Here is a 125295-nt window from a genome sequence, read left to right on the forward strand (position 1 = left end):
CATTAAGATTAGTGACACAATTTGCACTTTAAAACTTGTCTTTAAAAACATTCTTACAATCAAAGACACATTGAGAAATCGTGCAAGGGTCGATAAGGATGGCAAGTGCACACTCCTTATAATATAGTCCCAATATGAGCATGCCCGTTGCCACCACAATCAACATTATCATCACTTTCTTCATCACTATTACTTCTATTGCAATCCCTCTATTGATCTAACCAGGCATGAAATGCTCCATGTCTTTTTTATTTACTTGTAGATGAGGATAATGAGGATCCTTTTGGAATATCTTTAAGGATATTATGTAAAGAATAAGGAAAAATATTATGTAGATAATCTCGATAGAGATATCGTCATTCATAATATGTCTAATAATACTTTGAATGTTAATTCCTTCATATGAATATTCCTCAATCCCCACAATGACATTTTTACCTTATCTTAAATGTCAATTTATGATTAGTTTTTCAACCATATGTTAAATACCTTTAATTTGAAGGACACCTTTAAAGCATTTACTATTATTGATTGAAAGCTTTGTAACTTAAGAGATTCATTTCACCTGCTTTCGATATGTACACAATCATCTTTTTTCATAGAAATTACTTTTTATAGGATATGGATTGAGGAAACCAAATATCATAAGAAAACATTTGACAATTTTATTGCTAAGGAAATAAGCACTTAATACAACTTAAAGACATTAGAGAATTAAGGTCAACCTAAGCAAATGCAAAGTTTTCCATTAGGATTAATGACACAGCTTGCACTTTGAAACTTATCTTTCAAAACATTCTTGCAGGCAGAGACACATTGAGAAAGCGTGCAAGGCTTGAGAGGGATGGCAATTGCACACTCCCCATAATATGGTCCCAGCATGAGCACGCCTGTCGCCACCACAAGCAACATTATGAACACTTTCTTCATCATTATTACTTCCATTGCAATCCCTCTATTGATCCAACCACGTATGAAATGCTCTATGTCTTCTTTATTTATTTATATATAGGGATAATGAGGATCCTTTGATATATCTTTAAGGATATGTATAAAAAGAATAAGGAAAAATATTATGTAGATAATCTCAACGAAGATATCGTGATTCATAAGATGTCCAATAATACTTTGAATGTTAATTCCTTTATATGAATATTCCCTATTCCCCACAATTACATTTTATCTTATCATAAATTAATATCAATTTATTGTTAGTTTTCCTATTGTATCTTAAATACCTTTAATTTAAAAGACGCCTTTAAAGCATTTATTATTGTTGATCGGAAGTTTTGTAACTTAAGATATTCATTTGACCTACTTTTGATATGTACTCAATCATCTTTTCATGGAAATTACTTTTTATAAGATTTTTATCCTTATAGTAACAGCTAATTTTGCTAAAAAAATTATGTGGCAATGACATATATGAGCCATAATTTTTCAATTATATATCTATTGATTTTGACAGATAGAGAAAGCTTTGAAAACAACTTCCTATTGTAAAATTAAAAATAAGTAAGTTTCTTTAACTATTGTGTTATACTTTTTAAACATATAATGCTATATCACTATTTTTGGCTAAAGTTATCAAATCAAATTGAACCTAATGTACCGAGCCATTAGTTTGTTTAACCAGCTAACTTAGGCTATATTTGGATAACATTCAAACTAAAATTTTCGTTACAACTTTTTTATACTAAATATTATCATTTCATTAAAAAATAGTTAAAGTTCATTTTTACCCTTGAACTATACCCTTAAGAGCATCCAATATCCTATATTCTACTTTGGTCTAATCAGCCCCTTAAACTTTCAAAAAGGGATAATCTATTGTCCTATAATTAAAATGATTCAGATGGATGTTAAGTATGGCAAGTGAGGCCTAAAAGTTTGCACAGTTAACAATCATGTGTGTAACATCCTAAATTTCTAATGCAAAAAATTATGAACTAATAAAGGATAATTAATGAACTATAATTTTAATTATGTTATGTTTTGGGATTTGTTAATGGACTTATTGAGATGTTTGGATAGCTTTGGAAGGGAGCAAGTGTTGGATAGGGAGGCATAATGGAAGATTAAAAATTTTAAATCTCTATCTTGATATGGACCAAACGAACACATTTAAGTTAAAATGGATAGAAAAGTTACTTTTTATTTTTTCAAACTTCATAGCATTCTCTTCAAGAATGAAGATCTTAGGCACTGATAATATAAATATGCTCTCTCTACCGATAACCACACGAATAGCTTCCCAACATGAACAGCATGCTCGCACTCTCCTTATCTAATCTCTATCCGTCTGTCAATTTAGATGTCCTTTTGTTTTCTAGGAAATTTTCATGGCTCTTAGAGGTTTTTGCTATCAGGAGACTTTTTCAATATTTCTTATTTGTTGCAGTCCTCTTCTCTATATAATATATAGATTATGATTTTTGCCTACTACTTAAAGAGCCAATGGAAAAATTAGATTAAATTTATCTCATAAATAAAATATATAATATCATGTCTAGTTCAAATTTATCTCATAAATTTAAATTATATAACTAATATGATATTCTCTCACATCATGTTAGTTATTAAATTTAATCTATCATATAAAATTAAATTTAAAACTAACACAATATAATATAATATATCAGATATACATATTATATTATATATATGTACACATGAAAATACACGTGTGTGTGTGTGTATTTTGAATTTTACATTTTATATAAATATATATACATATAAATATTTATCAAATATAGTCAAATACATACATACATACATATATATATTTCATTCACCCTAGAAAAGCATTATATTTATTAAATCTAGATATACTCCAGATTTAATGAATTTGGACATTATAGCTCAGGTTGGGCTGTTCTTGTGCGCGACCCCATAAGCCCATATGAAGTTGGAAGTAGACTAATTATGCTTTTAGCCCATAAGTCATGAGGGGCTTTTAACAAGATATTGTCACTACTTAATTCATATGGGGATTGATAATTCAATGTAACCTATCATATAGCCTTATTACATCCCTTTTGTCACCTGATATTTTGATCAAGTGTGAGATATGGAATTGTCATTCTCCTTTACTTGACCATTACTTTTTTGATTTTTGAATGGATTGATATAACAATGAAAAAATCCTTTCCATTATAGTATAGCCATACATTTTCTCAGTCTTACTCATCAAGGGGCTTAGTAATATCTCTCAATTAACATGAGAGTCACACGAATATCACTAAACTCAATCATAACCTTTATGATCACTTAATCAAAGGTGACTTTTGACTAAATCAATGTTCAGTGGTTATTATGTAGGAATCCATGATGATCTTATATCAAAGGGCTTAGGGATATGATTACATATAAGATAAGCTTATGACTTGTACTATACAACTCGCTCAGAGCAGGTTGGTCTAACACCTTGTACTCTTTTAAGTGCCCACAACTTTGATTTATATCTCTATAATTAATTAAAGTCATGCTAGTCTTATTTCATATAAGATCCCTTATAAATGACCTACTAAGGACATTTAGGACAATTACTATAGTTTCTCCAAGGATATAGTTATTATAGTAAGCACGCAATTGATAAGATAATAAAAGAAACATTCATGAAATAATAATGTGCATAGTACAATGATTGGCTCTAGGGCACAATTTCCAATAGCAACGATGGTAATTGGGTCAACTAGGACTAATTGGTGGCTTAAGATTTCATATGGCTCAACTGAGTCATTTGTCAAGGCCAATGGTTCAGTGCGCTGCAACAAAAGGTGTCAAATTTAATTAAATATCATGAATTAAATGTTGAAGGTAAAGAGAAAAGAGGAGAAAGGTGGCAGGATGTGAAGGAAAAGGATTTTCTCTACCAAGTCTTCAAATTTTGAGCATTTAGGAGTTGATTCTGACTTATCATATTTTGGGTAAGCTTTATATCTTCTTTCTCTTCTTATGTATCCAATTTTCTCTTGGTTTGAGATGTAAGAAAATTGAATTCTGAGTTTAATAAAGGGTTTTTACTTGGCCCTAATGACTTTTATAGGGTTGTTAGGGGTTAAGTTGAGTCCTTGCACTTAATATTGGTTTTTATTGATTAAGCTTTGGGTTTTGGTTAAATACTAGCCTTAAATGAAAGGTTTGAAGTTGTGAGAACCCTACATTGGCAATAGTTGGTTTAATAAAGTTGTATGAAGCTTGGGAGGTTAATTAGGGCTTAGAATTATTCAACAATAGAAGTTACAACTTTATGTTAGCTTAATTGTGCTATTAAGTGTCTATGTTAAATGGAAAAATTGACATATAGTACTTAATCTTGTAGATTGGTGTGGCTCAAATGTGTTTTGAGCAATTGAAAGTATGAAGAGCATTAATTTTCATGGGTAACCTTTTTGGTAATGTGAGGGTTAAGATAAATATAAAATCTAATATGTTTATTTACATACTAAATTATTTATATGTTTATGAAATGGTTGATTTACATATACATAAATATAGTTTTGAAAACCTAAAATGGTTAATGGATTTTGAAAATATCATTATAGAAATATATATATATATATATAGACACACATCTAATTTATGAAATCTTATAAACTATATTATATGATTGACTTTGAATTGAATAGCTAATTATATATGAGAATGCATTATTATATGATTTTGCATGATTAGTGAGAAAGTGAGAGAGAGTTCACCCTAAAGGGAGTAAAAAAAATTTCATATGGTATTATTGATACTATGAGTGGTCCCAGTGTTTAATTATTATTGGCAATTCTATTATCACTTGTAATGGTGTGAGCTGAAGCATTACAACCCTTAAGTATTTGAAAAGGGGAATTCATATTCTTAAAGTAGTAATGGTGCCTTTGGCCGAGTTGCCTTCCATATTAGGTAAGTTAGAGCCAATTTGGTCATATAAACTTGGTCTAATATATTATTTAGCTTATGAATTCAGTTGGAGGTAATTGAGGAGATTCAATTGGATATTGATCATGTATGTGCACTTGATTGATATATTTCTTTACTACAAACATGTGTTATGCTATCCTATTTTGCATGCTTGTTTACAGTTTGATTTGTTACTAGATAGTTTTGATTATTTAGTTACTGGGATATTGTTTCACCTTATGGTTACTATTTTACAAGTGATAGTGCTGATAAAAGTAAAGTAGAAGAGTCTGTCCAAGAGTAGTTTCACATTGCCTTTTGTAATGCCTTGATTATGTGTAAATGATATATATATATATATATATATGTATGTATGTATGTATATTTATGTATTACCTACTAGGATTTGTATGTAGTTTTAAATGTACTTGCATGATGTGTTTGATGAGGTTGCATTTTAGTCTAGATTGTAAGAGTTATTATTATGTTGTGGGTAGAAATTCTAGTCCAAGTACATGTTGATAGATAGTTGATTTAGTTATGTTGTGAAATGGCCACTTTGTGTAGTGTGTAATTCCTCAAGCATTTAACTCCAATTTGAGTGATTGGGGTTTTGAATGGCCAAAAATATTATTTGAATTGTATTGTTGTATGTGAAACTAATCAATTAGGTGTGTTGGTCCATTTATGCTGGTTCAAGCCTTGCCTAAGGCTAATAATATATGGTTGGGTTTTGGGACACTAGATTACACTTTACTTTTAAAAAAAATGATCATTTTTCATTCAAGAGTCTAGTTTTTAAATGAAGTGATATTTTGTGATGAAACCCATACCATTAGTTAGATAATTAGATAAGCTTTAGATGGGAGATTGAATCATTCTAATCGAACTATGGATAAAGCATTGGTATACTTTAGAAGTTTGCCTTTGGATGTTGTCATGGCAATATATGTGCAATCATATAATGCCATGTTTACCATGGCAAAAAGTGTTGTGTGTTATGGTAAATAGGACTATGGCACTTGCACATTCGCAACAGCATATGCCTTCTATGTTATTTGCCGCAACGAATGACATATTGGCTATAGTGAATGTGCTAGGAAAAATAAATTACTGTTTGACTTGATTGAATTTTTAATTTAGTTCTACTGCTTCCTTGTGTTTCAATCTTTTGATTTTAAAGTGTTAAACTCAATAACTTTCAAAAATATTTTAAAATGGAATCCTAATTTTAAATTTGTTAAATCTTGCCATAAGTGATTATTTATGATTGCTTTGATAATGTCAAGGTAGATATTACAACGTGTTTCCTAGCCTCTAAGTGTCATCCACGAGCTTTATTGATGAGTTAATTTTTTTAAAAAAATTCTTTCTTCTTCACTTTCTATGATTCCTTTCTTCATTTCCATTTTCTAGATCTTCAATCTTAGATTTTCATCGTCTCACCCTCTTTCCCTCTGTGCCAATCAAGCTTATCCCTTATCAGTGTCTCATCCTCTCTCCCTCTTCACTCCCAACAATTGATCAAGCTTCCTCCTTTACTTTCAAAGAAGCCAACATGCTTGAAGGCATCAAGAACATCCTCTTTGACTTCATCTCCCTCATAGCCTTACCATCTCTTCTTCATCTTCCCTTCCTCCACCATCATCTCCTTTCCTCCGCCATCATCACCTCATCTTTGTCTCCCTTTCCTTCATCTTTACTACCTTTAAACCCTTAATCCTTTCTCTTCAGAAGCACACTTTTTCTTCCTTTGCTCAATGTCTAACTAGCAAACTTGTGAAGAAAACTTAGATGCCTTCATTGAATCAGATCTACTCAAGCTTATGTGAAGAAAATCTAGTCAAATTTGATTGAAGCTATAATATTAAGTTTTTGGTTTGAGTGTAGAGGAAGGAATAGTGAGAGTGCCTTGCATGATAATTTTGTCACATCGTAGCCCTAGTAAAAGGGGAGAGTGGTAGAGTGAGTGGGTTCAATTACTGGGTAGGTTTTCTAGGTTTGATTGAATATAATGCTAGGTGGGTTTTATCGGTTTGATTGAATATAATGCTGGGTGAGTTTTTTGGGGACATCTTCATCTCTGAATATTTTCCTAAATGGTTCAATTCATCAAGCCTTTTTCTGGGTTTGATTGTTGTGGGTTTATTAGAGGTTTCTAGATTGTTTAATATTATTCTCGCTTTAACAGATCTTTTTACTATATGATAATAGAAAAATTGAAGCTTTTTGAGATTTTAAGGATGGAGAAAGTCAAGAAGCAAGATGGGTTGTAGCAGAAGGGTTTTTTTGATTCATAGTCAAGTTTGAAAGAGAGTATTTTTTTTTAAATCTGAACCGTTTGCCACATTGGTAAAAATAGTCAACAAACATGGATAGTTAATAATAAACACATTCAACAATTTAACAATAGGATACTGGGTAATTCATTTTTAAAAATTTAGGAGTTCAATTGGACCAAAGTAAAATATAGGACATTAGGTGCTTTTGGAGTATAGTTCAGATGAAAAAATGGACTCTAATGCTAAAATTTTTGTTGAACTTTGAAGAGCTATTCACTTACCTTTTATGAAAAGCAATTTAGTGCAATTTCATTTACAAAATGCCATTATATAAACAATTGACTCAAAAAATCTATCATGCATAACATGGTTTACTATACAACAGAACTAGATTATTATACCTGTGTGATGCACAAGATATTAACTCTTAGTTACTCCATTCATTAAAAAATGTAAGACATTTTTTTTTTAGGGTGATATTTAAAAGTGTAAAGCATTTTAATTATTTTAAAGTATAATTATTGTCTCTTTTCCAAAACATCCCTAATAAATAAATCACTTTATATTTTATAGTGAAACATTTTATTAAATAGGAGTATATATGAAAAGATAGTGTTAATTTGAAGTCAAGTAACTACTTTAATAGGAGGTAAAATTAAGTTAAAAATGCCTTTTATTTTTTAATAAGGAGAGTATAATATCAAAATAGGCTCGAGTTCGGGTGACATTAGAATAAGGATTTTGTACTTTAAAATAATGATTTATATTACTTATTTTGGATTTTAAAACATTATAATTTATATTTTAGATAATGAATATATAACATTACAATGACAAACTTATTTTTTAAAAAATTAAAAAAATTAAAAATAAATTTCTAAGCTTGACCCTAAACCCATTTCATAAATATTGGTTTCAATAAATAACTAATTTTAAGGTACTTAAAAGTGTTTTAGGAGCATGAATCCATAAGAGTTAGGTCCAGGTATTTAGCTAATTTTAAAGTAAAAGGTTTTAGGAGCATAAGCCTTCAAGAATAAATCCAATAGCTTTTCAATTTTATATATTAAAAGTTATTTCAATTAGAAATATTTTTTATGATCTATATTTGTTTTTTACATAGCAAGAGAATAAATGATTTATTTTATTATACAACTAATTACCTTTTACATATTCAAAATGAGTATCAAATTATTTATGTAGAATTTATTATTATGTATTTAAAATTCTAGAAATAAAAAAGGGTTAAAGGTCAATTTTATCCCTAAACTAAACGCACATGTTCACAAATGACACCCTAAACTCAACTTGAGATCAATTTTATCCCTTAACTTTAGAAATTCTGTCTGTCATGCCCCTAACATTATTTTCCCATTATATAGGTCCCGTATTTAAATTTTTTTAATATTTTTATCATAAAATATATTAATAATAGGACCCATCATTTTTAAAATATTTTTTTATAATATAAAAGAACTCTTTCTCTCTTCTTATCTTTCTCCTTTTCCCTCTCCACCCACCCTTTCTTTGTCTACTCCCCATTATCTCTCCTTCTCTCTCTCTCTCTTTCCCCCTTACTCTCTCTTCATCTTTAAGAAGCCCACATAATAGTGCCAACTTGCCCTTTAACTTGCTCTTCATCTCTATCGACATGGTGTGGCTCCTTCCATTATTATAGCTACCTTACCCTCTAACTTGTAAAAATAAAGTTTGATTATTTCTATATACCATAATGGCACCACTATCAAGTTTTCGTTCACAATTCATTGGCGTCAGCTAGTGATGGTGGGTCTGGTAAAGGTGATGCTATGCTTGGTGAAGCATTTACTTGACATCGACACCACGTGTGGTGAAGTGGTAACCTTAGACTGAAACAATAATCCTGACCTTCTCTTTCTCTCTCTCCTCTAAGTCCTGCCCATATCAACTTTCCCTTCATGTATCACTGTTGGCACCATCTCCAAGTTCATCATCGTCTCAAATGATGCTCACCTTCTAAGATAGAATTGGAGAGAGATGAAGAAAGATGACCTATGATGGTGTGGTATGAATGGAGAAGCCATTAGTGATGAAGTGTATGTAGAGGTAGTGTAATATCCTCCTCCTTCTAATCCCATAATTAAATTCAAGTCCCAAGTAATTAGGAAATAGGATTATAATAATCATCAAAATATAAAATTCTCATTGGTTAACAAAATGGGGACCCCAAATTTATAAAACTAAAATCATTTTCAAGACTTGCAATCAGACAAATCAAAGTTCACAATTATACGAAAGTAAGGGATCATTGCATAAGTGAGTGCATTTGTTGAAGAATTTGAAACTAGAAAAAATTTGAAATTTTTGAGGCATGCACCACAACTTGTTATCATGCCCCTCGGCACATGTTCACCTTTGTGACACGTTCCATAGCTCATGACACCATGCACCGCGGTGCGTTTGTACGAATTTTGACAGTAAATTCTGCTATCAATTTTGACAGCATTAGGGCCAAATTCCAACGCACCCTAAATCTTCGTCTAATGTTCGAATGATGCAAATTAGGTGTTTACAGAAAGCTCTGTTCAAGATTAACTAATGGCATTGTTTTCAAACTTAAATTATTCTTAAAACAAAAATTGGACACCTTTTTCAAAACTTACACTTTTACAACAGATTTCACAATTTCAAGTGTTTAAACCAAATACCAAAGACCAATAGCCATCAATACCAATATGATCACATACAAATCATCGAGAACAACTCGTGCAATGCACCATAACACAAGAAATATTTTTAGATTAAATTTTTACTACTCAACCCCTTAAACTCAAAAATATAAAAAAGGGAAAGTTTACCCTAATTTTCATTAAGTTCTCTCAAATCATCACATAATATTCTCTACCCTCACTTGCATTAGTATTTTGCCTAATCATCATAACACATAATCATCAACTCTCTCCTTAGGGACCAAAATACTATTACAATTTACATTTCACATAATGTAAGTAACAAAAGAGAAAATTCTAATTGGCAATTGAAATTGCCATATACATAAGTTTACTCAATATAAGAAGGCCTACTATAAGGGATCGCGATCCTAAGCCTCTAGGTGTTTTCCTCTATCCATATCTCTTGAGTTATTCCCTATAATATTAAGATAATAGACTGAGTATAACTACTCAGTAACCAAGGTCCGACTAACCCATACTAATGCATATCAATTAGTTTAAATGCAAGTGGTAGTTAATATTAATACTTTAACTCATGTGAAACAATTGAAATTAGATAGTCGCAATTCTGCTAGCATAAGTATTTACTTGGGAAATAATGCTTTTTAGCACTTTTTAAATAAAGAGAGTTGGTTACATAAATCATTGACAAACATATTGGCAGAAATTAAGACTCAACTCAAGATGTCATCATTATGGACTCAATATAGACAATAAGTGCCTTTACTCACTTTATGCATGATCATGCCTCCCTTATATCCTCCTTATTCCTTTAACATGAAACCATGGGCTATAACTCAATGGGATAGTCTATAATCCTTGACTTTCTTAGCCTAAACACTTGTGAAGGGATTACCTAGCCAAGGCACACCTAACTCACTTATGCATCACAGTTTTCCCCATTTCTCACACCATGAGGTGTCATACACTCTAGACTAGCTTCCTTATTGAACTAGCAGATAGCTAGCTAGGTTTGAGTCCCTCGTTAAACTAGTAGGACAGTCACTCATTGAACAAGTAGGACAATATGAATAGAATCAATCCAGGCAAACCATCACACGGATAGGCCTTATCACATGAAATTTATCATCTACTCTGTTTTCTAAGTGAACTCCCGCTTCTCAAGATCATGCCATAACTCACACATACACAATTCATAGAACTTCACATATCAATTTTCATTAAACTTCATCATTATATAATTATTGAACTTCTCAATCACATTTCATAGAACTTCAAAATAAATAAGTCGTTAAACTTTAACTTCACAATCATTGTACTTCACATTTTTAAAATCATTGAACTCTCAATAAACATTAATACGAAAATCCACTACTATTGTTCTCAAGGAAATTTTACATCACAAGATATAAAACTCACAAATTTGATCTAGTAAATTTCTTAAGAAATTAAGCTACACTTGCATTTATTTTTATTTTACACATTTCAATGATAAATGATAAATCAATAAACTAATAAACATACAAAAGTATAAGATAAAATTTCCTTGTTACCTCAAACATTTGAGAGGTCAAAGGTTTCACCCCTCAACTACTCACTCCCGAAGCTTTCAAGAAGCTTGAATGGTGCAATGGTAGTTACACTACAAGCATTTACTAGGCAAAACATAAATATCCATTTTTTGAGCTATTTTTCACTAACATTTCACCGTTTCTTAATACTCAAGATTTATTCTTGACTCATGTAAAAGTACCCATAAGACTTCTTAACTTCCTTTAACTCTCATTAATAACATTAAGCTCTTAAATGAGCATTAATGAAATCACATTATTCCCAACCATCAAATTTATGAGAATTTTGGACATTTAATGTCCTCCAACCACCAATCATCATAAAATGATAAATACCAAATTTACTTAGCTCAATCTACACATATTAACTCTATTTAAGTCAATGGGTTCGAACCCATAACTTTTATGGACCGAAAATCACCATTAACAATCAAACCCTAACCTCTACCATCAAGAAAATGGAAGAAGAGAGGAAGATTTAAGTAAGGAAGCTTACCTTTGGTGTTTATGAGCTATAATTTACTCCCAATAATTAGTTTCTTCAAGTCTTAGCTTAGCTCTTTCATTACTCTTTCGGTTTCTTTTGTTTTTCTCTTCTCTTCTACTTCAGGTTCACGACTTAATACTACAAAATTCTAGCCATACGTCGCAGCGGACGTACAATGTACCGCAATGCATGGCACAGAAGCCTCTTCCAGGCGTGTTGTCACACATGTGCCACAGCAAAGCAACTACAAGCTGCGGCGCGTGGCACAAAATTACTTCTTTCAGAAATTCTTCCTCTTCCATTCTTGAGTGACTTGATTCTCTTTCAGGACCTGTGTTTAGAACTGAAATCGAGACCAAACACACCCGTTAGGCCTCTTTGGCCACACACCTCACAAATCCACTTAATTAGTCTATTTAAACTTAATTAATCTTGATTTAAAGTTGAGGATGTTACAGGTAGAGAAGGACACGACATGCATGGTGTTCATGGAGGTGGAGAAGGACATGGCATACGTGGCTATCATATATTATAGTTTGAAAAGAATTTTTTTAATATTGATTTCATATTTACCACTCATTTTTCCTGTGAGTCCCATACCCACTTTTTTATTATAAAATTGTTATAATCTTTTATTTTTTATTAGGTTGAAGGGCAAAAATGTCCTAAAAGTTTTTTCTTAAAGGAACACTTAATATCCTTATATTTTAATAAGAGTAATATTGCCTTTGAAGTATTAAAAATGGAGCAATGTCACCATTTTTTAACATTTGACTAATGTTGACTAACTGAGTCATATGACACAACACCTGGCTTAAATAAGTGGCACTCCACAATTTTGATCTCCCTCCCTTACATGCTCTCCTTCCTTTCTCACTCCTCTCAATCTCAAATGGCCAAACTCCTAGCAAGTCATGCCAAGGCCGAACTCCTCTTAATGAGTGGATCTTGGCTCTTCATTGATCTCACATGGCACTTCTTAATCTCGCTCAGCTGCTCTAGGCTTTAGGTGTTAGTCCTCATCTTGATCTTGCCTTTGTTATGGGCGATCTAGATTGGACTATCAAGCTTCAGTGTGGCATAGAAGTGGAATTTGAGTAGAATTAGTGTTGCATGGAAACTGGATCTAGCAAAGCTAGAGCGAATGAATGGTACTGGTAAGATTTGTAAGGATGAAGGAAAAGTCTTCAAATCCAAAAATGACCATCGAATTTGAAGAAGGGAATTCAAATATTCATGTTTTGTAGTGATCTCTCTCTCCCCCCTCTCTATCACCTTGTACATTATGTAGGTAGAAATTCAAATATTCATGTTTTATTGGTTTGGTTGCTATGCTATCAAGTCCATTTGAAAAAAAAAAATCACACTTCCAAGTTATAATTTGTGCCTCTGGTGATGTAGTTTGAATACACTCACAAGTACATAGATGCTTTTTCTTCCTCTTTTGACCCAATGAAATATCTCTAACATTTGCATAAACTTAAAACAACATAACAAAAAGTCTGCAACTTCTATGGATGACAATACTTACTCTTTCTTAGTCCCTTCTTCCAAATGCCAAAAGATTCTTCTATAGCACCACATGCCATTACTGATACTTGGTCTTCCCAATCATATAGCCTAGCTCTACCTCTCCTTCTTCTATATTTCAGCGAGCATTGTGTATGGATTGAGCATCGTATTTGGGACTATTTTTGAGTTACCACATGGCTTGCCACGTCAGACTTTTCTTTCATTTTTTGGTTAACCATTAGTCAAACATTGATCAAAGGTTTGAAAAGCGTGATATTGCTTCACTTTTAATACTTCTAAGGCAACATTGTTACTTCTAAAAGATAAGGGCACTGAGTGCTCTTTTGAGAAAACTTCCTTACATTTTTGCCCTTAACATAATTAAAAAATTACCATAAAAATAAAAAAGATGTCAAACGCTAATTAAAATAGAGGGTATATTTGTTTAAAAAATGGGGCCATTCACCCATTGCTTTACATGTAAGAAAATGAAAAAAGCCGAGGCCTACCACTATACAAGTAGAGAAATTAAATAAAAAAATTGGGTCTTGCCGTTTATTGTTCAAAGAATTGTTGTTCTATAGTAATATTGGTAGATTTTACAATATAAGTAGGTAGATAGATAGATTAAATGATAATATTTATTAATTTGTTATTAAGTATCAACTAGTATAATGAGAACTAATATTATTATCAAGGATAATTTGGTTCATTATTATTGCATATCTTTATTCTTGTTGTATTTAACAAAAACGTTAAAGGGTATTTTGCTCCTTCAACTATTTGAAAAGGAGCATTGAGTATTTTAAACTTTTAAGTAGAGCAATGTTTCCTTTAAAGTCATAAAAATGAAATAATGTTAGCCCTTTCTTTGTGAGAGAGAAAACATGTTATCTAGAGGTGTGGGCCCTACAAACATGTATATGTGGCTCCACTTGGTTTTAGCCTAGAAAACTATATAGAAACTAGATTTTAATCCCGTAAGATGCACGTAAGTTTAACGTTTTATTCAATTTGAAGACAATGAAAAAAAAGTAAGAAAAAAATTTTAATACGATTAGAAAATAAAAATAAATAACAATATATTGCATCGTAATTTTTTAAGGTTTTTTTTAATCAAATAATTATCAAATTTATTTTTGTTAATATCAAGGGTTAAATTATACTATTTTCAAAAGTTGAAGGGAAATATTGTACAAAAGATGAGTTTATTTAAAAAATTTTCTTGTAATTTATATTTTTTATAATTTGCTGTCCATATCAAAATTTAGTAGAATATTTTATTCTAAAATTTATTATATATGTATATATTAAATTATAAAATTTAAATTTAAGTAGAATATTTTATTTTAAAATTTATAACCTATGCAATGTACGGGAATAAGATATAATTTATTTTTAATTACATCTCATTTTTTTAATAAAGGAGTTATTTGTTTTAAAATTAACACCATATTTCTATATTTACTATTTAATTGGGTGTTTAACTATAAAATAATTACACCTTTAAAAATTAAAAATGTCTTATATTTTTTAACATCCAAACCCTAAAAAATAATCTTTAAAAATATTTTATATTTTTAAATGAATGGAGTAAGTTTACTAAGATAATATTTCAAACACGTAGGTATAAAAAAATTAATGAAATAAGACATAAATTAGTTAATATAATTTTTGTTTATGTTTATTTAAATTTTATAACATATCTAACACCCATTTTTTTTATTAAGAATTTTATATTCATATATAATTTTTATTATAAATTCTACATAAATTATAAGTCCCTTACAAGCCTGGAAAACTATATAGAAATTTAAAGGGGGGACATTCTGTCTCTTTGCATCATTACAAGCCTGACTACTTCTCCAACTCAACGTCTCTCTCTCCCTCTATATTAATTCCATGCTTTAATAGCTCTTAACTCGCATGAGTCCAAAACCGAGTCACTAACAATTTATGAATACATATTTATTAATTTAATTAATAAAAATTAAATTGCTCCCTCATCCCTACCCAATCATCGGATTTATATGTTGTCTACTCAATAACTCACTGTTTTTTGTTTTGTTTTTTCCTACACTATGGATATGGACTCTAGCTATTATGAATCTCTGGAAGTAGAATTACCTCCAGAAAATATTAGTCTACTTATAGGCACGAATGTAGAGTGTGAAGTGTGAAGCAAACTATCATCTTCTAGAACACAGGGAGCATGATGCTTACATAAAGTTTTTATCCCCTCTATGATCTCCAGAGGCTCCCTTGCGTCGGAGCTCTTCCAACCACTCTTCTAAAATGGTGTCGAGTTCAATTGCAGTTTTCGTCATGCCCTTTTCATGTCCATCCAAACCTAACCATCGAAGATGGGAGTGCTTCTCGTGCACGAAAGGTGTTCCACCTTTAGGAAGAAGAGATGATGGCGAGACCGAGTTGGAGAAGAAGTAGGAGAGCAAGTTAAGAGCGATTGGCATGTAAAGCATGGAATCCCATTGTTTTTTTTTCCAAGCTGATGCTAAGCGCATGCCATGTATACATGCTTGTGGGGCCCACACATATAGATAACAGATTTTTCTCTCTCTTAATATTAAGGGCAACATTGCTCTATTTTTATAAGGCAATATGCTCCACTTGTAGTTTAATGGAAACTCTTTTAACGTTTGCTTTGAGATCTAGATTGAATCCTTGTAGTGAATGTGATTTTATTTTGTGAGATTTTATTTTTTTTGGTTAAATTATGTTTATAATTTTTTTAATTTTATACAAAATTTTATTTTAATTTTTTAATTTTATAATATTTTTTCAATTTTTTAATCTTGATATTATTAATTTTATCAATAAAAAATTCTTACATTAAATTTTTAAATATTAATAAAATATTTTAAATATTGATATATTAAATTTAATTTTTTAAAATAATGATAATTTACTTAAAAGATTATCATTTAAAATTAAAAAATTAAAAATATTTTATAAAATTAAAAAATTATATAAAGTTAGAGCACGTGAATAATTCAACCTATTTTTTTCTCCTGGCATGGGAAATTACCTACATAAAATGAAGCGCATCCGATGTTTCCCACTCTCCCCCGTTTCCACATTGGGGAATCTGTTGAGAGAGTGGGAGGAGCTTTGAGGACTTGTTATTCGCCACTCTTCCGTCTCGTCGCTGGTGTTTGAGTGGGTGAGCGAGAGTTTTTCCGGTCGTTGCTGCTAGGGGACGCTGTCAAATTTGCGGATTCCTCTGTTTTCTCTGGTTTGCGTCGATTTCCTCTTCTCCCTCCTTGTTCTGTCGTCGCCCCACTGTGTGGACACCGAGCTGCGATCCTTCTTCCTTTTTGTTGCTGGTGGGTGTGTAAACGAAGGAGTTAGGTTCGCTTCTATTGAAGGTTACCGTCGGGACTTGCAGGCTCTTGTTCCTCCACCCCTGCTTCGTGTCGCAGACCCTTCTTCTTCTTCTCGCTGTTCCCTCGTTGCATTTCTAGTGGAGGGAGTTTAGATTTCTTCTCTTCGTTCCTCTTTGCTTAATTGGTGAGCCAAGTTCCATCCTTTCTCTTCCTCATCAGATTTGAGAGTGTATTGTGATTGGGGAACTGCTGAAATTTTGAGATTTTGCTTCTTTGTTGAATGTTCTAACAAGCTTAAATTGAAGATTAGGAAGCTCACTTTTGGTAGGCAACTATTGTATTTTCTTTGGTGGCTGCATGAGGAATAAGGGTTTAGATTTGGTTTTTCTTTGAGTTTAAATAATTTTAGTTGAAGGAATGGGATTTGAGAAGTTTTGTAAATTTAAAATTTGATATTGGAAATTGTTGGGTAAGAGATTTAAAGAGTAAGATGTTGTTGTATAGTTTCATTTTGAATGCATGCAAGATGTTTGATGAAAGGTTTAAGGTAAGAAAATAACTATACCTTATCCAATGACAGTCCACGTACTGAGGGTTTCAGATTTTATCCCTGTTATGAAGTTAAGCTCCTGATGGTTATAAAGTTTTAATTTAAATGATAGTTTAGTTCATTTCATGCTTGCATGTCTCAATAAAATATCATTGTTTTAGTGCTTTAGTCTTGAGCTTAAAAGAAAAATACTTTCTCAATTTCATTTGGGCGAAATCACAATTGTGAGTGAAACTAAAGCACTGAATGCACAAGCTTGAATGCTTCTAAACGAAATGAATTTAATTAGAATGATGAGTTGCAGGGTATATATGAGTTTGAGATATAAGAGGGGGTTGATATCTTGAAATGCTGATCCTATAGCTCCCATTAAGGTTTTTGGCTTGGTTTTCTAATTTAGGTGAGTTGTGCTTTACAACATGGTATATCCTATTATAGGACATTCAAGCTCTACTTGACTCAATGTCAGATTATAAATCTGTGTTACATGAAGGAAATAATATTTGGCTCTTAGACTGGAATCACTTTAAGTTTTAATACAGGCATGCCATTAGAGATGCTGGACCTGTAATGAACATCAAAGTCTAGAATAAAATTGTTGGTAAAGAAGGAAATTAGTTCTCATATATTTTTCTTCTGCTTTGATGACAAACAAGGGTACTTGTTGTATGTTTAATTGTTGGTGTTCTTATTGACTCCACATGCACCATAATGTTATAAGTGGTGTTAAATTAATAAAGATGTTTGTTCCTTAACTGAGAATCTTGCCTAACTACTTAATAAATTAAATTATAAGACTGAGTATTTTTCCTCTTTGAACTTTTGTGAGACATCTAGAATGCTTGCTTATTTTTTCTGTATCAGCTGTCAGTAGATTTTAAAATAAAAGCTTATACTGCATTAGACTTCTGTTAGTAGATTTTAAAAGAAAAGCTTATACTGCATTAGACTTGTTTCCTGGTAAAATACTGCTCCGTTTTCAAATACAAGAGAAACTATCCCATGTTTCTTTAAGTCCCTCATAAATGGATAGTATCATTAAATTAGAGGAAAAAAGTAAACATTATTTACAAGGGCATTTTAGTCCAAACATTTCAATTTCAGACACAATTATTAAGATTAGCTAATTTTCTTAAGTGACCTAGTTAAGTTCTCCTATATTTGAAAATGGAGGGAGTATTTGATAATTCAAGACAGTTATTATGTAATTGAAAGAGGAAAGGGAATAGTTGAACAGAGAGAGTTTGACAAAGAAGTATGGTGATCAATGAATGATGAAGTATTTGAACAAAAAGTGGAGGAACCTGGTGAAAATAGTAGAATATTTATGCATAAAGGAGGATTTTCTTTTATTGCAATATTGTTATAAGTGGTGTTTAATTATATCATTGTGGTATGACTTACAAACTATGTTGATTTACTTCTATTTCAAAATTATAAATTTCCATTGCTTAGGAGGGCCTCATCGTACTAAAAGATTCCTTAGTAAGTACTTGGATACGAATTTGAAAGCATGATTTAGCAAGTATTTGAAGAATATTTGAAATTGAGATTTTTGCAAGAATTTTTATAATGAATAGAATCTCTTTATTACTATAACATTTTTACAAGCATATATGAGTCTACAAGAGTAAGTTCGATAAAAAAGGGTTTATGAATGTTGTTTAGATTCTTTTACAATAAACTTTTTCATATATTAAAGGGTTGATTTTTGATATACCTATGAACACTTATGGACAAACCAAACACAGTGTGTTTGTTTCTCATGAGGCTAATGCTCCTGTCCGGTTTTCGTGGCTTCATGTTGCGTTGGATTTGTTACTTACCTTTGTGAACTGTGTGTTCACACATGATACTCATAGTCTACTATGATCGACATGTGATATCTCGTGATTGGTTATTTATCCATGTGGGCTGTGTGCTTATGATAGATATCTCGTGTTATGGGGATTTCTCTATTGGAACTTGTTTTCAAGAAAAAATGTTTTCCCCCTTAATTATCATTTTTGAAAAGAAATTCTTATTCTAAATATTTGGATAAGTTGATCCCATGTTTTTTGTTTCAAAGTCTAATTTGTTACCATAATGAGTGTGAAATATGTTTCACATGCGTTGATAAAATATCTTTTCCACATTTTATGTTGTGAGTATTGTGTTGGTAAACATTTATCCATGTCTATGTATTTGAAGTGCTTTATATAATTTAAATTATTGAGGTATTATCCTCTCATCTTGAGAAAATAAACATGATTTGAGATATATATGCTTATGCATATTGTTCTAATTATTTTAGTAACAAGCTTTATTATGAGACATCATTTAGTTATTTGTATACCAAATAATAGAAACGTTCAACACCTTTGTTTGCATTGTAAAATAGACCCTTTATTTGCTAGGTAGTTGTATTTATTGTTATGATAAATTTGAATTATTGTTTTGCTGTATTCAATAATTGCTCCAAACAATAGGAAAGATAATCATCTCTTTATTTTTATTATTTATAGATTGAGGCGGTAACTCGCATATTCTATTGAATTGGTTGACTAATTGTTTTATTATTATTGTTATTATTTTACCAATATTAATTAGGAATATATATATATTGATTAGGCTTACAAAGGAAGGTTAACCTTGCATTTTGTGCCAGTCTCGGTTGGTATTGTGAGCGTGACAACTGTCATCACAACTTCACCAGGCAGAAACATAGATCATTTTGGTTCGGTCACTTGCACTACAGATATGGAAGCCTCACAAGACCCAAATTCAAACCCGAGTGGCATTGACGATTCAGAGCTTGAGCTCTATACCATTCCAAGCCATTCTAGTAAGCATTCTCCTTGTTCCCTTTGCTCTCTCTTCTTGACTCAACCTTAATATGATCATTCAGTCATTCTGCCACCATTAGCTAAAACAATACCTGCCCATTCCCACACCTCTATTTGTTTCTATCCTTGCTGTTGTTGATGAAAATAGATGCTTTTTTAACTAATCAAATCATTTTTCACAGGATGGTTTCAGTGGGATGAAATTCATGAGACAGAGAAAACATCTCTCAAAGAATTTTTCGATGGCACCTCTATCTCAAGAACACCGAAGGTCTACAAGGAATATAGAGATTTCATCATTAGTAAATACAGAGAAGAGCCTTCCAAGAGGCTTACATTCACTGAGGTACGAAAATCATTGGTGGGGGATGTCAGTTTGCTTCGCAAGGTTTTTCTTTTCTTGGAAAAATGGGGGTTGGTTAATTATGGTGCATCTTCGAATGATAGCGGTGAAAATTTAATTCCGGAGGGTGATGAGAAGTGCAAGGTTAAGATTGAGGAAGGAGCCCCGAATGGAATTCGTGTTGTTGCAATGCCTAATTCTTTGAAACCCATCTCAGTGCCTAACTCTAAGATTAGTGGGAATGCAGTTGGCTCTGGTTTAAAATTGCCCCCATTGGCATCATACTCCGATGTTTACAGGGACATGACAAGGCAAAAGGAGTTGGCTTGTGGTATTTGCAGCAATAAATGTGATTCTTGCCACTACAAAAGTACCCAGGTAATTTTTGTCTCAGTTTACCATATTTTTTATTTTGGTTGGGGTCATTTTTTGTGCATTTAGCTATTATCGTCATATATTGCTAATATTTTTTGTCTCGGCGAGCTCTACTCTCATTCAGCATTGCTGCACAGATCATGAAATATATTTTGCTGCTGCAGTTGTAGTTCTATTAATTTTTTCCTGCAATGTACTTCCAAGATTCCAATCATTGTGAAAAATAAGGTCTACCAACTTTTATTTGCGTGATGCCTGTTTCATTGGTTCTACATAAGCAGTTAATGTCATAGTTAGTATTTTCTCTTTCCCCTTTCTGAATTATTTTGCTCTAGCTTAATTAGTGATACTGAGTGAAGGAGTGAGGTATTAGACCAAAAATATGGATTGGTGTAGAAACCATGGCTGCCTGGGTTTTCTTTCTTGTCATTGGAACGTGGAACAGGGTGGAGAACCAAAGCTCCTGAGGTTAAGCTGCTGTAATGACTTTTCAATGACTTAAAAGATTGGAGGTTTTGACCAAAAGAAAAGGGACAACTGAGTCTGTCTTCAAGTTAGGCGTGAAATTATGTGATTAATCTCTGTCTATCTGCGGTTTCAGTTAAATTTACAGCAACAAATTTATGGATGGTTATTCTGATTTTAATTTTAATTTGACAGGATAATTTCATTGTTTGTGCGAAATGTTTTGAAAATGGGAAATATGGGGAGAAAAGGTCTTCAGGTGATTTTAAATTAATCCAGTCCAATGAAGATGGTGGGAAACATGAAGCTGTCTGGACGGAAGGAGAAATTCTACTTCTTTTAGAATCTGTTTTGAAACACGGGGATGACTGGGAACTTGTTGCTCAAAATGTTCAAACCAAGACTAAACTTGATTGTATCTCAAAACTCATTGAGCTGCCCTTTGGGGAGTTCATGTTGGGCTCTGCTCATAGAAATGGTAACAGTAACAGTGCTCATGGCATTGTGAACAGTGCAAAGCAAGTTCAGTCATCTTCATCTGATCACCAAGAAACTTCCAAGACAGAGGATCAAATTCCAGAGCATAAAGATGAGACTGAGACGAATGGGGATGTTGTGAAGGAAAGTCCTTCAAAAAGACAATGTGTTGCTACCCCTGCAATTTCAGATTCTGGCAGTTCACTGATGAAGCAGGTGAGAGATAATCTTGAGCTTATATTCAATATTATTCATATAATATCTTGAGTTTTTCCGATATGCAGTTGCAATTTTCCTTATTAATTGAGAGTTTATTACCTATTTTGTGTTCAATAGTGACTGAATGATGTTTTTAATCAGGTGGGACTTATATCTACCGTGGTTGACCCTCATATCACAGCTGCTGCAGCTGATGCTGCTATTATGGCACTTTGTGATGAGAACATGTGCCCCAGGGAGATGTTTGATGTTGATGAGGATTATGCTTCTAGCCAATCTGGCTTGAACACTCTGAATGGTTATTCAGCAAGGTTCTTCATTAGTCTATAAGTTGTTTGATCCTTTCGATTTTGCAAAAGTAAATTGCTCTTGCACTGTACCTTTGTCGTATAAATTCTTTACAATTGTTATTTATTTTAGAGTCCTTGAAGGTGAAGGATCGGATGTGGAGAGGTCCATTCATTCAGGTATATGTAATTATATTATAAAAATGATATTGCTTTTCAACAAAGGTCAAGAGAAAAGAAGTATATTAAGCTGTCTTTTGTAGATATGCATGAAAGATCCCCAAAGAACGATGATATACCCATGACATTGCGGATAAGAGCTGCCATTGCAACTGCTCTTGGAGCAGCTGCTGCTCGTGCAAAGATGCTGGCCGATCAGGAAGACAGAGAGATTGAACATTTAGTAGCAACTATAATTGAAGCACAGGTAGCCAAGTTCTGTTTTTCTTCTTTCTTTCTTTTTTTGGTGGATGTATCCAACTCTTGATACTTGACTAGAAATTGTTTGATTGAAGTCTCTGGCATATAGGTTCTTGAATTGAATGATTGGCACTGTGGGGATTAACTACTGGTTGTTTGGTCATTTGACAAATTAGATTGAGAAATTGCAACGCAAGACAAAGCATTTCGAAGAACTGGAGCTGTTGATGGAAAAGGAACATGCGGAAATGGAGGAGCTGAAGAATTCTGTGTTAACTGAAAGGATTGATGTGTTACAGAAGACGTTTAGTGCTGGAGTCCCTAGGTGGAAAGATTATCCATCTGGGAATGGGAAACATTAGGCTGATTTGTATGTTATATTAATATCAGATAGTTTAGGCTCTCAGTATTTTGAGAGTATTGGACCCGCATTTTGCATCAGATCCAATGAATATGTAATTGTATCATACCATATACGTAGAGAGCTTCCTTGTTAAAAACTTCTGGCTTGTGCGATCAACTTGAAGCGCCCTTTTGTTGGAGTAGCCGCTTTTGTTCTGACTTTAGCGCTGATGCACTTATCTTTCGATTCAGATTTACACATAAACAAGTAATAAAGACATGCACAAACCTTGACTGGAACTATCTTCTTTAACACTAGTTTCAGCCCAAGCAAGGGCTGAAGTCTCCTTTGGAATTATGGACACAACTTGCACTCTCCGGAACATACCTTGTACGTTTTCTTTCTGACTTCCTTCAACAAATTGTGATTTTATGATTTATGAGGAAAATGAATGGCCAATACAATTAGTATAAGTCAATCCCATATCATCAAACAATGCCTTGAGGAAAGCAAGTGCCATAAGAAAAGATTTGACGATTTTATTGATTGGGAAACAAGCATTCAATACAATTCGAAGACATGAGAGAATTCATGTCAACCTAAGCAAATGCAAGAGTTGTCTATGAGGATTAGTGACACAACTTGCACTTTGAAACTCATCTTTCAAAACATTCTTGCAGTCAGTGACACACTGGGGAAGCGTGCAAGGGTAAGTGGGATGGTAAATGCACACTCCCCAAACGTGGTCCTAGCATGAGCATGCTTCTCACCACCATAATCAACACCATCAACACTTTCTTCATCGTCGATGCTTCCATTGCAATCCCTCTTTTGGTCCAACCACTCATGAAATGCTCCATGTCTTTTGTATTTATTTATAAACAAGGCTAACAAGAATTCTTTGGTATATATCTTTAGGGATATGAATGTAAAGAATAAGGAAAAACATTATATAGATAATTTCAAACAAGATATGGTCATTTATAACACATCTAATAACAATTTGAATGTTAATTTCTTTGCATGAATATTTCCTAGTCCCACGATTATGTTTGACCTTATCATAAATGTCAATTTATTTTTAGTTTTCCAATCAAATCTTATATACCTTTAATTTAAAGAACGTCTATTTTTGATTGAAAGCTTTGTAACTTAAAAGAGATTCATTTGACTTGCTTTTGATATGTACACAATAATCTTTTTTCATGGAAATTACTTTTTATGGGATTTTTGTCATTCTAGTTAAAAAAAATAACTTCAAGGTTTTAAAAACTGAACTAAAACAACAGTTTTTGATCGAATTTGGTACAATCCTTTAAACTAGACACTCAATGAACTCAAAGGCTAGTAAAACCAATAAGTTGAATTAATTTTTGATAAAAAACTGAACCATTAATTAAATTAGAAAAGGGTAAAATTAAATCAATTATTAGGCTAATTTGATTATAACCGATCTAACCATGGCTCGATTATTGAACCTTGAACTAGTATCTTATCTGGTTTAATAATCAGTCTGGTTTTTTTAAAAAAAAATATTAGGTTAAGGACTTTTTTTTTTACCTCAACTTTACTCGAAGGGTCAGTGGACACCTTGGACTCAAATAAAAATCTAAAAACTGAATGATAATATTTATTAATATATTATTAAATCAATCAGTTCATTTAATTAGATTGAAAATCGACCCTTGATATAATCCAATACACACTTAAAAAACTAAACCTACTAAGAACTGATCAAAGACTAGACAAACTAGTTGAGAACTAGATGGTTCATGAGTTATAAATCTTACCAACTTTTAACCTTTTCAGATGAATATTTTCAAGTCCAACATTTGGGTGATTTATGACAATTAATGTCCAAAGTTCCTAAGTAGAGTCCATACAAGTATATCAGGGTAGCCTCTCCCACCTTCTCTTTTTCAATAGAGATGGCCACGTATGAATTCATGTGACAAATAACAAACTTATTCATATTCAAAATTAGGATCTTCTTTTACCTAATAAGGGTGGTTGAGAATTGTAATCTCCATATTATGTTTATCGGGGGCATGTCAATTCACACATTTATTTTGTTTTCTAAAAATGTGATTAAGTGTGATAGTTTAATTTTTTAAGATAAAATCTCTAATCTTTTTGATAGTGTCAAAAGAGAATGCAATTAGAATAATCGTTACATAAGATTGATTGCATCAGTGGGGAATCACCAAAAAAGAAGAAAGAAAAAAACGTTGACTAAGGGATGTATGAGATTGATTCCAACAAAATGTTGAAATCCAATATTTTTTTTATGAATACTTTTCTCCATATTCCTTGTGCATCTTGAATGAGGCCTGTACGAGAAGCAACACAGTTGTATAGATGAAACGTGTTCACCCTCCTTACCTTTTTCCCTGATGTGGGACTTTGTTCCCCTCATAGCTCATCCATTGGTATTTTTTTCATTATTCTCTAATCCGTTACAACAAATATTAAACGTTTGACATCATTCAGATATGTAACATATGTAACGTATCTTTTTGTTTTTTGTTTTTTTTTTTTGGAGAATGACAAAGAAGTTCTAAGGTACCAATTAATTTAAGTTAATTTTTAAATGTTAAATTTCAGAAATTTACAATTTAATTTCTTAATTTTGCAACCATGTTAAAATTTAACTTATTTTTTTAATTTTTCAACCATGTTAAAATTTAAAAAATAAGTTACAAATTCATCACAATACAATTGCAAAATTAAAAGATTGAGTTACAAATTTATGAAGTTTGACACTTGAAATCTAATTTAAATTAATTGATTATTTTGAGATCTCTTTATCATTCTTCCCTTGGGGGGAGTAACTGGGGAGAATGACCATGAGACTCAAATATATGCAAAAATCTTTTATTTTTGGTTCTCTTTGAGAATCTTTAATTTTATTTTCTTTTTTTGCAAAACTTGTCTTTCGATTTTGAAGATACTGAGACATGTAAATTTCTAGAATAAAATAGTACATTTTTTTTCCTAAAAAACCAAAGTCAGATGCATCAAGCTTTTAGGTTAATTATTTTTTCATGAAAGTTTGTCATTCTATTATGGAAATTAACCAAGCATGTAAATTTTTCACAATTAAATAGTACATTTTTCCTATATTAAAAAAAAACCAACATAGCATTATCAATTTATTTAAAGGGAATTTTTGTCTTTTCACTTATGGAGATATTAACATTTGATGCTGAAGAATGAGAGATGGATGAAATATTTTATGGAGAATGGCAACAAGGATTCCTAAAAGAAGAAGAAAAAAAGTAGTAAAATTCTGAATAATTAAAGGTTCATCTATACATAATGAAATAAATTTTTAATTATTAGAGCCCTCGCTATTTTTTCAATTTCTTCTACATACCCTCACTGCCATTTTCCCAATATTTATTTTAATGGAATTTTTGGGACTTTTGCCAAATAATTTAAGTCTCGTGTTCTTCTCCCCAATGCTTTTCCTTTTTTTTGTCTTTTTTGGCGAACGGATGTGTAACGTATCTGCGTTGTCAGCGTTGACAGTTTGACACCGTTACGCCTCCCCACTGCGTCCTCCGATCCGTTACAACAACGGGAGCAAGCCGAGAAGGCGGGACGTGAAACCACGCGCCTCCCTCCGAATAAAATCATCGATTTCGAGATACCGAATCTAAATTCTCTTAGATCGACAAAATCCATGGCAGAACAAGGCAAACCCGACGCTCAACTCTTTCAGCTTCTTTCCACTCTTGTTCAGGAGGTATACTGCTCCAATCTTTTGATTAATTTGGCCCTAAATATGATTATGAATTTGCTTAGGTTTACTTTCTTGTACTTGCGCTATGCTATTGGATTTCAATGATTTTGTACGAGAAACAATGATTTTCGTCTTCGGCATGGTAACGAAGCTTCCAGGTGTCGTTTTTTCTGAAATTTATGATCTGTCTACAATATTACCATCCCGTTTAACGGAAAGTTGAATTTGAATGCTTTTTAAAGAGGACATGCGTAGAGGAATTGTTTCAGAATACTAGCTGAAGATTTCTTTTTTTTTTTTATTGATATTTGATGATGATCATTTTTATACGGCCATTTTTTATTAGGGGTGTTAAGTATGCAAGTGAATTACCAGAATTGCGTTCCCATTGTTGTTTTATCTGGTTGCTTTTTGGGACTGCATTGCTAAAATATCCAATAACGTAACTGTGTTATGCATCATTATGAGTCAGCACTGTGACATCTCTTAGTTCTCAATTTGTTGGCATTGACCCAATGGCCCTTCAATATCACTTTGACACTTGTTAAGTAATAACAAGTATCTACATGTTCTGCATGTCCGCTTGTATATCAGACATTGATGTTTTCAAATCTCACAATTCTATGATATGGGACAGAAAGCAGATAAGCTTGCACGTTGGCATGTCTGCTTAGGATGCGCAATTGGCAAAATCTTTGAAATAAGCTGTTGATTATATGGATCATGTTTGTTAACAATAGCAGAAGTCTAAAGATTTTCGATTGGAATTTGGAATTATGAAATCTTCAATATCTCCTTATAACATCAAAACAATGAACTGCATTTTTGCAGTACGTGCTACTAATCTTCTTTAGTGTCAATACTGCCCCAAAATGATTGAATAGCATTTCATGGTGCATTTCAAATAATTATCAGTATACTGTATTCGCTGCTTTCTGTTCTGAATTTAATTTCTTTTCTCTGTTGGCATCAAAATAGTTAACCCTGTCTTATAGATAAGGCTTGTTGTCGTCTCTATTGGCATTAGCATACCTTTTTGTCTTAAAGATAATTGTCATAATACAATTTGCAGCTCATGGTTTAGTGTTTTATAGTTTGAATCAAGATTGCGTATGAATATACAACATCTTTTGCATCTCTTGTTTGGTTCACCTTCACCACATGATTCGTTACTGATCCTTGCTATACAAAGTTAGATGTAATACTTCTGCAGTGAGATATTGTAAAGTCATGAAGGGGATTTAAGCATTTCTTGGTAATCTGTGTAGGTGGAAGCATTAACGAATGAGGAAGAGGTCGAACTTCGCTCAAAAATTGAAGCTCTAGGATTGGAGGTTACAAAGGTTCCTTCAAATTCAACCCAGCCGCTTGATGAGGTAATTTTCACTCCATACTTCCTTAGTTACTTGATGGAAGAAACCTAAATAAGGTTCTTTAACTGTTCGCTATTGTTTAAACAGTCAACAGTAGATGGTGAGTAGTAAAAAAAAAAAAAAAATCCACGTTATATGAATTTGATAGCAAACAAATACACAAAAGAACTCTTGAAAGTCTGTTCCTAACTTGATTTGAGTTAATGTGATTTCTACTTTTGAATTAGCTAAAATTTAAGGTTTCTATTTTCAACTCTTGTCTCTATGTAGTTGGCAATAGCCGAACAGTTGGATAAATTGTCAGCAAAAATAGATGATGTGGATGAGATGATATCATCAGCCATGGCTGCAGATCCACAAGTGCAATCACTCTTGAGTGGTACAGCTGATGTGTGGATGCCAGTTATAACTGCGACCTGTGAGGAAAGGCGTAATTTTACTACTGTAGGAGACAAGACACAAACTGACGATAAAACTCCGTAGTTTTTTTTTTTAATAAATAATTTCTTTTATGTATGCCATTTTAATGAAAGAATGATGCTTTTTTATTGCATTATGGTCTAGAGCGTTCTTTATCATTCTAACACCCAGAATACAAGTGCTCACCTTGATAAAGATTGTGTTATGATCTTATATTTTGAAAAGATGAAGTTGAAGCAAAATTAAACTTTTAAATACTAGCATGCATGAAGCGAAGTTGTGAACAACTGAGGGACTCGATTTTTATGGAATCATTTTTAGAAGATTAAGATCGAGATTTTTTCTATAAGAGATCATTTATATGAAGTTAGGCTATATCTTGGTTGTTAAACTCTAATTAAAATGGAGACTTAGCGTATGATTTTTCAATACCAACATGATACTTGTTTAGTTTCGGATGACTAAAAAGTATAGTTCTTTAATTAAAGCATGACCTTGCTTGGATGTTGTTTTATAAATGTATGTCTCAATTTAAATATGTATTGGCCATCTTATAAGTAAAATTTATACATTTAATTAAAGAATCTTAATAAAAATACAAAAAAAAAATTAGTATGGAAGTTTATTTTTTAAAAAAAAAAAAAGATCTTAAGGCCTAACCTTTTTACCTCTTTTGCCCTCTCCAAGGTGGAGAAACGTAACTATGTCTTCCGAAAGTGAGTAAGGAAAACTTGTCGTCTAATCGAGTATCCAAGTAGTCTCTTTAATAAACATTTGATAAAACAACTTTACATAGAAATAAATCATAAATAATGAGTAATTGTATCCAAAAAAAATCCTGATTCAAAAAAGGTTTAGTTGAATTAAATTTTAATTTACATACTTAAAGAAATGCTTACAAATTACCTACCATGAAAACCTTCGCATCTACAGCAGAATTCTAGTCCATACTCTTCAAAAATAAGTCACATTTTTGTTGAATCAACTTTTGTTGGCTTCCTCTAATTTATTTTAATAATAACTCTAATATCCTTCACCAATCCGATAAGGGGATGGTAACGATTCACTCCCGTCTTGATAAGTCGGAGTTTAATCTTTTTATTGAACACAGAAGTCTGCTCAACATAGAAGACTTGTATGAGAACCTTTCACATGTGATTCAGCAAGTTCCAGTGAGTTAACTAGAATAGTAATTACTTTTATCTATTAGCGAGTGGAATCAGAATATGATGTGATGGTGTAATCCACAGAGGAAGAGTTAAAATGCATTGGATCCAAGACATTTCATGTCATGTCCAACTACGTTAACGAAACTGATAATTACAAATAAAGCTTGATGATGCAAAGGAAACTCTATTTTGGTGAAGCTACATTGACAATCAGACTAATGAGCCACGTTAGAATGGATCCAATAAGCCAACAGAAAAACAGAAAGACCAAGGCTCCTGCCAGAATTGTAAGCAGAGGAGGCCCTTCTGCACCACTACTTAGTTTTCCACCTTCTTCATTACTTGTCTTTCTATTGCCAGAACCAGATGAAGAGTTAGTTGCAGAAACTATGACCTGCTTCTGACTTATTTGTGATCCTGTGAGACCATCAAACCTATGGACAAGAAGCAAGGCCAGAATGAATATAAGTTGGACTATATTATATAGCAGTCTTCATTAAATTTTGTTCAAGCTGCGTGAACTTTTTCATTTTCTTTTTTCAGTTTTTTTCTCCTTTGAACTTGCACGAATCTTTTTTAAAAGCAAAATGTTGTACAAACATCTCTTCTATTTTCTAAACTTGCACAATTTTCTCTGAAGACAAATAGTAATGATACAGGCTTTCCCTAAATTTGCAGAGGCTACAGACCTTTTGTATTTTTCTAATGGAGGTTGGTGTAAAATTTTGAAAATGGAGGAAAATTAAATATAATTTCAACAAAACTCAAGTGCAATTATGCATAATTTACAGTTTGTTTTCAAAGGAAGTTCATGTAAATTTTAAGACTAAGAGAGGTATCTGTGTAATTTTAGTGATATTGAGAGGAGATTTGTATTAGATTTGAAGTGTAGTCACAAATGGCCATTCTTTCCACAAAACCACTCAGCCCCAGACAGCAGGTTTGCTTAGTTAACTTCTAAAATCTAAAACCTTCACAATTATCAACTCATGGAAACGTAAATTAAATCCCACCAGCAGGGATCACAATGCTGAAAAGCACTAACAGTTTAAGCAAGTAATATAAACTCAAATCCTAATATTTCAGTGCCCAACTTCTAGCAGAACTGCAATGCAAATTTCCTCATAGGAATAAACAGTTTAATTGTGTCACATGTACCAACATCACACTCTTTAAAGAATCTTGTTTTGGACACAAGGCTGATGATCTGTTTTTTCACTTGTTCCCAAAAAACAAATGCAAGCTTATTGGAGATCATACGTAAACAGAAGAAACACCTGATTGTGTTGTTGTTCTTCAAATGTAAAGCAACTTTTGGTTGCAAACACAATTTCTTGATGGTGTCCTTGAGAATTGAGAAAACAAGGCAAGACATTGCAGCCATCGCTTACAAGCAAAAGAAATATGGAACAACTTAAACCTATACCCTCTCACTGATGCTCAGCATCGGATGAGATATATAACTAATAATAATATGCAGCTTGACCACTTAGCATAATGTTCCTTAATTCAAAAGTTCTTGGTCATTAGGACGCCTCGCACTTACAAAAGCTCAAAGCCCAATCTGGTAAGGCCACTGGGGTAATGACCTCAACTTTCAATCCAAGTAAACCAAAGATAGTGACTTTTCTCATTATATCTAAGAGAATTAAAAATGTCCAATTTTCCATTTCCTATACTTCCATATTTTTATCTTCAATTAATAACACCGACTCCCAAGCATCCACAATTCTCGTTCTGCACAATTCTCGTTCATCTTTTGGCCTCCTTCCTTATCCTTCACTTACATTAAGATCTTCAAAAATGTTCCAGCATGGTTTCAAACTTTTATCAAGGAAATGGAGTGTCAGATATTTTCCTGATTTGTTTTGCATACGCAACTAACCCAACATTCTCGTACATGCAATTGCCTCACATTTTCTTTTTTACTCCAAGATATATGATGGACCAAGAGATTATGTCCATGGAGATGAATAGGAAGTGCAAAAGTATTACAGTCTCCTAATAATTCTATCACCAACCAGTCAAGTATGAAGAACAATGGCAATTATAATGCTCATAACTAACACTGCATATTTAAATAGACAATTCAGTGTGCAGAGAGTGTAACTGTGACATGAATTAGCGGATGAAATGCAAGTTAAGATTTGGAAACAAAACCATTGAGGGAGAAGGTTTTTTTTCAGTGTGGGGTCCTGAAATCAAGAACCCAGAAACGAAAAAGGGAGAAATCTGAAGACAAATCTATACAAGCAAGGGAGGTAAAACAAAAAGACAACGAGGAAATGAATAAACCTGAGCCTGGAAGATGCAGAAGAAACCCTGGTAGATAGTTTAACAGCGTTAATCGTGGGGATTAAAGCTCTTGAAGAAAACCCTAACGTCATCAGATTGGCTGGTCTTGCAGCAGATAGTGAAGCCATTTCACTCAAGTGTTCGTTTTCACTTCAATATTACCCAGAACAAAACCTCACTAGTCAAAATTTATATCCATAGCCTTTTTCCTTTTATTGCCAAATTTGTTCGTTATGGTCGCTCTAAAGTATGAGAATAAAAACGTCCCTCAGTAAGGAGAGTCAGCGTCGGGGTCTTTTCCCGGAAGTTTTCCCCGTGTGGTGAACAAAAACCTCTTTCTACGTGGGGAAAATAGCTACGAAGGATCAGCGAATTATTGTCCCAAAAAAAAAAAATATTGTTATCAATTTATAATAAATTATTGCTGAAACTTACTCCCTCGTTTAAAAATATAAAATATTTTTTAAAGAGTTAAATGTTAAAAAATATAAAACATTTTAAGTCTTTTGAGATATAATCATTATTTTTTTAAAAAAGTACCCTTATTGATAGTTATTTTATATTTACTATAGAGTGTTCAATTGAGGTAAATATAAAAAATAGGGTTAATTTAAAAGTAGGTAACTATTTTATCGAGGAATGAAATTCGATTAAAAATACCTTACATTTTTAAACGGAAAAAGTAAATGAATATTTGTTGATGAAAAACTAACCTAAATTGATAATTATTTATTTAAATTTTAATAATAAATAATCCTTAATTGATATATATTTCTTCTAACGGTCATTAGTATAAAACACTGGATTGTTAATTATATTTTTTTTAATATTATCTCTTTTTAAATTCATTAAAATGAGAGAATGTAATATAAATTTAAAAATTTTTATTTAAAAAAGGATTAGACTGAAAGTTTATTTTATTTTAAATAAAAATAAATAACTTAATTATTGTCAGGTAATTAAAAATGTCATGTAACAAGAATGGATAAAAGTACGAATATATAACTATGAAAGAAATTTACATTTTGACCAAGGAGACATACACACAATAGATTCTCAAGTTTTACGTAGGTTACAAGGTGGGGCTATCAAATCAATTTTTAAGAAGCCTAGGTCCCAAGAACCAGCTCAATCCTCTGGCAAGATTTTGCCCATCACTTCCTAATTAATTACACAATGTACATTTATCTTATGCATATAAAAGACTTAGATTTGGTGGTGAAATTTAATATAATTTTTTAAGCATTAATACTCATACATTTGTACAAAACATTTCACATACGTAAGAATAACTTATTTTTTATTTTCCTTGTTTCTTTTACAACATTTTCTTTTTTAGCCCTTGTCTTTCACAAAATAATTAAGTGACCAAATTCATATGGTGATTTATCATTTAATATTAACTTACATACTTCCATGTCTTCTTCATTTGATATGTACAGATAAAATAAACCACTTAACATACGTTACAAATGAAAAAACTGGCATATTATTGATTATTAGAAAACAAAACTGGAAGTTTCGTTGATCAATAACAAAAGTAAATAAACCAAGAACAAGAACATTTCGGTAATTCCTTTATTTGATGCTATCTTAAACATGTGGGGGGAAAAATCCCCCATATTTTTTTTACACCTAAATCCAAAACCTTTTGGATACCTCACCTAAACAGAGAAAAAAATATCCCTCAATGAATTTGAACCAAATTTTCAATTTTATACCACCTCACATCTCCCATGAGAAATTCCATCTTCACAAGACATGTTTTATATTTCAAGATGATGTGGCTTTTGCAGATAATTCCTCAAGTCTCTCCAATGTAACACTTTTGGGCCTTTCAAGTGGCATCCCAAGGGCGCGGTCCCATATCAGCTGAAATACACAGAAACATTATATCAAAAAAAAAAAATCACAGAAACAACTTTTTCTTAGAAACTTGAGGCAGCAATAAAGAATCTATTAATAATCAGGTTCCTAAGTTATTATACCCCTTCCAGTTCAAAATATAGAACATTAAATTTTTCTTTTCCACAAATGCCCTAATTAATACTGTAGAGAGAGATCATATAAGAAAGAAAATAAAGGTAATTAAGATATATTGATTTTAATTGAAAAGTAGTGCTAATTTTTTTTACCCATTCAATTATACAAACCACATTTACCTACTTTTCTTAATCCTAGTGAAGGTAGTTAAAAATGTTCTATATTTTGGACCTGAGAGAGTATTTCTTTAGTCTCCTTATGGTATCTCTATGTTCTTTTTTCTTTTTCTTTTGCCAGCTTTGGTATATCTGTCACTTGATGTATTCGTAGAGATAACTAGTGCAGTCACTAATCTTTGGAAGTTAGCTAAAAGGGCTAAAACAATTTGGGGACAAGAATAGTTGTTGACTCAAGTGAGACCGAAGAGAATGGCAAACCTGAGGACCAATTCCAAAACTCCTTGATACACCAAAGAGAACGGTGTAATAGCTGTCCAAAATGTATAAAGTGCATTATAATCATCCTCAAATTAGTTGTATAATAACAAATATCTCAAGCGGAACAGCATATAGAAGTGACACCTACCTTTCCTCAGTTAAGCCAAAGTAGTTCAAAAGTACTCCACTGTGAGCATCAACATTAGGCCATGGATTCTTAACCTGCAACATTGAAAACCGTGAAGTCAACAATCAGAAGAACATGCTATGCTTGGTAGCCAGGAACTACCCAGTAGAGCTTTGATATCTACTTACAAGAGAAAGAACAGGGAGAAAAAAGAAAAGAAAAGAAAAGAAAAGAAAGCAGCCTATGCAACAAAATTGAAGTTTTATAACCAAAAGAACCAGACTGGACTGACGTTCATAGTCTGTCTGGGATGAGGAAGGAAGGACTGAATGACTACGCAGTACAGGACCAAAAACCAGAATTCAAGTCATCCCACATACGATGGACATGTTATCAACACAATCAAGGACACAAGACATAATTATTCAATGGCGTCTTGCAATCCATGTAGCCGACCCCACCTAGTGGGACAAAGGCTTGTTGTTGTTGTTGTTGTTGTTGTTGTTTGATGAAATGCTTTTTTATTTTGGTCCTAAAAGCAATGCACAAGAAATATTTACTATGATTTTTTTGAGTTGATGGGACTAAACCAACAATTCTAAGCAACTCAATAAAGACCTAAAATCCTATAATACAATAAGCAATAAAAGCTCAGGTTTAAATTAGGAATCCTTTTATCCTCGTACATTGTCCAAGGCCTGTTCTGTTTTCAATTACCCTTACAAACAAGTATTATTCTGTCAATGTTGAGCAGCCAAGCAAGTATTCAATTCAAAAATTATCATAATTGGAAGCAGATGGCTAGATGATTTTGCATTCAATAAAAAATAAGATGATATCTTCTATAAGATTTTCTTTTACATTCATTCAAAAATAAGGACATTACCTTGCCTAACTGAGTAAGAATGGGAGGCACAACCTCTTTCAGCTTGGATACCTGCGGTGATCACAAATCAAAATTAAATCAAGCAGATTTGTAGCAAATAGACCTTGATTTTGCCACAAGAAGGCACCCCTAATTAACACAATCAAATTAGGAAAAAAGTGATATAACCAGCAGGAACAGTGGATCATCAGGCAGATGCTTCAATGCAAATTCCCTCTGGCATGTGTATCTTGGGTCTGTTTTGCGTAAGACTCCATGTCCATATCCAGGTATAACCTGCTAATTCAAAAAGCAAAACAGCCAACCCTATCAAGTTACCAAAGGTTCTCCACAGAAAAATTTTATCATGAGACAGTAAATCTCAGTTTGGAAAAAATCTTTAAGTGCAAACAGATACATAGTACTATTTGAGAAATTCTTATGGCAAGGAAAAAACCAAAATGTATAGCTCCAGATGCATATCACAAAGTGCTTTAATGCCCGTCAGCCAACAAATCCTTTAATGCAGATAAAATGAACAGTTGAATGAATTTCCTTCCGGATTTGTCTTGTGTGTAGCAATGGACAGTGTATGTTCACACTTCACTGAAAACATCCATCCTAGATTCATTTGCCAGAATAATAATAGACTTAAAATTCTTCATTGAATATGAGTCACTACATTACCTGACCACCATTTAATGTTTTATGAACATAGTCTTTCAATTGTTCTGTACTTATGTGCGGAGTTCCAAACTCTTCAACAACATTTCTGATCCAACGCAAAACCTCCTGAAACCCAAAAAAAAAAAGGAGAAGAATAAGGGAACCAAAATCAATAACATATAACAGAGACAGAGATGGGCCATGATCAGAACAATTTTTCAACTTGACATGATAAGTCAAGATTTGATAAAAATTCAAAAGGTCAGAACAAGCACTAGTTTACTGCTATAGCCGGGAAAGAAAGATCATAAAGTTCAAGCATCGTGCTCCTTCTAAAATAAATACAACTGTAAGGAGCTAGATACTAATTTATAAAAAAAAAATTAAAAGAGAAAAAATAAACCCCTATCACGGAATACTTTGATAATTAATGGATCTAAGCCACATGCATAATTACTGATGGGAAAACCCTCCTACACTTAACTTCAGCAGACAATTGTGCTAAAGCTTTTTAAATGCCAAGTAACTTGTTCCTAAAACTAGAATGTATTGGATTTCTAGCTAGCCAAAAACACATTTTATCTTGAAAACTCATGGTATTGAGTAAACGCCGAGGAATGGTTTTGATACGCACGTGCGCACATATTTAACATGGCCCCTTGTGAAATTTTGTCCAGCTTGAAGCAAAGGATAAAGCACAAGCCAATCATACATTCTGCTGAAATTAAGTTACTTGAAAGAATAGGAGCAGTAGAGTTTGAACTCCCAACTCTGTTCAAAAAGTCTTTAATACCATATTAAGAAATAATTCATTCCAAAAGATTGAGTTGTTTGGAGAAGGAAAGAATGGAATTGATAATATCTTTAACAAAGCCCATAAACAGCATTACTTTGATGACAAAGGAAGAGATCAAAGGATGAGGAAATTAAAAGCATTGGCATGAGTTTCTTAACCAAAAAGTCGACTCCTGTTCAACTAGAAAGATTTTCAGCACAGTACAGTAATTGAATTCTTGGCCATTAGTAATTTTCACTATTTTATATATTGACTTCATGGCGTGCACAAACTCAGTTAGATCGCAGGGAACAAGGGCTACATATTTTCCTATCCACTTATTACTTTTACGAAGCAGTTTCTCTGAGCTTATAAATTTCGACCATGCAGTTTCTTTCTTGATTAAAGATCTTAAAATTGTCAATACAATGCTCCCAAATAGTTAGTTCGGAACACTAAATTGTTCATCTTGATCTGGGACAGAGAAATTTTCTAGCTTACTTTTATGAAATTTTTAAGTCTTATTAAACAGGAAATAATATTGTCTTTTGTGGATTAAGTTACTGACAAGAAGGGGAAAAAGAAAACAAAATTGGGGTCAAGTAATCTACTGAAAATCTAGAACATGAGTAAACAGTCATTAGTTTAGGAGCTTTCTCACTTTGTAAATCGATGTAAAAAAAGGTCATTCGTTGACACTCAATTCTTGAGTTTCCATGGAAAGCATACTAATGTGAAACATGCATCATTTTTTTAGAAAATTAGTTAAGAAAGTGAAACATGCATGCTTTTTCACATTCTAAACCAATTAAAGTATATCTGCATTAGCTAGCAAAAGAAAACCATTAGTGCAGAAAACTGGGGCTAGAAATAAGAGTAGAATGGGGACTTCCCAATAGTAAATATAAAAAACTAAGGACATTTCAAAACAGCAAAAGATGAACCATATTTAAAAGAAAGGTGTGTGTGAGCAAGTGCGTGCAAATGAAACAGTGGGAGAGAGTTAAAATAAATAAACAAATAAATAAAGCAACCTGATTGGCCAAGCCATGCAGTGGGCCAGCTAAACCATTCAGAGCAGCTGTAAAAGCAAGGAAAGGATCTGAAAGTGGACTAGCAACCTGGATTGAACACATAAAAGAAAGAAACAGAGGCATCAACAAAGAAAGGTCTTCATCAATAATTAAAAAAATTATATTATCTCACAAGTTTCAGAATTACAGAAGAAAGAAAACATAAATAACAAAGATGACTTACTAGGTGGGCAGTGTGAGCACTAACATTCCCACCTTCATGATCACTGCAATCCAGTTTTAACTAACATGTCAAGCAGAAAAACATTTGGCGGTTGTTTGAAGAAAAGTTTATAAGTCATCATAAACATAGGATATCAATGGAGAAACAAACCTATGGATGGTGATATACAGCCTCATAAAATCGAGCATTTTTGGATCATCAAATCCCAACATGTGGGAGTAGTTAGCACCATAATCCAAAGAATCATCCATTGGTATGACTTTTCCATCCTTATATTTCCTTTAAGAAGTACAAGAATACATTAATTGATCCAATCATAAGAAAGCTAGCAGAAATGCCATAAACACATATTGATCAATCATCTTATAACTTACCCACAGAAATTTGATTAAGTAGCAATGATGAGGATTATATGATTTGCATACCTTCTATAAACATAAGCAGCAACTGCTGGCACACGAGCAATCAAATTCATGCAATCCTCGTACGTTGGCTCCCAATACCTATATCAACATAAGATATCTGCTAAAGTAACTTCTAAGGTGCAATAAGTTTTGAAAAAGAAAAAAGAAATTCAGAAGCTCACTTTGATTTAGCAATCCCACTCTCATATGCCTTCTGAAATTCACTCTGAACCTGGAAGATGAAATGAATGATTGTAACTCATTTCTCAGCTACTACAGAGAAGTTAACGATGCCATCAGCAAATAAGCAGAAAAGTTTGGTTTATCATGTTCATTAACCCTAACAGTTAATGAACTAAGCCTCTATCTTCTTCCAAAAATATTTTTCGGCAAAGGAAGATATGGAATTTTAAGGATATGGGAGTAAAAAATTATATCAAAGGAAACTAAAAAAGGGAAAACAAAGAAAAATACAAAACTGAGAAAGTGATAGGTACTCAACAGGTTGCGGCACCCTCTCCAGAAAAGCTAACTGGTGGGAGAATCACCCCACTTATGTATCCCATTGAATAACCCATACTATTAGATATCATATGCCACTAAGATATTTCATATTACATGGGTCACCAAGTAGCCTTTTCTAGAGCTATTAACCACTAGCATCGACACAAATGAAAGGATACCAAGCAGAATGAAGTGTCTTTCTCTAGAAGCAAGCTGTTGAGGAAAGAGATCCCATGGTGCCTCAGTCGTCATGAAAATAATTTTACCTATAATTGGAAAGCGACATTCAAGTAACTTCAAAGGCATCCAATTCCTAGTTAATTCTATTCCACTATTGTCTGAGTATGTGTCTCACTGCCTCCACGTCAGACATTAACTAGCAAATGCCAACTCAACCTTGCATATAATAATGAACACAAAGTGCTCTGGCAGCAAGCTAAACATGTGTTTGGATTTATGGTGCAAATACAGGAGCGATGGAGTGGATGAGAGTTGCCAATGCCAGAGACAAGTTGACTGAAAGTCCTCATTTTTTCTCGCTTCCCCAAATCAGAGGATTTGAGTTTTATTGTTTTAAATAATGGTATAGTGTTAAAAAAAAATGGTGTAGCCCTTTTGTGCTGAACCTGAAACATAGTATATGATGACTATATCTTAATATTTGAATTTTAGAATTCCCCTCAATCCCTCTCCAAATAAAGTTATCAAATAAATAAGGAGATGCTTCGTACTGCTCCCTTTCCATTCTTTCTCTCCACTACCTTTCTCTTCACACCAAAATTCCCTGCCGTAGCCTAAGGTCAATTAGACTAACCAAATAGGCTTCTATGAAAAGCAGTCATGCGTCAGTTAAATCCTGCAATGATTTAGATTTTTGTGCCCCAAACAATGTCTTGCATTGGAAACATACCCAAAGAAAAATCTCGCATCAGCAACCCTCAGATATTATTTAAGACTAATTGAAGGGTAGAAGCGATCAGCCAAATTCTCATCCCCCAAAAATAAGTGTTCCAACATAAAGTACCACTTATTCAAAGGTAGAATAAATATAGATAAATAACACCTGCAAATTAGACTAAGTTGCAAAACTAGAATTAACTTTCATTGATGTTACATTGCCTCATGGCACAAAAATATATTTCCAGTTCCAAAAACTAACAGGCATATAAGACGTTTTTAACAGTATATCTCAGTTAAATAAATTTTGCTAGAGATCCCACCAGTTAAGTGACATCGCACAAAGGAAACACTTGACTCATTAAGCCATTCTGAAAGTGATAAAATAATTATCTTAATATGCATGGAACTATAGGTTTTTGAGCAATACTTTATCTACATTGACAATGATGGAGTTTGTGGAGATCAGACCAGTAGAAGGCACTTGTTAGATGATTATTAATGAGTTTATCAATGCAAGAATGGCTTGTGGTAGTCATTGAAAGCATCTATGTTTCTTTTCCATATTCTCGTTTTGTTTCTAGAATTCTGGCTCTCCCCACTGTCCCCTTAAAAAATATTAATTATAGGTGAGGAAAGATATTGGGATCTCACAAAGGCATATAAGTTTCCCAAGATCTTTATTCCTGTCTGATCCAAGTTTACCTTTTCTAGTTCATTACTATTAAAAACATATTAAGTTATAAATTAAATTAAAACATGAAGAAACATGCGCCATTTTCCTGAACAGAAATAACACCATAAAGGTCAATACTCAAGAGGTCTATTTGTCACACAAACTATTTTCTAGCATGTATGAAATTTTCCACCCAGCAGATCATATTATGATACAAGTGTATGATAACAGATGTATTAACTCAACCACAGAAAGAAAAAGCAGTTCAGTTTTCGCATAACTCAGAATGAAATATGCTATTCAACCTGAAGAGCCATGACGCCAGTAGCAAACTGAGTCATTGCATGAGCTTCAACAGGCAGGGCATTGATAGCCTTAAAAGCATAATCTGCAAGGAAAAGTACAAATACACAATAAATGCCTTTTGGTCACATCAAGACTGAAGTCACAGTATCAAGAACACCCTTATCAACAAACTGGCAGAAAAATATTATAGTAACCCAAGACCATGGGGAATAAAAAAGAAAGGCACACCAGAAGCATATAAGTGACACAGAAGCAAAGAGCAAATCTCAACGCAGACATGACACATCAAAGCATGAACTCCATATAAGTTTACAAGTGCATGGTACGTTGTATCAGGAGAGATGAGCATCTCCTCAAACAGGAACCATAAATATTAAAAAACAAATGGAGGCGGAATACAGCAACAACAAAAAAGAGACCTCAAGTACAAACCATAAAAGGACACTAAAGGATTGTTATATCTAAACTTTCAAAATCTATTCTAGTCGATCTAATAGAAAATTGAAAAAAGGAGAGAAGAGATATATTTTTTAAGAACTGTATGTTCTGCATCCATGACAATTTGCTTGGGGCCAATTACAACAGAAACCTTGGTTCATATCTATACAACATTTTATGTGTTGTTATATCTATATTCAAAAACTGGATAAAAGATCAATTAAAACATTTAGAAAGCAACTAAAGCAATGCACGTTAAGTCTAAAGGTTGCATTGATAACCAACATAAGAAAAAAAAGGGACAAACTACAGTTTCAAGGGGGAAAAGTGAACCTGGGATAGTCGCACGACTTCGCAATTCCTGGGATAATGAATCTACTTGTGCTTTGCTTGGTACCTGGGACACAATGAAAAAATGAAGAAATTAAGATCATTGTCAAGTTCCAAATCAATACCACTCATGATATGAAAGCCCCATACAAGGCTATGGTATTTTAGGTAAGACAATCTAAACTAACTCCAATTTGTTTATGTAGAAACGTTAAGTACCTTCCCTGTCAGTAGAAGCCATAGAACAGCCTCAGGCAATGGCTCCCCACCAGGAACAGCAGCTGGAAGAGCTTTTTGGCACTCAGGGATTGACATGCCCCTGAATCGAATTCCCTAGAAAACAGAAGAAACCTGACCTCAAAGGTCCATTTACTAAAAACATAGCAAGTCCAGAATTTTATCAACTAGTCATTAGGAAGTTAAATAATTCACCAAAAAACTGCATATCATTAGACCAATACCTCCTCTGGATCAACTGATGAGCCTAGCCACAACAAAGCTGTCATTCCTCTCATTCCACCAATTACCTTAAATGGTGTTGATGGGCACAAATAGATTAGATCTTTTTCTCTATACAATCTACTATCTCACAAACGGGGAGAAGGAAGGTAGAATGATAAAATGATGTTATCAATTTCAAACTTTATATTGTGACAACAGATAAATTTTTACCATATCAACAGTGGTCTTGCCCAATTCAACCTGTCCATAATCTTTTTTCAGCTTCTTAACACGCTCCTGTAACCAGAATAAAAATATAAAAAAAATGTTGACATAGATCAGGATTGAGTACCAACATATTCCAAAGTCAAAACATCAATTAAAGTTTAGCAAGCTATGCAACAAGAATCAAAGCACAGAAGCAAATCTTCCTCTTCTCAACAATTAATCATCACAGGGGATTGCAAACTAGGTACAATACTTACCACCTAACTTAGAATAGAATGCACATTACAGAAAGAGCTATATGTTTGTAAGAGCACATGCAAGAATATATTGTACCAGCACCTAATACAAGTTTTCAATTGAAAAAAACTCAACCTAACAAAATATACAAATCACTTGCTTAATATGCATAAACATCATAAGTCAGAAAGATATGTCACACTCAAAATGCACACAAAAAGGGCTGAAAAGTAAACATAAAGGAAAGAAGCAAAAAGCATTAGTTGCACATAAACTGTCCAACATAAAATCAAAGCTACGAAATGTCACAAACCTGTTGCTCGGGAATTAGCTCCTTCAACTCAGAATACAGATCCTACATAATAGAATATAACTAGTATGAGCAGAAGTGGACGTAGAAAGAGTTCCAGAGAACAACTTCATCCAGCATTGTATGTTAAACTAAGAAATTTTCTTAATTCTTACATCAGGTATGTTGAACTAACAATGCTTTTAACAGAAAACAAGAATGTACTTCGAGTATTTCAAAAATCAATAACAAATAGCCATGGCTCAAAGGCTCAACGTCAAGTGATAAGTCTCAGAACCTCCGACTTCCCACACGTGAAAATATCAACTCAATCAGAAAATAATATCTAACTAGTCTACAGCCAATTCAAAACAATTTCATAATATCAAGCCTGGAATATACATGACATTCCCAATAAATCAAGCCCAATACATGTCGTCAACTTCAGACTTCAGGCGCCAGAGAGACACACAACACACACACACACAGAGAGAGAGAGAGAGAGATTACAAGATTACTGGAGCTCTGAGTTTGAAGCAATCTAACTGAATCGGCGATGCTAGACTGTTGACCCTGAAATCACAAGCAAGTTTTTTTTCCCGCAGAAATTAGTCTCATACGCAAATAATACAACAAATGACACCCAGACAAAAACAAAATCCATACTTTGCATTAAAAAAGAAAACAAGTAAATTTAATTTAAATTGGATTTCAAGGATTTTCCCCTTCACACTCACCACGCGGGAGCGAAGCTTAGAAAGTGCAGAAATACTTCTGAAGAAAGCCATCTATTGTCCCAATAACCTACAACAACTCTGAGCATTAACAAAGCAGAGGCAAACAATATAGAAGAGCATATAACAAGAAGTTCAGCTCAACAATAAGAAAAATGATAACAGATCACGGATGCAACAAAAACTTCATAGTTCTTTTGAAACGAAAGCTTCAATGAGCAAGAAATCAGATCATATACCGACCCGAAAGAAAATGATAACTGGAATGGCGAAAAGTGATCGAAGACTGATAAATGAGAATGAAAGATGAAATCAGCGAAAAATAAGCAGCATATACCAGGATTCTGGGAATGGAAAATAGTATGGGGTTTGAACGAAAATTAGAATTCAAAGTAGAAGAAAATTAAAAAGGAAAAACATACGGAGTAAAAGTTGGAGAAGTAACAAGTGCGAAAGATGTGGGATCAGCTACGACTCTCAGAATGAAGAGGACGGAAAGAGCGTGTGAGGCGAGCGCTTTTCAAAACAGAAAGTGATTATTCGACGCTGAGACTCTGATTTGTAAGAAACACGCCGGGTTCATTCTTCTGACCCAAAAAGCGGGGTTTATTTTCATTTTTTTTTATTTTCCCTTTTGGGCTCAAAGGAAAAGTAATTAATTTAATTAGGATTAGGACTACGACTCTAGGTGAATTTGTTAATTAATATACGTATATACACAATTACAAACAATCACATAATCACTAAAATTTAAATACATACATATGAATATATATACGCATTTATTTAATTTATTTTCTTTTCTCAGCACTTCATTAAATTAAAATATATTTTTCAGCTTTGCGTTTAATAATATTACAATTAATATCAAATTAAAATATATTTAAATGTAAAGAAGTCAAATCTTCACTATATGAACAAGAAAAAGGTAATAAAAGTATTTTTGACCACATAAAGAAATGGGACAGTTATAATAACAATAATATATTAATAAAATAATGATGCTTAAAAATATTGAAATTCTAATAGTAAGTTATAGTTTATAACCAAATTATTTTTTTGGCCAAAATAGCTTATAACAAAATAATGACACTTAATAATATTGTCCTTGATCCTCAAACATTATTCTATTAAAATTAACCTAAGAGACAATGGTTGCATAAATAACTTAGTAACAGTGAAGAATTTTAAGTAAAAAAAATCATGTTGTAATTTATCTTTTGGCTAAGATTTGTCCTAAATAATTTTTTAAATATTTGTAAATAATGACGATGTTATGTTCTATATAAGGCTGAGGACACGACACAATTCTTGTCGGAATGCAAAAAAAAAAAATTAATTAGGATAAATTAGGAGGCAAAATATGTTTGCATCCAATTTTAGTAGTAATTAAAATCCTATGTAATTAGCATTCATACAATGATTTTGATCAGCAAGTCAATTATTACTGATATTTGTTTGGAAAAACTTAAATACTTAGTTTTATATATTTAATATATTTATTTTCAATTAAATCAAAATATGTAAATCTATTATAAATTATTTACTCAATAAATAATCATGTTATTAATATTATTAATATATTAAAATTCATTTGTCTTAATTTAATTTAATAAAAGAACATTAAGTAAGTATATAAAGATGAATATTTAATCTTACCTTATTGAAAATTTTTCCTGATTTGAGAAACTAGTTTTTTTCACTAAACTCAAGTGTTATTGGTTACATGTAGTTAATTTTTATTTAATTAGTTAAGTACTATGTTATTGATTTGAATGTTGGTTTTAACTGTGGAATGATGAATACAAAGACAGCTGATGTTTCGGATTTGAAATTGCAATTGCAATTAAATTTCTAAAATGTCTGCGATAACGAAAGAAGGTTAGGTTGGAGGCGCGGGCGCCGCGCGGCACACCTAAGCATCGCATCCTATTCCTGACCTTTCCAGTATCGGTGGGTCAAATCAAAAGTTCAATACTACAACCTCACGTGGCTGAAATGGAGTGCTAATATTATTTTATGTTCTTTATTGTAAGACATAATTAAGTATTTCATCAAAATCAAAAAAAATATAGTTATATTATTAATTTTAAATAAAAATTGAAAATAGAATTAATATTTATTTTTATTTTTATTTAAATAAAAAATTAAAATTTGCATTATATTTTATCTCTTATAGTTAATTAATTTAAATAAAGCTAATTTTTTTTTAGAAAGCATCTTATAATAAGAATTAAAAGAAGCATATTTTTTTCCTTTCTCGAAAAATATTTTGAGAAATTTATAAAAAAAAAAGTAAAATTATAAACTATTTTTAATGAACTTGATTTGTATGCGTAACTTTACCAGAAAGAAAAACATACACCTTATAAATTTAGACAAAGTGAGTGTGTGTTTACTACTTAATAATATATGAAGTATTTTAAATTAATCCTATATAATAATAAAGGTTTGTTATTTAATTGAAATTTTATAAAATCACAATAATTTTTTAGTTTTACCCTTAATAATGTTAAAATTAATACTATGATGGTAGAGGGTAAAGTACATAATTAATATATCCTCTGTTTTCAAGACACAAGCACAAATTGTTTCATTACTCAAAAATATTATTAACATCCTTTACATTTAAGAACAAAATAAACTTCTAGAAAACATGGACAAAAGAGTATAAGTTACTTTCAACATATTTAACTAAAATTTAGAAAAACATTAAAATTTATTAACTTTCTCTAAAATTTTGATAAAGTTTTAAATTTTATTTCTATTAAATATAAATATTTCAACAACTTATTTTTTCTCACCCATATTTAATGAAGTTAAAAGGAAAAACTTATAATAAAAAGTCAATCATATGCTTTGTAAACAAGACCCAAAACAATTCCTCTTTCCCTTATAAATAGAACTAGAGGATCAAAAAGTGTATATATACACTCACATGTATGTATATACTCCATCCATTTTTGAATAAAAGAGGAATTATGATGTGTCTTTTTTATTTATAAGCAAAATTATAAATTTTAAGAAGTATTTATTACATTTTTTTTCAAATTGCTGCTCATACAGTCAATGTTTATTTTCATTAGATAAATTTGTTTCATTAATTATAGAAATAATTTAATCAAAATTTTTTAATTCTTGACATAATTATTATACTTAACTAACTTTCTCAAATTGTGTGAATCATTATTTTCTCTTTATATATGAAAATGGAGGAAGAGCAGTGTATTACATTATTTTTTTTTTTTTGAAAATCATAATTGCAATTGAGTTTAGATTAAATTTATCCCTAAGGCATCCTGAGAGAAGCTTTACTCCCTCGTTCAAAGAGATCCTCATGGTTTTGAAAAATTACTTTCATGAATGAAGCTGTGTAATAAAGAGGGAAACAATTGTATAACTAAATATTTTTCTTATCTTCATGTCAATGTATACTAGCACAGATCTCTTATTCAAATTATTATTATTGAGAGTAAAAGTTAAATAATTTCTTTCATTGCTATGCACGTTCCACTTATGTTAAGAGGTGAGAATTTTGAAATTCAAATCTTTCCTTATATTTATAAGCAAAAACTAAATATCGATCGTATTTTGTATGGAATATGTCATGAGTCCCACATCGAGAAGCCTCACAAATATTATGAAATTTTTTAATGTGAAGGGCTCTCCCACCCAACAGCTAGTCTTTTGGATGAGCTCTCTTTTAAACTTATGCTCATCAAATTGGTGCTTTTATTAAGAGACTAGTGTCATAAAAAGGGCTATCCACGAAGGGTTTCAACCGACAGAAGGCCGAGTAAAATGCCATGGAGTGAAGCCACCGGGGACATCAGCTCTTGACGGGATGATATTGTCACAAGTCCCAAATGTGACGAGTATAAGTCCAAAAGGAAAGCTCATCCAAAAGACTAGCCTGTTGGGTGGGAGAGCCTCAACTTATAAACCCCACAATACTTATGAGACTCCCGATGTAAACTCGTGACAGAATACAAGGAGGGAAAACCATTTTCATTACTTATCATTTTTAAAAATATTTAACTTTTAACTAAAGTGTGAGTGGTAGAAGCTCTTATTATATACTTAAGTGAATAACTGAGTGTTTGAATCACAGCTTATGTAGATGTCCCGGCTTATTTGATAGGGTTTACTACCCTTAGTATCCCGGAAGATAAAAAAGGGTATACTTATATTCACAAAAAAAAAGAAAGAAAGAAATATTAAATTTCTAATAGGATTTGAATAAAGGAATAATGGAAAAGTAAAAAGAAAAAATAAACAAGCAAAAGGTGAATTCATGCAAGCTTTGGATATTGGGACAAAATTATGGAATCTGGATTAGCTATGAGTGTTGCCCATCCTCTTGCCTAGTGAGTATCCACATTGTAATTGTAGGATTTCATCAACGATTGAAAATTCATGCTTAACCAAAAATAAATATGAGGATACATTTTAAGCATTTTTCTGTAATTATATGAATAGTTGTATTAGGATATAGAGCACACGCAAAAAATTGAGCTGTGATTTGATGTTTTATATGTATTTTGTGCTTATATCTCTAGCAGCCGTTCGATTATTGAATCGATGATCTCTATAATGCTACGTGGAACACTCACTCATGGACGAGAGGATTTGAGACATATTATCCAAAATCATGAGCCTCTAGCCTTTTTTGTTCAAGCGTGTGATTTTGGCCGAGGGATTAAAAAAATTTGATGCATGACTTTAATTTATTGTTATGAAGTTTATACTTTTAAGATCAACGATATATGGGCTTGTATATACTTATAATTGTAACAATACCTTAACTTCAAAAGGAGACAATTAAAGTCAAAAGCACAGCCACTGGATCAAAAAGAAACTGTACGAATTATTATTTGTGATATAAGATATTGTATATATATACATACAAACATATATTTACAGACCAAGAAGATCACAGAAAGATGATAATAATACAGTAAAAGAAGGGCCTTAATTAGTCCATAGTACTTAACTGTTCGATGAAACCATCCAATTCTGAGAAGCCATGATCAAAGAAACCACTCAACCTGGACTTTGACTTTGACCTTGTTCTCGATATCTCATCATGATCTTCTTCTTCGCCTTCATGCTTGATCCTTTTCATATTTCGCAGACCCAGAAAGTCGTCTTCTTCTTCTTCGTTTTCCGTCAGATCTTTGGTGTTTGGTGGAATCCTCCTCCTCCTTCTATCATCATCATCATCATCTTCTGGTTTTCCAGTCAATCTCTGAACAAGATCTCTGAAATTCGCAGCATCGGTTTGTATGATTCTCGGTGCATCAACATGAATAACTCTGATCTTTGGCTTGAGTTTTGAGATGATCATGTTCGAGCCTACTCTCTGATCGATCCCTAAGTTAGATGACGACGACGACGAACTTGGAAAAAGTGCGTGTGGCTTTGTCATTGATCTGTATCTTCTATGGAAGCTCAAGCTAGCTATGCAATATAATTTTTATAGAAAGAATAATACACACCTTTATCATGGGGAGAACAAGAGGTTAATTAACCAATGTGTAATCAAGCTTTGAAAACTAGGGTTGGATATATATATATATATATATATATATATCTTACAAACTTCACAATCAATGTAGAAGTGATAAAATAATAACTTGGTAAGTATAGACGAAACAGAAAAGAAAAAATAATAAGGTTATTATTCATATAAGAAGTCTCTTTTGTACTTTAGATAAAAATAATTATCATTAATTTATCATAATATAAATGTTATTATATCATATATTAGAAATTTTCTGTGTGTATAAAAATTTTCAGTGCATATTCATAAAAATTTAAGTATCTTTTTATTGAATATATATAACTAGTTAAATCAATTGAAAGGTGCTTGCTCAACTGATCGAAAAAGTTAAATTAATTTGTTTAGGAGTCTTGAGTTCAAGAAAAATATATGCAATCGCGTTAAATAATAAATATATTAAAGACATTCCCATAATACTCTTGAGATAGTAATTAATAATAATGGTCCCATGATTCGAATCAATTTGGGTGGAAGGTGATGTAATACTCAAGTTTTTTTCCAGGATGCCAATTAAATAAAAAAAAACTAGTTGGGATCAAGAGAATAAAATATTTAATATTAAATTTTATCCTAATAAAAATAAGCTCAAGATGTTTAATTTCAACTAGTCCAATAACTAGACCTCATTTCGCACATTAGATTAGGGACCAAAGAAGCGGAACTCTAAAATTTACTTGTTTGGTATATGAGAACCCAATTCTTTAGGGAACTCAATTTTACCAAAAATTATGAACTCAACTTCATCATTTTCCTATAAAAACTTAATTACATCCCTCTCACTTAAATAATTCTTTTATCTCTCTTTAATTACCATACCAAACATATTTATTATCTCACTTTTATTTTTACTTCCATTATAGGGCATAGGTTGATCAATCCCACTTTAGATACCTACAACAAAGTTAAGACGTTTGGTTGAAGTTAAGCCCAAATTGACCCTACATGCACGTGAACAGTCTAAATGAGCATGCCACATTATAACAACAACACAACATGTCATCGATCATGTTCTTAGAGAAAGGAAAAAGATGAACATGCCATGCATATGAGATTACATTTGATTCCAATTTTAATTTATCTAGCCATGATCCAATGAACGAACAGTATTTAATGGCATTACCAAAAAAAAAAGTTTGAATCAATTTTCAAGTATAATTCAGTTATTTCATTTTTCCATGCTTTTTAAATTTTTTTAAAAATGTTTGGTGAACATCATTTTATTGCCATGCTTATAGCTGAAGCTGAAGCCTCTAGTTTTCTAGTTTAAAAACTAAGAGCCATTTTTTTGATATGGAAGGCACATCCAATATTTTCTATAATATCCACACTTAGCGTGAATAGTCTTCCATTGGTAGTAAATTAATTTTCTAACAAAGATTATCATTGACCAAGAAGAGTGAAACGTAATTCGCCATACCTCAAACTCACGAACTAATTAAATTATGACAGCTTTTTATTTAGAAATTAGAAAAATTACGATGCAATCAACATTCTCAATTGGCCTGACCATTTTTTAACCGGTAAAAAACATTTATGTTGCTATCACAAGTTGATCACAACGATCAATATAAATATACCATCGATATTGATATTAATATATTAATTAATGTATTGTTATTAAATTTCATGTGTAATGATCTAGTTTTGTGGCAAAAATAGAAACCATAATAGAATGCGCCAAGAATAAACTAGTCCTTATTATTAATATGTTTCATCAGGTCAAAGTTAAGATTTTTGTTATCCCAAAACCCTAGAGCTTGTTCTTAAAGCTAGAGTAGTTAAAAAGAGAAAGGTAATAGGGCAAGACTTGACGTTTTGAGACGTGAAATGATTTTTTTATTGTTAAATTTAATGAAAGATTAATGTTAATAAATTAATCAGTATTATAAAAAAAACATAATCATCAGCACCTATAATTTTGTTGAATTTTGTTTTTAATTCTTATAATTTTTTTAGTATTTTTAATTCTTATAAGAATTTAAACTACTGACAACACTTAAATTGTAAATATTTAAATAACAAACGTTACTCAATTTTATTGAAATTTTAAAGGTTGAAAACACTAAAAAAAATTTTATAGAAACCGATGATTATGTTTTCAGCATGAAAAGAATCAAACTTTTAATATTGACATTTTTAAAAAGGTCTTCGTCCCGAAAGCAAGCGATATCTAAGAACGCACAGTTTAATTACTTCTTTAATTCGGTACCCATCGATCCGATAAGAAGATATATTTAAGCAAATTTGACATTAAAATTAGAAATAATATGATCATGTTGAGAGGACATCGGCCAAAAAAAAAAAAAGTGTTGACAACGACCCATTTAACTCTCATAATGCTCAGATTTGGACCAATACTACTGATTATGTCATCATATACAATTTTACTAAAATACATCACCTTCTTTTATCAACTGATTCAATTTTTTAATATATATGATAAATTAAAAACCCTAATCGTCGTTTACATGTCTGTCTCAGCAATTGTCTCCACAAGTTGATTAATTTAATTAGTTTTTAAAAATTTTATTGTAATCCTAATTGTGAAGTGTTAACCACCCAACTAAACAAAGATACCAAAATAATCATTTTCAAGTTTTTCATTGACTTGACTTTTGCAAGTTGCAATATTTTGGCAGTACTTTTATGCTGAGCCTATAAGTATATCACTAAAAAAACAAGAAATCTCATATTGAATACATTAAAATAAAGGATGGTCAATAAACTAAATGAATGTATGATGTACTATTCCACATGGTATACAAAAATGAGGTTCACTATATTCATAAATCTTATAAATAATGCATTTTGTTATAAATTTTATATTGATAAAAAAACCCCCATTAACTCAACATTCTACATATTTTTTAGTAAATATATAAGTTCGATCATCAATTATATATGCGTGTGTTAATTAAATTAATCACTTCTATTTCTGACAACTTCTCATCACCCAAGGTTTCTTGGAGAACAAGTTGGGGATATGTGTGCAAACTTAAATGGTTTAATGTCTTAAAACCATACGTAAACGTGGGTTGGCTTTTGCCCTGCCACATACTTCTCTATCAATATCCATTCTTTATTTTTTGTGTGAGATAACTTAGATTCGAAGGTATATGTGTAAATTACTAATTAATTATTAAAGTCTAAATATAATAGACTTATGTCTTTAATAATTTTCAAATTGTTCAAGGCAAGTTGCACACCACAAAAAACACTAGTCACGTATGTGTATGTTGTGTGTTTTGTGTTAGTGGCAAAAGAAAAAATTTCACATTGCCTACTTGATGAGAACTCCTAATGTATATATACTAAAAAGAGAAAGTGAGTTAACAAATGAGTTTGAAGAAAAAGTGAGCTTATATGCATATAAAAAAGTTAGTACAGGGCAATGGCTATTGAAAATAGCTTATTTTCCACCTCGTGCATGAAGTACAGTGGCACCCGGCACTTTTCACTTGATTTGTTTTTGCAAAATTATAAAATTAATTTTGTGAAATATGCTCACCAAGAAATCCTTCAATTTGCACATTTCGAATTTAAATTTCTCCCTTGCAGTAACCGCGCTTTATTGTACATTAACCAGAGATTATTTTTAATTTAACTATTTCCCTTCCAGTAATCATGGTGTTTAATGCAGCACAATAAAAGGAGAGCCAAATATGTGATAATCCTCCTAAGCAGAATACAAATTTGGTTCAAGGAGAGATGATAACAGTGACATCATTGCTACTGTGGTCTCTCAAATTCTCTTGACTCTAGGACTACCAAGCACATCTGTGTTAATTTTAGAATATGTTTACTTCCCATAATCCTATAAAAGAAGAAGATTGGCTTTACCTTGTTGATTCTTGAACTACCAAAATTCAAGGGAAAGGAAAAAGTGATCTTAAAACTTATATTTAGAAAGACTTTGGCTTTAAATGATATTTTGCATGTGCTTGGAGTTAAAGCGAACTTGGTTTCAGTTGCTATATATACTAGGAAAAGTTAGGGCTAAAGTGTCATTTGAATTTGATTAGATTGTGATGCCAAAAAATAATGTATTTGTGGGAAAGACTTATTGTACTCAGGGATTGTTTATCTTAAATGTTGATTAAATAAATAATAGTGCACCTTCTAATTATATGCTTGTCTTTTTGATTGACTATCTTTTAACTTGTGGCATGCTATATTAGATTATGAAAGTAAAGGCTATATAAGTAGAACGCGTCGCCTTAACCTAAATTTTCAAATTAAAAATGACATTTTTGAAAAATGCAAAGTGTGTACAAAAACTAAACAAAGTAAAATACTTCATTTTCTCTCAAAGAGAAATGAGTTGCTTTCATTAGTACACACTAATTTGGATGATTTGAAATAACCATGGACAGAGGTGGTAAAAGGTATTACATTATTTTTATTGATTATTTTTTAAAATATACTAAAGTATGTTTGTTGAGAAATAAGATGGGACTTTTGAAAAATTTCTTTTGTATAAAATACAAATTGAAAATCAATTAAATAAAAAGACTAAGAGAGTAAGATCGGACAAAGAATGAGAATATGTTTTATTAAATATATTTATGAAAAAGAGGGAGTTATCTATGAAGTAATTCCTCCTTGTTTTCTAGAGTTCAATATAATGGTGTTGTAGAAAAGAAAATAAGACTTTAAAAGAAATGACGAACGTAACACTATAAATTTATGAACCTAAATTTTTTGTAAATTATTAGTTTAATAAATCATTTTTATATCATTAAATCCTTACCATGGGAGAAAAAAGAACTATCATGGTAACAAATAGTCAAATTTTTTTTTTAACTTACCATAGTAGAAAAGAATTTTTTTATAAACAAACATTTTACGAATGGCCTATCATGATAGAAAGGATTTAATATAATATGTAAGTTTTATCATGATAATTAAGATACTGTTATAGTAATATTTTTCGTAATGGAAGACAATGTGAAACTATTCACATCAGGGGATCCCTTAGAAGCAAGCCACATTCAAAATCAAGGAAAATAGCTTTGAAATCAAAAGTTAGTGCATAAGCCTAACTTAAGGTGATAAAATCTTAAACAATTTCTAAAGACATATTTTTTTATAATTATGTGATCCAAATGTACATCCAACTCAATATATATACAACGAGTTTTGTTTAAGTACTAGTATTTTTCCAAGTAGATACTTGTTTAGCAATACCCAAATAAGTCCAACGTAAATTTATCATAATCCAACACTTGTCCTTGATAAAAAAAAATGGTTATAGGATATATACTTGTCCATAATATAAACACATATTTACTAACTAATTAATACCTATAAGTAAATTTACTTACATTAATAATATCTCAAAAAGCAATTAGAATTGTAGGGGATAGATAGGATTCTCACAGTCAAGCATAATATTTTACATCTAAGGTTATGAGGGATAACCAAATTCTCATGGCATAATATTCAAATCAAATTAAGATCAAGAGAGATAGACAGAATCATCTTGACCAGATAGATGTGTCAAATTGAAGATCACAAACTATATGTTTTAAAAAATAATATATGTCATAAGTTGACACAGTATACATTATATAAATCAAAATAAGAGGCAATAAGAAAGTAGTGTCTCATGCACCAAAATTTATGCCCTTGGTGCTTTCTCAGTCAAACTCGCTCTTGTAAAATTAATAACCATAGAGAATGAGACTTAAAAGTCTCAATAACTAAAAATTAATATGCAATGATATATATAGATATAACTAATCATGTGATTGTCAAGTGGGCACACCAAAAATATTTTACAGAATAATATTTTCAAATAAACCAACAATATTTAATTATATAATTACATCTTACATCCTCCTTTCGCCATGCCTAGATGCCAAATCACCTAACCAAATATGAGTTGAACCAAGTTACAAGCTACATGTCACTTATTGGATTCAATGAGGGCTTATCATGTAGTAATAATTAACCAAATAGAAATTTTTAACATGTATTAAAATACATTGACAAGTCATGTATAATTAAACAACCGAATGAGAATATAACATAATAATAGTATCTCATCATAATACATATATATAAATTTTAACCCACTTGACAATAATTCTAAACAAATATATACAAGTTTTTATTTTCAAACAAATTATAATTTTCCAAACAACAAACAACACATAACTAATCACACACACACACCCATAACAATATATTAATAATGATTATCTTGTATTTTGAACAATAAGTTTTCCCTTAGAACTCTCCTTTCACCACTCACTTTATCAATACAATTTACACAATTATTTCATAATACTATATATAATTTCATATTAAAATTAATAATAACTCTAATTTAAAGAATTAAAAAATTTTAGGCCTAAAATCTATATTAACACTTAATTCAAGGCTAGAGCCTCATTTAATTTTCCAAAATTCTCTTCTAAAATTTTCATACCCTAATAAATTATATTTAAGCTTCAAATGACTCATAATATCACAATTTCATTAATTTATATTTTAAAAATTCCTTCAAAAATAAATTAAAAATTTAAAAATTATCCTCAAGTCTCAAATCATCATTTTGCAACCTTAAAAATATTTATTTATATTTAAATAAATATATAATAATTAAAAATTCATCCCAACCATATAGATTTAGATGTTAACTCAAAAAATTTTAAATTAGAATTTTAACCTTATAAAAATATTTATAGCATTTATTACACGCCTAATAACCTTAACACTCATTTTCAATTATTATAACTTTATATTAATAACCATTCTATAGGAAAGCTTTAATCCTTAAATTTACTTTGCTACCCTCAATATTTATACCATTAAAAAGCTCTTATCACATAAGATAAATTTTGTGAAGAGAGTTTTAGGATTAGGAGTGGTTTTGAGCATTCAAATAATCTGAAAACTTAAAATATTCACTTGAAAATGGCGGACGCGGACTGGAGTGGAGAAGAAGAAAAAGACGCCGATTTCCTCTCTCTCTCTCTGCGAATGTGTAAACGAAGGAGGGGCAGGGGATATAATATTAAATAGAGATGTGGGTCCCACAGCCACAGCCCCTCCATTTCACTCTTTCTCTCTCTCTTTCTCTTTATTTCTTTTTTTTAAAAAAAAAAAAACACATACCATATATATATGCATGTCCCAACGTCCAGTCGGCTTCTGCTCTCTCTCTGTTTTTTTTTTTTTTTTTAAATTCTTCCCTTTTTATTTCATATTTTATTATCATTATTTGATTTATTTATTTACTTTCTTATTATATATATTTTTTAAAAATTATATCCTAAATTAAGCTAATAAATATCTCTTATATAGCTCCAGATCAACTTTAATCTATAATTAAATGTCTAAACATATTATTAACCTCAAATACAAATTCATTTCTTAATTTAAAACTCAAAATAATATAAATTTCTATTTTTAAATCCTCAATAAGAGCCAAATTTTATAATTTATTTATTTATTTAAAAATTAAAATGTTACAATGAATATGCTTAACAACTTGTGGGGTGAAACTTTTTATCTTTTGTTTTTAACAAAACAAGGTACCCTATAAGGAAAAAAAACGACTTATGAATGGTGGAAAGTTTGCCCCAAATTTGAAATATTTGAAAGAGTAGGGATGTCTTATAAAAGTTTTATTACTTAATTTTAAAAAGAAAAAAAATTAATTTTAAAAGTTTTGATTGTATGTTTTGTTAGTTATGTTAGACAGAGTGTAATTTAATGTTTTTAGGTTTTAAAAAGTAATATTTTAGACTAATACAAAGTTGTAGAGATTAAAATAATGAATTTTTTTGAGCATATTTTTTCTTTAAAAATTGAACAGTTTTCAAGCAATTGAAAGTTATTCTTTTGAATAAAATTTAAATGAATATTTGGTTTTTAGAAAAAGTAAAAGAAAAAAAAACAATAAATTTTAAACATGATTTTTATACTTATTAATACAAGATGAATTATTAAATTTTTATAAAGCTATTTCTTTTTCTAATGTTTAGTTTTGGAGGATGCTATTCGTATATAGAGATTGATTTTCTAATGAAAAATAAAACTTTTGGTGTAAACACTTCATAAATCGATGCCCAATTTGTGCAGCGGGAAAATCATTCTAAGGTCCCGTGGCAGCATTCAAAATACGCTGAAGTCCCATGAATTTATCAAATAGCTACTAGATTCCAAGGGACTTAAGGGTGAATAAGTCTAAAAATAAAATTACTAATTTGTCCTCAACCATTAACAAGGAAATTTTGCTTGAACGCAGATCCCACGAAACCCTTGATCAGCGAGACTGAAGATTGATGCATATACATGATTGTTGATCACGGTAGGGTAATTTTCGCTTCCCCATATCTATGATTACTGTCGTTGTCTTCATCTAAGCGACGTGGGAGTGTTCATCCGCGACTGCAGTATTTCATTGCGCGACAGAAAAAAATACAGTGATTGTTGAGCGAGTAAACGATTTCTCATACATTAATGATTTCATTATTGTTTAAGGGTAGGATAATGCTTTTTGGGTATACCTACGATCATATGATTTGCATAGGTAATGGGTATGGATTCATCTGGTACGACATTGATACGTTGAAAAATATCTGATACGAACAACTTTATATGTTGTCAATAGTGTATTCTTGTGTTGTCAATATGCTATCGATAGTTGTCGATGCACTGTATTGTGCATGATGATTTATAAGAATGCTATACCACCAAAAACATGTATTATGTTATGTTTTTTTTCATATAGGGGACATTTTATATATTATTCTTAAGCATGTGATGCAAGCTTCTTTTGTTGCAAAATCTACTTGCCATTGGCCATTGATTACAAGTTATCACTTCATTGACAAGTGCTGATACATTAGGTGTAATAAATAAAAAAATAAATTCCAAATACATAACAAAAAAGTACACTTGTCTCTGATATTTTCTAGCATGGATTAGGATTTTTGTAAGTCTTGGAGGTATGACCAGTCTCATGGCATCTTGCACAATGATAAACCCTTTTGTTTTGGATTTGAGATTCCCTTCTTTTATGCTTTGGCCTACCTGAAGGCCTTATAGTCATTGGTAGCTTCAAGCATGTTTGGGTTAATAAATTTGTCACCATCAATGCTTATAGACATGGATAGTCATGTGTGGCTACCGGCCTTATGTTGTTGGCATATATCTTTTGTTGAGCGGTTAACTTGTAACATTCATCCACAAAATCATACACATTGCCATAAACTAGGTTAATTGCTGCACATGCATGCACATAAGGTATTCCACTCATTTGCTATGCTAAACAAGAGCATGTATGTGCTACTCATTTGATAATATCATTCTTGTCAACTCTTCATACGTTGTCCGTTTCTTTATTGTTCTTGTTCTAACACTCCCCCCCAACATATTGCATACTTCATCGGTCATAATTTTGAAAATGTTCCCTATATGAAAAAAAGTATAATATATGTTCTCCAGAAGAACTTGCCATCTTACAGGTCAACCAACACCACACACAGTGTATTGATAACTATACATGGCATAATGTCAACGCATTTATCTACTATTAACAAGAAGCAATGTTGTTTTATATTAGAGATTTTTTAACAAAAGAAGCTTGCATCACATGCTTGAGAATAATATATAAAATGTCCTCTGTATGAAAAAAACATAACATAATACATGTTTTTCGGTGGTATAAGCATTCTTACAAGTCATCCTGCACAATACAGTGCATCGACAACTATCGATAGCATATTGACAACACAAGAATATACTATTGACAACATGTAAAGTTATTCGTATTATATATTTTTCAACGTATCAATGTCGTACCAGATGAATCCATATCCATTAGCTAGGCAAATCATATGATCGTAGGTATACCCAAAAAGCATTATCCTACCCTTAAACAATAATGAAATCATTAATGCATGAGAAATCGTTTACCCTCTCAACAATCACTGTATTATTTTCTGTCGCGCAATGAAATACTGCAGTCGCGGATGAACACTCCCACGTCGCTTAGATGAAGACAACGACAGTAATCATAGATATAGGGAAGCGAAAATTACCCTACCGTGATCAACAATCATGGATATGCATCAATCTTCAGTCTCGCTGATCATAGGTTTCCTGGGATCTGCGTTCAAACAAAATTTTCTTTTTAATGGTAGAGGACAAATTAGTAATTTTATTTTTAGACTTATTCACCCTTAAGTTCTTTGGGATCTGGTAGCTATTTGATGAATTCATGGGACTTTAGCGTATTTGAATGCTTCTACAGTGATTTTCCCTTGTGCAGCGGTGTCAAAACTGACAATATTTGGCAAAATCGATGAACTCATAATGGATAACGTGTTCATCTGAATTTCAGTTAAATATAATAGATTATAAAAATAATTAATTAAATAATATATTTTAATCATGATGATTATATTATAACGTAATTTATTTGGATACTATTTTTTTAAAATTAATTTTAATAAAATTGAAGATATTTGGATGTTTATTTAAAATCAATTCTAACTGTATTGCTGTTCAAAATTAAATTATTAATAAATTTCTATCTAATATTATTAAAAATATTATGTTTTATTTAAGAAGTAAAATACATTATTTAAATTACATATCTAATTAATTAAAAAATTTAAATTACATTAATATTAACATTTAAATTTATGTAAATAAGTAACTCAATATATCTTAATTTAAATAAATTTAATAGAATGGAAAGATTTAATTTTTAAATACCAAAAATTAATTTTATAATCACTAATGAAGATAAAAATTATAAATTAATCTTTAATGACATCATGGATATGAGTTATATTTGATGAAGATGTTAAGTACTGCCTTGAAATTTTGACAACATGAAAAATATAGCAATGTAACAAATGACAAAAATCTCTCTCTCTTTGTACTTTTGTAACAATATTTGTAATGATACTCAATTTTAAATTAAATTAAATTTATTTTCTCTACCAATTAATATTTTATTTGAATTAATTTTATAATAAGTATTAAGTGGAAGGTGGTAGTTGACAGGAACTTATGTTAGTAACTTTTTTAAGAATTTAAAGTTTGAATTTTATTTTAAAAAAAGAGAAGATAAAAGAATTTGGTTTTATTTTTATTAAATTTTGTATCTTTTTTATAATTTTTTTGAGCTTTTTTTTTTTTAATAATTTGTTCCAATGCCTTGAACGCAGAAGCCTACTCTTTCGGCTTTGGAAAAAATCAATTTTTTTGGAAAAATTGATTAAATTGACTTTCCAAACACGCTGATTTTCGGGACATTACAACCTTGATTGTCTTGAATAGAGGTAGGAGGAATCTAAGCAGTGCAGCTTCAAGAATTTGATAAAGTTTATGCTGTTTTACCATCAAATATACTTTGCTGTTAATTTCCATAGCAGAAAATTGTTATCGACTCGTATCACGTAAACTCGCTTGTTGGAGAACGATTTGTGCACGAGTGGTTGCCAAAACCGGTGTGGTTGGAATAGACGCCGTGGATAATGATGATCAGAGATGAATAGTGAGAAAGCGAAGAAGGATCATAATGAAGATGAGGCTTCAATACCATGCAAGATATCATAGCAGGGACGGAAACGAAGATGGGAAACTTCTGTGTCATTCACTTAATCATCATTAGAGATACATTGAGTATTACATATTTGAGTATGATTAACAATATCTCAACTATATACTTTATAACTTTTAACCGAATAATTTTTTCTTAACTATAGCCCAATTACCGTTGGGGCTTGGGCCCATATGCATCTGGTCATTTATTTAATTTAAGGGAACTATTTCTGGCGACGGTTGTGAACTATAACGACATTGAAACTGTGATCAAACTATATTTTACATGCAAAGTATGAAAGAAGGAAACAATCTTAGCATTAACCAATGATTCGCATATTACAACATCAACCAACGAGGTTATAATCCCATGTTGCTGGGAAATCAAACACTGAAACACACATAATCAATATCATTGATCTTCAATATAATTACTCAGTGGAGATTGATGATTTAGTGCTGCACTTTGCACTTCGCAGAGACCTAGGAGAGGGTTCTCCTTCGGACGGAAAATCAGCAAACACGGCGAGAATCCTGCAAATACTTGCACTCCGGGCAAGCTTGAAGCTGTCAGATCTCTTCTGCTTATTGTCGGAGAAGATGTCTGAGGAGCTGGAAATAATGAGATACACCAAAGCTTGGACAACCACGAACACGACCATCTTCACCACCATGTCACCTAGGTTGCCCATCATCGCAATAATCTCCATCGTAGTATTTTCTTTGTTTCGCATGATTGAAATAATAGAACTGATAAGATAATGGTAAGATAATATTGGAGTTACTGGATATGAAGCCGCCATAAACACGTGACCTTTTTATAGTGTGTGAAATTGTTTGTAATAAGGGAAAATTAATCTTTTAATCTTTTAAGTTTTAACTCACTTGTAACTCAGTCTTTCAACTATAACTCGTTGCAACTCAATCCCTCAACTTTTGATTCACCTCGGTCTTTATTTTTTATTTTTTTTAAAAATTTCTTGTCAAATAAGAGGGATAAAAAATGCTTATATATTATTTTAAAATACCCTCCTCTTGCTCACTGATGTGAGATATAAGTTAACATGAAAAAAATTAACAAAAGTTAAGGGACTAATTTGTAAGTGATTCAAAAGTTGAGGGACTAAGTTATAGGCGAGTCATAGCTGAAAAACTGAGTACTTGCTGAGGAACTGAGTTATAAATGATTTAAAAGTTGGAAGACTAAAAGATTAATTTTTCTTAACAAAAAAGTTATGTTGTGTTTGAACAGCTCTTTAAAAAATAAGTAGAGAAAAGCAATAACTTTGACCTATTAATCTATTATTCCGTGTTCACATTGATGCAACTAATAACTTTCTAATTTTATTCTTATTAAATGCAAATGCTTTAATGATATATTTTTTTAACCAACATTTAATAGGAGTAACAAGAAAAACTTACAATTAAAAAAATTAATGAAATAACTTATAAATAAACAAAAATTATTCTCTACTTTTTAATTAGGACAAGGGGAGTATATTATATTGATAAAGACAAGTGTTGAGAGTGCAGGGTCAGGTATTAAATACTCTCTCTATATTAAATTATGAGACATTTTTGGGAGAGATAAGGCGTCTTGAAATAGAAAATATTTTAAAAAGATTTAATGTTTTATTAAATAGACTTATCTTAATATTATTCTTTTTCTTTTTATTTAATTTTCATTTTATGAAGGATGTTTTTAAAAATTTATATTTTTATTTCAAAAAAATAAATTCATCAAGTGTATTTAATAATATTTATTTGTATACAAGATTTCGTCCAATTTGTATTTCATAATTTGGGACCAGGGGAGTAGGATATTTCCAAAGAGAAAGTCCAAACGAATGTGCAAATTGCCAAATTGGTGATTAACTTGCGTAGAGGAACCCGTTTATGACATTACAATGTTATGTGATTTGGTGAATTATATTTGAAGCCCATCAACGATTGACCTAATTGGTGACCAAATTAGTGTAACTAATTAATTGCAACATTTTAACTGGTCTTTGAGATAACGAAAGTTCCTTTGATTTGCTAGGCCACACGAAGACAAATTAATGGCTGCATCACTTATTCTATCGATTTATATAGTTTATCAAGTTCTCATCCCAAACAGTAATTATTTATCGGATTTAGAGAGGAATCAATAATGAATCTCACACTTTTTTGTTACTTTTAAAGAAAGCCATGCGATTGTGTAGTTTGTGGAAGACAAATAACGAACGCCAAAAATAATGATGCATGATGGTTTGCCCCTTCAACAGTTTTAATCAACAACATTCAATCTATGTTTTATTTACTCATCATTTTCTTTGTCCAAAACATTTTTCATCATTAATTTATTATAAAAGGGGGCAAAAAACTAGTTGGTAGTTGTCTGGATTATAAAATTTTTTAATTACTATAATTTGTAAAGTGAATGATCAACCATCGTCGCTTTGGCCGAGTGGTTAAGGCGTGTGCCTGCTAAGTACATGGGTTCTGCCCGCGAGAGTTCGAATCTCTCAGGCGACGGTGTAGTCATTTTTTATTTTTTTATTTTTTGTTTCATCCCCGCTATTCTCCTTTCAAAGAGATCAAATTCTAAAAATCTCTCTCTAATTTTTCTCAATTACAGTAATTACCATTCTGTATTGCTAAAATTAAAATTTAAACCTCATACAACTTCTAATTTTTCTTAAAAATTAAAAACGAATTCTTGTTTCCGTCCTCCGGCTGAACACATTTAACCAGACCACGAAGCAGGGCCACGACAATTGCTTGCTTCAATCGCTGAACACCTTCAGGTTTATTTATCTTTCTATTGTGGCAATATGAAGAACATTGGAACATGACCTATTCTGTTAATTTTTAATAAAACAATCTAATGAAGATATCGATGTGATCACTCTTTGATTTCGCATCAAGATCGAAAAATCTGTTCAAAATTAAATGTCTTGTTTCGTATGATTTACAAAAAATGAGTCTCTTTAGTTTTCCACCTGATTGAAAACTGTATTTTCTTTTATTCGTGATTTGTTAGTCGAACTCCTACCAATCTGACTGTCAGATTTCTATTAATGTTTCATGTAATTTTTAAGTTTTATATGTTGTTCCTTTGCTTATGTTTAGAGATATAAAAACAGGATGCTTTCAGTTTCAGTAGTTTACAAGATGCTTATTAAACTGCTAGCTTCTAAAAAACAAAAAGAAATGCATATTCAACTGCTTGCTTCAACAATGATCATTTTTTCACTGTCAGTACAATTCAGCTAACTAAAAGCAATTGCTCAGAAGGGCTATTGATCGAGTTTGGAAAGATTATCTCTAACAATTTTTAATTTCGTGACAGCATCTTTCATCTTAAGGCGTCCATCTGGAGAATCGGTAGTGCAGGATAACCCAACTCCCAGGATTCCAATCACACTATCAAGTTGTAGAATGGGACCTTCACCAGCAAGGCCATTGTGAAAAATGTGTGATAGAAGCTGAGGGTCTATGACTTGCAAAGTCTTGTCTGGGAATGATGATTTCACCCAACTTGTTAAGCTCAAGCCACCTGTGAAGCTATCATCTGTTGGGCTCTTCCCAGAAAAGAGCTCTAGCAGCATAATTCCAAAACTGTATGCATCTCCTGCTATTGATGGTTTTTCTCCCCAACCATACTCTGCATTTATGTCAGTAAAGCATGAGACAAGCAATTACAAAATGCTAAATGATTACTTCATTAGTCTCTAAAGTTTCCCTTAACTTTTAGTTCGATTTTTGTTAAACTTCCATCAGTGTGCTATTAAATTTGGTGGAGTTCGCTTACTAGCTATATACCAATTGCTGCTTTGAATATGCATGATTCATGTCAAATAAGTTAGACAAGGTAGATGATGAAGTAAAATCTACACTGCGATATGATGTCAAGTGATCTGACTTCAATTATGCATAATGAAAGTGTTCAGATACATAGTTGACCATCTCAATTAAATTTAAGTTTAAACTATATGGAATGAGAATCAATTAAAAACCAAAATTGTAGTGATCACCAGAATAAATTCTAGAATATGTATTGGCCTCCCTAGAAAAAGCTCTACAATGTATATATGAGATTTGTGAAGAGGGGGAAAATAGAGATCCAACAAATTTGCATGCATTAAGGATTTGATTCAAGACACCCAGATAAAAATAGGAAGTTGCTATACCTGGAGGAATGTAGCCGATTGAACCTCTTAGGACATGAGTGGAGCTTATTGAGACTTGATTAGTTGGTCTTTCAATCATAAGCCTAGCCAATCGGAAATCTCCCACCTTTGCAGTCATATCTTCACCCAAAAGAATATTGCTAGGCTTCAAATCACGATATACAATAGGAGTTTCACTGTCATTGTGCATATATTCCATTGCACAAGCAACATCAATAGCGATGTTCAGTCTCTCCAAAAGATTCAACCCATTCCCATTTGCGTGCTTCATCTTTCCCTTGATCCAATCTTCCAAGTTGCCATTAGACATGAACTCATAAATCAAAGCCAGAAATTCCTTATTCTTAAAGTCTATACTAGAACATGATGTGATTAGCTTAACCAGATTTCGATGCCTCACATTCCTTAAAGCCTCACATTCTGCGAAGAAACTCTTCAAGGAGCTTGATCTTGAAGTATCTAGGACTGTTACAGCAACAACATTCTCTTCACTAAGATAGCCTCTATAGACTGAACCAAAGCTTCCAATTCCTAGTAAATTTTCTTGGCTGAAGTTTCCAGTTGCTCATCGAAGCTCATCATAAGAGACCATTGGATGATATGGCTTTACCATTTCAAGTGGTGTTATTGCCTTTGTTTTTCTGCTTCTCACATACAACACCAAGCCTAAGGTATAAAATTAGTTCTTGAAGTTTTAACCTTTTAAATATTAGTTCCTATATTTTTTAAAAAATAAAATTATAAAAATTAAAAATATTTTAAATTTTAATATTTATAAAGATTAAAAGGGTTTAATAATTTAAAATATTAGTAATAAATTTTAAAATATTTTTAATCTTTATAATTTTATTTTTTAAAATATAGAGATCAATATTGAAGAAGTTGAAACTTTAGGGACTAATTGTAAGAGGCAAAGTTCAGGAATTAATTTACAACTGAGTCAAAACTTTAGGGACTTAGTTATAATGAGTCAAAATTCAGGAGTTGAGTTATAACTAAATCACAACTATAAGGATCAAATGATTAATTTTCCTAATATTCTTTTATTTTATTTTTAATTTAATTTTAGTTTTATAAATAAAAATTAATATTTTCAATTTTAATCTTATTTTAATATTATTTTATTAATAATAAAAAAAGAAGTCAGGTATTTGGACGAAGCTTTCAAGCGGTTCAAATAAGCTTGGAACAAAAAAAATATTTCAAACTTACAAGTTAGGATTTAAGATTTTTGAACCCATTCAAATTGGCCTAAAAACCTACCTCTCAGAAAAAATCTATGTGGCGAACAAATCATTCGACGACATTAGTACTAGGCAAAATGGTCCCTTAAAAGTTATGTCGCTGCACAATATTGACTTGGCAAGCTACTCCAACTGTTGGAGAAAAATCTTTAGGATATGTTGTACATTTATCACTGAAATCAAATATGAACAATCTATTTTAAATAAATATTTACAATAACATTTGAATCGTTGCCAATAGGTGTTAATCCTAATAGAATGGGCTATGACTGCTTGAGTATAAAATCTTGAATTCGAGTTTGTGTAGATGTAGAAAATATTTTTGAAAGAATTATTTATAATTAAACTCAACAATGCTTAAATCTAATTTACTTATATAATTAAATAAAAAAGTTGGATGTCAAAAACTAACATAAATAACAGGATCAAGTTGAAAGTAATACCTCCCTGTGGGTCGTCTAAATTTAAGGGCCTGTTTGGATACCCATTTAGAATCAATTTTGGGTTCAAAATCATGGTTTTGAAATTTTTATCCAAACACCCCAATTTTCCCAAACTCCATTTGGTTTCCAAAACTCCATTTGGAATAAGCTAAAATTTGTTCCATTTTGAAAAATCAATATCATAATCAATTTTTGAAAATTTATCCAAACACTATCACATTCTAATAATCAATTTTTTTCTTAATCAATTTTTTCTAATTAAAATCCAAACACACCCTAAGTGATAAAATTCATTGACTGAGCAATTTGAAAAGTCGGCGCGGCACTGGAGAGCAACATTGATGTATCTCTCCAAGTGGATTTTCCCGTTTGACAGATTTTTCCATTTCGCATTGCGTTATCAGACAGGTTCATTTACCATTCCATTTAATGGTTGTTTTTTGTTAGGTCGGGAAAGGTTATTGCTCTATAGTTTACTGTATTTCCATCATCATCATCATCATCATTTCATAATGCCTTGATTTTTTATTTAAGAAATATTTGTTATCTTTTTTTTTTTTATATTTCATTTTGAGGAAAAAAGAACCTATTAATGCACTTCATCATTGATATAACATATGATATAAACCATGATCAAATTATGAAACAGACTGAATAAAATATTTTGTAATAGCATTTAATAAGTCTCACATTCATCATCACAATTGAAATGCTATGCGATATTTATATTATATTGTTTTTTATAATATCATTACTTGGATAAAATATTATGCAAGATTTAATTATATGATTTAATTCTATCATATTGAATAATATGATAGAATGTGATAACTTTAACCCTCCGTTTGGAATTGGAAAGAAAAAGGAAGGGAATAAAACTAGAAAATAAAAAGACATTTTCCCTACTTATCATTAAGTCCCCCCCCCCCCAAAAAAAAAGTTTTTCTCCTTTCTAAGGGGAAATTAGCAAAAACACAAGGGTGAAAAATGTTTTTTTTTTTAATCTAGCTTTCTCTTCTAATTTCCTCTCTTTACCTGTTTTCTTCCAATTTCAAACAAAACTTCAAGGTACAAGGGTCCAAATTTTTTAACTGCAATGGGACAAGTAGCGTTTAAGATTTTATTCTTTTGCAGATCTTCATCATGGGATGTATTTATATTATATTTTATTCAAAAATACGTATGAACTACAAAACTGCATATATGCTTTTAGTAGTTTCCAATGTCAGATGGTTTTTTCCCCAACTGCTTTAATTTGCTTGTGGGTTTACAGAAGAAACAGAAACAAAGGAAGCATGTAATAATCATGTAATAGAAATGCATATTCATCTGTGTGCTTCATTAGCGAGCAATACTTCACTCTCAACAAAATTGAACTTAATAAAACTAATAATTCTCTGGATACCTCTTTTTCTGATTGAGTTGGGAAGTATTATCTCTGACAGTATTAATTTCACAACAGCATATTCCATCCAGAGAACCTGCAAATGTGTGATGGGCTAGGTTTGTCTCGAGAATGCTGGTTGAACTCATCTTGCTAAGCTTAGGCCACCCGTGAAGCAATCATCTGTTACGGGATCTTCCCAGAAAAGAGCTCAAGTGAAATTCTCCCTACTGACAACCTCATGATGATGTAGATGGGTTAGTTAACGATCTTGAACAAATAACATGCTGATATTTGTGATCTACACTCTCCAGGGTAAATTGTATTGAGGGATTTATGAGGAAACTACATCGTTGCTGGAAACTGCGTTGTTAGTGGAGTTAGGTGGCATCCTTCAAGTGCTTAACCTTATAAATATCCAAGTACGTATGCTATTCAAATACTGAATAATCTGTCATTTTCATCTTAAACTAAATCCTCTCATCCATGAAATGTTAGTTTCCAGCATTGGAATGTATAGGGGAACTAGGTTTGTCTTTGTTTTGCTTAATTAATCGATTAGGCAAAAACTAGTGTAGCTTTATGGAAGTTAAAAAATCTCCCAAAGAAAAACTTCTGCATCTGCTACGTGCTGTTGCGCAAAAGGCAGTGCCCCTTAGGGGTGGGGGGGTGGGTGACATTATAGCAAAGATATGTTGAAGTTTGAGGCACTGCCCTGTTTCAAGAATCAATGCTTGGTTAAATTGGGTCAACCCATGTGTGATTAAAATAGTATAATTTAACAAAAATATTCATCTATAACCTAGAAAAGAATAATATTAAATAAAAGGACTTTAATTTACAAATAAATGGAACATTTATGTATAAATTATATACTAGATCAAAAATGACATATAGCTATTTTTTCTACTCAAAATGATGTCGTTTCAAGCTCAAAAAGGAATTTTTTCAAAAAAAAATTCAAATCAGTCTATCCCGTCCAAAATTTTGTACAAAGTCACAAAATATTGACTTAACACCAGTTAAATCTTTGATAATTTTTTTAAAAAATAAGTTAAAAATATCAATCAAAATTATTATAAATTCAAAAGTTGTAATTTTAAATAAGTATTTAAATATTAAATGTAAATTTTAGATTGTAATAGAAATTTTTGTTTGTAATTATTTAAATTAATCTTTATAATTTATTTTGTAGAGAATTCTATCAGGACTTAGCTATTATTAATTTATTTTTTTGAGACCTAACTGTTATTCTTCTTAAATTTAACGATGAACTTGGCATGAAATATTTTGTGAATATATGTGGTTTTGAAGGTGGCTATTGGAAGAGATGACATATATCCAAGTACACTATTCAAGTAGTTTAATCTCTGTCTTTTTCGTTTAATTATCTCATCTGGCTTCATGAACAAGAAAAATCTCCATCGATGTGGTGAACACGTCAAGATGAAGGTGCCGACATTAGCACCTGGCGAAATGGTCACTTAAAGTTATGCCGCTGCCCAATATTGACTTGGCAAGCTATTCCAACCGTTGGAGAAAAATCTTAGGATGTAAATCAAACATGAACAATTTATTTCTAAATAAAAACTTACAATAAAATTTGGCTCGTCACGGTGATCCTAGTATAATAGGTTTTAATTGTTTAAGTATGAAGTCTCCAGCTTGAGTCTATATGAATACAACAAATGTTTTTGAAAAAAAACTACTTTCAACTATACATAACAATATTCAAATATAAGTCAGTTATATAATTATATGAAAAAATGTTACACATCCAAAATTAATATGAATAATATAACAAGTTGAAAATAATACAGTAACTCTTAGTAAATTCTTTTTTTTTTGTGGGGCCAAAACTCTTATGCCCCATTTGGCACGTCGGAAATGGAGACTTAGAAATGAAAATGAAATTGTAATTCACACTTTTTTTTTTGGTATGCATGAAATGAATTTTCACGTTGAAATGAAATCCATCAAAATAGATTGAATTGGGTTTCATTATAAAGTCCATGAAAATGAATGGGTTTCATTGAAGCAAATTTTTTCTAACAAAAATAACCTCAATTATGAAATTATTTGATAGATTTGCATCAATCATTGAAATAAATTGAAAGTTTTTTAATAAATTAATTATATAAATGTATATATTAAATTAAAAAATATATTATAATTAAAAAAATTGACAGGGTATTTTAGTAAATTAATTATATAGATGCATATATTAAATAAAAAAGTATATCATAATTTAAAAAAATAGATAGGGATATTTTAGTAAATTAATTATATAAGTGCATATATTAAATAAAAAATATATCATAATTAAAAAAATTACAGGGGTATTTTAGTAAATTAATTATATAGATGCACATATTAAATAAAAAAGTTATCATAATAAAAAAATAGATAGGGATATTTTAGTAAATTAATTATATAAATGTATATATTAAATAAAAAATATATCATAATTTAAAAAATAGATAGAGGTATTTTAGTAAATTGATTATATAAATGCATATATTAAATAAAAAGTATATCATAATTAAAAAAATTAACAGGGTATTTTAGTATATTGATTATATAAATATATATATATATAAAATAAAAAATAAATTATAATTTCATGTACATACCAAACATATTTTTAAAACTTACTTTCACCTTCATTTTACTTTCACCTTCATTTTCATTTTCATATTTATTTTTATTTTTATTTTTATTAAAAATATTTTCAGATACCAAACGAAACATAGTGAATTCAATGCCCACTTTTCTGAGGTTAGACGTGGCTCTTCTAAATTTAAGCGACAAAATCCATTGACTGAGCAATTTGTGAAAGTCTGCGCAGTAGTGTAGAGCAACGCGCATGTATCTCTTCTAGTGGATTTTCCTTTCGACAGATTTTTCCATTTCACATTGCATTATCAGTCAAGTTCATTTATCATTCCATTTAATGGTTGTTTTTTAATAGGTCGAGAAAAAGTATTGCTCTATAGTTTATTTTATTTACATCATCATCATCATCATTATTTTATAACACCTTGATTTTTTATTTTTAAAATTCAACCGTTTGAACAAATTTATTTAAAAAATATTTTTATTTTTTAAATTTCATTTTAAGGAGCAAAGAACCTATTATTGCGCTTCATCATTGATATAACATATGATATAAACCATGGTCAAATTATAAAACAGACTCAATATAATATTTTGTAATAGCATTATAATAAGTCTCACATTCGTCATCACAAGTGAAATGCTACGTGATATTTATATTATATTGTTTTTTATAATATCATTACTTGGATAACATATTATGTAAGATTTAATTATATGATTTAATTCTATCATATTGAATAATATGACAAGAATGTGATAACTCTAACCCTCCGTTTGGAATTGGAATAAAACAGGAAGGGAAGAAAAGTAGAAAAAAATATTTTCTCTCCTTATCATTAAATTTTTTTTCTCTCCCTTTCCAAGGGGAAATTAAGGATGAACAAAGATGAAGATGTTTTTTTAAATATAGTTTTCTCTCCTAATTTTTTCAATTTCCCTGTTTTTTTTTTCTCTCATTTCAAACAAAATCTCAGGGTGCAAGGGTCGAAATTCTTTAGCTGCACCGGGACAAGTGGCGTTTAAGATTGTATTCTTATGCAGATCTTCATTATGACATGTATTGATATTATATTTTATTCAAAAATAATATGAACAACAAAACTACATATATGCTTTTAGTAGTTTCCAATGCCAGTTGTGTTTTTCAACTGCTTTGCTTGTGGTTTTACAGAATAAATAGAAACAAAGGAAGCATCAATTCATGTAATAGAAATGCATATCCAGCTATGTGGTTCATTAGCTAGCAATACTTCACTCTCAATGAAACTAGTAATTTCTGAATAGCTCTTTTCTGATTGAGTTGGGAAAGATTATATCTAACAGTTTTTAACTTCAGAACAGCATATCTTTCATCATAAGGCCTTCATCCAGAGAATCGGCAGAGCAACCCAATCGGCCCCGTCCTAAGCTCTTGACCGACTAAGCACCCAGATTGGATTTTAATATCATGCATTGGAGTGCACAGCAGAGGTTTTCAATTGAAAATCTCCACTGACGTGCTAAATAAGTCAAAGATGAAAGTGTCTCTTACTAGACTCAATGATGCACATCGATACTGATGAGCCTGAGCTTCTCTTTCTACTAGAACAATAAACAAATCTTTTTCCTTTTTCTTTGGGTAATAAGAACTGTTTTTTTTTTTTAATATAGAAAAAGACACTAAACCACTTAACTCAAATGATACTTTAATGGTGGAATGTCCCATGTAATATACATTCACAAATCACAGACACAATTTCTTTGCTAAATTCATGATATTTTAAGCAACTTTTTGATTCATTTTCATATAACTTAATGATTAGGGCATTTCTCCTTTTGGGTTCAGAGAATAAATAGAAACCAAGGAGGCAAGTAATCATTTAATAGAAACGCATATTCAACTGCTAGCTTGGAAAACACGAATATTACTTCCATAACTGTAATTTCACTCTTACTATAACTCCACTCTCACAAAACACAAAACACTTGGTCACTTTATGCTAATTTTCATTACCCTTAAACATCCTCCTATATATTTTATTGAAGTTACTAACAACCATACATCACATATTTCTAAGCACGTTGAGATTCATAAACTTTGTATAACTACGAGACTCTTGCAATCCTTAAAGACATTATATTTAAATTTACTACTTCCAACAACAATGAAACTAATGCTTGGAGCAAATGTTCTCGTTGAGTTTCGAAAGAATGTCTCTGACATTTTTCAATTTTGCAACAACATCCTTCACGTTAAGGCGTCCATCTGGATAATCTGCAGTGCAGGATAAACCAACTCTCAGAATTGTAGTCACACAATCAATCAGTTGCAGCTTTGGACCTTTATGAGCAAGGTCATTGTCAAAAGTGTGTGATAGAAGCTGAGGGTCCATGACTCGCACAATCTTGTCTGGGATTGCTGATTGAACCCATGTTGTTAAGCTCAGGCCACCTGTGAAGCCATCATCTGTTGGGTTCCTCCCAGAAAAGAGCTCTAGCAATACAATCCCAAAACTGTATGTATCTCCTGCTACTGATGTCCTTTCTCCCCATCCATACTCTGCATTTATGTTAGTGAAACGTAAGAGCAACAACTACATTGATGAGGCTCATGAAGAGGGGCAAGTAAAGATCAAATGCATTTAATTTGTTTGATTTTATTAAAGATACCCAGATAAAAACATCAAGTTGCTATACCTCGAGGTATGTAGCCGATTGAACCTTTGAGGACATGAGTGGAGCTTATTGAGACTTGATTAGTTGGTCTTCCAATCAACAGTCTAGCCAATCGAAAATCACCCACCTTTGCAGTCATATCTTCACACTGAAGAATATTGCTTGGCTTCAAATCACAATGCACAATAGCAGTTTCAGTGTCATTGTGCAGATAAACCAATGCGCAAGCAACATCAATGGCAATGTTCAGTCTCTCCAAAAGATTCAACCCATTCCCATGTGCATGCTTTATCTTTCCCTTGATCCAGAATTGCAAGTTTTCATTAGGCATGAACTCACAAACCAAAGCCAGAAATTCATTGTTCTTGAAATATATACTAGGATATGATGTAATTAGCTTAACTAGATTTCAATGCCTTACATTCTTCAAAGCCTCACATTAAGCAAAGAAACTCTTCAAGGATCTTGCCCTTAAAGTATATACTACTTTTACCGCAACAGTGTTGATATTCACTTCACCAAGATAGCCTTTACACACCCGACCAAAGCTTCCAGTTCCAAGTAAATTTCTTGGCTGAAGTCCCCGGTGGCTTTATGAAGCTCATGATAAGAAACCATTGGATGATATGGCTCTGCCATTTCAAATGATGCTGCTGCCTCTGTTTTTTTCTCCTCCTTACACACAACAGCAAGCCAATCGTGAAACATAGTAATATCACCACAATAGCTAAGGTGATGTAAAATACGAACTTTCTTCTATGGCCTCAAGTCTTACATGAGGAAAGCAAACACAACTTGTTTCCTTCAAAATGGAAAGAAGAGAGATTTGTGAGAACTCCATCGCTGGGAATGTCTCCTTCAAAGTCATTATAAGAAAGGTTCAATAACCGAAGGGCATTTAAATTTTTAAGTTCATTTGCAATGGATCCATAGAGTTGGTTGAAGGAACGGTCTAGAATTTCCAGGCCTTTGATGCTTCGAAGAGCTTTTGGAATGAGACTTGAAAGCATATTTCGTGCCAAAAATAGATTTTCTGGGCTTGGACAATTGCTGAGTGAGCACCAACTAAATGGTTGTCAGGGAAGCCTAAGGTAGAAACTCTGATCAAATTCCCCACCTGAGGCAAAGATCTGTTGGAATTTGAGGATGGAGGAAGAGGGGGACTTAACTGAAAATATACTTTTATTATTTACTCAAATTACAATATACAAAAAATACTTGTAACTTCTCTTACAATTTTCTCTTACTGTCTTTCTCACCATACTCCCTAGGGCTGCATAAAAGACTGGACGGTACTGGACTTTAGCCTAACCCGGAGTCTGGTCCTTTTCATGAAAAGAACTGGCTTAGATAACCCGTAGTCCGGTCTGGTCTTGTGAAAACCTGGAGATTAATAAGACTGGACTTGGTCTATAGGACTGGGAGACTGGTCCTATTAGTTCAATACTCACTTGGCCTTTTTTTTTTTTTTTTTTTCTCTATGATGACCAATAATCTATTTCAACTTAACAAACTCAATTAAAATAATAAAAACACTTATAATCATAATAAATCCATAATAATTTCTAAAACCAAGAAAATAATATTTTAGTTACAGTCCAAACTCCAAATGATTTAAATACATAACTTCAATAAAAAATCAGAGGAAAGATCGAAAATAGACCAGAGGAAAAAAATCAGAAAGAACAAAAGTAATAAAAATTAGCCCACAGACATGTTCCTTCAAAATTCGAACAGATCAAGATCAGAGTGCAAAGTGCAAGGCAGGGGCTAGGGCTTTGGCGCACTGAAGAAATTGAGAATGAGAGCAAAGTTGAGTGAGTGGCTGAGATGCTAAGTGCTGTTGAGTAATAGTGTTGAGATTTTTTTTTCGATCAAGTGCAAAGTGTAAGGCAGGATTAAGACTTTTTTTCCAAGGCTTATTAATTAATAATTTATAAATTAATTTTAATTATATTAAAATAATTATATAGGATCAAACCGGATCACTTAGTCCAGATGCTTGGTCTCTAGTCTGATCTTACCCGAAAAATCAGTCTTGTCTTTTTGATCTTTTTAGTCCTATAGGACCAGCATTTTATAGGACTGAACAGGATTAATTTTCATAAACCAGACCGAAACGAACGAGACTACGAGACTTTTACACAGCCGTGATACTCCCTTCTTGGCACTCACAAACCCTATTCAAGTCACCTCACCTTTTCTCTTTCTTCTCACACACCTCACAATAAATTCACTTTGCTTCTTTCTTTCTTACGCTTGCTCGGCGCGCGCGCCACACATATAGCAGAATGAGGTGGTGCCAATCTTTCCTCCAGGTCCAGGGCCTTCACAATTTTTTTAAAATTTTCACCACCTTGTATTGCTTCCTCTGCAAGAAGTGTCTAGATAAATCTTGCATATTAAAAATTTGAATGTTGTCACATAAGCATCTAAAATTTGGATATTGTCACATAAGCATCTATATTTAGATATTAATAAAGATTATTTTAAATAAGAAGAATATGAGCATACTTGAAGATAAAATGAAGAATAAAATCTTTAAAATTTTGTTTATATTTATTTTGAGTCTTTTTAGTGTAGTTTTTAATTAAGATTATTTAGAATAGTTTTATTTTTAATAAATTATTAGGTTTTATTTGGGAAAAAAAAAAAAAAAGACTCAGCACATTACCCATGAGAGACGCACAATTGTTTACATATAAAGCAAGCAACGGAGTACGCAGGGGACGACTTTCTTTTTGGAGAAAAGAAACAGGTTGGTGGCGCGAGCGTAGGAGAAAAAAGAAATGACAGAGGCGATCGCCCTTCATCTTCTTCTTTCCTGCAATTTTATTGAGCGAAGGCTTATCATTTTCTGATACGGTGTTGCTTAATTTTTAATTTTATGAAGACCTAATTTTTTTAATATGATTAATCACAAATTATAATTATAAACTTTAATTAGAGCCTTTGATATTCATGAAAGATTTTATTTTAATTTTATTTTAATTTTTTTTCTTCTATCTTCCTCTAAATTTTATATTTTAATTGTATTTGTTAGTTAAAATAGTTTTATTGCATAATTTTTGAGTTATAAATTTTATCTGAAATTTTATTTGATATAGTCAATTGATATAGCAATATAAAAGCAATTTAGCCTAGCTTAGATAACTAGTTATACTTTGTTTGGTGTGGTTAATATAGAAATAGTTGTTAAAATGTGGATTAAGAAAGATTTTAATTAATTTATAATTTAATTTTTTATTTAATTCTTGAATTATAATTTGAGAAACATATAATAAAACTCGATTAATAAAGTTAAATAAAATTAATTTATTTTGTGGATACGAAGATTAAATTTAGGTGATTGGATTGTGATTGATTACTATTTGTGCTTCGTAATTTTCTCAGTTGAATTTATTTCAAGTATTTAATTTTAATTTTTTCTTTTTTAAAATTAATTTCATCATAAAAAAATCTCCCCATTATTTAGTTTTTCACAATCCTAATTTAAGTAGTTAATCCATTAACTTTTAGGGAGACGAACTAAGTTACGTTTTACCATAAAATCTAGTTTTTATTAATTTTGGTGTATTCAATAGTAGTGTCAACCTTTTTGCAATTATAACACTAACCTTTCTTTTGATGACTTTTCTTTTTGTCAGGCTTGTCTCAATCTTTACAAGCTCTCCCTTGATGTGAGCTTCTATTGCAACATCTTTTATGCCAATCATTTTGTCACCTTCTATCATCTTCATGCTTCTTTGAGTTGGAATCCTGTTGATCTCTCTTTTTGCAAAAGAGAGCTTTTTTCTCATCTGACTAAGGTTGTCGCTATCCTAACAAAATAATACCAAGTTACACTAGTGTTGTGATAGTGTGAACCTAGATCGATCTCTATGAGGAGACTTAGTAGGACAAGCAAAAAGTGAAGTGTGTTACAAGTTAAAAGATGATTTGAACATATTTGAGTTTAAAACTAAATGAGCTAATAAACCTGATTTTAAGGTTAATGAAGTAGGTGTGTGAAAATCTATTTGAAGTAAGATATAGAATTGGTCACCTATCCTTATTTGATTACAACCTAGCTAGTTTGGTTTCTTTTCTCTTTTCTTTGATTTTAGTGACTTAGTTGTATTACTCAAGACTTAGTTAATACTTTAATCAACCCCAATCTAAGATTATAGTCTTAAAGTGAGCCAAAGCAAAGCTAGCATTAAGCCTAATCAAAGTGTTATAAACATGAGTCAATTAGATCAAGCACACATTAATGGAATCAACATGCTCAAGATTATGATATATGAAAATATTCACATACATTCAAGTTGGGGAGATTATGAGAAGCAAGAAAATATGTTAAACTTATTAAGCTATATCAAGATTATGACACAACTCAAAGAGGCTGAAAAATGCGCTAGACATAACAAAACTCAAGTTGCAATAATCACTTTTCAATCACATGTACCATCACTTGAAATTACAAGATCAAAGAGTCATATAAATTTGTAATTCTAGAAAGAGAAAAGTAGAGAGAAGAAATTCAAATCCAACAAGAAAATAATACAAACTCAAGGTTTCCTTCTCCACATAGTAGCTCTTTCAAGAATCTAGCCTTGCATCTTCAAGTGATGAACAAGATGATATTCTAAGATTGTGGTCTTCTTCACCATGATTTTGCCCAAAGAAATCTTGGTTTGATCTTTGAAAAAAGCTATTAGATTACGTAGAGGAAGAAAAGAGGAATAGAATGGTAGTAGTTTTGTGAAATTTAGATGGTTGGATTGAGAGATATGGAGGAGAGAGAGTGAAAGTATAGAGAGAAGTAAGAGAACTTAAAGAATTTGAAGATGAATTGTGTAAAAGTAAGTGAATGATTTGAAAAATTGATCTTAAGCCTCTTTAAAATTGTTTTGGATGAAATTGGAGATGGCCACCTACTAAATAAGGTGTCATAAAAATCAAAACGAATCATTAGGTCAAATGAAGTTAAGGGTAGTCTAGGCTGTAAGTCAATTTAGGTGATAATTTCAATGTTACTCTTCTAATCCTATATGTACATGGACATGTTTTGCACTTGTATTCCCCTTAAATACCTTGAAATTTGTGCCCAAATTCCCTTGGAATCAGATATGAAATTGTTTTCCAAACTTCTTAAACACATTGCAATTATCTTGAGCTTTGACAAATCAGCTTAATCCCTTGTGTGCAAGTATATAGTAAACCTTTGTGTGCCTCATTAGCCTTGATAAACCACACCATTTTGAAGCCCATTCAGGTTTGAAATCACGTGCTCAATAGCTCCCCCATGTGCCAAGCCAAGTCCTAAACCAAAGCCTCTTCTATGCAAAGTGTTACCTAAGATAACAACATAAAATTTAACTAGGTTATTTTGCACATGTGACAATTATGAACATATTCAAACCCTAATATCTTTTTGCATGTATTTTCAAAATCCTTTCAAAACTTCATAAACACATATGAGAAAAATAAGATGGCCATGCATGTATGCAAATTAGGTCAAACTAACCAAAATGGCAAGTTAACTCAAAATGTTGACTTTTTAACCCTAGGTCTAAATGTAACTTTTAAGACCAAATATTTCAACCCTAATGGACTTAATACCAATACACACATCAAATTTCAAATTTTCTCTTGAATTCCCAACAAAATGCAAAATGATTAAAATATTCCTAATATGTACACTTTTTCACTAGAGTTTAAAACCCTAATTTAACACCAAGAATGCACATTTTAGGGTTTCTTACATGAAATGTGATCCTAAATTCCTAAGAAAAGTGTGTAACAAATATGATCTATCATCATCTTTCAAAAAAAACTTTGGCCATTTGTGAACCCAATGCTTCTTAATTAGCTAGGATACTTTCCAACTTGGCTAAAGTTGGTTCCTTAGACTAACCTCTTGTTGCCATAACTAGGCCATGATTTTTTGCATTTAACCTCATATTAATAATTGATGCATGCAAAAACCAATAGGCACTACAAGCGTACGAGTCATAAGTGTAAGAGCAAATCAAGGTCAATTCCACGAAGAATTATGTAAATTGGTAAACAGGCATTAAATTCTCAATTTCATTTAAATTAAGTAAGCAACTTCTAGTTGTAAATGATTCAATTAAAAAAATAAAAATATAAAATGAGCAACTAAGATTTTGAAGTACACTCTAGAGTCAAGAAATTATTAGGAAAGCACCATAGAGTTTTAATTCCTCATTTGCCCTATTGTACTCAACTTATCGATTAAATTGATTTTAATTTTAGTTTTAAGGGTTAGGATGCTAGAGTTAATCTTGAATATCTTTTAATTACCAAAAATTACTTAATTCTAATTCAACAATCCCTTGCCAAAATTAGATTAAAAGCATTAAGTTCAAATCCTGAACCATTTAGGTCCTTTAGGTACATTCTTGTTTTGAGAAAAATTAACTATAATTAATCATAAGCATTCAATTCTAATGGTCTAAATAGAAATTTATTTTTTAAGTTCATTCTATTTCTCCAAATTATCACCTAATGGTGGCCAATTATCAAGCAACACAAAGATAAAATGAAATTATAAAACATGAAACATCTATGAATCACAATGTAATCGATAAATCAAGATACAATTGGAGCAAATGAGTTTATAGGACTCTAGAGCATCAAAGTTCAGCCACAAATAGCTATAGGAAACATTAGAACAGTAGAACAAAGGTTCAAAATCAGACATATAGGAGAAAGAAGGAGAAAAGTAAAGAAAAACTCAATGAAAATGTAGATGGTGATGAGTTTTCTTGCTCTCAAGCTCTAAAATTGTTCCAAATTCTCCAAAATCACTTTGAACCTTCAAAGAATGTAAAAAATAAAGCCTCTTGTTTTTTTTTAAAAAACCTAGTTTTCCTTTTTATTAGACAAAAAAATTGAAGTTGTGCATTTTGGTGCAAAATCTATTGTAGTGGGCTTTGTTTTTGATTTAAAATTTGCTTTATAACACAGATCTGTTGTAGCAAGTAATCATTAAAGTCTAATTTCTTATTTAAAATCATCTTTTTTTTTCCTTCTCCACTTCTTCCAAACTTTTGCAAGGGTTCCTAAAATTAAAGTGACTTAAATTAACAATAAAAATTATTCTAAAACAAATCAAAACACAATATTTAGAAATAAGCTAACCAACACAAAAATAAATACTACACACAAGAAATTGATCACAAAACACTAGATGATTTCCAATTGACTAATAAAACTTCTCAAAATACATGAAAATATAGAGAGTCATCAATAATTCTTAGCATCCATGTGTCGATCATGGGATTCCCTAGATCTAATTTGAAAATCTCATTACAAATGGATTTAACTTTTGAAAAATACTCACTTACTTGCATATCATTTTGTTGAATCGAGTTCATTCTCCAACAACTACAACTTTGCATCATTTACTCTTGCAAACAGCGAGGCCAACATATCCCATGCTTCCTGAATCCTCTTCAACACATCTAAAAAACTATGGCTCAATAGTAACAACTACTATGTAAAGAACTTTCTTGGCCCTAACTTGCTACTTTTCAATTCACTTGGATTTGTTAGAGCTGTAGCGTCATCTTTATCGATCAGATCTAAAGATTCTGATCTTTGAGGCAAGGCTCAACTATTATACTCCATGCTTTAATAATTCTCATTGTTTAGCTTCTCCATTAAACAAGCATTTGACGTCATGTCTACGATAGCAATCTTAGTAGTGCCTTGCACTTATACCAAGCTGATCTAATCCTTGACCAATTGACTACACAATCCTAGACTGTGTACAAATAGAACTTGGGATATTTTTGACTTTAACACCAAGAGTTGAAATACTTTATCAATAATGACCACTTTTAAGCAACCTAACTACTCTTTGATGGCTAGCTCTAACTCAGCTCTGATACCAAATGTTAGAATTTGAGGATGAAGGAAGAGAGAGACTTAACTAGAAATATACTTTTATTATTTACTTAAAACTACAATACACACAAACACTTATGTCTTCTCATTTGTCATGCCCCAAAAATAGATGTGACTAATATGTGATATATAGAGAAACATACACCTCTTAAGTCGTGGTCAAGTAAATTTTAATATAATATTTAATGTTTATTTTCAAAATATAATTAGATTTATATTTAAATTTTTAATGGCTTTAATAATGTCCATGAAAAATATTTTTTTGGTAGAAATTTTGCAGAACCTCCTTTATAAGTAGGACCTCCCAAAAATTCTACAAATACAATATTTCAATCAAGAAATTAAATCAATTAGGAGCTAAGCTCTTTCCAACTAATAGGCAAAAATATATAATCCCATAAATAACCTAACTACAGACTATGTGGATCACCTAAAATGAATTTATAAAAGAAAATTTCATAATCAAAACTTTACATCAAAGAAAGTTTAATCCTTAGCTCCTCCACTTCTAGTCAATAACAGACTCCTTCATGTTCAACGGATAGTTCAACATCAACTATATTATTTGAGACTAAAATTATTTTTAGTGAATAACGTCCTAATAATAAAGTTAAAAGGAGATAGCTGAATATTTTCATATAATTATAAACAAATTAAAAAAAGAGCCACTAAATTCAAGAATTTAAATATCCTGACAATTTCACAAATGTTGAAACATTAAATTTTAAATAACTAAATAAATAATTTATCACATGGCTTTAAGAAATCAAGTAAATTAAATAATTAAATACGAATAAAAATATTTACTAATTAAACCAACAAAGCATGTGTGTGTGTGTTTTTAACAAATCACAAATCCAATAACATTAATTTGTTTATGAAAACTTTACAGAACAGATAATAAATATGGACACATAGTCCATGAGGTAATTAACCAAAGGCGGCTGAAGCTACGAAATAGATATGAACACACAATTCACGAGAGTAACTAATCAGATGTAGTCAAAGTCATGAAACAGATGTGAACACACAGTCTATAAAGATAAGTAACAGACACAGGTACAAAATCCATGAATAATAGACATGAAAGCAGAACTCAAGAAAATCAAACTAGTTAGTTATCAATCATAGTGTGCCAAGGGCTAAAAGGACGGTTATTAATAACTAGTATTCTGTATAAAGTCTCTTTTAAAATCTATCTCCAGACATGTAAAAAATTATCACTTTACAAAATATAATGTAATAATCCAGAAATTTTGGTAAAAATAAAATTTGTGATGAAGTGTTATAATTGTATTTTTATCAATTTTGGACCAAATAAAAGAAGAGAAAAAGGTGGCCTGGTGGAGTCTGTCGTTGTTATATATATACATATATATATTAGGTTCCACATTCGGACCCTCTTGCTACACGTAGAAGGATTTTATTTTTGGCCTCTGAATTACAAAATTACCTTTTTGCCCTTAGGAAAAAAAAAATAAACAGGGTTAAAAACCAGAACGCACGCACGCACAGCTTGAGTCTTCTCCATCTGCGATTTCTCCACAACCTTGTGAGAGAGAAGCGGCGTTCAAATCCTGTCCCCCATTCTACCTTCTCGCTGTCGTCACTGGAGATTGTGAGAGTGCCGGAGTATCCTTCTTCTTTCTCCGTTCGAGCATTTGTGTGGGTATGTGGTTCTGTTCTTCTCTTCTCTGCTCTGCCATCATTCTCTTCAATCTCTTTCCGTGCGATTTTCTGGGTGTAATGGGATCTTCCACTTCATCCTCCTTGTTCGGGTGCTAGCGTCGTCTTCATTTTCTTCTTCAAGTGCTGCCATTGTCGATTGGTTGAAAGGGTGTTTGAAATTCTTCTCCCTCGATCCTGAGTTCCTCTCTGCTGTTTATCCGAGTTGCAGAGCATCATCCTCTTGCAAGTTTTCTTTTCCCTGCCCGTGTCGCTTAGTGTTGTGGGTGAGAATTTCTTTCTTCCTCTGTTACGTTTTGGTGGTGAGCATTTATATGAAGTTATGGATTAATTATTGTTTCTATTTTTGTTGCTGTTGCTGAGGAGTATGAGGGGTTGAGAATCAAACAAGTTTAAGAGTTCGAAGAGCATGATTTGACATGTAATTTCACTATAATTGTTTGGTTCTTACTTGAAGAAAATGGCAGTGGGTTGAATTTTCTTTAGGCTCAAACCAATTCTTTCTAGGAAAATTGATTGAAAAAGCATGATGAAGCTGATTATGGAGGTTTAGAAATTGTTGGGTAAGATATTAAAGCTTGAAAAGGCATAATGAATGGTTTGGAAATTATACACGCTAGTTGTTTGATACAATAAGTTTTGAGAGAAAATCATATTTCTATAGAATAGTTAGCTATGGTAAAATATTATGGAACTTGTAGAAAGGTTATTAAAATCCTGTTATATTTTATATAGGGTAAGATGAAGTGGAGAAACTTTTTAGAAGTTGAAAGAAGTAAATATTTGAATTTGAAAGTATAATAGGTAAGTGAATAACATTCTAATGACTTGTCATCAAACTTATTTTTTAAAAAATATTGCTTGAATATATTTATATATCATATCTTCTATTTATATAAATCTTTGATTTCTCAAGAATAAATTGTACAATATTTTAATTTATCTTTACTTAATGATTTATGATGTTAAATTTATTATCAATCATCATTTATAGAAATGTTTTCATGATGTAAAGTTTCATTGAAAGAGTTAAATTTATTTATCCAAGAAATATTTGAAAGCATTTAATTTATGGGTATTAGTTGATGCTTGAATTTATTTTTAAGAAATGATTACTTATTATGATTCGTTCATGGGATATATGTTGATGAATTCAAATTTGTTAAATAAAATGAGAAAGGTTGAAAAGGGATCATATGTTGATTTTATAGATTCATACCTAATGAGTTTAAAATGTGAGATTAAATCAAAACGTTAGTTGTTAATGATAGTTTTGTTAGCTCTTGATGCGCTATGGTACACTTAGCTAGTAGGATATTTGTAGGAGGTGCTAGCCCGTGCGCAGGCCAACACACATGGAACGGAAGGATAGGTATTCGTGAGCATTATACTCACGCTTGTTTTGTGGCACTTGCTGTACTTGTTTCGTGACTTTTGCCGAGCTTGTTTTGTGGTTTTAAGCTGCGTTTGACTGGTTACTTACTCTTGTGAGCTATGCGTTTATGCTTTTATTCGTTTTAATTTAAGTTTTATTGAGGATGAGTTTTGAAACTTTCTATTTATTTAAAATTAATTTTTTTAATAAATTGTTCTTTCACCATAAACAGATTGTATATATCTAGCCAAATTATTTATTTATTAATTTATTTTGGTTTTATATTTGAAGGGATATATTGTAGCTTAAAAAATGAAACTTGAATTTCTAATACATCCATGGTTTAAATATATACATAATTGTTGATCTATGAGACATGTGTTTATATTATATTTAATAATTATCTTATTAAATTTATAATTGACACATTGATGTTGTTTTCATTATTTTTTTAACTTAAACTTGGGACATTATTCATTAAAAATTATTATTTTGATCTCAGATACATTAATTGGTATTGTACTACCTACTAATCATTGATAGACTACTATATTAAATTGAAGTAAAGGACTGTAGATCAAACTTCTTTAAATGTAGACTTAAAATTCATGTATTATATTTTGTAAATCTTATCTTTAGGCGTTGCATGTAAATTATAGTTAGAATCTTGAGCCTTACACTGTGTTTTTTGTCTGTTGTTGAGAAGTAGAGCTCCCTTTTGTTAAATTGATCTCGTAGAAATTTTGAGATGTTCAAGTGTTGCTAAAATTTCTACAGAAGATAAGTGATTTGTAACTTATATAAAATGTATTACAAAATTGCCCAATTACACTAATTACATGTTCAAGTATTAGAAATTTGAGTTTTCTTGAGTTAAGACTTTTGAAATATGAGTATTATTCTTATGTTCAATGTCGGTGTCACCCTACTTTAAGGGGGGTGATATATAATTTCTCTTCTCAATATCAAACTCACATAAAACAGATAAAAACATCAATCTTTCTAAATATAAAATTCATAGCTAATATCTCATAAATTGTTCACTCATTTTTAGAGTTGGTTTTATCCAATAAAGGACTACTAGAATTTGTAAAAGCATTTTTGTCGATATAAAAAGTATAAGTCATGACTCCAAAAAATAAAATAATTTAATTAACAACAGTAGCTAATGCAAGATAAATATATAAGTATATGAAAATTGTTAAAAATAATATTTTGATAAAGAAATTTTTTCTAATATATAAATTAATTACGATGTTATTTACTTACTTGTAGTGTTTTCAATTTTTTAAAATTTTCTCCCTTGAGCCCCTATCAAAATCTTTTTCTTCTATACCCCCCATACGATTATAAAATAATGCAATTTAATTAAGTTTCTATAAATTATAAAGATTTCTTTCCTCTTCTAACTCAATCCCAAAAATTCAATCACAAGTCACCACTATATTTTATAAATTATAATCATAAAACTCTCAAGAATTCACTTTATCTCTTAATAATATAAATAAATTTCTTCACAATATTTGATTTAAATTCACAAATTCACAAAATCCAAACCAATTCATGTTTCTTATCAGATCCAATAAATTTATAGAAAAATTTCTATTCAACTATTTCCTTTTGCAATTTTCAAGCTAAATTTATAAGATAATAGCATCTCAACTAATTATGTCTTCCAATGAATTCAGTAAGACTTTAATAATTACAATTTCAAATAAAACTTTCCTAATGGACATTTTATCAAACATCTTATGAGCATTACATCTTAAACAAATACCAACTTCTTTCTCTTCAATTTCACATCTAAAGATTTCATAATGTTAGTATTATAGCTAATAACCATTTCACACTTAATTAGATCTCAAATCTACATCATCATTTTTTTTTAATTTAATTCAAGCTTCCCCTTCATATTTGAACACACAGCCACGAGCATCAACAGAGGATAAAAGAAAAATTACTCATAGATTTATTAAGGAAAAGAAAAGGAGATCAAAATTGCTCACTTCAGATGAACCAACATAGCACAAATGGGCGGAAGAAAATGCAACCACAGCTGAACAGGGGAAGAAGATAACATTAAACTAGCCTCTTATCCACAAATCAGTCCTCCCACAGCATCAGACTAGCCCTTCATTTGCTTACCACTTACGAATAGGAAGGATGAAAGAGGAAGAAGAAAGTTCAATGGCACAAACAGTGAAGGAAGACGCAGAGATCGATGGTAGAGTAAAGAACCATGGATTCACAACTTGTACTACTAGCAGTGGACGATCACAGCGCACGTTTGCAATGTCGGCAACCTGATTCTCACACCTATCAGCAACACGAACGACGAGGACTGAGCAGAACATGAGGGATATAAACAAAGACAGGAAGCATGATGGAGAATCCGGCCACTGCTCAGTGGCAACGAGCCTCAACTTTCACCGGCGACCACTGGAAATGGGAGGGAAGAGACGAAGTGCAATGGAGGATCAACTATTGGCAGAAAATCGAAGTTCTTTCCCTCACACACAGTTCTGGAAAAATTGAAGAAGGAAAGGAAGATATATTCATATTTGAAGAAGGGGCATGACGATAATTTTGGAAAAGCTAAAGCAAAAAATAAAATAAAATAAAGTAAAATCTCCACTCTTGCCCTCCCTAAGGTTTGAACTTTAGACCTCTTAATTAAATGACTGCACTATGACTTCTTGTTTTTTGCTATAGTTACTCTAAAATTAATAAAAATATATTTAAAACACAATAGTATAATTTTACTTAAAATTCTTAGATTTTACACTCACAATTTTCTCTTAGTCCCTTTCTCACCTTCCTTCCTGACACTCACACCCTATTCATGTCACTTCACCTTTTCTCTTTCTTTTCACACACTTCACAATACGTTCACTTTGCTTTTTGTTTCTCTTGCACTTGCTTGGCTTGCACACACAAATTTATAGTAGAATGAGGTGGTCTGTTTCATCCAGAGCCTTCACAATTTTTTGTTTTCATATTTTCGCTGCCTTTTATTGCTTCCTCAGGGAGAAGTTTCTAGATAAATCTTGCATACTAAAAACTTGGATATTGTCATATAAGCGTCTAAAGAGAGATAAGATTCTAGAGAGAGAAAAAATCTAGAGGAGGGAGAAAGAGTCGGTGGTCTATTTTAACAGGATTCACTTAAAATGTTCTTAGACATGTTTGAGAGACCAAGTACTTCTCTATGTATGCTTCCATTGAGTTGTTGTTAGATAAATCCATGAAGATAATGTTTTGAAACTTCCTAAAACTTTCAGGTATTTTGCCCAGAAGCTCATTGCTTGACAAATCAATTTTGATTAACTTTTGGAGACTGCTAAGGGAGTCCAAAATACTTCTTGAATTTGATTTCTAGCCAAAATTAGTTCTTGCAGTTCCTTCCGTCAACTTATCTTAGCTTAACTTAAAAGGAATCTCTCCTAAGAGTGCATTGTGGACTCAAGTTTAATAAACTCGAGCTGCTAAGATTGCCAAGTGAGGTGGGAATGTTTCCATGGAAATGGTTCCCTCCTATATATAATGTTGAGAAAACCTTGGGGAAAATTTCCAATGGTCTTAGGAATTACACCTTCAAACCTATTGTTATCAATTGCAAGAAATTTCAAGTGAGTGTTGTTTGCCTAACAAGTAAAAAATAAAGTCTACACCTCTGTCTACTGAGCTAACTATCCTATTATGCCCTATATTATACATTTGAAAAGACGGGAGAATTGATTAACAAATTGCCAACCTATTCTAAGTGATTCTTCACCATATCAGAGGTTATTTAAGAAGAATCCAGATTATGCTTATCTAAAAGTTTTGGTTCAACTTGCTATCCCTTTTAAATTGGCAACATATATGTAATGTTTTGTCTAGTGTATGTGGATGATATAATCATTACTAGAAGTAACCCTCATATGCTCTCTTTTTTGTCAGAGAAATGAATTATCTATTTCCTCTAAAAGATCTTACTCAACTTTTTCATTTCCTAGGAATTGAAGCATATAGAGATACTTATGGGCTTTACTTGAAATGAGAGAAATACATTCTAAAATTGCTCAGAAAATTTGGAATGGAAAGTTGTACACCTGTCCTGACACCTATGGTTGTTAATCGAAGTCTATCCATTCATGACGGCACTCCACTCACTGATCCTTTAATTTACAGAAGTGCAATTGGTGCTCTTCAATATCTGGTCAACACTAGACCACATATTATGTTCACAGTCCATAAACTCAGTCAATTCCTTCAATCCCCAATAGATACACATTGGCAAGCTATCAAGAGACTACTGTGGTATTTTAAAAGGATTACAAATCTTACTCTTCTATTAAATTGAGTGAGCATCTCAACTTACAAGGTTCTCTGATGCTAATTCGGCAGTTTTTGTGGATGCATCGCAAATCTGTTGGAGGACATTGTGTCTTCTTTAGAAATTCTTTAATTACTTGGTCTAGTAAGAAGCAACGTGTAGTGGCTCGATCAAGCATTGAATTTAAGTATAGGTCTCTGGCTGACCTTGCAACTAAACTTGCATGGTTGCAATCTCTAATTGCAGAATTAGGGATGAAGTTGAATCAAATTATAGTAGCTTGATGTGATAATTTGGGACCTACAGCCCTAGCTTCGAATCCTGTCTACTATGCTCGTACTAAGCATACTCAGCTTGATGTCCATTACATCAGAGATCATGTGTTGGATTGGAAACTTCTTGTTCAATACGTTCCGTCCTTTGAAAATATTATAGACCCTCTTTACCAAGGCAATGACGCATTCCAAATTTTTCTCACTCAGAAACAAACTCAAGCTTGTTGAAGTCCCAGCCTCTCATTTATGGGGGCATGTTAGCATATCCCTAAAAGAGCCCAAGACAAAGTTACAACTCAAGGCCAATGAATAGAAGGCCCGGATCTTAGCCCTTTAGGTCTTTTGCTTTGTAGATATTTTATTGGCCTCATTGTCTTTTCTATTCTTTATTCTTATATGTACATACCATTAGATAATTCTTTTGTATTCAGGTTTTTGTCTCATCACTATATAAGGTAATACTGTTGGAGATTGTTGGAACCAGCAGGTAGATTTAAAGTTTGAGTCGTGCCAAGGACACTGTCCTTAAGAGCTATTCCGCCACACTAGATTGTCCGCATGGTAGCTCCTCAGGATTAAACAGACTCATCCTGCAAATTAAGCAGGGTTACAGAACAATAAAGACCAACAGAATATACTCAAGCAACACAATACATAGGAGGAGCTTGAGAACTCTAGAGCTTGGCACAGGATACGCTGCACTCCTGGGCTATATATAGTCACAACCAGAAGGTCCCTTTAATAAACCATCAAACATCGGTTTAAAAATTTTAAAACAAATTAAGCCTCATAACTTGGGCGGTTTTGAACATTAAAATTTTTAAATAAATATTAAACCCTTTTAATGTCATTAAATCAAATAAAAGGTGATTAAATCCTTCAAAACTATAACTCCAATTTGGTAAAAATAAGATTTAAGTAGGGGTTATAGAAATCAATATTATTAAATTATAACAATTCCTTTTGAAATACCCATGAATATTTTATAATATCCAACAATTCCCCACTTATTTCAAAAGGAAAAAAATCAACAAAATTAATTATTTTGTAACTCAACAAAATAATCCCCAAAATTTAAGAAATTGCCCAATATGCCTGGTACCACATTCAACTCACATGTAGGGGAAATTAATAGATTTGAATTGTGTTTGCATGAGTTCACTTCTATCCAAGCCAATTTAGTTGCTCAAGTCCACACCTTAGTATATATGTACTAAGTCCTCCATTCATTATGGGACTTTTCTTTTTGACACAACTACAACTACAACTACAATTGCCCACATGTGTCAAAAAAAAAATCACTATCATTTGAGTTATTCACACGAAAGATAATCATTTTGAATTTGGTGCTTTTCGACTTGACCAAACCTAGATCAATAAAACTTAGCACACAGAAAAGTCGGTGTAACTTCGTTATTGAACCAACAGATCTTAAGCATGTACTAGAGGTCTTATTAATCGAATTATACCCCACAGTCTCTGCTGTTAACGATGGTTTTGCACGTTATCAGCCATGTGCGTGCTTGGTTTAACAAATGCTCTAGAGATTTTGCCACGATTTCATAGGAGCGGGCCCCACTCCACATTTATATAGGTGTTTTTCATCAAGTGTATCTGCAATGAATACAGCATCCATAAGAACTATGAAAATATTAAGAGCTTTCACTCAGCCTCTATTCAATGCATTCTAGCACTTTCTCAAGCCATAGGAAGGGACAAAAATTCAATGCTAGCAAAACTAACAAGTGACTTGTTCTTACCCATTGAACCTTCTTTATGGAATCTCCAATCACAAAGGTTGGATTGCCATTACCATTAATTTCAAATTGACTTAAGTCCCATTTCCCTCGACATTTAAATAATTAAAATTCTTCCCTAGGGGCTAGTTAACGGATCCATCAGATTTACATCTGATCTTACGTAATCGATTGAAATAACTCCCTTTTTTTAGCATGCTTAATTGTATCTCAATTGATATTTACCTATATCATTATTCTCTTTACAATAACTATTGCCATTTGGCAATTACAAATCATCGACATGGCTTGTGTCGGTTTTACTCATAATAGAATATTCATTGATAACTTTCTTAACTACTTAGCCTCATTATTAGCCAACTTCAAAGTAATAAACTCTGGCTCAAATAACATTTTATTTGGCTACCAATGAATTTTTTCTCATTTGAATATAAAATTCAATTAACATTATTGTATTATTTTAATACAATGGAAATCCATTATTCATGATACCAATATTTATGGTATCTCTGCAAAAGAATTGACTCATCCTCTTATAAGACTATTTGATATGCTCAATCTCCATGTAACATAACTATATCATGGGATTAACATTAATCAATGCAGCAAATTCTCTAAAGTTTGTATGTGCATATATAGATTGAGCAATAAAACCATCCCATTTTCATTTTTAACCATGTTAGCATTATGGGAATACTCATTGACACTAAGTGTCAGATTTTTCACAACAAAATAATTGCTAAAAAGATTTCTAGCAACTTAGCCTCCAATCCAGTTTCAGATTAATGAGCTTGGACTCCACTATGGTCCTATCATTATATCACTACTGAGTGTGGATAGTCACTAGTAGATTTCTCATATGAATTTATAATTCAATTAACATTCACATATTTTATATACGAGAGTCATAATTCAAACTTTCATTTATTACACATAGAACCACAATATTCATAAACAAATCATTATCCACAATAATGAATATTTATGTCAAGATAAATAGGTCATTCACTATTTAAAATATATTTATTTACACTAGATAAATAATTAAACTTTGCGCCATCATCACAATGCTTGCTTCAAGCTAAGCCACAAATCGCATAATTAACAAATTTGCCATCATGCAAATAATAGCCTCCTCTTAATTAATTTTTCTCTAAATCACAGCATAATAATATCTTGGTATTTATAAAATGAGGCTAATAATTCAGTACAAGGCATGTTTTGCAAAATACCCCCACACTTTTAAATATTTCAACCACATGTATGAAAAATATTTCCATACCTTATCAATCATAATTCTAATTAAATAAGAATTTCTCATAAATTTTAAATCCAAGATAAGCAACGTATGCACACGGCACAATTAGTCCCACAATAATTTTCCTTTAACTCAAATTCTACCATTAAAAAAAAATTATGACACTATGGGTAACCTTATATCACAAAATAAACATTTTGAATGACCTGATGAAAGGTTTTCAAAATAAAATTTCATCAATGCCATTCATGAACCATTACCTCTCATTACCCAATCCCAATGTTTTGGTAATTCCAACTCATAATTCAATATAAACGGTAATTTGTCATGACAATGTTTTATTACGGATTAATGACAGGTATAGCCAAATTAAAACTACAAGCCAGACAGAAGGCTAAATCTCCACCTCCATATTAATTTGTTATCATGAACACAAAATTCAAGTAGGAGTCCATTGCTATGAAAATATGATCAACAGTATGCCAATATTAACCTACTGCCTCCAATATTCATCCCATTAAAAAACGTGTATCATTGCAAAAAAATTTTTTAAATGCACCACTATATATATAATGCTTTTCTCTATAGATATAACTAAGAATACATACATACAAATATATATATATATATATATATATAAAATCAAAATCATGCATTGAAAGAAAATTCAATGCATGACATACAGAAACGAAGTGGATTTTTTGAATTAGATAGTTTACCTACATTTAAGGTATATTGCATTTCCTCTTGTTATATATGGTCAAATGCTAAATTACCATAAAATTAGCAGAACGTCATGAGCATAACATAACCAATAAAGATTAATCATTGTTTTATGCTTAATGATAAGCACGTATGTATATCACAATAAATCAAAGATATGTAATGTTTTAAATCTTTGAATCATATCATAAATTCTAATCAAATTCCACAATAATTTCTTAACGGTAGAATTTTAAAGCCCATACTATATTCTAATCTATATAATTGTTTATTGGCTCAACCTTTTAGCCTGTGTTAAACTCTCGATACGAGAAAGCAATTGGAATTGTTTAAGAAATAATATAAACAAGCAGCCAATGCCCTGCATGCATGCTCATTATATTTGTCAAAATAAGACCAAGCAGATAAAGCAATGATTACAAGTTCAAGACTTGGCTACTGAAACGGTGCTACCAAAAATTTGTGTACTTGTGTCATAACAGAATAGCAATTTTCGATCCTCGCCATGGCAATGACTCCCAGAATATAAGAATGCCATCAATTAAAACAACAGTAGAGGAAGTAGCTCTTAAGAATGTTGGAGATTGTTGGAACCAGCAAGTAGATTTAAAGTCTGAGTCGTGCCAAGGACATTGTCCTTAAGAGCTATTTCGCCACACTAGATTGTTTGCACGGCAGCTCCTCAGGATTAAATAGATTCATCCTGCAAATTAAGCAGGGCTACAGAACAACAAAGACCAACAGAATATACTCAAGCAACACAATACATAGGAGGAGCTTGAGAACTCTAGAGCTTGGCACAGGATACACTGCACTCCTGGGCTATATATAGTCACAACCAGAAGGTCCCCTTAATAAACCATCAAACATCAGTTTTAAAATAATTAAAACAAATTAAGCCTCATAACTTGGGCGGTTTTGAACATTAAAATTTTTAAATAAATATTAAACCCTTTTAATGTCATTAAATCAAATAAAAGGTGATTAAAATCTTTCAAAGCTATAACTCCAATTTGGTAAAAATAAGATTTAAGTAGAGGTTATAGAAATCAATATTATTAAATTATAACAATTCCTTTTGAAATACCCATGAATATTTTATAATATCCAACAAATACAAGCTTTGGGCTTTGTGCGTCTCATTATTGACAATTTCCTTGTTTGTGGGAAATCCTTACTAGTAGGAGAGATAAGTTATATATAGAAGGAGGAATAGTCCCAGTGGGATCGTTAATAGTGAGAACAAGCTCAATTAAGTTCTTGAGCCACCTAATTCACTGGGAATCCCACAACTCAGACGGATTGTGTCAAAACTGATATTTGTGAGTGAAGAAATATCCCCAACAGTTTTGGGACTGCACCATGAAACTTATTGCTTCCCAATTTCAAGACTTGAAGCTTTTTCAAGTTATCAATATCTTGAGGAATTTGGGTGGCTATATTGTTTGAAGATAAGTTTAGTTTGACGAGGTTGACCAAGCGAGTGATGTTTGAAGGAAGCATGCCCTCTATTCTGTTAGAACTCAAGTCTAGGGCCCTTAACCGAATGAGACGGCCAATTTTCTCAGGAATCACTACTGCAAACTGGTTACCCTTCAACTGGAGGGAGTCCAAAAAAGATAGGTCACCTATATAAGGGCTTAATGACCTGAGAGTCTTAAGCTTGAAAGATTTAAACCTGCCACTCTTTGGCCAAACCTACTACAGGTAACATCATACCAGTTGCCTGGTGACAATAAACACTGGTTACGTTCCAAGAAGATAGAGGGTGAGGAGTATCAATATTACTCAATTGGGACTTAAATGAGATCAAAGCTTCTGTATCTGTGGTGATGTCTTGAGCGGTTGATGATGACAGTGGTGGTTTGGTTTTTGGTGTTGTTTACTTCACTACCCGTAGATGTGCATTTATTGTGCTAATGCGACCCTCCACGTGGATACACGCTTGAACACTTAGGGAGGGGTAGTAGAAAAGAAGGACGATAAATTTTGGATGCACCAAGTGTATCACATTATTTATGCTTTGTTCAATAAAAAAAATGTCATGTCAAATGATTATAAATATAAATAAATTCTATCACTAATAATGATAGAGAGAAAAAAGACAATAAATTAAAGAGGCAAATTTTAAAAATAAATTTATTAAAAATAACAATGCAATTGATTTTATTTGATTAAATTGATGTAATATGACATGTTTTTATTGGAGTATAGATGACTTGGTGCATTGGGCTCATTTAAAAATTTCTCAAAGGACATTTCTATGCCCAATATCCACTTTTTTCTTATTTATTGCTTGGGTAATCAGCTCTGGAATCTTCCCTTTATTTGATAAATTCGACTTTATGGAAAGAAGAATTATTGTTCATTTTCCAGAGACTTGATCAATTAGCTAGTGCTCATGATATGGAAGATTTTCTCAATTTAGTGCAGGTAAACGTTTCATAGGTTTCGCACGGGAAAAAAGTAATTATATGGTGCGCATGCGTGTGTGTGACATGCAAACGTTTAAAATTGTGTACTTGCGTACATAGACTTGTAAAGGTATAAGACGTTCAAATTTAATCGTGATCATCCTATATGCTGATCAATATGATACTATACACTCAAAAGTTACTCATGAATTACCCAAATTATATTTTTAATATTAGTGGACTAGTACGTTAAAACATGGTGTTTGTGTGTGAGTGTATCTGGAAGTTATATACTTCTCCCATTAAAAAATATAAGGTATTTTTAACCAAGATTCACCTTCAATAAAGTAATTACCTACTTTTAAACTAATCCTATCTTTTCATATTTACCTATATTAAATACTTTACAATAAATATAAAATTATTCATCAATAGAGTTACTTTTAAAAAAAATAATGATTACACTTTGAAAGACTAAAAATATATTATATTTTTGAATATCCAATCTTTTAAAAAATGTCTTACATTTTTAAACGTTGGGAGTATGTATTAAAAATATAAGTTAATTAATTAAGTTAATATCTCCCCCAAAAAAATTTGTGGTTGGGCTTGCGTTAATTAAGTTAAAGCACTCCATATCATTTAGTATTATAAGTTAGTTTTTTGAAATATCATATTAAAAATATAAAATATTTTGAGTCTTTTAAAGTATAATTAATGATAATTTTTTTTTAAAAATATCCTTAATTAGGGGTATAAAAATTAACAAAGTTTTTTAAATTGAGATAATATATTAAATAAGGCTAAAAATGAAAAAAAAATAATTTTAAATGTCAAGCGTCTATGACTTTAAATTCATTTTTGTGCAATATTTCCCTTCAATTTTTAAAAATAGTATAATCTAACTTTTACTGTTAATAAAAGTTAACTTTTAACCTTAGTTGATCAAAAAGGACATACAAAATTATAAAAAGGACCCAAAAATTATAGACAAGGACCTAAAAAAATTATACAAAATGACCAAGAAATTTTTTTGGGTTATTTTCTTTAATTTTTGATGTCTTTTTTGTCATTTTCTAGTTAACTAACGATCAAAATTAATTTTTGTTGGCAACAGATGTTGGATTGTATTGTTCTCAAAAGTTAAATGGAAAGATTACACAAAAAATAAGTTTAAAATCTTATATACTTTTAGACCTATAATTTAAAGACTAATTTGCTCATTTAGCTATTAACTTACTAGACGTCTAAATTGTTAAAAGTGCAAGCAACCCGATTTGGCTTTGTTTTGATTAATTCACTTGGCAAAAAGTAGTCTAGGATAATAGGAGAGAAAAATCTTCATGAATTAACCAATGGTAATTAATTGGATCAAGTTAAAAAAAAAAAAAAAAAAGTAGCCACATAACCACTCTTCAAGTAACGACAAGAGGTCTGCCCCAATTTGAATCCCCGAATACTGGAACATGATATAGTAATTAAGAAGTGTTGGGTGCCGAGTAATTATACTAAAAATTTTTGCATGGGCGTGCTGTTTTGCCCTCCTCAGATCTTATATATGAATTAATTTCTATAAAGAATTAATGAAAGAATAATAAATAAGCCTTAAAGGATCAATTTTATTCAAGATAAGTTTCAAGACATTTTAAAATATCAATTAAGTCCCACAGATCCTTAAGAGGCCACGTGAGCAATGTTGAAATTACTTGAAAGCTCTCATTAACCATGTTAGAAGCTTTGGACTTCCCCACCTCATTTCGATATCTGAAATGTCATATGTGTCCTAGATAGAATTCTTTCACAATCCCATAAACATGGCATGCAGAGAAGAGAAGAAAGATCAAGAGAAAATTTTATTGCACTCGACCACACACAAGGAGAGATTAAGGAAGACGTGGATATTGTTGACAAAAGCAAAGAACATTGACAACACTAAACTGCATCACACCTTAAGGTATTTTGCTAAATTCTAACAATAGTTTGTGAAGTGTTGGAAAAGGGACAAAACTAATGAATAGGAACTAGTTTAATTTGCTTTCGGGCTTATTTTGTTTTTTTTTTTCTTGGTGGACTTCATCTTTAGGTTATTAATGAAAGAATATATTTAGCCAATTGATTTTAGTTACAGCTGAAAAATGTACTACAACAATGAGTTCTTTTAGGTTTGAAGGTCTTGCTTATCATTGTGCTTATTACTAGCCTTGATAAATTGATGGAAGATTTCTTTCATTGACTTGTTTTTTTTTTTTTTAAATTTTCATCATACTAATAGACTTTCATAATGTGAGCTGCAATCATATAAGCCATTTTCTATTTAGTGTTCTTGAATTTTTAAGGACTTGACTCTAAAATAATTGGATCAATTCCAAGAAACTACAATCAAAATTATTGTTTTTAAGAAGAAAAATTGAATCTTAACCTGCAAATTATTTTGGGATAAATTTGGGTCTTCTCTTTACAATTTTAATTGGAAATGCTTTATTAAATTTTTAAACTTGCAAAGCAACCAAGTTATTATTTTAGGAGATAGATCTAGTAAATTTCAACCGAAATACCCAATTTTATAACTTACTTACAAATACTTTGCAACTACTTTTCGCAATTTTAATTGGAAACACGTTGAATTCTTGAACTTCTAAGGAAACTAAGTTATTATTTTAGGAGATCACTCCAGTAATTTGTAATTGAAACACCTGATTTTACAACTATCTTACAAATACTTTGCAACCTTTGTTTGAAATTTTACGAGAAAACATTTTAGTGACCACAGAAGATATGAAATGTACATATAAACTACATGTATTAATTCATCTAATGCATATGCGCATATCAGCTATCCACATATACAGAAGCATCAACTCTATTCTATTTAAATCATAATTCAATCATAATGAAATTAATCTAACCAGTCCTTCAAGAGATATTTTTTCTCTGATCATTCTTCCATTATAACTCCTCCCATCATAATGCATTGTCCCATATATGTCTTTTGCAATATCTCTACTAAAATGAAAATAACAAAAAATTTATTTAAATAACTATTTTTTATCGTATCCATTAACATCAACCTACAACAAGCAAAATAAGATGTCATAATATATGACTCATAAACAAGTTACTTTTTGCATCAGTGACAATATTTCATCTTAAAATGTGGACACTCAATGATAAATTTTTACACTTTCAGTTACAAAATATCAAATCTTCATGCCAAATCTTTAGAAATGTGAAATAAAAAAAAAACTTTTCATGTTCAGTTGCAAAAAGTCTTTCTTTTTGTTTGCGAGTGTCATTTTGCAAGAAGAAAACTATAATGGGGAATAGACTCTAGGGATTTGCAAAAAAAAAAAAGCCATATCTGAACACGCTAGCCAAAAAAACCCACATACCTAGTTCTTTGTCAGCAAATGCTAATGAGGGCTGATAAGATATGACATGTTGAGTCTCAATAATTTGGTCCCTTTCCAACACTTTGCAAATTATTGTTAGAACTTAGCAAAATACCTTAATGTGTGATGGAGTTTGGTGTTGTTAGTGTTCTTTGCTTTTGTCAACAATATCTATGTCTTCCTCAATCTCTCCTTGTGTGTGGTCGAGTGCGATAAAATTTTCTCTCGATTTTTTTTTTTCTTCTTAGCATGCTCATGTTTATAAGGTTATGAAAGAATTTTATCTAAGGCACATATAACGATTCAGATATTGAAATGAGGTGGGGAAGTTCAAATCTTTTAACATGATTAATGAGGGATTTTAAGTAATTTCAACATTGCTCATATGGCTTCTTAAAGACCTATAGGACTTAAGTGGTATTTTAAAATGTCTTGGGACTTACCTTGAATAAAATTAATCCTTTAAAACTTAATTGTCATTTTTCTAAGAATTAATAGTTGTTTTTAGAAGTCACTTTCCATAAAAATATGAATTGTTAATTATTTTCTTCTTTTTAAAAAATTTTATAAGTCGAGTAAAAGGTTTTATATAAGAGAGAGAATATTTTTAAAGATAATGTATTTAACTCCCATTGATTCCTATGAGATAGTTCAAAACTAAATGACTTATATACAGGACTTAAGGGAGTAATTTTGAGAGTTGGTTAGCCAATTGTGTTTAGTATATTAATTAAATAAAATTTGAATATGATTAATTTTTGAATTTTAAATTGGGCAAAAATATATTAATTAATGATGAAAAAACTGATCGAGAAAGTTTGCATGAGTCCTTTCCCCTGAACCTCACTATTGTCGGTAAATATCTTCGAGTTTTAACATGAAAAACTGAGGAAGTTTACATGAGTCCTTTTACATTTTCATCTATACGCAAAAAAAAAAAAAAAAAAAAAAAACCCTTATAATTGACTTTGCCAATTACATAGCAACTCGGCATGCTTCAACTTCACAGGGGAGAAATCTTTTCCCTAAATGTATTAGAAAAATCAATCCCCGGGAGGTGTTGAATAGGATCAAGTTAAAAAAAAATTAGATAGAATAATAGTAAAGTCTTAAAAGATCAAATTAATAACATTTAGGTCCCAACAATTTTTTTCCCCCAAAAATGATCTTGCAAATATCAATCCATACGTACAGTTGCAAACAAAAATCTTAATTATTATATGAGTTACATTAAGAACTTAATTATCTTATTTGTAGTTGAAACTTTTAAATTTATAATTGTTTAAATTGATATTTAAAAGTTAATTTTTAAAAATTTTTATCAAGACTTAACTATGATTGATTTATTTTTTGAAACTTAATTATCATTCTCCTGAAAAAACATACCTTTTACCCTCCATTTTTATATATAAAATGCTTTTTAAAAACTTATTTTATTCTTAAATATAAAATATGTCATAATATTTTTAAGTAATTATATAATTTTTTCATTGCCTTGAAAAATGAAGGAGATATTAATTATGTGTTTTATTTACCATCACCATAATATTAATGGTGATATTATTAAGAATAAACTTAGAAAACTATTGTGATTTTAATTAAATAATAGTATTTTATTATTATACGGATTCAATTAAAAACATCTCTATATAATATATATATATATATACACATACATATATTTACGTTGGCACGTGATTGTAACGGATCGCTCATGTGCATTATCTTGAAGAAATCCAATGTGAAAGCATAAAATCCTTGTTGCGTGTTAACCGGGCCATCAATGAAGTCTGTTCTTACGTCAATAATTAGACTTTATGGTGAGAATTGAGAAAAAATTTCAACCACTGTGCTGAACTAGACTGTGACACGCACACAAACAGACAGAGAGACGGGCATATCAATGTTTTTGGTACCCTTTTTTCTCTTTTCTCAAGCCATTGATTATTGAGGTATTTAAAAATCAAAACCATTGAATGGGAAATATGGTTGACAAGAATTTTCATCATTGTGTTAAATTAGTGTTCATGATATGTTTGTGGTTGAATAACAAATACCAAACATGTCAGAAATGCTGGGTCTTAATAGATAATGAAAAGGATTTCGAATTCTCTTACCACAGTTCGCTCGGATATAAAAAGATAGAAAACTTTAGTAGAACAAGTGTGTAATTTTATTAAAGTGTTTGAAAATTACAGATTAAAAACTAAGAATAGAAAAGGGCTAGTAAATATAAATTATACGAGTCTTGATCAAGTGTTGACTGAATTTCTCTGTTTTTCGCCTTTCTATTTATAATGCTTGATGGTAGAAACCTTTTCTTTGAGACTTAGCACGTTCTACCAAAGAATCAGGAATCCTGCAAAACTTATGGCATAGTTTCTCCATTTTGATAAACAGCCCGTTTCATCATCGAACTACTTGGGCGTAGATTTTGGCATTACTTAGGATCGTGTCTTCGTGCCAACAGTCTGATATTTGAAATTGATGGGATTTTGACATGTTTATGTGTTGTAGACTTTATTGAGTTTTGGGGTCGGCCTCTTTTGTTTATATTGGGCCTGACGTTTTGATTACTCAACCCAACTAGCCTCGTGACCTATTTGAGTGACGTTTCATATTTAGCCCAAACAATGCCCCCTGCTTACCAATGGCTGGTAACATAAGCCACATGGCATGTTTGGAAAAAATTAAAACATCGCTTCATTTCTGAGCGCCCTCTGCTGATATAAACTTATTTCTAAATTCTGGTTACTTCTCTTACTTTCTTTGCTGTTTCTTGAATTTTAAGTCTTCAGTTTGCTAAAATTTCTCATACCCTAATTCTCAAATGGCTTTGTCTACTTCTTCTGCCGCTGCACCTTCTTCAACTTCCACTGGTAGTCTGCCGGATTCTCTAGCAACTATCCAGAACTCAGTAAACCAATTAGGCGGGCTCGTAATGGTATGTATTTCGTGGTTTGAAAAAATTCTTTTTTCCATTAGACTAGTTTCTTATCCTAATTCTCATTCATTTCTTTTTAGGAGGGTTCGTCGTTCCACGAATCAGTGGCTTTCTGGTAAGTTTCTCATTTCTCGTGTTTAGCCCTTCTATTTTTGTTGAAAAAAGTGCTCTAACTATGCTTCTTTTTGTCTAACACTTCGCTTTGGAGTTTTCAAATTTCCAACAAAAGCAACATCGGGTACCTGACAATTTCTCCCAACCTGTCTAACGTTATTGCCCCTACGCAGCCGAATCTATGGCCACTAACCTCTCTTCGCAATCCGGTCTTGGCCCGGATGACCTCGCCCTTCCCTGAGTCATCCTGCAGAAAGCTCAGGAACTGGCCCCGGTGCTCTCGTGCTTGGGTTAATTGGGTGAAGCATTTGAAGTCAGATCATGCATCCCAGTAGAAGGAGATGGGTCTACACGACCTAATTCAACTGTCTCTGGCTGATATTGATGTCCCTGTAGACCTTCTGATGGCCTTCCTCAATTTTTGGGCTCCGACCTGCGATGCTTTCATCTTCGAGCTCAACCGGATGTCCCTCATGCTATGAGACATCTTTATGTTCCTGGGATTGCTCATCACCGGGGAAGAGAACTTCTACGCAATCCCCGAGAAGCACAACTCCTACACCGCCCTTCCTGCTGAACTAGAGAGCAAGATCAGGGCCGCAGGCTTCTATGCAAAGATTATGGAATTGTTCTTTGAGAAACTAGCCTCTGAGCCCATCATTGCCACGGAGCACCTGGTCTTCATCTGGATCCTACTCAGCCAATGGATCCTAACCCCAAGGGGAGGGAAGCTCGTGTAGCTGCATCTAAAGATCGCTCAGTCCTTATTTTGTGGCAATCAAATAGTCCTGGGGACTATGTTTCTATGTTGTCTTTATGACAGCATGAAGGAGTCGCTGATCAAGAAGCCTTTCAATAACTTCAGTGGGCCCGTCTGGTTTTCAAAGTTATAGACGACGGCCTACTTTCCCAACCTTCGGTGGGAGCCCTTTTGGGATGATTTATGTGCCAACCACCCTTTCACTTGTCTCTTAGGTAGTCATCTGCTGGTGAAGTCAAAGAACTTCTTTGAGTTCTTCTGTCAACAAAGCTGGTCCTTGGGGAGGACCTTAAAAGCTTTCAATATGTCCGACCGTCGCCTCCCTACTTGGTACAAGTACATGGTGGAGAAGAAGAACAAGCCCACTAACCCTATGAGGGATGAAGTCTTCCTTTCAGCCACCACTCCTCAGAAGATGTGGCTGCCATACATTGGCCTTTCCTTTAAGTCTCTTAGGGTATACTTGGAGTCTTATCATTCTCAACTGGTGGCGAGCCAGTTTGGACTGAGCCAGTGCATCTCTCGAGGCCTGTCCCCCCAAATTAGCGTGGAGCTGCTGGAGAGAGAGGCTATCGATTAGATAGCCGTTCCACTTACCACCTAGAGGCAGTGCAAGGTAGAACTTATAGATAGAGATGCTTGCCTTCGCTTTAACAAATGATGGCCTCAGCGCTTTAGGTGCATAATAAAGAGCCACACCAATAAGTATTTCCTCCGCATCTGTCTTAGTTTTATCCTTTTCATTTTATTTCCTTAGACTAAACCTGCCTTGTTTTGTGTAGGCTATGATTGGATACAATCCCACACACTAGTGACCTTTCTAAGGGGCAACATTGATGCCCTCGCCACTTTTGAGACCCCGACGACCCCTTCTGTGAGGACAGTGGTCCAGGGGATGGAGCAAGACAACGCTTCCTCCCAAATTTCTATTCTCCTAGTCTCTAAAAAGTCCGGGGCCAAGAAGAGCTCCTCCAGTCGTCCTGACCAAAGAGATACTCTAGACAAGAGGAAGTGTGCTTCATCTCCCTCTGCTATGGCTAAGAAGAAAGGAGGCACACACATAAGCGCCAACGGACGATGATCCTGTCAGCAAACTCCGATGATGGCAGAGTGAGTCTGCTTCAATAAGGGGAGAAGGAGACCTAGCACCCTGATCTCTAAATGGTCCCTTTTCAAGCCACCACCACTCCTGAGCCTATACCCATGAACCCAGTTGAAGTTGCTCAGGAGGTGGCAGAACGTAATGAAGGTTCAAAAGCTGTCCTGTCTACCATAGTCCCAGGTAGTCCAAAAGATGTTAGGGCTGCTCTTGATCAAGGGGAAGTTGTTGCCACTACCTCAAGTGACAAGCTGGAGCTTGGGGTCTAAGACCCTATTGACTGTGGGCCCTTAGATGGTCTCCCTACTCAGTCTAATCCTTCCCTCCTACTTAATAAATATTCAAGAGGGTAGGAACTCTGAAGGGTTATAGGCGAAGCCCATGAGTGATGCTCTGACCATTTTGGTCTCTACTTAAGGTGGCTCAACGTAAGGTCAAGTTGGTCTTTCTACTTTGATGAATCGCGTGGAGAAAGCTTTACGCTCAGTGGCGCGGTCTGCTTGAACTCTCCCCTCTTTCATGAGCAAAGACAAAGCACTCATAGATCTAATTCAGGTGTAGTCTTGTTTACTTTTTCCTTTTCATTCCTGCTAGCTTTGTCTTGGTTTTTTGTTAATGTTATTTTATTTTCTTCAGCTGGCTGTACTGGAGGCAGTACCTATAGAAGCTCTCTTTTCCCGCATTCATGTCCTTGAAACATACGTTATATTGGATGCTTAGAGAGTCATTCAGTTCCAACTCAGCCACAATCCCTTCCTTATCCCTGAACAAAATTTTAAGGAAATGATCTGGGCTTTTGAGGCTGTGGCAAAAGAGGTCTCCATGTCTGAGTTGGCACTCCTGTGAGCTCAAGTCCCGGCATGTTATGGCATTATCAGCCAGTACCACAAAGAACTCCCCCTCCTGTCTGAATATTTGAAGAACAATTAAGCAGTGAGGGATGAATATTTAGCTACCAAGACCCGGCCGACTGCTGCTATTGACTGGGTCCAAGAGATTGCCCCCCGTGTTGATAATCTTCGAGCATTACGGGCTAAGGTGGCGAACTTGAGGCACTAGCTCGCAGCGGTTGAAGAAGAGTTAGCAAAGGCTGAAGCTGAGGATGGTCTAGCAAAACCCGAGTTAGAGGTTGCTACTAAGGTATTGGATGAGATGCGGACCATTTCGGATGCTAAGCTTTAAGCTATGCTTGAGTTTGAAGCGGTCCTCGCACGTCACCAGACCCTTTCTGTAGATTTGGACTCAGCTTTGTCAACGTTGGAGCTCATGTGCAGCCTTTGTAAATAGTATACTTATGTATAAATACACACATTTTTTTTATTTGTTTATTCTTTACTCTTTGTAACACGATTCAATCATGATAATAAAGAACAAATATTTTTTCTCACTATACAAGTTTTGTATGCTCGGAGGCCACTCTAGGCCTCGGGTCCTTTATCGCTTTCCTATTATAATGACAGCTAATACTTCTTGAAATATTTACCATTTATAGCATGTTTGTGTGGAGTTCTATCGATGCTAGCTAACATGTACGTGTTCCCTTTAAGTACTTCGTCTACCTTAAACGGTCCTTCCCAATTAGGTGAAAACTTACCAAGTGTCCAGTCTTTGAAACTAAGTGGTAATACAAGTTTCCATACGATCTCGCCCGCCTAAAAATGTTTCCGTCTTATCCTCTTATTGTATATTCTTGAAACTTCTTTCTTCTGGGCAATCATATGATTAAGTGCTTGTAAGTGAATTTCGTCTAACTAGATTAACTCATTCATCATGGCCTCGTTATAGTCGTCAAACAGTCTTCCTAGACTACTCGAAATGCATAGCAAGGGAACTGTTATTTCAATAGGCAAAACGGCCTCGTGCTTATATGTTAACACTTACAGGCTCGTGCTTGTAGCTTCTCTTTTAGATGTCCAATATGCCCATAGTGTCTTAGCCAATCATTCGTGCCATTCTCGAGGATTCTTTTTAATTGTTTTCTTTAGAATTTCGAGGATGATCTTGTTAGAAGCTTTGACTTATCCATTTGCCTAAGAGTAATATGGTGAGGATGCCAATAACTTAATCCCACTTTTCTCAGCAGTAAAGGCCTTAAATTCAATTTCAATGAACATTATCCCTTGGTCTATTGTAATTGTTTGAGGAATCCCAAAACGAAACATAATTTGTTCCCATACGAAGTCAATAACATTGCCCTGCTCTACTTTCTTTATAAGGATGGCCTCAAACCACTTAATGAAATAATCTGTAGCTACCAAGATGAATGAGCGGCCCTTGGATGAGGCTGGATAGATTTTTCCTATTATATCTATGGCTTATCCTCGAAAAGGCCATGATTTGATAATTAGATGCATGTTTGATGCTGGCACTTGTTGTGTTGGCCCGTGAGTCTGACACTTCTTGCACCTCCTTGCATATTTAATGCAATCTTTTGTCATTGATGGCCAATAGTATCCATGCCTATGCACTAGCCATTGCATCTTTAGCCCCGACTAATGAGCCCCACAGACTCCCTCATGTACCTGTCTTAAAACCTCCATATAATTAGTGAAGGCCAAACACTTAGTAATAACCCATCGGAGCCTTTCTTGTATAATTCATCTCCAATTAAAATAAAGTGTTGAGCGTGTATCCTTATTCTGTAAGGGTAACATTGACTGGAATCTTGAAGATAACTCTTAAAATCATCTCTCCAATCCTAAGCTAACCTTTGCGAGACCGTACTATACTGTACTGTCAGACCACGTTGAATGACTGAAGGATGTTCTTTCTATTCCACCACAATTACTTTTCTAGTGAGTTTAGGTGACAACCTTAGCCCTGACGCTATTTGAACTAGTTTATTAGCCCCCCAATTTTGAGCCCGAGGAACATGAATCAACGTTATTGTTTTGAACTCCTCTAGAATCTGGGAAGCCCCGATATAATATACCACTAGAGTTGGGCTTGTGCACTTGTACTCGTTGGTTAATTGTTTGATGACTAATTGAGAATCCCCCTCTATGACCACATCATAGGCCTTCATTTCTTAAAGAATCTCAAGCCCTGTGAGCAATGCTTCGTATTTCGCCTGGTTATTAGTACACCCAAAATTTAATTGAAGAGATAATATCATTTTTATCCCTGTATGAGATGTTATCACTATATCAGCCCCAAATGCCTGTTTAGTGCTAGATCTATTGAACTTAAGCACCTAAGGTCTTAGATCTACTGAGAACACTTGTAATTTCTGTTTGTCTTCAAGGAGCTCAGCTGAGGAATGATCAGCTAGGAACTTAAGCCCCAAATCCCTTATTAATTAGGGACATGGTTTCTCTCTTGTATACTTCAAAACGAGAAACCACGTCCTCCTTACTAAAGGGTGATGTGGTTTGTTTATGAACCACGTCCAAATCTTTTAAGGAGGGATGTGGTTTATATGGAAACCATATTTCTATCTAGTAAAATGGAAATGTGGATTATGTAGAAACTATCTCCCATGGTATTAAAAGAGACATGGTTTATTCTTTTTCACATTACAGATATTTGTGACATGGATAAGCCATTATGATGTTCCCCCTAGTTGTGACCTGAAAAGGCTTAAAAATGTGACGTGAAAAGTCTATTTTATAGTTGTGTGTTTTGCTTTTTTGTGTTGAAATTGTTGTTGTAAATTTTTTTGGAGATCCTATATTACATGGGAGATTATATTCTACCGAAACTTCCATAGAAAATTTATGAATTTTGTTTTAAAAATCATAATAAATAAAGAATCCTATTTAATATGATGAATGTGTTATGATTAAAATTTGCGTATATCCTGTGCCGATCATGCCTTATTTTGAGGCATGACAAATATGCAACAACATGCTCCTTTGAATTTGAATTTGATTTCCATAAGGAGCAATAACTATTCGCGCTTGTTTGATGAAATGTGTGCGCGCTTCCTTGAGGGGGCAGTGCCGGAAGCTTAGGCCACCCGTGAAGCAATCATCTGTTATGGGATCTTCCCAGAAAAGAGCTGAAGTGAAATTCTCCCTATTGACAACCTCATAATGATGATGTTGATGGGTTAGTAAACGATTTTGAACAGTAACATGCTGGTATTTGTGATCTTCACTCTCCAAGGTAAATTGTATTGAGGGATTTATGAGGAAACTCGATCGTTGCTGGAAACTGCATTGTTAGTGGAGTTATTAGGTGGCATCCTACAAGTGCTCATTAACCTTATAAATATCCAGGTACCTACGCTATTCAAGTAGTGAATAATTTGTCATTTTCATCTTCAACTGAATCCTGCCATCCATGAAATTTTACTTTCCACCATTGGAATGTATAGGGAAACTAGGTTTGTTTTTGTTTTGCTTAATTAATCGATTAGGCAAAAACTAGTGTAGTTTTATGAATTAAAAAAATCTCCGAGAGCAGAAATTCTGCCGTGTAATGTTGCACAGAAGGTAGTGCCCCTTGAATGATGGGTCTCACATTAGCAAGGGATTGATCTATGGATAGGCTGGATTAATCCTTTTATCAATCGATCCAAGTGCCCGGCAGCACAAGCTGTTATTTTTTAAACTCAAAATGATGCAGTTTCAAGCTCAACAAGGTGAGGGGAAAAAAAAATTCAACCCGATTGACCCTATCCTAACATCTTGACTGGAATGTCTCTCTCTATCTATGCTTATGGCATTCCCCATATTGGGTTCATTTAATTGAAATGCAGATTCAAATGCTAGCTTAAAAAAAGAGCATTATTTCACTGTCATTACAAAACACAAATATTATTACTTGTATATCTGAAATTTCACTCTTACTACAACCCCATACAAAACGGAAAACACAAAACACTTGGTCAATTTATACTAATTTTCATAACCCGTAAACATCCTCCTATATATTTTAATAAAGTTACTAAAAACCATCTATCACATATTTCTAAGTACGTTAAGATTCATAAACTTTGTATGCTAAGAGACTCTTGCATTCCTAAAAGACATAATATTTAAATTTACTATTTCCAACATTAAAACTAATGGTTGGAGTGAATGTTCTTGTTGAGTTTCAAGAAAGTGTCTCTGACATTTTTCAATTTTGCAACAACATCCTTCATCTTAAGGCGTCCATCTGGAGAATCTGCAGTGCAGGATAACCCAATTCTCAGAATTGTAGTCACACAATCAATCAGCTGCAGATTTGGACCTTTAGGAGCAAGGTCATTGTCAAAAGTGTGTGATAGAAGCTGAGGGTCTACGACTTGCTCAATCTTGTCTGGGAATGCTGATTGAACCCATCTTGTTAAGCTCAGGCCACCTGTGAATCTATCATCTATTGGGCTCCTCCCAGAAAAGAGTTCTAGCAATACAATCCCAAAACTGTATGCATCTCCTGCTACTGATGGCTTTTCTCCCCATCCATACTCTGCATTTATGTCAGTGAAGCATAAGAGCGACATCTTCATTGGGTCAAAAAATTACAAAAAATGGCATTTATTAGGTTTATGAAAGGGAAAGAGCTACCCCCAATTGGATCGAACAATGTTCAAATTTAGCTTAGTCAGATAAATATATATATAAAAAAAAAAGTAAACATAAATCATATTTGCTTGATTTGATTCAAGATACTCACAATAAAATGCAAAGTACCTGGAGGTATGTAGCCGATTGAACCTTTGAGGACATGAGTGGAGCTTATTGAGACTTGATTAGTTGGTCTTTCAATCAACAGTCTAGCCAATCCAAAATCGCCCACCTTTGCACTCATATCTTCACACAGAAGAACATTGCTAGGCTTCAAATCACAATGCACAATGGGAGTTTCAGTGTCATTGTGAAGATAATCCAATGCACAAGCAACATCAATGGCAATTTTCAGTCTTTCCATAAGATTCAACCCATTTCCATTTGCATGCCTTTTCTTTTGCTTAATCCAATCATCCAAGTTGCCGTTGCATATGAACTCATAAACCAAAGCCAGAAATTCATTGTTCTTGAAGTCTATACTAGAACACGACGTGATTAGCTTTACTAGATTTCGATGCCGTGCATTCTTCAAAGCCTCACATTCTGCGAAGAAACTCTTCAAGGAGCCTGACCTTAAAGTATCTAGTACTTTTACTGCAACAGTGCTGATGCTCACTTCACCGAGATGGCCTTTGTACACCAAACCAAAGCTTCCAGTTCCGATTAAATTTTCTTGACTGAAGTCCCCAGTGGCTCGTCGAAGCTTATCATAAGAGACCATGGGATGATATGGCTCCACCGTTTTAAGCGGGGTTGCTGCCTTTGATTTTCTACTCCTCACATACAATAAGCCAATTGTGAAACATAGTATCAATGTCACCACGATAGCTACGGTGATAGAAACTACGAAGATCTTTTTTCCATGGCCTTGAGTCACACACGAGGAAAGTAAGCACAGTTTCTTATTGCCTTCAAAATGGAAAGAAGAGAGATTTGCGAAAACACCACCACTGGGAACTGCTCCTTCTAGGTCATTATAAGAAAGGTTCAATAACTGCAGGGCTTTTAGATTTTGAAGTTCAACAGGAATGGATCCAGAGAGTTGGTTGGAAGAAAGGTCAAGAATTTCCAAGCTTCTGATGCTTCCTAAAGCTTTTGGAATAAGACCAGAAAGCATATTTCGTGCCAAAAATAGCCTTTCTAGGCTTAGACAATTGCTAATTGAGCTGGGGATATCACCAACCAAAAGATTGTCAGAGAAGTCTAAGGTAGAAACTCTGATCAAATTCCCTACCTCTTGAGGCAAAGATCCACTTAAGAAGTTCTTAGACAAGTTAAAAACAGTGCTTAGAGAAGAGAGACTTAGAATCTGTCTATGTATGCTTCCGTTGAGCTTGTTATGAGACAAGTCCATGAAGACAATGCTCTGAAAATTCCCAAAACTTGTTGGTATTTCACCCACAAGCTGATTGCTTGATAAATCAAGACTGTTTAGCTTCTGGAGACGACCAAGGGAGTTTGGAATACTTCCAGATATCTGATTCCCAGCCAGATTTAGCTCTTGCAGTTCCTCCAATTGGCTTAGCTCGGAAGTAATTTCTCCTGAGATTGCATCATTGTGACTCAAGTTTAACAAACTCAAGCCTCTAAGATTTCCAATTGATGGGGGTATGTTTCCATACAAACGATTCCCTCCCATGTATAATTTTGAGAGAACCTTGGAGAGATTTCCAATGGTCTCTGGAATTACACCTTCCAACCTATTGCCATCAATTGCAAGAAAGTTCAAGAGGGTGCTGTTTGCCAGTGAAGTAATGAAGTCTAGACCTCTGTCTCCTGAGCTTACTATCCTATTATATCCTATATTATACATGCGAAGGAATGGAAGATTTCCAAGACCTGGTGGCACTGTTCCTTCCAAGAGATTTGAGGCCATGCGGATAACTCGGATGTTGGTAAGATTGTGAAGAGACCCAGGAATTCTACCTGTGAATCTATTAAAGCAGAAATTGAACACTAGAAGTTTTGGAAGTTTGTGACCAACATCCTGAGGAATATCACCCCAAAAATCGTTGGCAGCAACAGCCAAGTTAACAAGGGAAGATAAGTTATAAATAGAAGGAGGAATAGTCCCAGTGAGATTGTTAATGGTGAGATCAAGCTCAGTTAAGTTCTTGAGCCTGCCAAATTCATTGGGAATCCCACCCCTCAGACTGTTTGTGCCAAAGCTGATATTTGTGAGTGATGAAATATTTCCGAGAGTAGGTGGAATTGCACCATAAAACTTATTGCTTCCCAGTTTCAGGACTTGAAGCTTTTTCATGCTATCAATATCTTGAGGAATTTGGCTGGCTATATTGTTTGAAGATAAGTTCAGTTTGACGAGGTTGACCAAGCGAGTGATGTTTGAGGGAAGCATGCCTTCTATTCTGTTAGAACTCAAGTCTAGGGCTCTTAACCTAATGAGATGGCCAATTTGCTCGGGAATCACTCCTGTAAACTGGTTACCCTGCAACTGAAGGGACTCCAGAAAAGAGAGGTTACCTATATAGGGGCTTAACTGACCTGAGAGTCTTAAGCTTGAAAGATTTAAGCCTACCACTCTTTGGCCAAACCTATTACAGGTAACACCATACCAGTTGCATGGTGATGATGAACTCTGGTTCCAAGAAGATAGAGGGTGAAGAGTATCAATATCACTCAATTGGGACTTAAATGAGATCAAAGCTTCTGTATCTGTGGTGATGTCTAGAGCGGTTGATGATGATATACTAAGAAAAAGGCAGTGAATAGCTAAGGGACTGATATAAAATACAAAATGAAGCGATTGTTTAGAAAAGAAGCCCATATTTGGTGGTTTGTTTCTTGGCGTTGTTTACTTCACTACCCGTGGATTTGTATTTATAGTGCTAATGCGATCCTCCACGTGGTTACCTTGAACCATTAAAAGGGCAATAAAAAAGTAGAAAATTAAAGAAGGACGAGAAATTATTACAAAACATCTAATATACCATGTCATCTATATTTTATTCAATAAAAACATAATATCATATCAAATGATTGTAAATATGAATTGATTTTATCATTAATGATAATAAAGAGAAAATAGATAATTAATTAAAGAGCAATTCTAAAAATAAAGTTCTTAAAAATGACATATTTTTATTGGATAGCATATGAATGACGCATCCATACAAGAATTTTTAAGGAAGGACATCTTTGTGCCCAATATCCACTGTTTTCTTATGTATTGACTGGGCAATCAGGTCTGGAGTCTTCCTTTTATTTGGTATAAATTTGACTTTATGGAGGGAAGAATTATTGTTCAATATCCAGATTTATTGACTTGATCAATTAGCTAGTGCTCATGATATGGAAAATTCTCAATTTAGTGCAGGTAAGCGTTTCATTAGTTTTACACCAGAAAAAAGGAATTTTTGTGTGTATTGCTTACGTACATAGATTTGTAGAGATATAAGACGTGAAAATTTAATTATGGTCATCCTATATATATGCTGATCGATATGATACTACACTCAAAAGTTACTCAAATTTTATTTTTAATATTAGTGGACTAAAATGTTAAAACATAACTTGTGTATCCGCCAGAAGATATATTTGTATTTTCCTCTTGGTATCATGTTTCATAACGATCCAGGTCAAAACAAAAAACAAAAAAAAAAGTTCATGACGCACGATCATCGTCTGTTTTGTGAGTGACCTTTTAATCATTTAGAGAGGGAATGGTAATATCCCTCCAAAAAACAATTGTGCTTGGGTTTGCATTAATTGAGTTTAAGTACACCATCATTTAGTATTATAAGTTATTTTGCTGGAATATTGTTTTAAAAAATATAAAGTATTTTGAGTCTATCAAGGTATAATTAAGGATTAAGATGCATTTTTATTTTTGAATTTTTTTTCGAAGAGCATGGAATATCCTGGACTGATAAGTAAGGCAATTTTCTCCCTCAACCACTTTTTCAAGGAACAAAAAACCTCTTCCATTAGGTTTTAAATAATATTATTTAAATTATTAAATATGAAAATGTTTAATATTTTAGTAATATTTATTAAAATTTTATTTTTAAAAAACTTCAAGATGCCCAATATTCCTAAAAAAAATTTTAGGATATCCAACACTCTTAAAAAAAAAGTTCATAGGCAAATTAAAAGATATGATTAGAATCTTACCTGTCACTATTATGTAGGCTCTATGCACATGTTACATCAGTAGAAAATATGGCAAAGTTGACAATTGACTAATAGAAGAGATTTTTTGCTCCTCAAAAAAATAATTTAGGAAAAAAATTATCCAACTTATGAGTACAAAGTGCCCAACACTACTTGAAAAAAGTTTAAAAATAAAAATGTACGTGAATCCTATAATTAAAAAAGGTATTTTGAGTCCTTAATAATAAGTTTTTGTTTAAAAAATGTCCTTAATTAGGAGTGTAAAATTAACAAATTTTTCTAATAAAAGAAATTTATTAAATAAGAATAAATATGAAAAGAATATATAATTTTAAATGTGATCTATTAACTTATCAAAGGTGTAAATTGTTAAAGTGCAAGGAACCAGATTTGTTCTTTTTTTGCTAAATTCACTTTGGCAAAAACTAGCCTAGCTAAACAGGAGAGAAAAGCCTTCATGAATTAACCAATGGAAATTAATTGGAGCAAGCCAAAAAAAAAAAAAAAAGAGCTAGAAAACTGCTCTTCAGGTACTTGAATATAAAACACTCTCTCCATTTTTATATATAAAAAAAAAACTATATCACACAATTTAAGAAAATCGACTAAATACAATAATTATATATGAAAATAAAAAAGTAAACTAAAATGTCCTATGTTAATCAATATAATCATACATTAATTATTTTTTATTAATGTAAATTTTGAAGGATGATTTAAGAAATATATTATAAATGCTTATTGGAATAGGTGATTTTGTTTATAAAAAAATATAAATCAAAGGTGATAGTTTTTTTAACAATAAAAAATGAAAGGAGTAGTCATTAAGTAGCGTTGGGTACCAGAGTAAATTATACTAAAAATGTTTGCATGGGCTTGTTGCATTGTACACCTCCGGTCTTATATTAAATTAATTTTTATAGAGAATTAACAATTCCTTTTACAACCCACTTTGCATAAAAATAGGAATCAATAATTATTTCTTTCAATTTTATTCTTTTATAAGTCGAGTAAAAGTTTATATATAAGAGAGAAAATATTTGTAAAGATAATGTATTTAATATAAAAGCAAATCGAGAATTTTTTTTTTCAAACAACATCATAATTTAATTAACTCTCGTTAATCCCTATAAAATAGTTGAAAGCTAAGTAACTTAAATACGGGACCTAAGGAAGTACTTTTGTGAGTTGGTTAGCACATTGTGTTTCGTATATTAATTAAATAAATTTTGAATATGATTAATTTTGTAAGAATGAGAAAAGTATATCTTAAACTCTTGCTTTAAAAATGTCCTGGATCATGAACTTTTAAAATATATAACATAAATCTTAAACTTTTAAATTCGTAGCAAATTAAACTCTACCATTATCTTTTTCTAACGCCATTACTATTCACCGTGGGCCCTAGTTAATTAGTGCCACAAACCCTAAACTATTATGTGAGTAGCGTCATGAACCTTGAACTACAAAATTTCAAGCAAATTACCCACACCGTTTATGTATAGAATGTTGACTATTATATAGACCAAATTAACCCCAGCATGGTTTGCCACAGTGAATGCATTGCTAGCCATGGCAAATAACCCATAATTTTGTGAAATGATGTTTTTTGCCCTTGTTTTTCAATATTTTTCAAATGATTGATATCCCATACTTTCGTATATTCTATAAATTTAATTTAGTCTTATTTTAAATATTATTTATTTATTTAATGGTGAAAACTTAAAATCTTATTTGAAAAGAAGTTTAAGTATCATAGAATTTTACAGATGATGGAGGTGAAAGCCGATAATTTCATCAACGAATTTAAAACCTCAAGTAACCAGTTAATTAAAATTCTCTAATATTTAAATTTCTTTTCTAATAGGATTCCAAGTTTTCACCGTTAAATAAAAAAATTATTTAAAATAAGATTAAATTAGAGTTATAGAATACACAAAAGTATGAGATATCAATCATTTGAAAAACGTTGCAAAAAAAGGGTAAAAAACATCATTTCACAAAATTATGGATCGTTCGCTAAGGCCAATGATGCATTCGTCGTGGTGAACCGCGCTGAGGCTAATTTGGTCTATATAATAGTCAAGGTTTTATACATAAATGGTGAGAGAAATTTTTTTAAAATTTTAAAATTTAAGGTTCAAGATACTACTTGCGTAATAGTTTAGGATCTATGGTGTTAATTAATTGGGGCCCATAGTGAACAATAATAGCATTAAAAAAGATAACGGTAGGGTTTAATTTGCTACAAATTTAAAATTTTAAAATTTATTTTGCATATTTTAAGAATTTAAAATCCATGACATTTTTTGAGTAAAAGTTTAGGGTTTATTCAGCTCATTAATTTATTAATTTTTGAATTTTAAATTGAGAAAATAAGATTTAACACAATCATGAAAAGCTGAGATAGTTTACATGAGTCCTTAGCCCCAAACCTCACATATATTGTTAGTAAATATGTTCGAGCTTTAACAAGCTCCGGTGATGAAGATTTTTTTTTTTTTTTTTGGGGGGGAGTGGGACGCGGCATGCTCCTCTGTTGGGTCGAAGCATGCTCCAACTTCATGGGGGAGAAATTTTTTTCCCTAAATGTTGGAAAATTGAATCTGTGGGAGGTGTTGGACAGGGAAAAATTTGCAAGGAAAAAAAAAAAAGAAAAGAGAATGACATTAAAGTCTTAAAAGATTAAATTAATGATATAGGTCCTCAACAATATTTTTTTTTTCAAAAATGATCTTGCAAATATTAAAAATCTTAATTGCTATATGAGAGTTACATTAAGAACTTAAATATCTTATTTCTTGTTGAAACTTCTAAATTTACAATTATTTAAATTAATATTTAAAAGTTAATTTTTAAAAAATTTTATCAGGACTTAATTGTGATTGATTTTTGTTTTTGAACTTCGTTATCATTCTCCTAAAAAAAATAAACCTCTTACTCTCTTCATCTTTATATATAAGATATTTTTTAAAACTTTATTTTGTCTTTAAATATAAAAGGTATTATAATATTTTTAGTATTTAAATAATTTTATTCTTATCTTAAAAAATGAAGGAGATATTAATTATATGCTTTACCCATCATTATTATGATATTAACTGTAATATTAAAAAAATAAATTTAAAAATCATTATGATTTTAACTAAATAATAATTTTTATTAATACACGGGATTCAATTAATATACACATGTATATTTAGGGATGTAAATATATATATATATATAAAGAACGGAGGGAGTAGATTGAAGAAATCGAATGTGAAACCATAATCTCCTTGTTTGCGTGTTAACCGGGCCATCAACGAAGTCTTTTCTCAAGTCAATAATTAGACTTTATGGTGAGATTTGACAAACAATTTCAACCACGGCAATGAAGTAGACTGTGACATGCGCACAAAACGGACAGAGAGATGCATATCATTGTTTTTGTCCCCTTTTTCTCTTTTCTTTAGCCATTGATTATTGAGGTATTTAAAAATTAAAGCCATTGAATGGGGAATATGGTTGACTAGAATTTTCATCGTCGTGTTAAATTAGTGTTCATGATATGAAATATTCTTGATATATAAATGCAAGTTAAGAAGTCCAAAATTTCATACTAGCAAGATATCGACATATCCCGTTGACTGCATGCGAGCTTGCGACACGATATTCAAATGCTCACGACTTGGGACTCTTAAAAGTAGGTGTGTAATTAATTTCAGCCAAAAAAAGTAGGTATGCAAAAATCAAAATATAAATACTTTAAAATACTATATTGGGAAAAAAATAGCAGAAGAGATGTTTGGGCTAAAATGAAACCACAAACACAAACAAAATATTCACAATTTTATTACATAATAAATAAAACCATATGATTTGCTTGAGAGATTTCAATGCTCCTGTAATATTTAGCACTAAATGCTTGAGTGTTTTAATTTATGTGCATATACATTTATATTACCTTACATTTATATTGTCATCTATGGATCACATGTTGGAATTTTATTATGAATTAACATTAATTAATGAGCCCAAGCAGATTAGTTCTTATGATCTTGTGTAGATCATGATAGGTGGACCACACAAGTAAGCTCAATGAATAGAGACTCAACCCACAACCTAGTAGCCGTCATTTATTTTCTATCTCTTAACTGATTGAGTCAGAGATAATAGATAATATAATTATATAATTATTTAATACGGCGATTACATATCTGATCAATATAAGTTGATTAGTTGATACCGCAAACACACGACTCATTTTCTTCTGCTCTATTATCTCTGAACTCTCTGAAGGCTCTAGGGACCTGTGGACTGTGCACCTGTCTACACTCGAGGTAATCGAGATTTCTCAAGCACTTATGGATTCTTCGGATACGTATACATTACTTTACTTGTTTATATGAATTGAGATACTAAATTATAACACGTGGCATCAGAGCCTAGTTGTAAATATTAAATTTAAAGTATCTCAATTTAATATGATTAATTGAATTGAAATTCTTTTAATCTTACTTGCTCAAATTTGATTAGCATGCTCATTCGTGGGATATTATTCTTCAGTTTCTTCCTCTCCTCTTATTATTAAATTTGAGGTTTTGGTTTAAATCCTATTATATTTGCGAAGAAACCTTGTAGCATGATTCTCAATTAGTTTAGACGTGTGAATCTGTTCTTTTGTGAATCTCTATCACTCTTCCCTTCTTTCCTAACCTCATTGTCGACGAAGTTTGGGAGTATTTTCATCAAACGGAGGTTGTTAATTTTTTTTTTGCTGTCGTCGAACTCGTTGAGGACGCTGCTATCAGTTTCATCGGAGGTGGGGGCGTTGGTGCATCTTGGGAGCCGGCATCAGTGGCTGTCGAAGATTCTAGTTCACACTATTCCTATTTCACGATGGTCGTTGCCTAGTTCACGACACTACATAGTCGCCTATCTTTCTCTAGTTACAGTGCCATCGTTTTTTGGTTCTACAATCGCTGCCACCGTTCCTCCCCAGCGGCGTTGTCCTCTCTGGCAGCTGGAACTCCCTACACGCTAGCCTTCCCCCTTCTTCCTCGTTCCCAACTAGTGGCTGTAGAAGACTCAAAAACGGGTTAGGAATCGGATCCTAGGGATCCAGTTTCATAATTCTGGGCTCATTTTTGTATGGGCCCAGATCTTTGCTTAAAAAAAAGAAAGAGAGTTTCGTGGGCTGAGTCTGATTCGTTTAATTGAACTGGTAGTGGGCCCAAATCATATGGGCCTAGAACAGTGCAACCCAAAAAAAGGTTTCTGATTAATTATGTTTCGAGCCTAGTTTAAATTACCTCTTTGGACCCACTATTCCTTATATTCACGTTGTGACCCAAGAAATTTTTGGAAATTATAAGTTAGTCCCTTAACTTTTAGAATTACAATTTTGACCCAAATCTCTTCCACAATGACCTATTTACCCCTAAGCACCTTTTAAAATTTCACTTAGGTCCTAAATTTGTTTCCTAATTCTCAAAAGACCCTAAGGACTTTTTGAAATTATTTTGTTTTGTCATAAGGTCATAAAATTTGTGACTTCGTGAATTATTGATGATGCTTATGATCTTGTAGCATTGATAATGGACATATCCCATAGGTGTGATATTATTAATGTGATTTTGATGGTTGGTTTTAAGGATAGGCTAATAACACTCCTTTAATGTGTTAGATATTTGTTGTACCCTATAGCTATGAAAATATTTAATGCATTATTTTGTATGAACTTTTGTATGAGCTAAATCTTTATGGTATCTGAGCCTTCTTGGTGTATGATTATAGTTGTATAATTGATAATCGCTTGTTGGGAATTCTGTTTTTTATAATTATGTTGTGCACGTATAATTAATATTTCTCATTTTTTGTTTTGCGATTTCAGTTTCTACTTTTACACAACTATCCTTTGTGAAGGCTTTCAATGAGACTAACTATAATGACTGGATAGAGTCCCTGAATATATATCTGACCATTTCTAAGAAAGATTTACCTCTGAGAGAACCCAAGCTTGCAGATCTCTCTTCCGAGTCCAGTGCTTCTGAAATGGCCTTCTATAAATAATGGAGTGAGCCTAACCGGATCTGTCTAGCGATCATCAAGTACACAATTAAAAAGGGAATTAGGGACATCATTCCTGAAAAGGATACTGCAGTGGAGTACTTGAAAGCTATTGGTAACAAATACAAAGAGCTTGACAAGACTCAAAAGGACTACTATTTGTCACTTCTTGACAATACTTGATATGACGGAGTTTCTAGTGTCAGGGAGCACATTTTAAAGCTTGTTCATTACTATAACAAGCTTAAATCATATGGAATTGACTTGGGTGAAAGTACCTTAGTTTACCATATTCTTCAATCATTGCTATCAGAGTACGTATTCTTGAGGACTTCATGCAACTCACAAAAAGCTGAATGGTCTGTTAACCAAATGATATCAATAGTCACTCAAGAAGAGGAAGCTATAAAGAAGAATTTCTCTCACTCAATAAATTATGTTTCTCATGGCACTAGCAGCAAATCTGGAGGGTCATATAAGAAAAAGGGAAAGAAGCATGATGCCCCAAAGCTTTATAATCCAACCTTTAAGAAGGATGGTGATAAGAGTAAAAAGCTGAGGAAGAAACCCTTTAAGGGGTTATGCAATTATTGCAAGAAATCGGGTCACATGAAAGCTAATTGCTTCAAATTGAAGAACAAATAAGAAAATGAAGGTACAATTCTTCAAACTGCCCTTCTAACTCTAGTTTGTTTTGAATCTAACACTATTAAAACTTTCTTTGACTCATGGTGGCTAGATTCTAGTGCCACTGTACATGTTGTGAATTCTCTACAGGGCTAAGAAACCAGAAGGTTCCAAGTGAGGCACAGAAATCAGTCTTTGGCATTGCAGGGAGCAAGGCATCAGTTGAATGCATTGGAACTATTTCTTTATATTTAAATTATGGTTATGTTTTACATTTGAACAATGTTATTTATGTACCTTCTGCAAAGAAGAATTTAATTTGAACTTTTGCATTTAATATTTGTGGCTATTCATTCTTCTAAGGAAATGGGAAAATTGACATTTGTTTTGATTCCATTAATGTTGGTTTCGCTTCCTTGATATATGGTTTATATCGATTAAATGATTGATCACTTGAACTTCCTAATCTCTATATCAATGCTACCATTGGGCATAAACGTCAAAGGCCCAATGATAATTCCTCCATGTTATGGCATCATCATTTGGGTCATATCTTTAAAGAGAGATTAGAACACATGGCCAAACAAGGTGTCTTACAAGACCTTGATTTCTCAGATATTGAAACTTCTGTTGACTGTATAAAGGGAAAATTCCCTACTAGAGCTAGAACCAAGGGGGCAAAGAGGTTTGAAAACACTTTAAACCTAATCCATACTGATATTTGTGGACCTATCACACCTCCGACTATGAGTAATTTTAGATATTTCATCACCTTCACAGATGATTACTCATGTCATGGATGGATTGAACTCTTACATGAAAAAGGTGAGTCTCTTAATGTATTCAAGACCTTTAAAGTAGCAATTAAATTGAAATCTGGCAAGTTGATCAAATGTGTGAGATTTAATAGAGGAAGAGAATTTTATGGGAGATATACTGAGGCTAACAGGAACCTTAGGCCATTTGCTTTGTACCTTCAAGAGTATGGCATTGAAGCTTAGTATAATATGCCTGACACCCCACAATAGAATAGGGTTGTAGAAAGGTGAAATCGTACTCTTATTGATATGGTTAGAAGCATGATCAGTCACTCCTCATTGTCAGAATTCTTGTGGGGTGATGCACTCAAAACTACTGTTTATATTTTGAATCAAGTTTCTAGCAAGTCAGTTCTAAAGACTCCATATGAGTTGTATTTTGGATGGACTCCTGCGCTGAAGCATATGCGAGTTTGGTTGTAAAGCATAGGTAAAACCTTACAATCCATAACAGATGAAGCTTAATGCTAAAACTGTTGATGGTTTCTTTATTGGCTATTGCATCAGATCTCATGGGTACAGATTCTATTGTCCAAATCACACTACTAGGATAATTGAATCTGACCGAACTTATTTCTTTGAAAATACCTTAGACAGTGGGAGCTCTATACCTAGGCATATTACTTTGCATGACGAAAGTAGCATTTTTCCTATGCCTATCTTGACAATCCCTCATGTTCACAGAAATAATGCCGTGGATCAAGATGACGCTGAAGATGAACCACCTTTAGAGGGTGATGAGGATCTGGTTGTTGAACCAAGATGGTCCCAAAGGGTTCGTAGGTCTGCTATTCTAGATGATTACATGGTACATCTATAGGAATTTGACTCAGATGCTATTGATATTTTAGACCCAATATCTTACCAAGAGGCTATTTCTAGCTTGTATTCTTCTGAATGGTTGGACGCTATGAGTGAAGAAATCACCTCTATGTACTGTAATCATGTATGGGAGCTTATAGAGCTATTAAAAGGCTTTAAACTAGTGGATTGCAACTGGGTCTTTAAAACAAAACGAGGATCTAGAGATGAAATTGATAAATATAAAGCCAAACTTGTAGCTAAGGGGTACAACTAGAAAGAAGGTATTAATTACATAGAGACCTTCTCTCCAGTATCCACTAAAGATGCCTTTAGAGTGGTAATGGCTTTAGTTGCACAGTTTGATCTTAATCTTCACCAGATGGATGTCAAACTGTGTTCTTGAATGGCAATTTGTATGAAAAAGTCTACATGACATAACATAATGGTTTTATTGAATCTGGTAAAGAACATCTAATGTGCAGATTGAAGAGATCCATCTATGGGCTAAAACAGGCCTCTAGGCAGTGGTATCTAAAGTTTGATGAGCTTGTCACCTTGCTCGGTTTTGTTGAAAATGTCTCAGATCAGTGTATCTATCATAAGTTTAATGAGAATAATTTTGCCATTCTTGTTCTCTATGTTGATGATATCTTGTTAGCCAACAATTCAATAAATTTCATCAATGAGATAAAGCACCTATTATCTTGTCATTTTGACAAAAAGGACATGGGTGAAGCCTCATTCGTTCTTGAGAGACAGATTCATCATGATAGATCTCATGGTATTCTTGATTTATCACAGACCACTTATATTAAGTGGGTACTTAAGAGATTTAGAATGGATTCATGTTCTCCCTCATCTGCTCCTGTACAAAAAGATGAGCTGTTGTTAGAGTTACAATGTCCCAAGGATGATAAGAAGATGGCTGAAATGAGAAAGCTACTATACGCTTTCGCTGTTAGCAACCTTACGTATGTTCAAGTGTGTACTCGACCAGATATTGCCTTTGTTATTGAGTATTGGGTCGATGCTTAAATGATTCAGGTTCGGATCATTGGAAGGCTGCTAAGAAAGTTATGAGGTATTTTCAAGGTACAAAGAATTATATGTTGACTTACAGAAGGTCAAATTTTCTTGAGGTTGTTGGGTAATTTGATTATGATTTTAAGGGATCAGAAGATCTTGAAATTGTTGGCTTTTCAGATTTAGATTTTGCCTCTTGTCTGGATGATGATAAATCCACGACTGGCTATATTTTCATGTTATCTAGAGGAGCTGTCTCTTGGAAAAGTGTGAAACAGAAACTTACAACAGTTTCATCTATGAAGCTGAGTATATTGCTTGTTTTAAGATTACACATCACACTATATGGGTAAGGAAGTTGATATCTGGCATGCACCTAGTTAAGTCAATATCATGTCCTCTAACCATTTACTGTGATAGCAAATCTGCAGTACTATGCTAACAACCACAGAAATTCCAGTCGTACAAAGCATTTTGATATCAAACTTATGTTTGTGAAAGAGAAAATTACTGAGTCTCAGACCCATGTGGTACACATTCCTAGCACACAGATGCTTGCAGATCCGCTAACTAAGGGTTACCTATAAAAGTTTTTCAAAATCATGTAACTTGTATGGGTATTGTGAAATCTTTTGATGCCCTGGTTTAGTGGGAGTTTGAGAACCTTTTGCGTTGCAATTTTTCTTTAGGCTTTGTTTTTTCTTCTGTGAGTTATGTTCAATTCAGTTAGATGCGTCTATATCATTTGTATTCCCATAAGATTCAATGATTCTATTGTGGTATGCTATGCATGTCACTTGTTTTCCCATAGGAATCAGTGATTTATCTTGTTATCTTACTAAGCTGTATTTGAAATAAAATTTCGTATTTTATTCAAATTATGAGACATCATATCACTTGTTTTCCCATAGGATTCAGTGATTTTGTAGAGTTTCATTTTTTGAATTTTGTTTGTGGCTTGTTTATACAACTTGCTTAATTAATGCAATCTAAATGGGAAATTTTTGGAATTTTAATGTTAATCCATAATAAAATTCCAATAATCAAACGAATCTATCGTTACTTTGATTTATTCGATGGCTCAAATGCACTTAAATTCATTAATGTTAATTCATAATAAAATTCCAACAATCAAACGAATCTATCGTTACTTTGATTTATTCGATGGCTCAAATGCACTTAAATTCATTAAACTTCATACAGTAAAATTTAAAATATTTTCATCCAAAATTTGTGATAGATTGCAACGATAATCCTGTGGCAAATTCAAGAAAATTTTGCTTGCAAGAGAGGGACGACTTGTGACGGAAAATTTTCAGTGTCAGTTTCTTGTTTTGCCTATAGTAGATCAAAAATTATTCAAGTTATCTTGACTTATTTATGAAATTTTATTTGAAAATTGAAACTGGCTTATTTTTGACTTTGTTTTGCTTATATTTTTTTTCGTTTCATTTAATTTTACATACAGTAAAGAGGAGAAAAATCTCCATGATGGTAAGTGATAATGAAAGTTGGGAAAAAAGTTTTTGTCATATCATCTTCATACTGCAAGCTGGGCAGCTAATCCAATTTCTTGGGGAAGAAAAAGTCTTCATCCATTTAATACATAGGTCAAAAGTTGGTCAGGTTTAGAAAAATATGTAAAATCGTTTTATCAGGTCCATGCAAAAATTTATCAGGAAGGATATCCCTATGCCCAATATCCACTATTTTCTTACTTGTTGACTGGGCAATCAGCTCTGGAGTCTTCCCTTTGATAAATTCGACTTATGGAGAGAAGAATTATTGTTCCATATCAAGTTTTATGCATGGACTTGACGAATTAGTGCTCATGATATGGAAGATTCTCAATTAGTGTGCAGGGAAACGTTTCATATATAGTTCTCCACAAGAAAAAAAGAAGGGAAAATATCATTTAAGAATCCTTGAAGAGTTTTTATATCAAGAAAAACATTGAAAATATGAAATTTTACTACAGCCTCAGGTACTTTTTTAAAAATAAGATTTTGTGAGAAAAGATATAATTATCCATAAGATTTTGTGGATGCTTGGATTTTAACAAATAACTATACATAATTAACAAAAATACATTTGGAAATGAACAAGTTGCAAAAATTGATAGTGCAGGTCTAACTCTACAAGTGTTGGGTCCTACATAAACAAACATCCATTTAAGTTTTGATAAGTAATCTTACATAATAAACAATAACCTATTTGAAACTATCAAATGGCGATATGTGATGGCTCGTGTTTAATTGTACATGTTTTGGTTATGTATAAACAAGCATCCATTTAAGTTTTGACAAATAACCATACATAATTAATAACAACAAATCATGAATTAACAAGTGACTATAATTAATAGCACATGGTTGATTGTACAAATGTTGGTCCTGCATAAATAAAGCATCCATTTAGCTTTTTACAACTAACAATACGTAATTAATAACAACCCATTAAATTATTAAACTTTAGGGGTAATTAGGTTTTTTATTAGAAAATCTTATTTTCATTTAGGTACTAAGGGAGTGCAATGAAATTTTACATTTTTAATGTCATTCTTTGATATAAAAACGCTTGAAGTTACATTTTTAATGTCATTCTTTGATGTAAAAACGCTTGAAGAATCCTTAGATGATATTTTCCCCAAACAGTTATTATTGTGTATGTATGTACATGACATGCGAGCAGTTAGTATATATTCACTGCTACAAAAAAAAAAAGTTATTTTAGTCCATAAATGACAGTTAATACGCGTCATTTATTTAATTGACATTTAAAGTCCACCAATAAATGACGGTTATAAAACCGTCATTTAAAATAAAATTTTTATAAAAGCACAAGCAAAATGGGAATATAAATGATGGGTAAATAAATTACCTGTCATTTAAAGCAAGTATAAATGACGGGTAACTTAATTATCCATCATTTAAAGTATGGTAACAATTTGTACTATACTTTAAGTGACGAGTAAATAAAATACCTGTCATTTAAAGTCG

At 32.1% G+C, this 125295-nt stretch overlaps 6 protein-coding genes, 1 long non-coding RNA gene, 1 other non-coding gene and 1 pseudogene across 14 annotated transcripts in view; 4 read left to right on the top strand and 5 right to left on the bottom strand.

The window, feature by feature from the left end:
• LOC129312983 (uncharacterized) overlaps positions 1 to 1114 on the top strand; it is a 12996-nt gene extending 11882 nt beyond the window's left edge. The window contains exon 3 of the long non-coding RNA XR_008593807.1: positions 806 to 1114. This is a non-coding gene — a long non-coding RNA (uncharacterized LOC129312983). The remainder of the gene's footprint in view (positions 1 to 805) is intronic.
• Positions 1115 to 16462: 15348 nt separating this feature from the next.
• On the top strand, positions 16463 to 23288 carry LOC129313718 (SWI/SNF complex subunit SWI3A). Of its 4 annotated transcripts, none has more exons than XM_054957047.1 (8): positions 16463 to 16945; positions 19922 to 20135; positions 20319 to 20857; positions 21515 to 22012; positions 22157 to 22326; positions 22436 to 22482; positions 22566 to 22729; positions 22832 to 22962. In XM_054957047.1, the coding sequence occupies exons 2-8, from the start codon at positions 20051 to 20053 to the stop codon at positions 22865 to 22867; spliced, it is 1539 nt and encodes a 512-aa protein (XP_054813022.1). In that variant the 5' UTR covers positions 16463 to 16945; positions 19922 to 20050; the 3' UTR covers positions 22868 to 22962. The 4 variants fall into 4 exon arrangements, with proteins under 4 accessions (XP_054813022.1, XP_054813024.1, XP_054813020.1 ...); XM_054957049.1 differs by having other exon boundaries at positions 22818 to 22954; XM_054957045.1 differs by having other exon boundaries at positions 16465 to 16945; positions 22899 to 23288.
• Positions 23289 to 26537: 3249 nt separating this feature from the next.
• Positions 26538 to 28818, top strand: LOC129314413 (uncharacterized). Its single transcript, XM_054957857.1, has 3 exons — positions 26538 to 26813; positions 28079 to 28186; positions 28454 to 28818. The coding sequence occupies exons 1-3, from the start codon at positions 26751 to 26753 to the stop codon at positions 28664 to 28666; spliced, it is 384 nt and encodes a 127-aa protein (XP_054813832.1). The 5' UTR covers positions 26538 to 26750; the 3' UTR covers positions 28667 to 28818.
• Positions 28819 to 29835: 1017 nt separating this feature from the next.
• On the bottom strand, positions 29836 to 32390 carry LOC129313727 (uncharacterized). Its single transcript, XM_054957071.1, has 2 exons — positions 32068 to 32390; positions 29836 to 30206 (listed from the first exon to the last, which is right to left on the bottom strand). Exons 1-2 carry the CDS (start codon positions 32193 to 32195, stop codon positions 29957 to 29959), a joined length of 378 nt encoding a protein of 125 aa, XP_054813046.1. The 5' UTR covers positions 32196 to 32390; the 3' UTR covers positions 29836 to 29956.
• A 1222-nt stretch (positions 32391 to 33612) lies between these two features.
• LOC129313183 (citrate synthase, mitochondrial) lies at positions 33613 to 44238 on the bottom strand. Of its 4 annotated transcripts, XM_054956152.1 has the most exons (21): positions 44084 to 44187; positions 43905 to 43947; positions 43665 to 43731; positions 43438 to 43500; positions 42952 to 42993; positions 42405 to 42470; positions 42194 to 42259; positions 41952 to 42065; positions 41736 to 41799; positions 40964 to 41046; positions 38764 to 38813; positions 38603 to 38680; positions 38328 to 38456; positions 38178 to 38220; positions 37955 to 38041; positions 36167 to 36271; positions 35669 to 35776; positions 35501 to 35551; positions 34636 to 34709; positions 34488 to 34539; positions 33613 to 33939 (listed from the first exon to the last, which is right to left on the bottom strand). In XM_054956152.1, exons 3-21 carry the CDS (start codon positions 43713 to 43715, stop codon positions 33841 to 33843), a joined length of 1425 nt encoding a protein of 474 aa, XP_054812127.1. In that variant the 5' UTR covers positions 43716 to 43731; positions 43905 to 43947; positions 44084 to 44187; the 3' UTR covers positions 33613 to 33840. The 4 variants fall into 4 exon arrangements, with proteins under 4 accessions (XP_054812127.1, XP_054812126.1, XP_054812128.1 ...); XM_054956151.1 differs by lacking the exon at positions 43905 to 43947 and having other exon boundaries at positions 44084 to 44238; XM_054956153.1 differs by lacking the exon at positions 43905 to 43947 and having other exon boundaries at positions 43665 to 43729; positions 44104 to 44163.
• Positions 44239 to 48636: 4398 nt separating this feature from the next.
• On the bottom strand, positions 48637 to 49089 carry LOC129314133 (VQ motif-containing protein 25-like). The gene has a single exon (XM_054957505.1). It carries the CDS (start codon positions 49087 to 49089, stop codon positions 48637 to 48639), a length of 453 nt encoding a protein of 150 aa, XP_054813480.1.
• Positions 49090 to 63227: 14138 nt separating this feature from the next.
• TRNAS-GCU (transfer RNA serine (anticodon GCU)) lies at positions 63228 to 63309 on the top strand. The gene has a single exon. It is a non-coding gene; the product is annotated as a tRNA-Ser (tRNA).
• Positions 63310 to 64073: 764 nt separating this feature from the next.
• On the bottom strand, positions 64074 to 100812 carry LOC129314134 (probable LRR receptor-like serine/threonine-protein kinase At3g47570; annotated as a pseudogene).
• A 7282-nt stretch (positions 100813 to 108094) lies between these two features.
• LOC129314135 (probable LRR receptor-like serine/threonine-protein kinase At3g47570) lies at positions 108095 to 111627 on the bottom strand. The gene is made up of 2 exons (XM_054957506.1): positions 108963 to 111627; positions 108095 to 108738 (listed from the first exon to the last, which is right to left on the bottom strand). The coding sequence occupies exons 1-2, from the start codon at positions 111625 to 111627 to the stop codon at positions 108350 to 108352; spliced, it is 3054 nt and encodes a 1017-aa protein (XP_054813481.1). The 3' UTR covers positions 108095 to 108349.
• Positions 111628 to 125295: the final 13668 nt, after the last annotated feature.

This window comes from Prosopis cineraria, unplaced genomic scaffold (assembly GCF_029017545.1).
Source record: "Prosopis cineraria cultivar Desert tree isolate PC_DT_omini unplaced genomic scaffold, ASM2901754v1 PC6, whole genome shotgun sequence".
In the NCBI taxonomy this organism is placed as follows: Eukaryota; Viridiplantae; Streptophyta; class Magnoliopsida; order Fabales; family Fabaceae; genus Prosopis; species Prosopis cineraria.

What these genes read in the sequence shown, in the direction of transcription:
- LOC129314413 (XM_054957857.1), top strand. Translation starts at nt 26,751, where the DNA reads ATGGCAGAACAAGGCAAACCCGACGCTCAACTCTTTCAGCTTCTTTCC. An exon ending in TTTCCACTCTTGTTCAGGAG is followed by an intron (nt 26,814 to 28,078) that starts GTATACTGCTCC and finishes TAATCTGTGTAG; the next exon opens with GTGGAAGCATTAACGAATGA. An exon ending in CAACCCAGCCGCTTGATGAG is followed by an intron (nt 28,187 to 28,453) that starts GTAATTTTCACT and finishes GTCTCTATGTAG; the next exon opens with TTGGCAATAGCCGAACAGTT.
- LOC129313727 (XM_054957071.1), bottom strand. Translation starts at nt 32,195, where the DNA reads ATGGCTTCACTATCTGCTGCAAGACCAGCCAATCTGATGACGTTAGGG. An exon ending in TCTGCATCTTCCAGGCTCAG is followed by an intron (nt 30,207 to 32,067) that starts GTTTATTCATTT and finishes TCTTGTCCATAG; the next exon opens with GTTTGATGGTCTCACAGGAT.
- LOC129314135 (XM_054957506.1), bottom strand. Translation starts at nt 111,627, where the DNA reads ATGGGCTTCTTTTCTAAACAATCGCTTCATTTTGTATTTTATATCAGT. An exon ending in AATCGGCTACATACCTCCAG is followed by an intron (nt 108,739 to 108,962) that starts GTACTTTGCATT and finishes ACATAAATGCAG; the next exon opens with AGTATGGATGGGGAGAAAAG.
- LOC129314133 (XM_054957505.1), bottom strand. Translation starts at nt 49,089, where the DNA reads ATGACAAAGCCACACGCACTTTTTCCAAGTTCGTCGTCGTCGTCATCT.
- LOC129313718 (XM_054957045.1), top strand. Translation starts at nt 20,051, where the DNA reads ATGGAAGCCTCACAAGACCCAAATTCAAACCCGAGTGGCATTGACGAT. An exon ending in GCCACTACAAAAGTACCCAG is followed by an intron (nt 20,858 to 21,514) that starts GTAATTTTTGTC and finishes TTAATTTGACAG; the next exon opens with GATAATTTCATTGTTTGTGC. An exon ending in GGAGAGGTCCATTCATTCAG is followed by an intron (nt 22,483 to 22,565) that starts GTATATGTAATT and finishes TGTCTTTTGTAG; the next exon opens with ATATGCATGAAAGATCCCCA.
- LOC129313183 (XM_054956151.1), bottom strand. Translation starts at nt 43,715, where the DNA reads ATGGCTTTCTTCAGAAGTATTTCTGCACTTTCTAAGCTTCGCTCCCGC. An exon ending in GCAAGACCACTGTTGATATG is followed by an intron (nt 42,260 to 42,404) that starts GTAAAAATTTAT and finishes ACACCATTTAAG; the next exon opens with GTAATTGGTGGAATGAGAGG. An exon ending in GTGCTCACACTGCCCACCTA is followed by an intron (nt 38,042 to 38,177) that starts GTAAGTCATCTT and finishes TGTTCAATCCAG; the next exon opens with GTTGCTAGTCCACTTTCAGA.